We start from the raw sequence: 144,179 nt of genomic DNA, 5'->3' as shown, positions 1-144,179 counted from the left end.
GTACGCACTTCTCTCTTAGTTTGATATCACACCTTTTAAGAATATGACGTCATCGCATGGTTGAATGATCACCAATACAAGTCCTGACCCAGAGTCTGGTAAACGAATTATACTGGAATCAAATGAACTAAATCAAACTGTGATGTTTACCTCATCTTTACGCAACACCAAGGGCTCGTGAAACAAAAATTAGCAGCATACATCATGCACAAACCTGATGTCCTGGATCCTCAATCATTTTTTCTCCGTTCAAAATGAGCAAATTAGATGAATTGAATGTATTTATCCACCGAGGAAGATGAATTGAATATAGTCCCGTTGTTAAAAGAGTTGTTGCATAATCATTTTTGTAACTTGACATGACGTTTTTTAAAGTTATATTGTTATTTTTGTCTAAAGATGTCTTCACTCTGTCGATGTATACATCCAAATAATCATCAAATGAATTGTATTGAGTCACCGTTGATAAATTGGGAGGTTTTATTTTCTGCAAAACAAAGGAATTGCCTTCTGTAAGAAAATGTACAGCGTTGTATTACAAATTTCAGAGTTTCTGAATGAAAATAACTACTTTGTAGCAAACAACAGGAGCATCATTTATTGCTACTCCGATCCAAATTTAACTATAGCGACACAAATGAAACTGAATTTCAAAAACTCTGGCGTGTTCAATAGGTTTGGGGAAATGGTCATGTGGCCTAGGTTGAGAACCAGTGGTCTAGGGCTAAGCGACTCGATGACTATGTTTAGCTCATCATTCCAGACGAATTGAGATCATATATTTTCTACACTTGCACTTGTCACAGTTGTTCAGATATAATGATAACACGCTCTGTCTACTTGAAGGGTGTACGTAAGGTTGGGTTCAATGGTAACTTGTAAAACAAACTTGAAATATGCTATTCACATAGTCGGTGCAGAATAGAATTTAGACTCTTGACAACTGATACTTTATTATCGTTTCTGTCGTAACAAAAATGTTGTGCTTATCGCTCCAACTTTTATTTTTGTGGAATTTTCATCTGAGCATTATATTTACGGGGAAAGCCAATTTAATCATGGTTTGAGAAAACTTTGATAAAATAATATCCTTGTAGTAATTACAACGCAGTAATCATATCTATATATAGTTAGATTGCAATAAATATTTAGATTAATAATGCCATAAACAAAAGAAACTAGATATTCCCGTACAGATTCGCAAACGTTACCTCGTGAATAAAATCTGAGTAACTTCTTTTTACTGGATCGCACAGTACTAATATCAATTTGGCATTTGGAACATCCTTATTGAATATTTCTGGGAGTGATTCCGGAGGAGAATTCAAATACGGTGGTGTTTTCTCCATGATCAATTCACCATCTGTAACTTCTGGCATTTGGCTTCTGCAAACAAAACTCACACTTTAATAGATCAAAATATATGCTCATAATAGTTTTCTTTATCCAATGATAATACTAAAAAACTAAATCAAACACGCGCTCAGGCCTGAAACATAACTTGATATAGAGGGCCCGTCTGTCGAATATGCAAGTATGTCAATGTTAGAACTATAAAGCAGAGAAACCACAGTTGAGTTGTTCCGGAGTCAGGTCACCATTATTAATGACGGGAGCGCATATTTGACCCAAAAATTAAAATTTTCAATTATCAAAGTAATTTACATTCTTAGTTTCACAACGACTCTATCTACTTCATAATAAGTTCTTCATCACCTGAAATAAAATATTGCACAGGAAAAAATAACAGATTGCAGGAATAAAATATTTCAAGACTTACTTGTAATAATCCAGTCCTTTATCATATTTTTCGTTAAAGAAAAACGTCTCTTTGTAATTGGGCGTTTTAATAAATGGATGTTGTCGAATAAATGTTATCATAGCTTCTGTTCAACATTTCTTGACTCCTATTCCAATGATGTTCGGCAGTCGTTTTGTTTTCTTCTACATAGAGGTTATAAAAATCAGAATCAACACACATATGTACCATTTGTTGTACAAATTCAGTATTTTTTTGCTTGTTAAACTAATAAGACTATTAGAACTTGAAACCAATATTATTTTAGCCATATTACGCATTTTAGAACGCCAAAGCTGTAACATTAGTGTGTAAAAATACTAATATACCGGTATATATACTAACAATATGCCTGCATATATCGTATATTGCTAAAAACTGCTTCATATCATACCGTACTCTGCGAAAGTTTTAAATAATGATTCCATTCAGCTATTCGTATATGAAGACGATCATCTATGGTAATTCCTGTTTATGGAATAAATTAAAGTTAGGAGTTTGAAGAAAGTAGTATATATGTAATACAAGCCACCCTCATCAAGTAAACTGCGCCATTTCTTGGACAACCCAGCCTAACACATGATTAGATAACGTATAGTAAGTTACTTTGCAGATTTTCAAGTTCGATCTGTAACTTTTTTCTTCTTCACAATGTAAATCTGTAGTCTTTTGTTGTCATGAAGTAGTGCTGCAGGAAGTCTCAAATTTCCCACAGACAAGATACAGGGATGTTTATACGTTAAAAACTAGCCACTATGTTTCAATGTCCCCTTTTATAAAAACCCAGATTTCTACGAGCTAAACTCGAACTAGTTTGAAATTATGTATAATTTACAATTGTAGTATTTATATTCTTCGGGGAAACTTTTACTTTTGTCATCTTCACAAAAATTTTCTCTGATATTAGCCATTTTTGGCCCATACATCACAATAAACGTGAACTTGCATTACCTGCTTCAATGTCACGGTTCTGAGTCTTTCTGACACCGATGTTGTGATTTGATATGAACAGGTAGAATATGAAGTACATCAGCATTGGACATAAAATAATTAATAATACAGATAGTCTAATAAACTTCATAGCTTAAGATTTCAAATTAATGACTAGTAAAACAGAGATATAGAGTAGTATACAAAGTGAGTACATTGCAGAGGAGACTCGTCTATGAACAAAGTTATCGGCGAATTTTCGATGCCAACCACGATGCTTTATAATTGTATACTTGTAACTTCAAGTCGTTCATCTACAGCAGGGGTTCTTAACCTTTTACTGACCGTGTACCACTTTACTGTTTTTTACTCTGGCCGCGTACCCCTGAAAAAGCCCCCCTTTTTGGCGCGTGGAACAATGGCACAAGACACGCGCTATGAGAGTATTTTATAATGTGGCACTACAACCTTAATGACCTGATTCGCAAGACGGACGAAAACATGCCCACCTCGATTCGTTCGTGGACAATAGCAGGCGAGGGCGATTACTAAAGACTGGACTTGGCCCATAGGACGTTTCTCCGACCCTTGACCCCAGAAAAATTCTCCCTATACTTTACTATTGCAAGAAATTTTATACTCATTTCTTGTTTGTTTTGATGTGTTGGCGCTTATAAGCTGGTTTATGTGTTTGAAAACCCTCATTTTTATTAAAATTAATCAATCATGTGCCGCTTACAGGCACTGATAGCTTATTTTAAATTAGTCTATCGCACCATTTGTGGGACTCATTTTTGATTACAACAACTAAGTTAATGTTCCTTTGAAGACATAATGACAATTAAGATATTACATTCACAAATTTTTTTTCGAAACGAAACTAAAAACTGACAAATAACACACAAAACTACAAAAACAAAGCAATGTTTACTGATTGTTGCTGGTTACGGAAATAACCAAGGAAATTAATGCCCGGGGAAACATTCATAAAGGCCGTTCAGCGAATACGTACAGTATGGAAGATAAAGCGTGGTCAGCATATTTTGGCCAACTCAAAAGTTAATCGTTGCAATAAATTCGTACGCTGTTCGCGTACCACTTGATCACCTTCCGCGTACCACATGTTGAGAACCACTGATCTACAGTCTACACACATCCACCCAACACTTCTATCATACACATAATGTATATTTAAATTAATCTTCTGAAACTTCTATATTTTGGGCTCATATTTTTTTTAGCGTTTAAAATATAACTCTATTGTGCTTTCAGTTTAACATTACATATATATGAGAGAAAACAAAAATGGCCGTCGTTTTGTACCATGACGTCGCAACCTTTTGCTGTTCTATTTGATTACCGGTCTACAGCTTGAGCCTTCACGTGTGTTAGCGGACTTAACGGCAGATTACCGGAAGCTCACACGACGTGATTCATTACAAATATTATATGTTACTAATATCGTACATTAGTTAATTCGAATAAAGTCGTCATCAGTGTACAAACATGTTGTGAGAAACTGCGAAAGAGCTCAAAGTCAAATATTTTATAGTTTGTTTTGACTAGTTCACCTGCTGAGTAGCAAAGCTTGGCTTGCTTGCCAACTACTCAATTTAATTACGACACAGGAATAATTCGAATATCTTATGTGACTGCTGTATGTTTCAAGTCGTTGTAACCATGAGGTTTACAGCGCAGACGAGGCGATAATTTTGAAGCATATTTTCAATGTTCTAATATTTTTAGGATGCAAAGTATATTCACTTGGAGTAGTAATCATGATGTCAAATTTTTGGAAGATGCTTGAACAAGATTATTTTCTATCCGAAAAGGTTAGTGCCTTATTGCGAAACTTTATAAATAGTTTTACAAATAATTTCTCAAAATAAATGTTGTTTTTAATTAGAATCAAAAGTCTCTAAAGATCTCCATTATTTTGTGTTGTGTTTTCATTCCAGATAATGGCTTTATGGATAAATTATAGTCATTGTTGCATGAAAATTGTATCTGAGGCTTTTGAATTGAATTTTTTTTAAACTTTCAATGTTATTATATATACCCGTTGCAATAGAGCAAGAGATTTCAAGTTTTTCTCGGAATTCCAAGACTTCTACAGATTGGACTTTATTTTCAATGTCGGAATCGATATATTCGCATTTTGCCGTGGTGGAATTATCACAACTTTAAGAAGAACAGAGATGGTGGAAATAATTTTTAATTTATCATAAATTTCTAATTGTACATTGAAGCATTGATAAGCAACATCGCCGTTAACTTAGAACGGTAAGCCCGAAACCAGGCAAGGGCAACTTCCTGGTTGAAAGAGGCTTTCTTAGACATTTTTTCCTAATCAGGGGGTCTTCTGTTCTGTTAAACTCCGTTACCATTTAATGTGTTTGTAAAGCATCAACTTTAGCGTAAAACGAGAAATTGACATACATTAGTCATAGTATATATTCGAGAGAATTTTTTTTTCGCATATTTTCTCCTTCTCTCATTTTCTAAAATGATTGACATTCGCTAATCTTCTTTAATTAACACGCTGGAGCGCTCACAAATTAACAAGACCAAAATTTCCTCGTCAACAGTTTGGCATATTCTTAGCGGGGATTCAAGTTAACATAATCTTGCCTTTGTGTTTGCCTACTTCATAAAAAAATTAGGTGATGGACACGAAGTGGAATTATGGATCATTTAGTTATTGTTGTCAGAATTTTCTTCTTTCTGTTACCGTATAAAAAAATCGCTTTTTTCATTAACTAATGGACCAATTGCTTTGAAATTGTCAGGGGATAAAGATCGTATTTTTCGCTATTTCGTTTATTTATTCCTAAATTTTCTACGAGATCTGGTATTTCATCCAAAATTTTGCTGTAATATATTTTTATTTATGGGAAGACGGTTTTTAATCCGCCAAGCGTGACGGCAAAATCTAGCGACGCGGAATCGATGGTTTTTCGATACCTGTGACGCACTTCAGGTAGGTAAGGTGAGTTGCTGTAAATGGTAAAATGTACATTAAATTAATACTGCAGCTGTGAGTCGAAATCCTTCATCATTTCATCTTATGTTGGCACAAAACGCATGAATTGTCATTGTTACAGGACCTGGTAAAGCTCGGACAGTCCGGGTACCGCTACTATTGAGTTACGATGGTTCCCAGGTTCAGCTTCGTCCAGAATTTGATTTTTGGGAAAATATTTTGTTTTCCTTTGAAGATTGGCTCTATTGTTATATAGATTACACAATCTAGCACTGCAATGACAAAAAAGTAAACTTAAAAGGTAATAGTCATTCATTCCTTTTTTGATGGGTCCCGTATCTTCACCTAAAAGACACTCGAACCGGTACTTATAATATATTACAGTATCTGTTGACTAACGCAATACATCAATACCGATACGATAACATCAATTACGGCCTACGAGTTTGTTTATTTTTTGGCAATTCACTCATTCCATTGTCTGTTACACGGGTAGTTCACAACATGTAACTTGAACATTTCATGTATCCATAGACTACTGTTACACGACCTAATCTCAAAAACACAGACTACAAAAAGTACAGCAGAGCAAGCCGCCTGGTCAAACAACTACTTGGCCTGCCCGGGTGGCTGGCGATTGCAATTAATAAGGCTGAGTGATCAGAGAGTGAAGGGTTTTGTTCAACGACGACAATGCGTAAGAAGTATTTATAAGATAATTTATGAATCGCACATAAGAGATTTCGGTGACAACACATTTGAACCCATACATTTGTACCCGTATATCCGCGCGTTCAATCTAAATGCGGGTGCTAAAATCCATGGGTTAGGATTAGTTTGGGTTCAAATATCTGGTGCAAATTTCTATAGGTGCGATACTATACAGGTGCAATTGTCGTGGGTTCAAATGTAACAAAACCGAGAATTCGCTATAGCATTTTTAAGAGACACAGTTACTTGCGTGCTTGTTAACCTCGTTTTTACGAGGTTCAGCGCTCCAACCCCCCCCCCCCCCCCCCATCATGAAGCGACGCAGAGCATGTTTGTTGCGCGACTTTTGAAAATATCAGAAAATATATTGCAGGATTCCAATTTTTTAGATTGGTATTTGGAAAATCCATTTGGGTGAAATCACGAACAGGGAAATTCCTGTTAATTTATATATTTACTGATAATTAATGTCACGGGCGATTAAAAAAAAAAACGAAAAAAGTAGTTTCAACATACTATGCTATTTTCAACTTATTACTAAAAAAACCAAATCATAATTCCACCCGAACTTCCTTATCTGAAGATTACAAAAGGTTCATGCAAGATTTTCTCCAATGTTAAGGCATTAATACAAAATCTATTAGAATTAGAAAGGCAAGTTTGCCGTTTGATGACCTAATGAAGACATGGGCCTTTACTTTCTATTTCTTAAAATAAAGTAACTTCAAGTTAGGCAGAGCCGTTTGGAATCTGAGGCGCTAGTTACAAAATGAGTGAGTGAAACAATCGTGGCTTCGAACTAACGAATTTTCGCGTACATGATACCAACATCTAGGTAAAATTTATCATATATTTTACATGAAAATTATTTCAACAACTGTTTATCGCAAAAATAGATTTTTGTAGTAGCCGATACTGTAGTTTCGGATACAACTGTCAGGAAAGTAATCAAATTAAATATAAGTGTTGACGTCAATTATCCAAACACGGAAAGTGTTAATGTTTGATATTTCGAAATGTCACGAAAATTGAAAATACATTAAAAAGTCACCCGCGAGTAGCTATTGGTATTATTAAATAAATACATTTTGGCTATGTATCTCAGTTACTCAAAAACAACATCAAACAAGGTTGCCAGATAACAATCAATACAATACAATGGTTATGTTCATTTTCAAATTTATCAAGTACATTTTAAGCTCGATCAACCAAGTTCCCTAATTGGTTTATGACTTAACACAATTCGATAGCAATATTATTTCGACATAGCATGTACTATTTGATTAATATTTAACAAAACGAATAGTATTGCTTTCAAACATACGAAGTCTTCAAGCACAACAAATCAAATGGAATTTAGAGGATGATTGGGACAAAGAAAGATTTGTTCCAATTTTAATTAAGGAAAAACACATGGTGTATTTCTGATTTTAATAGTTTTGAGGTAGTCGATGTTATAGTGATTGAGAAATATTGGGAGGCTTGAGGCATATATATATGTATACTGCTTTATTTTTATTCAATAGCAGTTTTAGGATTTAGGATACGAACAAATTTGATTGGGCTGAATATGGAAATTTGTATTGGTTCCAGAAACATTTATTTTATTTTAAACTTAGAACTACGTATTTTAGGTAATGCTGAGATTAATAAATTCTATTAATTTTTAGGATAGGTGTCCTAAATATAACTTGAGGGTTTAACATAGATCCTTGAATGACAAATGAACACGGGTGACGAACATTACTATAAACTCAGGCACCGGTTATTTTTATCTGCTACAATATACTTATGTGACTGTCTTTTCAATTTTATTAAAAAGAATCATAGTTTCACTGTAATCTTTTGTCGACAGAAATGTCAAATTAAATTCCAATCTAAACGTGTTGGATAGAGAAGTTTTGTATACGTGTAAAAAGCAATCCGGCCGTCTGATCAAGTCAATCTGTAGAAGTATGGGTAAATACATAATTTGATGTACCGTAGATGTTTTATAAAACAAATTAGCTGTGAATCCGGATACGTAATAATGGGTTGCTTATTCTATGTCTAGTCTTATATCTTGTTTCAGTATATATAATATGGTAAGCGACAAATCAGTCAATTTTCACATGTACTGACAGGTTAAATTAATAAGTTCGCTAGGCAAGATATCTGATTCCTGATCGATTCTAAGTCAATGTGAAGATGAATAAGATATGCACAGTGTACGAAACTTTCGGAACGTGCAAATATGGATCTGAATGCAGAAACGATCATTCACCAATGCGTATCAACACAGAAATTATTGCTGCCATTATAGAGCTATTTATTGATGAGAAATCGGTTATTATTATAAGAGAAATAGCGATAAAACTCCAGAAACTTATTTCCTTCCTAATACTGTTTGGCATCGATTGGGTGCGGGAAACGGAGATTTGGTGATATTCCAAAAATCATATAAAGTCAGGCAAATAAACAATGCAGAAGATGATTGAAGACAACAACCAAAACAAATAGATAAATATAATTTTGGCAGGATAGTTACAATATTGCTAAAATCTACCGATCAAAAAATTGACGTAAAACAGATAAACGTTGCTCCAAATCTGGTGCATGCGTTTTGCTTGGACTGCGAAGGAGCCAAATGTCACGATGATGCTTTCAGTATTGAACAATGTCAAAAAAGTAGAAAATCTGGTTGTAATAAAATAGGAATACAGATTATTGCTGAATCCACAAACTCAAATCCTTTACATACAGTTGGATCTTCAAGCGGTTTTTCAAGAAGACATAATTCGTTGGCTCTGTCATTTTATTTTCATACAAATTGTTCTCTAAATGCAAACGCACCAACATTTACTTTGGTACAAATTTCGGAGAAATATTCATTCATAAAACCTCCAAGGGAGCTTGAAATTCTTTGGAGATATTTTATGGATATCAAATTTCTTCAGCGGGACAGTGCTTATATCCCTTCTATATTAGGAGATATTGAAGATTGGAAGGCAAATATACTTGTAGGTGAAGTTATGCATCGCTACAACCAATGTGCAAAAAAATATGTTGTTGGCAACGTAATCACAAAATGTACATCCATTGCGAAAGAAAAATGGACAAATTATGATAACAGTCTTATTGTTCCAGAAGATATATACAATGAATCACAAAGCGTTATTTTAAAGAAAAAAAATTGCGTAGAGGAACTCGTGCCTTTCTTGGCTACTTCAGATTTCGTTCTTTCTAAAGGACCATCGCAGTCAACAAGAATGATCGTTAAATATCACCGAGATGTAAAATTAGCATCAAACTTGCGGGATGATGATATTGTACATTTCACCTCACCTCTGACTAAAATATGAGAGCAAAATTAACCAACAAATATTAAATAATTCTATTCTTTCGCCAAGCTCAACACTGTACTCACGAGATGATTTGTGTGGTCTACTTTGTATACGTTACAAAACTCCACACTTGGCTGAGGCGATGATATCAAATGTAAGTGAAATTGAGTTTTCAGTGTCATATATGTTTAATAACGTGAAACATAATATGAGAAAGTCGATACCAACAAGAAAAATGCGTTACGGTGAACTTCACTACAACGTGGAAGTGAACAATGAAAATGGAAAGACCATTGTACTTTTCAAGAATGTTTACTGCGATCCTGATAATTACTTTAATCAGAAATACGTAAATTTGAATCGTGACAACATTGATGAAATATTAGAGGATTGGGGGGATGAAAATTTTCCAGAGAAAATCAAACTATTTTTCGGACGTCAGAGATCTCAACCAGAATCAATTTTATATCCATACAAGATGATTGGTTCCGATACAATGTTTACTGTAGCAACTAACTTCAGACTAAAACTACAAGTGTCACAATATGACGTTGGAAGGAACGACGAACTCAGCTTAAGATTACTCAGCATCGGGGAAAATTGTCATTTGTGCTTGACCCACATTCAAAATCCCGACTTGGCATTCATGTCGAATAGAACAGACATTAATGCTCTTGGAATCATGGAAAACATCGAATTCTTGGAGAGAGCACTCACAAACGGACGAAAACCTTTGATTTTACGTCTTGAAAATGTTCAAGTGAACTGGGATTCAAAATTTTATTCGGGAGGATCCTTCATATGTTCGAAGCCGGTCGGCGTAGGCGATTTACTTTGCATTCGTCAAGATATTTCAGAGTGTGGTACTATACAATACGTTTGGGTAGCTCATGCAGTGGTGAAAGAGTTCGCAGATGACAAAGTTTTGTTCTCTGTTTGCACGTTATCACAGGATGATAAGTCTTACCAGAGCCAAACTTTTTCTGTGGAAGTTATACAGATTCCACAGTGCCATCAACCTGAAAACGAAAATGAACAGCTCTAAGTTATTGTATTGTAGATCCCATATTTAGCGTCGTTGGATACCAGCATATATGCATTAGTTTTCCGCTTTTACAATCGTAAACAATATGTATCTATTATTTTTGTGGTATACCACGTGAAACTTATTGCACAATGACCTTAAGCTTCATTTTTTAAAAGCTTAGTGACAGAATTGTTAGCAAAAATGTTAATTGTGTGCTATATAACTATATGCCATACCGCTATGCATTCATATTCATAATTACAATATTTATAAGGGGATTGATTATTTTAAAACACGTATCACTTGAACGTCTAGGATTCTAGGAAGTAATGTATTACACATTCTGACACTGGTTCTGTTGTTTCCTGGCCCATCCTTGATTTTGTGATATTTATCTGGAAATTACATCATCGCGATTATAAGGTGTATATAATACAACTAAGGTCATATAACCAAAAGGTATATTTTGTTTTATGCCATTAGGGTTTTGTCTCCTACTGATAATAACATCAAAATTACGTTGAGAGTGATTTCACTTGACGTGAAATGTTAGCTGATTAAAAACTCCATGTCCATCAAATAGAAAAAGAAAAACGAATCCCACAGAGCCCATGGGAAGTTTTCAAATAAATAAAAGTAATAGCCTTCTATAGACAACAACAACCATCGTTAACCAATGTATCAGAAGATAATGAGAAACGCAATTTTTTTTACAAATAGAAGAATAGAAAAGAGTGACTAACGAGAACATCAGCAAAAACAACAAAATAATGACAAAACGATTCATAGCTGCACTTAGTGTACCATTCGTACTGTAGTCTACTCGTTAAATCTGAATGAATACGAAATCGTAAATGTCAATTTTAGGTTTCAATGCGTGTAACATTTACGCATTGTGTTCTTTCAGTCTCAACTATCATTCTGAAGAATATTTGCATTGAAGTTCGTAATTCGAGTAAAATGTTTATAAATTGCCTCTGGTAGATATTTTAGTTCAATAAGGTATTATTAATTTACTATGATATTACTGAAAAAGATATACCATTGTCAAAGAGTAATTTGTCAACGTGAGTTTGTCCCGACAATAGCAAAAACTTTCTTGCTTTGGCAAAGCCGAAGCGTTTATTTGACAAGGCTCGCATTTCATTTAATGAGCAAACTATGCACTGTTAATTTTTATGAAATCACAGCAAATAAACTTGTATCGAAATTTTTGTCAAAATGGATGAAGGTAATGGCGTATGATAAGGTAAAACATATAGATTACTTCGTAATTTTGATACGAGTTTTGAGTTTATATGCTATAGGCATGTACAGGCGTTTATATTATTTTCTGGTTTTCTTATGAACGCTATATGCCAAATTGGGATACATTCATCCAAACTGTTCGAAAAAGACTCAGTATGCTAAAGAAGTTCAAAGATGATAAAAAATGTTATTCCATGGTCTCTGAGATGCTGAAACAAAGCAAGTGCATTCCTAAGTTCAGAACAGAATTTGTAAAAAGCGTATCATTTCGAGATCAAAACAGATTTACTTTTTTATCGGAAATTCTACGACTAGAAAGTGTTCGAATCCACTGGTATTCAATATTCTGTTCGGGAGGCTCGTTCAAATGTACAAAACCGGTATTTCCTTTGCATTCGCCGAGATGTCTCTAAATGCGATGCTGATTTTTATGTTTGGGTAGCCTATGGAGTTGTCAGAGAAATTACTAATGCCAATGTTCTGTTTTGAGTTTGCACTTTATCGCAAAATGACAACCCTTGTGACAGTGGAGATTTTTCGATTGAAATTATACAGATTCCTAATTGTAACTGCGAAATTGCAAAAACAGTCAACAACATTTTTTCTATGCCTACTTTAATCATATGTTTTTGCTTTATTATTTTAGCTTTTTGTGTTGATTTTTTCATTTATAGATTTTAAAGATTGCTTTAACCAAAGGTTATTTCAGGGGTGGCCAACACGTCAATCGCGATCGACGGTCAATCGCCATGTCTCGAGCAGTCTATCGCGTCTAAAGTTGAGTGAATTTAATAAAATATCCCAAAAATTGCCTCTAACCAGTATTTTAAAGAAGCAAAAATAAAGTACTGAGAAATGCGCAAAATACAATACACACATACAGTATTTGAGACTGGGCCGATCAGTCAATCGCGAGCTATTAAGAATATGGCTTAATTAATGCATCCAATCTTTTTATAGACACAAAGCAAATTTTCCGTAATGCAATGACTCTTTTAATGAAGTTTCAGAGTATGAAAGTTTCAAAATTCTAATTAATTTTTACTAATGAAACTTAAAAGATATATATGTTTTTTTATTTAATTAACATTGATGAGCTTTAATTAGATGTCGATGAAGGAATTGTTTTTAAAATATCAAACGGACTGAGATTTTTCATTTACTGAAACGTAGTAGTGAGCGATGCATGTGGAACGTCAGCCCAATCCTTGGGCATACACCTAATTTCGTCAATTCTCAAATCCTCAAATTTGCTATATAACCTGCTAAACAAAGAGTATTTATCACAATAATTCGGATAATGACTACACGTTGGTATTAATAAAATCAAAATTTTCCTCTTCCAACTGTTTTCAAAAAGTCACAAAAACTTGGATGACGAAAATATCAAAGACTATTTCAAGAAAATCAAGATTGAATTCAAAAAATGTGGTAAGAAAGATCATGAATGATGATTTATATCGTATAAAAACTATATATATATATAAGGTTTCAAAATGCTCTAGACATAAATACAATAAATCATCTAACTCATAAATTCTTTATTCCGGTGAACGGGTGAAATTGACAGAAGTGGATTAATTTATTGAGATGAGGAAAGTTTATAATGTTTATTCAAGCCAATTTATATTCCAATGTCCTGTTCATTATGGACCTTTCCCCAAGAATGGACTTACTTGTTTACAACGTGACATTGGCCAATCAGCAAGATGCCAAAAGTGACGTAAAAATGCTCCCTTTTCGCATCCGCTCAGACACTTTTATCACTCAGACAGATTTTCAAGCGTGTTTGTAAACATTACCTCTTTTTCGCGTTTTTGAACTCTATTCGTTAGTTTTCAGTTGTGTTTCGGAAACTTAAACATAAATAAGATAATTTAATGATCACTCTGTCTTTCTAGGAGTTTTAATTTAATTACAGTAATAAAATATTAGTATAGAAATAGCTGTGATAGACTGGTCTAAAATTCTTTACCGGTACTTTTAAAAAACAGATTGTTGCATGCGATGAATCATAATGATGGTTTAAAACACATACCCCATGTTGCAGGCGCCAGCTCGCAAAAGCACTCTTGAAATAGCCTCGAAAATTTCGCAATCGTAAAGTATAGGAAAAAAAATTCGGGGGTCAAAGGTCGGGGAAAGGTCCATTGTCAATATATTTTATTGTAATTGATTGGAGTTGCCTATATATTGTTTCAGTGAGTTTATTTAGCATTAAAATAATATGTCATACTTTCACTATTCATTATTTTCAAAAATCGTCCTGATTGATTTTACGTTCTCTAAATAAAAACAAATAAAGACAAAAAAACACGCAGTACTTGGCTATGAGGCGCATGAGTGCATCAATTTTGCATCGATGAATCGATTCCTGGGTCCAGATACTGCTTCATCGTACTTGTGTTTAAGCCTGATCATTGCAAAATTTTGACAACTAATCGTGCTTTGCAAGATCAGCATCTCATTTTATGTACATAATCTTTGATTCGAACCTCAGCCTTATGTTATAGAAATAGTCTGAGTCTACAATATTATTTGTTAATTTTCTTGCTCTGATTTGTACAAGATAACCCAGGATTACCTGATAGAACTGTTTCTGAACGCAAAATTCTCTGTACGAAGATCGCCCCCTACAGTGATGAATAACCATAGCTTCATTGGTTTTATTTTAGTATTTGAACGATATACGAAACATATAATCAAATTCTCAATTCGAAAAACTGTTATTAAAAAGATATAGAGCAGTATATACATATATATACAGGATGGGCCAAAAAATATTACCGTTTTTACATTCTGAACAACATTTTTTGGCCCAACCTGTATATACCTTAATCTAACAGCAAATACATATTCAAAATAAACATAATATCGTTACATGTCATAAGTCGAAACTCTTATTTATAATTCAGGTAATAATGTACGTCGTACCGATTGAAACGTACGTACATCCACTTATATTTATTTTGAAATCGTTAGAATTAAATTTGTTCCTATGTTGATGATATTCGGAGAATGAAATTTTGATTTGATATATTTTGATTCACTATGGACTAATCAAAAACGAGCAACCTTTAACATTCTCGATGACTCCGAACTTCTCATTTTTATTAGATGGTACATTTATGGTTGATACCAAATAATGAAAAAGGATAGTATGGATGTTTTTACGAGCTTCGAATCCCTTTTTTATTTCCGTGTCTAATAAGCAAGATTCAATGATTACCTCACAATTACGTAATCGATTATCACAAATACGTCAACGATTACGTCACATAGGTAGCCCACAAAATCAACAAAAATATTACACTATTTTAATTAGTTTGAACACAAAATGATATTGTTGTATACCGGGACTCCTTTAACTTCATTGTTGATTTATTTGTTTTCAAATGAATGCTTGTATGCTCGTTTCAGAGACATGCATATCTTTGGAACTTTCATTAGTTCTTGATTTGCTGTTTGATATATTAAGTGAATGATATGCATTGCAAAATGTACATTCTGACAACTTTCACATGTATATTAAAAATAGGAACGTATCTTCTGAAAATAAACATTATCAATCACATAAAAGAGGGTATTTATTTATTTGAATGAACATTTGAATATATTTGCTAAAGCTAAAATATGCAGTTAGAAATGCAAAAATCTATAGAAAATTATCGTGATGAAATCCATATATATGTACACGAAAAGCCCTATTTATATGAAATACATGTTGTTTACGTTTTTAGAAGCGCTAAACTATTGCATGTATGTTGGTATCCATCAACGCTTAAAACTGATATACAATACAAAAGCCTATGACCGTTAATTTCCAATTTTAGGCTGAAGGCACTGTGGAATGTGTATAACTTCCACAGAAAAAATAGGGCTTTCGCTAGACTCAACATCCTGTGATAACGTGCAAACCGAAAACAAAACTTTGTCACTCGCGATTTCTTTCACCACTACATGAGCTACCCAAACGTACTGTATAGTACCACACTCTAAAATATCTTGTCGAATGCAAAGTAAATCGCCTACGCCAACCGGCTTCGAACATATAAAGGATCCTCCAGAATAAAATTTTGAATTCCATTTTACTTGAGTATTTTCAAGACGTAAAATCAAAGGTTTTCGTCCGCTTGTACGTGCTCTTTCCAAGAATTCTATGTTTTTCATGATTCCAAGAGAATTAATGTCTGCTCTATTCGATATGAATGCCAAGTCGGGATTTTTTATGTGAGTCAAGCACAAATGACAATTTGACCCGATACTGATCAATCTTAAGCTGAGTTCGTCGTTTTTTCCAACGTCCTTTTCTGACACTTGAAGTTTCAGTCTGAGATTGGATGCTACAGTAAACAATGTATCAGAACTGATATTATTGTAAGGATATAAGATTGATTCTGGTTGAGAATTTTGACCTTCAAAAAATTGTTCAATTTTCTCCGGAAAATTTTCATTTCCCCAATCCACTAATATTTCGTCAATGTTGTCACGATTCAAATTCACGTATTTCTGATTGAAGTAACTATCACAGTTAACATTCTTAAGGAGTACAATGGTCTTCCCATTTTCAGTTTCGACCTCCATGTTGTAGTGAAGTTCGCCATAACAAATTTTTCTAGTTGGTCTCAGGTTAATCAAATTGTGTTTAACGTTATTGTAAATATATGAGACTGAAAAATTAATTGCACCAACATTTGTTATCACAGCGTCAGCCAAGTGTGGAGTTTTGTAACGATCACAAATCAGACCAAGCAAATCATTTCGTGAATACAGAAGTGATCTCGGCGAAAGAATATAATTTAATAGTATTTGCTGGTTGATTTTGCTAAAACTTTTCCGCAACGGTGAGGTGAAATCTACGATATCATCTTCAAGCAAATCTGAGTCAAACTTCACGTCCCGATGATATTTCACGGCCATTCTAGTTGACTGCGGTGGCTCTACAGAGAGAAATAAATCCGAAGTAGCCAAGAAAGGCGCAAGTTCCTCGACGCAAGTTTTTTTCTTTGAAATAACGCTTCGTGATTCATTGTATATATCTTGTGGGACAATAAGACTGTTATCACAATTTTCCCATTTATCTGTTGCAATAGATGTACATTTTGTAATTACCAACAGTTTGTAGTTGCTAACAACATATTTTTTTGCACATTGGTTGTAGCAGTGCAGTTTAGTTTAGCAACAAGTAAACTTACTTTCCAGTCTTCAATACTTCCCAAGGTAGACGCGATAACATGTCGTCCCCGTTGAATGTAGTTAGTATCCATGAAAAATGGCCAAAGAATATCATTAAACTCTTTCTTCTTCTCTGGATCTTTCAGATATTCCCTGAATGAATATTCTTTCGAGATTCGTACTAAATTGAATGTCGGTGCGATTATATTTTCAGAGCAGATAGTATGAAAATAGAATGAAAGAGCGAGATTAGTATTTTTCTTCGAAAAACCAATTGAATATTCATCTATATGTAAAGGATTTGAGCATATAGAATCAGCAATGATATGTATTCCTATTTTTTTACAGTTTTCTTTGTTCTGACATAGTTCAATACTGAGAGCGTCATCGTGACGTTTGTTCCTTCAGTGTCCCACGTAAAAGTTTTGTCTTGGAACTTATATTTGAAATGTTGGATTTGATTTGGAACTCTATTGATTTGTCTTACGCCGGTTTGATCACCGATAGATGTTGGCATTACTATAACTATCCTGCCAATATTATATTTTTGATTCTTTTCATTGTAAATTGTTATTACTTTCTCTGATTTTTGAAATATCACAAGATCTCCATCTTTAGCATCCAGTCGATGTCAGGGAGAAGTTGGAAAGAAATAGGTTTCTGATCTGTCATCGTCAATTCTGTGAATTATAATCCTATTAGTTTCACTAATTTTTTCTACCTTTGCAGTAAAAATTTCCGAGTTGAAGTGTTTTGTTGGATGATCATATTTACATTTATATTCAAATTGGCACGTTCCAAAATTGTCGTACACTCTGCATATCTTACTCATCTTCACATTGTTTATCAGTAATCTTGAAGCAAACAGGACCTAGCCTAGTCAGCAAATGTCTTATCTCAAATATCTATAATATGTATTAGTAAAAATTGAATTATCAGTTTTCAACCTACCTTGATTCTCAATATATTAAAATAAAGCACACTGTTACAAGTATAATTGGCAGAATAAATAGGTTTTGCTCGAAATGGAAATTTTTTTACAAATAAATATTACTTATTATTGCTCCATTTAAAAAACAACAAAATTATTCCGACGATTAATGGCCTATTTAGTAAAGTTGGAATATGAAATTCTCTCAATAATGTTGTAGTGGAGTTCTATTTGCCGTTGCGATAAGATTCTTCGGAAACAAGCTTTATTCATAAATCTACACAAAAGAGTAAATGTTGCTACAAACAATGTTGCATATATGTTGCATGCAAAATTACGACAGATTCCAATTTATATTAGGAAACAATAATACCCAATACTAACTAGAAACTATGCTTAATTAATAGAATGATTCACTGTGAACAGGAAATATGTAAATGTTGAAAATCTCAACATATTGTCAGGGATTTTTGAGATAATAAATAAAAACGGATAAAGTGATAGATGTGCGAGGATAAATCATTTGACTGCCTATACACAGTGTATTACACCACAGAGATGGTATTTGGGTGTATATTTGGTACATATTTCACTTCCGAACGCGTTAATCGCTTGAACGTCGGTGGTGACATCCTATACGACTAAGCTAACTATTTGCATGTACGACCACTTCCACAGTTTGCACCAGTGGCTAGACACCAAGTATTATTTAGAACAGAATAAGTTTCGGGAATTTTTGCATCAATTCTTTTATTAACAACTGTTAAGTTATTATCCTTTAAAAGTTCGACTACAGTAGCAACAAATAATTCTGAATCGGAATGTTTTTTTTTGCTGGATGACTGTGTGTACACCCATACCCAAATTTGCATGATTCGAAAGTCATATAATTTTGACATTTCCCCATCTTTGCATCACTAGAGTCGATCAGAGCAGCTAAAAACGCTTGGCGTGTATAAATTACAGACGATTATTATACTAATACTAAATTTTTTTTATTTCACATAAAACATAAAATATTCTAACGAATACCAGACAAATTGACTCGCCCATGTGACAGACTTAGTATCCATGCAGAAACAAAGTTTGCTTTTCAGCAGGATTAGCAATGAATGTCATTCAATTTAAAATAGATTTTCTAGCAGAAAAAGATTAGAGTAAATACAATATATCTACATTTATTTTGCAGCATTCATGGTTATAGTCACCATTTGTGATTTTTTTTCTAGTCTGCTTGGATATGGCGTAAACTCTGTATGCTTGAAAACGAATATCATGATTTGGAGCATTTATAAAAACATATGAGTTATGAGTATAAACAAACAGAACTGGCCAGCTTTGTTGGCAAACAGAGAAATCAGTTTTCGGTTGTTTGAACCAAATTTTAACTAATTCATAACGTCATTACAATTATAAAAATAAACTCAAAGCCGATATATATCTCAAATTTGGAAACTTCATTACTATCTAAACTCTATTAGTTAACAATGAGTTTTTTTAAATAAGTTTTTTTTATACAAGCAACATAATGTATCAGATGTCCCGATTGCCAGGGCCTGAAATTATAGTTGTGTTAGTTTCACGGGTTTGCGGTTTTAAATTCGAACATTTGCCGCATTCCAAATGGGGAAACTTATTGGCAGAGTTATACTCAAGTGCATATGACTACCTGTCTAACTAAAGCTTTGTTTAGAATTTAACGAGTTCGAAAACTTCTCGCATGGATATTAGTTTTCACTGGGCCTATTTTATGGTTATAAAAATTATGTAGCCGAGTGCTATTGTCTATCATAATTCTACCCTTTTCTCAAACCCATTATGCGTCTTTCTTTGTTTCAATCAGAAACTAATTTTATATTCGATGTGTTGCGTTTAATAAAGTTGTAGTTCTGACGAAAATCAACATTTATTCTGTTAATTATTTATCATGATATGTCGAAATACAGTTAATTAAATCTCAAATTAATGATGAGCCTTACTTGGTCGAGATTAGATAATGTCGATAACTTGGAAAAAATAAATTATACATAAACTATGTGTTCATTGTTCTCATGCTGATTTCGAAGGTAAATATGTAAGAATGTTTTGAAGGCACAGTAAGTATGTATTTATTTAACTATTGCGACAACAACAGGTGGTGGGTATTCTAAACTTCATTAATTGCATATTCAAATATATTTCTAACATTTTGAAATATTAAATATTGACAAATTGCCAAGCGGTCTACGACTTTACCGAGTGAGACAAGTTTGTCGGTAATAGTTTTGGACTTGTTGTATTGGCATCTCAAGTAAAAGTTTTGAGTAAGAATTGACACGACCACAATCTCAAGTCTATGCCGAACCCGAAAGATCGCTGTCTTCACATATAAATAGCAGGTTCTTGTGCAGCGGCGGCAGTGTATTTCTTATTTTTCGAATTAAATGTATATGTAAAATACAATACCGCAATACCAGAATATTTTGCTACGTGTCTGACGATCAATTGAGGCAACATCCTTATTTCAAAAAAATAACATTAACTATTAATAATAAGTGGTTAAAAGCATTAATATATTCAGTAACTATCCTTATGTACTCATTAAGACAATTCCCCACAACTGAAAATAATGAGCATGTTAATTTTTTTAATTTTGGAAATCAAAGCTTAAGAGGTGAAGATGACAATACAAAACCACTGAAATAAATTGATATATTTTACGATATGTATATGATATCGTTTTGCGCTCTCTAAGTATAATAAAACTTTAAAGTTGTAAAATTGATTCAATATTTTGATACATTAGGTAAAAGCTTTTCAACTGTGACTGTATTCTTCATTTTTTAGAATTCCCCACGGGCATTTTATTTATTGTAATTTGTTGTGTGATGCTGACACGGTAATATCGGCGAGGTCTATCTCTGTAAGTTCCCAATTCTACTTTCATGAAAATACAGAATATGCATATATATATATTGAAAACAGCTTGCATATTTATTTACATGCTCAAGTTATTTATCGAAAGGATTTGTTATGATAGAATTTATCGGTTGTTCATTTTAGGAACTTCCTCCTGTTTTTATTATATAAACAAACAAAGGAAATATATACATCAACAAAATAACATATTGAAGCAAATGCATGATGTTGCATATAAATGATTATTTTTTTACAATTTTGCAGTTCGTAAATGCTGAAGTTGACTGAACAAAACTAAAATCTATCCCAAAAATAGGTGATACACTTCAAGTGCTTTTGGACTTTTCGATTCCGTCGTCAGATTGAAGACACTTTGGAATTTGTATAATTTCCACTGAAAAACGCCCTGTTCCACAAGATCTGTCATTTTGTGACAAAGTGCACACTGAGAACAAAACTTTTTTATTTGCAACTTCCCTGACTATTGCATGGGCTACCCAAACATACGGTGGTCTACTTTTGCATTCAGAAATATCTTGGCGAATACAAAGAAAATCGCCTACGTTAACCGGTTTCAAACATATGAACGAGCCTCCCGAATAGAACGTTGAATCCCAATGAACTTGAACATTTTCCAGTCGTACAATCACAGGTTTGTGTTCGCTTGTGGATGAACTTTTCAAAAATTCAATGTTTTCCATGATACCCAGAGCATTTATGTCTGTTCTATCTGATGTGAATGCTAATTCAGGATTTTTGATATGGGTCAAACACAAATGACAATTTGGCCCGATACTGAGTAATCTTAAGCTGAGTTCTTTGTTTCTTTTAACGTCATATTCTGAAACTTGGAGCTTAACAAGAAAATTGGATTCCACGGTGAACAATGTATCACAACCTCTCTTCTTATAGGGATATCGAATTGATTCCGGTTGAGATCCTTCGAAATATTGTTTAATTTTCTCCGGAACATTTTCATTTCCCCAATCCTCTAAAATTTCATCAATGTTCCCGCGAATCAAAGTAACGTATTCTTGATTGAAATAAGTACCAGGCTCACAATGAACATTTCTAAGAAGCACAATAGTCTTCTCGTCTTCAACTGTCTTTTCCACGTTATAGTGAAGTTGATCATAACGTATTGTTTTTGTTGGTTGTAAATGGCGTATACGACATCTTATATTGTTGAAAAGATATGCGACTGAAAAGGTATTCGTGCCAACGTTGGTTATCAAAGCGTCAGCCAAGTATGGATCTGTGTAACGAATACAAAGCAGACCAAGCAAATCATCTCGCGAAAACAAGGTTGAGCTCGGTGACACACACGAATTCATTAATATTTGCTGATTGATCTTGCTCGGAAGTTTTCGCAGCGGCGAAGTAAATTGCGGTATATCTTCCTGAATTAAGTCTGATGCTAACTTAACTCCTAGATTGTATTTGATGCCTCTTTTAGTCGAGTCCGTTGGTTCCACAGAAAGAAACAAATCGGAAGATGCTAGAAAAGGCGCGAGTTCTTCAACACCAAAACATGTTTTTGATATAATACTCTTTACGCCATCGTAAAAATCACGTGGTACCAGGAGAATTTTGCTTTCTCTTTTCATTATTTGAATTGATGTATGTCTAGTGATTACATGACCCGAAATATTCTTCTTTGCGCTGTCGTTGTAGCTATGCATCATTTTACCGACAAGTAAATTTACTTTCCAATCTTCAATTTCTCATGACCGAGCTACAATACTATAACTACACCTTTGAAGAAATTTGGCATTCATGAAATGGTTCCAGAGAATTTTAAACTCTTCTTTCTTTTCAAATTTCAGAAAGGGATACGTTTTGAAGATGTTTACTAGAGTAAATGTTGGAACGCTTGCATTCGGAGAACAGGAGGTATGGAAATAAAATGACAGCCCCAATGTAACACGACCTTCCAAAAACCCATTTTTATCTGTATATAGGGGGTTTGTATCTGTCGACTGGGCAGAGATGTGTATTCCTATTTTACTACATTCGGGTTTTCTGCATTTCTTACACTTTTCAATACTGAAAGCGTCATCATAGCGTACGGTTCCTTCAGTGTCTATTGTAAAAGCTTTAACCGGATTTAATACCACATTAATTTTCATCCGGTTGATTTTAGGTTGGATCGCCTTTGACAATATTTTAACTATTCGACCAGCACAGTAATAGTCACGTGACTGTCTCCAACTTTTTGAGATTTCAAGAATTTTCTTCATTTCTTTTGACTTTTGAAATAACACAAGATCACCAACTTCAGCATTTGCTCGACACCAGGAATTATTCGGAAAAAAATAGGTTTCGGGAATTTCAGCCTCAATTCTTTTGATTCCAACTGTTGAGTTATTAACCATTGTAAGTTCTACTATAGTAGCAGCGAATAATTCTGAATGAGAATGTTCTTCTGGTGGATGAATGTAGGTACACCTATACCCGAATTTGCATGATCCGAAAGTCATATAATTTTGACATGTTTCCATCTTCGCATCACTAGAATCAATCACAGAAGCGAACAATTCTTGGTGTGTATATATCACAGACGATTATTATGCTTTTACTAATTTTTGTTTTTATTTTACATAAAACATAAAATAATCTAATGAATACCAAACAAATTGAATCGCTCATGTGGCAGAATTAGTATTTACGCAGACACCAAAGTTTGCTTTTCAGCAGGATTTGCAATAAATGTCATTAAACTTTCAATGGCTTTTCTAGCAACAAACGATTAAAGTAAATACAATATATCATTTTTTTTTGCAGCATTCGTGCTTGTAGGCATCATTCCGGACTATTTTTTTCTTTTTTAGACTTTTGTATTTTTTACAGTCGAATGGACATTGTGTGAACTCGATATGCTTGAGCACAAATATTATGATTGAAGAATTTCAAAAAATACGAGTTACGAGAAACAAAAAGCACTGGCCAGCTTCACTGGCAAACAAAGGCATCAGCTTTCGGTATTTGATGCAAATTTTAGCTAATTTATAACGTCATTACATCTATGAAAAAACGCAAACCCGGAATATAATTTGAACTTGGTATAATCTATTGCCCAACTTCATTACTATTTAAAGTTTACTATATGTTTCTAATTCAAATTTCAATAAGTTATTCTAAATAAAAGCAACATAATGTATCAAGTGTCCTGTTTCCCTGAGCCTGAAATTATACTTGTGTTAGCTTCCCAGGTTTGCGATTTTAAATTCGAACATTTCCCACATGCAATCGAGGATACTTAGAGGAGTTGTATTCGCGCGCCTATGACTACCTGCTAACTAGAGCTTGATTTACAATACAATTGTTATTGAAAACTGGATTTAAACGAGTAGTTTCACGGATTCTAGTTCTCGCTGAGCCAATTTTAGTGGGATGAAAATTACGTGTACCGAATGCTATTTTCTAAGCATCACAATTCTACCAATTCACACTTCTCAAACCCATTATGCATATTTCTTTGTCTCAAACAGTAACTAACTTTATATTCTATGTGTTGCGTTTATTAAAGTCTTAGTTCTGCCAAAATCAAATTATCTCCTGTTAATTATTTATCATGATATGTCGAAATATTGTTAATTGTATCACAAACTAATAACGAGCATTGCTCGGTCGAGATTAGATAAAGTCAATAACTTGAAACAAAGAAATTGTACGTAAACTATGTGGTTATTGTTCTCATGCTGTTTCTATAATGTTTTGAAGGCACAGTAAATATGTATATAGTTGATTTAATTATGAACTAATGATGAGCCTTGAGTAGTATATATATGTCGAACACAACACAAATTTGTTGTGCAGAACAATAGAAAACACAACATATTTTGTTGTGTAAATGTTGGTCAAATTGTGGGATGTTGTTATGTAATATTGTTTCCGGTATCGGGGGATTAATCGCATTGTTCTGTGCCCTCGTCAACCGTGTGTTAGTCATTAAGTTTATGGTATATTTTGCGTATGTTTACTGATCGACGTATGTCAAAATAATTGAAAAACGCCATTTTTATTTTAAGCGCGTTTTTTAATTTTCATTTATTTTTTATATTTTGATTTGTATTTTTACAGTTGTTTTTATTTTTCATTATTTTTTTATTTTCGGTTTATTTTTGATTTTGAAAATTTTATTTTATTTTTTTATTTTTATTTTTTTTAAATTTTACAAGAAATCGATAGTTTAACATCATATTTACCACAGAGATTCTTTTTTCACAGACTTTACTGTTGTTTTTGATAATTTGCGAATGCAATCAGCATTTCAGGTACATTTCAAGTACACCCACACTACTTGCATTTTGAAATTTGGATTTCATCAATATTACGTAAGTCAGTACGTATATGTGAGTATTATACGTCAGCGAAACATGACTGTATTCCTCATATCAATGCTCGCAAGTAGATTGTTCTTCCTCGTATTAGAAGTGAATAAGATATGATTTATTTGATTAGCTTTTATCATTGGCAGCTTTCGTTTATGTCCTTTAGCTTCCCAAATAGGCAGACCTAGTGATATCCCTACATTCCCCAGATGTGATGCCAGACTTCAATACCTAACTTCGGTAAAATTGTCTTTGAATATTCAGAAAATGGCATATTTATCAGTGTAGAGTAGATGGTCTGTCATATACATAACACATTTTTATAAGTTGCAAATAGTTTCATCGCTATTGGCAAAATATTTACCACCCTCTAAATTTCGAAACACAACCCCCCAATAATGAAAATATATATATATCGGCTGCGATATATATCAGCTTCTCCTATCAAATCCTTCACCCAAATATATCTAAATCAATATTGGAATACTTATATTTTGACTAACACTAGATATGAAACAAGCCTGCCTGGTGGAATGCCGTAAAATTCATCTCACTAATTTCTAGTATACGCCTGACAAAAAGTACGAGTTTAAAAATAAATATTTTCACAAATCTTCATAAGGTATTGAAATATTACCTATATATCTGTTGTTATGACTCACGCAGCGTAGGTAGCCATTACTTTCAATTATTTCATTTCCTACTAAGCTGAAATGTGGGTGGAGTTTTTTCGTTCCACGCTCCACGTACTGCTTTAACCACAAACAAGAACAATCCTTTCTCAACTTCAATGGTCATCTTAGAATTTAGACGGTGTTTCAAATTTTTATCGTTCGTTGTTGACATCAGCAAAACGTCAGTAAACATTTATATAGCGAATCTGCACAATCACTACATTTCTATTGACAGTGGGGGAAAATGTACATTTTGAGTTGAACCTATGTGGCCTATTTTCGAGTAAATAAATCTATGCATTGGTATCAAAAATCTGCGCATTAGAATATTATATTTCGCATAATATATTCTGTATATCAAAGTCTCAAGCATTCGGAATGTTCAAGAGGAGGCCGAGATTGGAGAATCAACCTATAAGATCCAATATTTTCATTCCGAGTTCAGATTTATAGTAAGATGTAAGGAGTTTTCTAGAAGCCATTCTTTTATTTTTAGGAATTCCTTCGATGCTCTCAACCCAATTTGCTTTTTTTTTATTATTCACAGCACGCTTTCATATAACATTCGTACAATTCTTTTTGAATTCGGTTGTAATTTTTGCTGAGATTGCGACAGTATTTTAAAGGTTATAGCTCAATAGCACGAATTGTTTTCTTCGAAAAGGAGCTCTATGTATTAGCATATTTCTGTATAGAAAGGCCGAGTTGTCTGCATGATGATTTGGATGTATACCAAAAAATAAAAAATAAAAAAAAATTAAAAAAAATAAAACATACTTTGGAAAGATGAAAACAATCAATTTTAGCTATCATGCGAGTATATAGGAAGAACACGGTCTTGATCTCACTGCGTATTTTATGCAAACGATTCGACTTTCAAGCAAGCTCTAATATTCAGGCTTGTCCATGGGACACATTTTTCTGTCCCATTCCCATCCCATAGAAATTATGCCTGTCCCATCCCATCCCATGGGATTCCCATTGGAATAAAATTCAAAAAAAAAAATTGGTACATTTAGGTTTAGCGTTACTAAATAGAACTACATGTATGAAGAGACATGCAAAACAACAGAATTTACGGACTTTGTTAATTTTATATTCATAACTATTATACATGTGTCCATCAGCTCTTCACGAAGTATCTTGTTAATGCTGAATATATGTTGTTCTTTATAACTAACAAGAGAGTTATGCTCAAATATATGGACACGAAATCCATAACGGAATGTTTTACCATAATTTCCCCTAAAATCATACGGTTTTCGTGTCCCACGTGTCCCATGGGAAATACAAATGTGCGATGTCCCATTCCATCCCATGGGAATCCCATTCCCATGGACAAGCCTGCTGATTTTCATATAAATAACACAGAGATAATTTTAAAAAATTTATAGTTTTCATAATCACAATTCATCCCAAGAACACAAAACATAATTATATACATATATATTAAGAAGAGAAGACACAAAAAATACCACACAAATTCTATGAAATCTCACTGCTAAAATTTTAAGAACATTTTAATAATGATAATAACCATTTTACTGTATTGAACTTAAACGGAAAAATATTAAACGACGATTGCTAACAGTTACAAAAACATTATTGAATTGATAATAGATTGGGTATCAATGAAAACACAGTGGAATTTTGGATACCTAGTTGATTTTGAATGGAACAAATTTATAGATTTTATCAACGATTACACTGACAATAAAAAATTGGTAAATTTCGACTTTTCCTTATAACTATCAGCAAATATATACCTTAGTTTTTACACCAACTTCATTTTCTAGTCAAGCGAAAAATTACAGTTCATTACTATAAAAGAAATAAATTACTTTTTAAAGCTTTTGAAGAAAAAAAAAAATACATTTTCAAAATTCATAAAACATTATTGATCAAAAATTAAATAAAAAACCTAATCACACTACAAAACTTCCACGCCCGAAGGACTAAGTTGTATATACTTATCGCTTTGTGTAAAAACTTTCACTTGAATCGTTTTTTATTTTAATTTTTAAATTTCACTTCATTGGACGCGAAATGGACGTATCCTTTGTCCTGTCCGATATCCATTTTGTTATTATGCTATTGTTGTAGTTAGAATTCTTCTTTTTGTTGTGAAAAAAAATCGCGTTTCTCATTAACTACAAGACCAATTGCTTTTACTTTGATTAGTTTCAAAGACTTGTGTGGTCTTTATGGAATTATTCATTCCAAAATTTTTAACTCTTAACTATATGCACATATATATTTGAGATTTTAAACCAACTTCATCTTACAGTCAAGCGAAAAATTACAGCTTATAATTAGAGAAAAATAAATTAGTTTTCAAAGTTTTTGATAAAAAACACACTTCTCTCATTTTTAACATCCATAAAACAGTATTCATCAAAAAAGAAATGAAGAATCTAATTATATTGCAAAACTTCCACGCCAGAAGGACCAAATAGTATATACCTATGAGAAATGCTTTGCGTCAGCATCTTTGTTTTGAATAGTTTTTTATTTCAATTTTGGAACTTCATTTTATTGGACACGAAATGTACCTATAGTTGCTTTCTTTTTCATGTTATTGTTACGTCATTGTTGGTGTAATTTCACTTTTTGTCGCTTTTCTCTATCTATGGAACCAATTGCTTTGAATTTTGCAGTGGTTAAAGATTGTTGTACTCTAATTAATTTAAAAAACTTTTGTGGGCTCTATGGAATTTATTTTTCATTCCAAAATTAAAAAAAAATGCGTCAGTCTGCCGATACTGTACGATTATGATGCTATTTCATTTTAGCTTTCGTGTCCATATATTGGAGCATTGATTTTTCGTTTTTATAAGAGCAAGCAAGGCCATGCGCACCGACTCAGGAGTAAAGGAGACTGACCTCGATAAATTGTACGAGTTAAAAATAAAATCTCCGGCAAATGTTGTTCATATGTCATAACAATAAAATATTGAGCACATCGATTATTCGACAAAATCGAATTTAATGAACAACCCCAGCAAAATCAGAACCAATATATCCTAGAAAATTTTCTGTCAGGGTTTTTTGACGTAGGCAAGATATAGAGATTTGAATTATACGTTTTTTTTTTACTAAAATCCCGGCATTGGGCCTTTCAGCAAATCTTACGATGGAAATTTTGGACTTGCAGAATATTACGGAATCTGCAACGTAGAGTGTTCTATTCAACATCACAAAGATAGAAACTATACTCATCAAATAAACTGTTGCAAGTTCAATTATTATTCGTTTTCATACGTTTTCTGTGTACGTAACTAATCAGTAGAGTAAATCCACATCTTGCAATCAAACTTGATTCTAAAAATATAAAAAATATGATTTGTCTCAGTATTATTCCGCATGATGCAAATGTATTTGGTGTACTTGCTTCTGAATCTACTTATTTTGAGGATTGCACTCAATACAGCATTCCACTTTTTAGATGTATATATTCGCTTTTAACAAACTTTGAAGTCAAAGAGATTACAAAAAATTAGTCTTAAGTGACCACTAACTGTATGCAAAAAAAAAAATTATTTTTTAAAGGCACAAGTTGATATGGTATCACAAGAAGACTTTAATATTTTTTCGTCTGGAACGATTATGAAAAACGCAAAATGATAAATCGCTGATAAGAACACACTTCGGATTGAGAGTGCGCTACCGGTAGAGGGTACCGGTAGCGTCAAAGGTAAGCATTGCTTCGCTCTGGTTAACGTGTACATATATTTGGGAATTGCTCTCTTGTTTCTGTTATTATGGTAGCCTTAAGACAGATATATTATTAAAATCATCTCAATAATTTCAATCAGCGAAGTACAACTGTACATTGGTCTGAAACGGTTCCATTTTCCAGTGCATTCAAGTACAGAATTTGGTACGCATTACCAAAATTACGTCCGAGGTGCAATCAACAGGATCAAGTGAGTGTTTTTGTTTTAGTATATGTGCAATAACAATGCTCTTTAATCACAGCTTAATATTACACATTTTCAACTTTGCTACGTTCCTGCGTAAAAATACCAGTAAGGGTAAGTTAAAAGTTTTCGTTCGACCGTATCCTATCCGAGAAAACTTTACCGGTAGCGCACTCTCAATCCGAAATGTGTTCTTATCAGCGATTTATCATTTTGCGTTTTTCATAATCGTTCCAGACGAAAAAATATTAAAGTCTTCTTGTGATACCATATCAACTTGTGCCTTTAAAATTTTTTTTTTTTTTCGCATACAGTTAGTGGTCACTTAAGACTAATTTTTTGTAATCTCTTTGACTTCAAAGTTTGTTAAAAGCGAATATATACATCTAAAAAGTGGAATGCTGTATTGAGTGCAATCCCCAAAATAAGTAGATTCAGAAGCAAGTACACCAAATACATTTGCATCATGCGAAATAATACTGAGACAAATCATATTTTTTATATCTTTAGAATCAAGTTTGATTGCAAGATGTGGATTTACTCTACTGATTAGTTACGTACACAGAAAACGTATGAAAACGAATAATAATTGAACTTGCAACAGTTTATTTGATGAGTATAGTTTCTATCTTTGTGATGTTTTCAGTGAATAGAACACTCTACGTTGCAGATTCCGTAATATTCTGCAAGTCCAAAATTTCCATCGTAAGATTTGCTGAAAGGCCCAATGCCGCGATTTTAGTAAAAAAAAACGTATAATTCAAATCTCTATATCTTGCCAACGTCAAAAAACCCTGACAGAAAATTTTCTAGGATATATTGGTTCTGATTTTGCTGGGGTTGTTTTGTCGAATAATAAATGTGATCAAGATTTTATTGTTATGACATATGAACAACATTTGCCGGAGATTTTATTTTTAACTCGTACAATGTATCGAGGTCAGTCTCGTTTACTCCTGAGTCGGTGCGCATGGCCTTGCTTGCTCTTATAAAAACAAAAAATCAATGCTCCAATATATGGACACGAAAGCTAAAATGAAATAGCATCATAATCGTACAGTATCGGCAGACTGACGCATTTTTTTTTAATTTTGGAATGAAAAATAAATTCCATAGAGCCCACAAAAGTTTTTTAAATTAATTAGAGTACAACAATCTTTAACCACTGCAAAATTCAAAGCAATTGGTTCCATAGATAGAGAAAAGCGACAAAAAGTGAAATTACACCAACAATAACGTAACAATAACATGAAAAAGAAAGCAACTATAGGTACATTTCGTGTCCAATAAAATGAAGTTCCAAAATTGAAATAAAAAACTATTCAAAACAAAGATGCTGACGCAAAGCATTTCTCATAGGTATATACTATTTGGTCCTTCTGGCGTGGAAGTTTTGCAATATAATTAGATTCTTCATTTCTTTTTTGATGAATACTGTTTTATGGATGTTAAAAATGAGAGAAGTGTGTTTTTTATCAAAAACTTTGAAAACTAATTTATTTTTCTCTAATTATAAGCTGTAATTTTTCGCTTGACTGCAAGATGAAGTTGGTTTAAAAACTCAAATATATATGTGCATATAGTTAAGAGTTAAAAATTTTGGAATGAATAATTCCATAAAGACCACACAAGTCTTTGAAACTAATCAAAGTAAAAGCAATTGGTCTTGTAGTTAATGAGAAACGCGATTTTTTTTTCACAACAAAAAGAAGAATTCCAACTACAACAATAGCATAATAACAAAATGGATATCGGACAGGACAAAGGATACGTCCATTTCGCGTCAAATGAAGTGAAATTTAAAAATTAAAATAAAAAACGATTCAAGTGAAAGTTTTTACACAAAGCGATAAGTATATACAACTTAGTCCTTCGGGCGTGGAAGTTTTGTAGTGTGATTAGGTTCTTTATTTAATTTTTGATCAATAATGTTTTATGGATTTTGAAAATGTATTTTTTTTTTCTTCAAAAGCTTTAAAAAGTAATTTATTTCTTTTATAGTAATGAACTGTAATTTTTCGCTTGACTAGAAAATGAAGTTGGTGTAAAAACTAAGGTATATATTTGCTGATAGTTATAAGGAAAAGTCGAAATTTACCAATTTTTTATTGTCAGTGTAATCATTGATAAAATCTATAAATTTGTTCCATTCAAAATCAACTAGGTATCCAAAATTCCACTGTGTTTTCATTGATACCCAATCTATTATCAATTCAATAATGTTTTTGTAACTGTTAGCAATCGTCGTTTAATATTTCTCCGTTTAAGTTCAATACAGTAAAATGGTTATTATCATTATTAAAATGTTCTTAAAATTTTAGCAGTGAGATTTCATAGAATTTGTGTGGTATTTTTTGTGTCTTCTCTTCTTAATATATCTGTATATAATTATGTTTTGTGTTCTTGGGATGAATTGTGATTATGAAAACTATAAATTTTTTAAAATTATTTCTGTGTTATTTATATGAAAATCAGCAGGCTTGTCCATGGGAATGGGATTCCCATGGGATGGAATGGGACATCGCACATTTGTATTTCCCATGGGACACGTGGGACACGAAAACCGTATGATTTTGGGGGACATTATGGTAAAAAATTCCGTTATGGATTTCGTGTCCATATATTTGAGCATAACTCTCTTGTTAGTTATAAAGAACAACATATATTCAGCATTAACAACATACTTCGTGAAGGGCTGATGGACACATGTATAATAGTTATGAATATAAAGTTAACAAAGTCCGTAAATTCTGTTGTTTTGCATGTCTCTTCATACATGTAGTTCTATTTAGTAACGCTAAACCTAAATGTACCAATTTTTTTTTTTTGAATTTTATTCCAATGGGAATTCCATAGAATGGGATGGGACAGGCATAATTTCTATGGGATGGGAATGGGACAGAAAAATGTGTCCCATGGACAAGCCTGAATATCAGAGCTTGCTTGAAAGTCGAATCGTTTGCATAAAATACGCAGTGAGATCAAGACCGTGTTCTTCCTATATTCTCGCATGATAGCTAAAATTGATTGTTTGCATCTTTCCAAAGTATGTTTTACTTTTTTTAATTTTTTTTTATTTTCTTATTTTTTGGTATACATCCAAATCATCATGCAGACAACTCGGCCTTTCTATACAGAAATATGCTAATACATAGAGCTCCTTTTCGAAGAAAACAATTCGTGCTATTGAGTCACTGCTTGTTGGAAGTTTGCTTTCATATTAAACTTATATAGCAATATTTACATATATCTATGGATATAACCTTTAAAATACTGTCGCAATCTCAGCAAAAATTACAACCGAATTCAAAAAGAATTGTACGAATGTTATATGAAAGCGTGCTGTGAATAATAAAAAAAAGCAAATTAGGTTGAGAGCATCGAAGGAATTCCTAAAAATAAAAGAATGGCTTCTAGAAAACTCTTTACATCTTACTATAAATCTGAACTCGGAATGAAAATATTGGATCTTATAGGTTGATTCTCCAATCTCGGCCTCCTCTTGAACATTCCGAATGCTTGAGACTTTGATATACAGAATATATTATGCGAAAAATAATATTCTAATGCGCAGATTTTTGATACCAATGCATAGATTTATTTACTCGAAAATAGGCCACATAGGTTCAACTCAAAATGTACATTTTCCCCCACTGTCAATAGAAATGTAGTGATTGTGCAGATTCGCTATATAAATGTTTACTGACGTTTTGCTGATGTCAACAACGAACGATAAAAATTTGAAACACCGTCTAAATTCTAAGATGACCATTGAAGTTGCGAAAGGATTGTTCTTGTTCGTGGTTAAAGCAGTACGTGGAGCGTGGAACGACAAAACTCCACCCACATTTCAGCTTAGTAGGAAATGAAATAATTGAAAGTAATGGCTACCTACGCTGCGTGAGTCATAACAACAGATATATAGGTATTATTTCAATACCTTATAAAGATTTGTAAAAATATTTATTTTTAAACTCGTACTTTTTGTCAGGCGTATACTAGAAATTAGTGAGATGAATTTTACGGCATTCCACCAGGCAGGCTTGTTTCATATCTAGTGTTAGTAAAAATATAAGTATTCCAATATTGATTTAGATATATTTGGGTGAAGGATTTGATAGGAGAAGCTGATATATATCGCAGCCGATATATATATATTTTCATTATTGGGGGGTTGTGTTTTGAAATTTAGAGGGTGGTAAATATTTTGCCAATAGCGATGAAACTATTTGCAACTTATAAAAATGTGTTATGTATATGACAGACCATCTACTCTACACTGATAAATATGCCATTTTCTGAATATTCAAAGACAATTTTACCGAAGTTAGGTATTGAAGTCTGGCATCACATCTGGGGAATGTAGGGATATCACTAGGTCTGCCTATTTGGGAAGCTAAAGAACATAAACGAAAGCTGCCAATGATGAAAGCTAATCAAATAAATCATATCTTATTCACTTCTAATACGAGGAAGAACAATCTACTTGCGAGCATTGATATGAGGAATACAGTCATGTTTCGCTGACGTATAATACTCACATATATGTACTGACTTACGTAATATTGATGAAATCCAAATTTCAAAATGCAAGTAGTGTGGGTACATGTACTTGAAATGCTGATTGCATTCGCAAATTATCAAAAACAACAGTAAAGTCTGTGAAAAAAGAATCTCTGTGGTAAATATGATGTTGAACTATCGATTTCTTGTAAAATTTAAAAAAAATAAAATAAAATTTTCAAAATCAAAAATAAACCGAAAATAAAAAAATAATGAAAAATAAAAACAACTGTAAAAATACAAATCAAAATATAAAAAAAAATGAAAATTAAAAAACGCGCTTAAAATAAAAATGGCGTTTTTCAATTATTTTGACATACGTCGATCAGTAAACATACGCAAAATATACCATAAACTTAATGACTAACACACGGTTGACGAGGGCACAGAACAATGCGATTAATCCCCCGATACCGGAAACAATATTACATAACAACATCCCACAATTTGCACCAACATTTACACAACAAAATATGTTGTGTTTTCTATTGTTCTGCACAACAAATTTGTGTTGTGTTCGACATATATATACCACTGGCTTGCTTGGTCGAGATTAAATAAATTCGATAACTTGAAACAAAGAAATTGTACATAAACTATGTGTTTATTGTTCTCATGCTGTTTTTGAAGGTAAATATGTAAGAATGGGAGCTCCCAAAGTATGTGCATCAAGATGGCGCACAACCTGAACCCTAACCTGGTGCAACTACTATGTTCAGGTTGTGCGCCATCTTGTTGGACATACTTCTGGAGGTCCGAAGAATGTTTTGAAGGCACAGTAAATATGTATTTATTTGACTATTGCGACAACAACAAGTGGCTGGCATTCGAAACTTTATTAATTGCATATCAATTGTATTTATATCATTTCGAAATATCAAATATTGACTATTTCAGTGATTGCAAAATACAAATTGACGTCAGGACCAATATTTAATTTGAAAGGTTTGACGAGAGTTGCATTTTAAACCAAATTGTCAAATTAAGTGTCAAATTCTACAGCGATAATTTTTTCGCCTAAGGAACGCTGAATTCACTGATTAAGACAAGTCTGTTAGTAAGCGTGTTGGACTAGTTTTGTTGGCCTCACAGGTAAAACAGCTCGGATGCAAATGTCACGTCCAAAATCGCAAGCTTATGCCAAATCAGAAATATTCCGGTCATTACACAAATATAGAAGCTCCTCGTGCAGCAATGCCAGTGTAATTCCTACTTTTAGAATTCTATTTGTATGTAAAATACTAACCTTGATCTAATAGTTTTTCATATTGTTTATCTTGACGTATTTACTGAATCAAATTTATTGTCCTGAACCTACTGCTTTCTGATAGACTAAAATGTTGTGCTTCAAATGAGGAATAGCGATACAGCACATCTGTTACATGGTTTGCTCAGAATTATAAAAAGAATTATGAAATTCCACCGTTTTTAACAACTATACAAAACAACATAAATGATAGAAAATATAACTCTCGCCAACAAAAATCATTATTGAAGATGAGATAAAAATTGTGTCGATGGAATAATTTATTTATTGTCAAAGTAGGTTTAGACTTAAACAATAAGGTAACAGAATGCCAAAGCTTCCTTTATAGAAGGAAATTTGCAATGCTTGATTAAACCATAAGCTTAGAATGACGAGAAGTACCTTATATTTCTACGAAAGCCAGTTACAGTGGCAGTGTTTAACAGTGCTAGTTAAAGTAAAAACTGGCAACTACAATTCATAGCCATTCAAAATTAATCTCCAACATCTTATAAAGTTCTTTGTTATAAGATCGATAAAGGTTTTTCAATTCAATAATATGCTTTTCCGTTACATTTACTTTTCCATTTTTATGTCTGGTTCTGCCTTTCTTTGTTTCTGACAAACATATCAAATTTTTCTCCCAATCCGGAGAATTGTTGAATTCCGCTTTAAAGTCGTAACCATTCCACCATGGTCGAATACAATATAGGCCGTTCCGTGAATTGCGAACAAAATCTCCTGGTTGTAGAAGCCTTGGTATTCCGAGGAAATCTTGCATTCGGCCTACCTTTACAAATCAATTGACTATTATTAAGTTTGGTACTTCAATGTTTTCTAATATATAAATAAACCTCCTACAATCCGGGTCAAAGAGTTTAGGTAATTAGATGTTTTGAAGATTGTTATTGTCTTGATAAAAAAAACTTGCTCTATTATTACTAATTTTCAAATTTAAAATTATACAAGAATTAGTAACTACGTTTGGACCTCATATTAAAGTACGTGCATAGTTTAAAAATTTATTCATGACAGCACAACACATTTTACATAAAATTCCTTATTACGTCATAATGAATTTCTACGAATCTAATTTTGTGTCACGTTAAATTTTCCCTTTTTGTGAAATATCTGAAAGCTACAAAAACATAAAAATATACGGCCAGAAACTATAAATTTTGTATATGCCCTCGACCAAATTCTGCGTACGCACTTCTCTCTTAGTTTGATATCACACCATTTAAGAATATGACGTCATCGCATGGTTGAATGATCACCAATACAAGTCCTGACCCAGAGTCTGGTAAACGAATTATACTGAAATCAAATGAACTAAATCAAACTGTGGTGTTTACCTCATCTTTACGCAACACCAAGGGCTCGTGAAACAAAAATAAGCAGCATACATCATGCACAAACCTGATGTCCTGGATCCTCAATCGTTTTTTCTCCGTTCAAAATGAGCAAATTAGATGAATTGAATGTATTTATCCACCGAGGAAGATGAATTGAATATAGTCCCGTTGTTAAAAGAGTTGTTGCATAATCATTTTTGTAACTTGACATGACGTTTTTTAAAGTTATATTGTTATTTTTGTCTAAAGATGTCTTCACTCTGTCGATGTATACATCCAAATAATCATCAAATGAATTGTATTGAGTCACCGTTGATAAATTGGGAGGTTTTATTTTCTGCAAAACAAAGGAATTGCCTTCTGTAAGAAAATGTACAATATAGTAAAGCGTTGTATGACAAATTACTACTTTGTAGCAAACAACAGAAGCATCATTTATTGCTACTCCGATCCAAATTTAACTATAACGACACAAATGAAACCGAATTTCAAAAACTCTGGTGGTGTTAACTAGGTTTGGGGAAATGTTCATGTGGCCTGGGTTGAGAACCAGTGGTCTAGGGCTAAGCGATTCGATGACTATGTTTAGTTCATTATTCCAGACGAATTGAGATTTTCTACACTTGCACTTGTCACAGTTGTTCAGGTATAATGATAACACGCTCTGTCTAGTTGAAGGGGGTACGTAAGGTTGGGTTCAATGGTAACTTGTAAAACAAACTTGAAATATGCTATTCACATAGTCGGTGCAGAATAGAATTTAGTGCTCATAGACTCTTGACAACTGATACTTTATTATCGTTTCTGTCGTAACAAAAATGTTGTGCTTATCGCTACAACTTTTATTTTTGTGGAATTTGCATCTGAGCATTATATTTACGGGGAAAGCCAATTTAATCATGGTTTGAGAAAACTTTAATAAAATAATATTCTTGTAGTAATTACAACGCAGTAATCATATCTATATATAGTTACCTCGTGAATAAAATCTGAGTAACTTCTTTTTACTGGATCACACAGTACTAATATCAATTTGGCATTTGGAACATCCTTTTTGATTATTTCTGGGAGTGATTCCGGAGGAGAATTAAAATACGGTGGTGTTTTCTCCATGATCAATTCACCATCTGTAACTTCTGGCATTTGGCTTCTGCAAACAAAACTCACACTTTAATAGATCAAAATACATGCTCATAATAGTTTTCTTTATCCGATGATAATACTAAAAAACTAAATCAAACACGCGCTCAGGCCTGAAACATAACTTGATATAGAGGGCCCGTCTGTCGAATATGCAAGTATGTCAATGTTAGAACTATAAAGCAGAGAAACCACAGTTGAGTTGTTCCGGAGTCAGGTCACCATTATTAATGACGGGAGCGCATATTTGACCCAAAAATTAAAATTTTCAATTATCAAAGTAATTTACATTCTTAGTTTCACAACGACTCTATCTACTTCATAATAAGTTCTTCATCACCTGAAATAAAATATTGCACAGGAAAAAATAACAGATTGCAGGAATAAAATATTTCAAGACTTACTTGTAATAATCCAGTCCTTTATCATATTTTTCGTTAAAGAAAAACGTCTCTTTGTAATTGGGCGTTTTAATAAATGGATGTTGTCGAATAAATGTTATCATAGCTTCTGTTCCACATTTCTTGACTCCTATTCCAATGATGTTCGGCAGTCGTTTTGTTTTCTTCTACATAGAGGTTATAAAAATCAGAATCAACACACATATGTACCATTTGTTGTACAAATTCAGTAATTTTTTGCTTGTTAAACTAATAAGACTATTAGAACTTGAAACCAATATTATTTTAGCCATATTACGCATTTTAGAACGCCAAAGCTGTAACATTAGTGTGTAAAAATACTAATATACCGGTATATATACTAACAATATGCCTGCATATATCGTATATTGCTAAAAACTGCTTCATATCATACCGTACTCTGCGAAAGTTTTAAATAATGATTCCATTCAGCTATTCGTATATGAAGACGATCATCTATGGTAATTCCTGTTTATGGAATAAATTAAAGTTAGGAGTTTGAAGAAAGTAGTATATATGTAATACAAGCCACCCTCATCAAGTAAACTGCGCCATTTCTTGGACAACCCAGCCTAACACATGATTAGATAACGTATAGTAAGTTACTTTGCAGATTTTCAAGTTCGATCTGTAACTTTTTTCTTCTTCACAATGTAAATCTGTAGTCTTTTGTTGTCATGAAGTAGTGCTGCAGGAAGTCTCAAATTTCCCACAGACAAGATACAGGGATGTTTATACGTTAAAAACTAGCCACTATGTTTCAATGTCCCCTTTTATAAAAACCCAGATTTCTACAAGCTAAACTCGAACTAGTTTGAAATTATGTATAATTTACAATTGTAGTATTTATATTCTTCGTAGATTTTTTTCCTATAATCAGCGTTTCGGGGAAACTTTTACTTTTGTCATCTTCACAAAAATTTTCTCTGATATTAGCCATTTTTTGGTCCATACATCACAATAAACGTGAACTTGCATTACCTGCTTCAATGTCACGGTCCTGAGTCTTTCTGACACCGATGTTGTGATTTGATATGAACAGGTAGAATATGAAGTACATCAGCATTGAACATAAAATAATTAATAATAACGATAGTCTAATAAAATTCATAGCTTAAGATTTCAAATTAATGACTAGTAAAACAGAGATACAGAGTAGTATACAAAGTAAGTACATTGCGGAGGAGACTCGTCTATGAACAAAGTTATCGGCGAATTTTCGATGCCAACCACGATGCCTCATAATTGTATACTTTTAACTTCGTTTAACAAGTCGTTCATCTACAGCAGGGGTTCCAAACCTTTTACTGACCGTGTACCACTTTACTGTTTTTTACTCTGGCCTTGTACTACTGTAAAAGCCCCCCTTTTTGGCGCGTGGAACAATGGCACAAGACACGCGCTATGGGAGTATTTTATAATGTGGCACTACATCCTCAGTGACCTAATTCGCAAGACGGACGAAAACATGCCCACCTCGATTCGTTCGTGGACAATAGCAGGCGAGGGCGATTTCTAAAGACTGGACTGGCCCATAGGACGTTTCTCCGACCCTTGACCCCAGAAAAATTCTTCCTATACTTTATATTGCGAAAAATTTTATACTCATTTTGAGATTGTTTTTATGTGTTGGCGCTTATAAGCTGGTTTATGTGTTTGAAAACCCTCATTTTTATTAAAATCAATCAACCATGTGCCGCTTACAGGCACTGATAGCTTAGTTTAAATTAGTCTATCGCACCATTTGTGAGACTCATTTTTGATTACAACAACTAAATTAATGTTCCTTTGAAGACATAATGACAATTAAGATATTACATTCACAATTTTTTTTTTGAAACGCAACTAAAAACTGACAAATAACACACAAAACTACAAAAACAAAGCAATGTTTACTGATTATTGCTGGTTACGGAAATAAGCAAGGAAATTGATGCCCGGGGAAACATTCATAAAGGCCGTTCAGCGGTACAGTATGGAAGATAAAGCGTGGTCAGCATATTTTGGCCAACTCAAAAGTTAATTGTTGCAATAAATTAAAGCTGTTCGCGTACCACTTGATCACCTTCCGCGTACCACATGTTGAGAACCACTGATCTACAGTCTACACACATCCACCCAACACTTCTATCATACACATATGTATATTTAAATTAATCTTCTGAAACTTCTATATTTTGGGCTCATTTTTAGCGTTTAAAATATAACTCTATTGTGCTTTCAGTTTAACATTACATATATATGAGAGAAAACAAAAATGGCCGTCGTTTTGTACCCTGACGTCGCCAATCTTTTGCTGTTCTATTTGATTACCGGTCTACAGCTTGAGCCTTCACGTGTGTTAGCGGACTTAACGGCAGATTACCGGAAGCTCACACGACGTGATTCATTACAAATATTATATGTTACTGATATCGTACATTAATTAATTCGAATAAAGTCGTCATCAGTGTACAAACATGTTGTGAGAAACTGCGAAAGAGCTCAAAGTCAAATATTTTATAGTTTGTTTTGACTAGTTCACCTGCTGAGTAGCGAAGCTTGGCCTGCTTGCCAACTACTCAATTTAATTACGACACAGGAATAATTCGAATATCTTATGTGACTGCTGTATGTTTCAAGTCAGTGTAACCATGAGGTTTACAGCGCAGACGAGGCGATAATTTTGAAGCATATTTTCAATGTTCTAATATTTTTAGGATGCAAAGTATATTCACTTGGAGTAGTAATCAAGATGTCAAATTTTTGGAAGATGCTTGAACAAGATTATGTTCTATCCGAAAAGGTTAGTGCATTATTGCGAAACTTTATAAATCGTTTTACAAATATTTTCTCAGAATAAATGTTGTTTTTATGAGAATCAAAAGTCTCTAAGAGTCTCCATTATTTTGTTTTGTGTTTTCATTCCAGATAATGTCTTTATGGATAAATTATAGTCATTGTTGCATGAAATTTGTATCTGAGGCTTTCGAATTGAAATTTTTTTAAACTTTTAATGTTAATATATATACCCGTTGCAATAGAGCAAGAGATTTCAAGGTTTTCTCGGAATTCCAAGACTTCTACAGATTGGACTTTATTTTCAATGTCGGAATCGATATATTCATATTTTGCCGTGGTGGAATTATCACAACTTTCAGAAGAACAGAGATGGTGGGAATAGTTTTTAAATTGTCATAAATTTTTAATTGTAAATCAAAGCATTGATAAGCAACATCGCCGTTAACTTAGAACGCTAAGCCCGAAACCAGACAAGAGCAACTTTCTGGTTGAAAGAGGCTTTCTTAGACATTTTTTCCTAATCAGGGGGTCTTCGTTACCATTTAATGTGTTTGTAAAGCATCAACTTTAGCGTAAAACGGGAAATTGACATACATTAGTCATAGTATATATTCAAGAGAATTTTTTTTTCGCATATTTTCTCCTTCTCTCATTTTCTCAAAAAATTGACATTCGCTAATCTTCTTTAGTTAACACGCTGGAGCGCTCACAAATTAACAAGACCAAAATTTCCTCGTCAACAGTTTGGCATATTCTTAGCGGGGATTCAAGTTAATATAATCTTGCCTTTGTGTTTGCCTACTTCATAAAAAAATTAGGTGATGGACACGAAGTGGAATTATGGATCATTTAGTTATTGTTGTCAGAATTTTCTTCTTTCTGTTACCGTATAAAAAAAATCGCTTTTTTCATTAACTAATGGACCAATTGCTTTGAAATTGTCAGGGAATAAAGATCGTATTTTTCGCTATTTCGTTTATTTATTCCTAAATTTTTTACGAGATCTGGTATTTCATCCAAAATTTCGCTGTAATATTTTTTTATTTATGGGAAGACGGTTTTTAATCCGCCAAGCGTGACGGCAAAATCTAGCGACGCGAAATCGATGGTTTTTCGATACCTGTGACGCACTTTAGGGAGGTAAGGTGAGTTGCTGTAAATGGTAAAAAGTACATTAAATTAATACTGCAGCTGTGAGTCGAAATCCTTTATCATTTCATCTTATGTTGACACAAAACGCATGAATTGTCATTGTTACAGGACCTGGTAAAGCTAGGGCAGTCCGGGTACCGGTACTATTGAGTTACGATGGTCCCCAGGTTCAGCTTCGTCTAGAATTTGATTTTTGGGAAAATATTTTGTTTTCCTTTGAAGATTGGCTCTATTGTTATATAGATTACACAATCTAGCATTGCAATGACGAAAAACTAATCTTAAAAGTTAATAGTCATTCATTCCTTTTTTGATGAGTCCCGTATCTTCACCTAAAAGACACTCGGACCGGTACTGATAATATATTACAGTATCTGTTGACTAACGCAATACATCAATACCGATACGATAACATCAATTACGGCCTACGAGTTTGTTTATTTTTTGGCAATTCACTCATTCCATTGTCTGTTACACGGGTAGTTCACAACATGTAACTTGAACATTTCATGTATCCATCAGAGATGTACCGATGTATCGGTATCGGGTATAGGTATCGGCAATATCGGCCATTTTTTTGGTATCGGCCATGTATCGGTATCGGTTAGATTAAGGCCGATATTGCCGATATATTTACCTTTTTGATATGGTCCAGAATGTTTTAAAAAATAAGTTGGAATACTACTTTTTAATTTATTTTTGTCTGGAGAGATCGTGAGCTATGAGCCATACATGTCCCCATCCCTGCGAGAGAATAGAATTCACGTGTTTTTAGCTATTTATCAGCTAAACTAGCTCAACTAATTTGGCTATTTTCGCTGTCAAATTTTTTTATTGACATTTTTAATATTACATAGTTTTTATGAACAAATATATCAACACAGCACATAACAAAAAGCAACTAGGCGCCCGGTTTTAAATCATACAGTGGAATTGGGGTCCTTCCTTATTAACGGCACATGGACTTTTGCACAGGTATAAATTCTGACTGTTTGTCGTCAAGTACGAGTGTCATTTAGTCCGTCGACATCGATAAACTAAATTCCGACACAATTATCCCACTACACAGGTATTAATTTTAATTCTGCTTAACTACACGATTTCTTTATAGATATATTGACTTGACCGCCTAGCCCTAGACTGTCTCAAAATATAAGATAGCAATTGTAAAATATTATAAAATAATGAAGGAAAAAAACATTAAATTAACATTAAACATTATTAACATTAAATTCAAATTAGACATCCCGGCTTATGAGTTTTCTAATTGAACACCGAGATTACTAGCGTTACTGTACAATGTATCTTAATCAGTTTCAGCATATGGAAACCAAACATTAATTTCATATTATGTGATATATATATCTTTTTTTTCGATCTGAAATAATGTGTACTATGAACAACGCTTAAAGACCATTGTTTTAACCCGTCTGCCCTACACAGCATACCTAATTAAGTAATAATTACATAGTATCGGTATCGGAATATCGGTAATATCGGCCTTTTTGTAGTATCGGCGTATCGGTATCGGCGTTTTTAGCTGGTATCGGTATCGGTATCGGCGACAAAAGTGGTATCGGTATATCTCTAGTATCCATAGACTACTGTTACACGACCTAATCTCAAAAACACAGACTACAAAAAGTACAGCAGAGCAAGCCGCCTGGTCAAACAACTGCTTGGCCTGCCCGGGTAGCTGGCGATTGCAATTTAAGGCTGAGTGATCAGAGAGTGAATGGTTTTGTTCAACGACGACAATGCGTAAGATGTATTTATAAGATAATTTATGAATCGCACATAAGAGATATCGGTGACAACACATTTGAACCCACGTACACTTGAACCCATACATTTGTACCCGTATATACGCGCGTTCAATCTAAATGCGGGTGCTAAAATCCATGGGTTAGGATTAGTTTGGGTTCAAATATCCAGTGCAATTTCCATAGGTGCGATACTATACAGGTGCAATTGTCGTGGGTTCAGATGTACTTGGGTTCAAATGTAACGAAACCGAGAATTCGCTAGACACAGTTACTTGCGTGCTTGTTAACCTCGTTTTTACGAAGTTCAGCGCTCCAACCCTCCATCATGAAGCGACGCAGAGCATGTTTGTTGCGCGACTTCTGAAAATATCAGAAAATTTATTGCAGGATTCCAATTTTTTAGATTCGTATTTGGAAAATCAATTTGGGTGAAATCACGAACAGGGAAATTCCTGTTAATTTATATATTTACTGATCACTAATGTCACTGGCGATTAAAAAGAAAAAAAGAAAAAGTAGTTTCAACATACGATAATTTCGACTTATTACTAAAAAAAACCAAATCATAATTCCATCCGAACTTCCTTATCTGAAGATCACAAAAGGTTAATGCAAGATTTTCTCCAATGTTAAGGCATTAATACAAAATCTATTAGAATGGGAAAGGCAAGTTTGTCGTTTTGATGACCTAATTAAGACATGGGCCTTTACTCTCTATTTCTAAAAATAACGTAACTTCAAGTTAGGCAGAGCCGTTCGGAATCGGAGGCGCTAGTTACAAAATGAGTGAATGAAACAATCGTGGCTTCGAACTAACGAATTTTTGCGTACATGATACCAACATCTAGGTAAAATTTATCATATATTTTACATGGAAATTATTTCAACAACTGTTTATCGCAAAAATAGATTTTTGTAGTAGCCGATACTGTAGTTTCGGATACAACTGTCAGGAAAGTAATCAAATTAAATATAAGAGCTGACGTCAATTATCCAAACACGGAAAGTGTTAATGTTTGATATTTCGAAATGTCACGAAAATTGAAAATACATTAAAAAGTCACCCGCGAGTAGCTATTGGAGTTATTAAATAAATACATTTTGGCTATGTATCTTAGTTACTCGAAAACAACATCAAACAAGGTTGCCAGATAACAATCAATACAACACAATGGTTATGTTCATTTTCAAATTTATCAAGTACATTTTAAGCTCGATCAACCAAGTTCCCTAATTGGTTTATGATTTAACACAATTCGATAGCAATATTATTTCGACATAGCATGTACTATTTGATTAATATTTAACAAAACGAATAGTATTGCTTTCAAACATACGAAGTCTTCAAGCACAACAAATCAAATAGAATTTAGAGGATGATTGGGACAAAGAAAGATTTGTTCCAATTTTAATTAAGGAAAAACACATGGTGTATTTCTGATTTTAATAGTTTTGAGTTGGTCGATGTTATAGTGATTGAGAAATATTGGGAGGCTTGAGGCATATATAAATATATATGTATACTGCTTTATATTTATTCAATAGCAGTTTTAGGATTCGAACAAATTTGATTGAGCTGAATATGAAAATTTGCATTGATTTCAGAAACATTTATTTTTTTTTAAACTTAGAACTACGTATTTTAAGTAATGCTGAGATTAATAAATTCTATTAATTCTTAAATAAAATGGTAAAAACCTCAGTCATTGCAAAATTTAGCGACAATAAACGCGAACGTGTAATTTCTACATTAGCTACAATGTTATAATTTTATTTTGTTGGTAGAGATATATGTTGTTAGTGTCGTGCAACGTCTAACTAAATGTCGTTTCTAAAATAAATCATATACTATTTCTAAAACAATTCCTAATTTTTTATCAAAATAGCTCTACAAATAGTATTCTAATGGGCCTGTTTCATACTCGACATAAAACACCAACCGATTTTTATTCAAATATGTATTGCTGACAAAGTTCCATCAAATGATTACAATGATATGCATGCTCCCAAACTTTTTATTATGTTTTAATTAAAATGGACTCCCTCATTTTAAAATTTCCTTTTTTTTTATGTTATTGTTGCTTGTCCTGTATAATAAATTATATGAGCAGATGTCATATTTTACAAGTGCAATTTAATTTTCTGTACAAATATAACAGATGTTATGCCACTCACAACGGTGAACCCATCTCGTTGAAATTTTCGTAGCACTTTATACTATTTGCACATTCATGAAGCAAAAGGTTTAGTAAGTTTTTATATTTGATGAGCTAGGTTATTTGATGGTGAGCAAGTTGACAGTATATAGCTCGAACAACCTTTTCGCATCTCACTTGAATAGTCAGCTGTGGACGTTGCGATATATTAGATTAAAAGCTATTGACGACCCGAATTGATTCAGCCCTGAACATTTTAGGGATAAATCTCATTGTATTACTGTTACGAATAATAGGGGAAAGTAGTTTTTCAGAATTTTTCAATTTAGGAACCGTCCTTTTGTGTTGAAGATACTTGTAATTGTACTGGATTTTTGGATTAATTTCATTATTTTGTTTTGTCTTACTGTGGTAATAATTTTTCAGGTAATTTTCACATAAAATTGTACTTGTTTATTCATTGAAATATTTGTTCGTCAAGTAGGGCGAACCCACCTCAGTTACTTCTCGTTGAATATATTTTGTATAATGACGTAATTGGACGCTCACTCGTGCCTTTCGCTTCAAACAAAGCCAAATAAAATTAGCCATTGATATCAAACAATATCTCAAAGAATGGCGCTAAAATGTTTTTGAAATTTGGCTACGCCTGGCTAGGTCTGACTGAGTACGCTTGATTACGCCTACTCATAAGAACATTTTACTGTCGTTGTAGAGCGCGTAGTCATTCTGAACGTATTATTGGTAAAAGATTTAGGAGGTTCACAGGGCGAGCGATTGGCTAAAGTTCTGTTACTATAATGATATCGTACATTAGTTAATTCAATTAAACAATATCGCCACCAGTGTAGAAACATGTTGGGAGCTACTGCAGTCGAGCTTTAAATATAAACATTACAGTTTGTTTTGGCCAGTCAACTAGTTGAGGTATGAAGCTTGAGACTGAGATCATTGATAAGTAATATTATGATTTCATATTTTTTAATCTTATCGTCATGTTTGTCGAAAATATAGGATCAAACAATCGACAATAATCGGAAATGTTAAGGATCCGTGATTTTCAAAGTTATCACAAACGAGAATTATTTATTTTCACTATTTTTTTTTCACGATTTAATGGGCACATTCCAGAGTAATTATTGTTCTCAATTTATCGCTACAGCTCTGACTTATATACGAAACTTACAGAAATTAAAACAATGCGTTTGCAACATCATTCGTTAGGCATATGTTATACGCTTTGTTTTAATATTTTATTTCATTGTATTATATGTTAAAAACTAATCAGTCAATTTTCACAAATACAGATTCTTAATCTAGGACATTTGATCGCCCTGATTTCCTCAATATCTCTACTGCAATGTGATAATGAATACATGCCGAGATTATATCACTTTTAGAGCATGCATGTATGGATCTGAATGTAGAAAAGTTCATTTATCAGAAAATATAAACACAGAATATTTTGCCGCGGTCGTAGAGCAAGTTAGTGATGCAAAACCCCGAATTTATATTAAAAGAGTTGAAGATGAAAAGTCAGACACTTATTTCCTGCCTAAAAATTACTGGCATCGAAAAAATGCTGAAAACGGGGATCTTGTGATATTTCAAAAATCAGATGAAGTTATAAAAATTCACGACGAAGAAGACAATTGGAGGAAACCACAACAAGGAAGTCAACTTAATATTGGTCGAATAGTTTCAATATTGTTAAAAGCTATCGGTGATAAAATTATCGGAGGAAAAATGAAGGTGCAGGCGTTTACGTTAGATACTGAAGGATGCAAACGTCACGATGACGCTTTCAGTATTGAACAATGTCAAAAATGCAGAAAATCTGATTGTAATAAAATAGGAATACATATCATTGCTGAATCCACAAACTTAAATCCTCTGCATATAAATGAATACTCAAATGGTTTTTCAAAGAAAAATAACTCGTTGGCTCTGTCTATTTATTTTCATACCAATTGTACTGTGAATGCAAGCGCACCAACCTTCACCTTAGTACGAATTTCGGAAGAATATTCATTCATGGAATGTCCAAGAAAGAAGTTTCAAATTCTGTGGAGATATTTCATAGATACTAAATCTCTTTATCAAGATCGGCATTTTATTGCTTCTAGGTTGAGAGATATTGAAGATTGGAAAGTAAACATACTTGTAGGTAAACTCATGCATCGTTACAACCAATGCGCAAAACAATATGTTGGTGGCAACGTAATCACAAAACGTACATCTATTGCAACAGAAAAATGGGAAAATTGTGATAACAGTCTTATTGTTCCACAAGATATATACAATGACACACAAAGCGTTATTTTGGAGAAAAAAATTTGCATTGAAGAACTTGCGCCTTTCTTGGCTACTTCAGATTTATTTCTCTCAGTAGAGCCACCGCAGTCAACTAGAATGGCCGTTAAATATCATCGGGACGTGAAGTTGGCATCGGTCTTGCTCGAAGATGATATCGTGGATTTCACCTCACCTTTGAGGAAAATTTCAAGCAAAATCAACCAGAAAATACTAATAAATTCATTTCTTTCGCAGAGATCACTTCTGTACTCACGAAATGATTTGCTTGGTCTGATTTGTGATCGTTACAAAACTCCACACTTGGCTGACGCTGTGATAACAAATGTTGGTGCAACTAATTTTTCAGTCTCATATATTTACAATAAGATAAAACATAATTTGATGAACTGGAGACCAACTAAAAAAATTTGTTATGGCGAACTCCACTACAACATGGAGGTCGAAAATGAAAATGGAAAGACCATTGTACTTCTTAAGAATGTTAACTGTGATCCTGATAATTACTTCAATCAGAAATACGTGAATTTGAATCGTGACAACATTGACGAAATATTAGAGGATTGGGAAAATGAGAATTTTTCGGAGATAATAAAACAATTTTTTAAAGGTCAAAATTTTCAACCAGAATCAATTCTATATCCTTACAATAATAACGGTTCTGATACATTGTTTACCGTAGCATCTAATTTCAGACTGAAACTTCAAGTGTCAGAAAAGGACGTTGGAAAGAACGACGACCTCAGCTTAAGATTACTCAGTATCGGAACAAATTGTCATTTGTGTTTGACCCACGTAAAAAATCCCGAATTGGCATTCATGTCAGATAGAACAGACATAAATACTCTGGGTATCATGGAAAACATTGAATTCTTGCAGAGAGCCATTACAGAGGGACGAAAACCTTTGATTCTACGACTAGAAAGTGTTCGAGTCCACTGGGATTCAATGTTCTGTTCGGGAGGCTCGTTCAAATGTACAAAACCGGTCCATGTAGGAGATTTCCTTTGCATTCGCCAAGATATCTCTAAAGGCGATGCTGATTGTTATGTTTGGGTAGCCCATGGAGTTGTCAGAGAAATTACTAATGCCAATGTTCTGTTTTCAGTTTGCACTTTATCGCAAAATGACAACCATCATGACAGTGGATATTTTTCGATTGAAGTTATACAGATTCCTAATTGTAACTGCGAAATTGCAAAAACAGTCACCAACATTTTTTCTATGCCTACTTTAATTATATGTTTTTGCTTCATTATTTTAGCTTTTTGTATTGATTTTTTCATTTATAGATTTTTAAGATTGCTTTAACCAAACGTCTATTCCAGGGGTCGCCAACACGTCAATCGCGATCGACGGTCAATCGCCATGTCTCGAGCAGTCTATCGCGTCTAAAGTTGAGTGAATTTAATAAAATATCCCAAAAATTGCCCCTAACCAGTATTTTAAAGAAGCAAAAATAAAGTACTAATAAATGCGCAAAATACAATACACACATACAGTATTTGAGACTGGGCCGATCAGTCAATCGCGAGCTATTTTGAAGATTTTAGTCGATCGCGGTCGAAAGCAGGTTTGGCACCCCTGATATTTGGAGTCGTAATATATATATATATATATATAGTGATATCTTGTAATATGATAGTTCGTTTGTCAAAACTAATAAAAACTATTAAGAATATGGCTTAATTAATGCATCAAATCTTTCCATAGACACAAAGTAAATTTTCTGTAATGCAATGACTCTTTTAATGAAGTTCCAGAGTATGAAAGTTTCAAAATTCTAATTAATTTTTGCTAATGAAACCTAAAAGATATATATGTTTTTCATTTAAATAACATTGATGAGCTTTAACTAGTCCATGAAGGAAATGTTTTTAAAATATCAAACGGACTGAGATTTTTCATTCACTGAAACCAGCCCAATCCTTGGGCATACACCTAATTTCGTCAATTCTTAAATCTTAAAATTTGCTATATAGCCTGCTAAACAAAGAGTATATTTCACAATAATTCGGGTAATGACTACACTTTGGTATTAATAAAATCAAAATTTTCCTCTTTCTACTGTTTTCAAAAATTCACAAATACTTGGTTGACGAAAATATAAAAGACTATTTCAAAAAAATCAAGATCGAATTCAAAAAATGTTGTAAGAAAGATTATGAATGATTATTTATATCGTATAAAACAATATATAAGGTTTCAAAAATAATCTCGACATAAATACAATAAATTAACTAAATCATAAATTCCTTATTCGGATGAACGGGCGAAATTGACAGGAGCGGATTAATTTCTTATGATGAGGCAATTTTATAATGTTTATTCAAGCCAATGTCATATAAAAAGCGTATGAAAAGTCTCGATTAGTTCTCTATTGTCATTATATTGTATTGTAATTAATTGGAGTTGCCTGTATATTGTGTTTCAGTGAGTTTATTTAACATTAAAATGACATGTCATACTTTCACTATTCATTATTTTCAAAAATCGTCCTGATTGATTTTACGTTCTCTAAAAAAAAACAAATAAAAACAAAAAAACACGCAGTACTTGGCTATGAGGCGCATGAGTGCATCAATTTTGCATCGATGAATCGATTCCTGGGTCCAGATACTGCTTCATCGTACTTGTGTTTAAGCCTGATCATTGCAAAATTTTGACACCTAATCGAGCTTTACAAGATCAGCATCTCATTTTATGTACATAATCTTTGATTCGAACCTCAGCCTTATGTTATAGAAATAGTCTGAGTCTACAATATTATTTGTTAATTTTCTTGCTCTGATTTGTACAAGATAACCCAGGATTACCTGATAGAACTGTTTCTGAACCCAAAATTCTCTGTACGAAGATCGCCCCCTACAGTGATGAATAATCATAGCTTCATTGGTTTCATTTTAGTATTTGAACGATATACAAAACATATAATCAAATTCTCAATTCGAAAAACTGTTATTAAAAAGATATAGAGCAGTATATACATATATATACAGGATGGGCCAAAAAATATTACCGTTTTTACATTCTGAACAACATTTTTTGGCCCAACCTGTATATACCCTAATCTAACAGCAAATACATATTCAAAATAAACATAATATCGTTACATGTCATAAGTCTAAACTCCAATTAATAATTCAGGTAATAATGTACGTCGTACCGATTGAAACGTACGTACATCTACTTATATTTATTTTGAAATCGTTAGAATTAAATTTGTTTCTATGTTGATGATATTCGGAGAATGAAATTTTGATTTGATATGGACTGGTATAAAACATATTTCAAAAAACTTGTAAAATTATTTTTTAACGAAGTTATTATGAATAATCGATTTTGGTTTCAACGGTTCTAATCAGAGTTGGAGTTAATTTGGATTCTGGTCTATGATGTCACCATGGACTAATCAAAAACAAGCAACTTTTAACATTCTTGATGACTCCGAACTTCTCATTTTTATTAGATGGTACATTTATGGTTGATACTAAATAGTGGAAAAGGATAGTATGGATGTTTCTACGAGCTTCGAATCCCTTCTTTATTTCCGTGTCTAATAAGCAAGATTCAATGATTACGTCACAATTACGTAAACGATTATTTACAAATACCTCAACGATTACGTCACATAGGTAGGCCACAAAAACAACAAAAATATTACACTATTTTAATTAGTTTGAACACAAAATGATATTGTTGTATACCGGGACTCCTTAACTTCATTGTTAATTTATTTGTTTTCAAATGAATGCTTGTATGCTCGTTTCAGAGACATGCATATCTTTGGAACTTTCATTAGTTCTTGATTTGCTGTTTGATATATTAAGTGAATGATATGCATTGCAAATTGTACATTCTGACAACTTTCACATGTATATTAAAAATGGGAACGTATCTTCTGAAAATAAACATTATCAATCACATAAAAGAGGGTATTTATTTATTTGAATGAACATTTGAATATATTTGCTAAAGCTGAAATATGCAGTTAGAAATGCAAAAATCTATAGAAAATTATCGTGATGAAATCCATATATATGTACATGAAAAGCCCTATTTATATGAAATACATGTTGTTTACGTTTTTAGAAGCGCTAAACTAATGCATGTATGTTGGTATCCATCAACGCTTAAAACTGATATACAATACAAAAGCCTATGACCGTTAATTTCCAATTTTAGGCTGATGGCACTGTGGAATGTGTATAACTTCCACAGAAAAAATAGGGCTTTCGCTAGACTCAACATCCTGTGATAACGTGCAAACCGAAAACAAAACTTTGTCACTCGCGATTTCTTTCACCACTGCATGAGCTACCCAAACGTAGTGTAAAGTACCACACTCTAAAATATCTTGTCGAATGCAAAGTAAATCGCCCACGCCAACCGGCTTCGAACATATAAAGGATCCTCCAGAATAAAATTTTGAATTACATTTTACTTGAGTATTTTCAAGACGTAAAATCAAAGGTTTTCGTCCGTTTGTACGTGCTCTTTCCAAGAATTCTATGTTTTTCATGATTCCAAGAGCATTAATGTCTGCTCTATTCGATATGAATGCCAAGTCGGGATTTTTTATGTGAGTCAAGCACAAATGACAATTTGACCCGATACTGATCAATCTTAAGCTGAGTTTGTCGTTTTTTCCAACGTCCTTTTCTGACACTTGAAGTTTCAGTCTGAGGTTGGATGCCACAGTAAACAATGTATCAGAACCGATATTATTGTAAGGATATAAGATTGATTCTGGTTGAGAATTTTGACCTTCAAAAAATTGTTCGATTTTCTCCGGAAAATTTTCATTTCCCCAATCCACTAATATTTCGTCAATGTTGTCACGATTCAAATTCACGTATTTCTGATTGAAGTAATTATCAGGATCACAGTTAACATTCTTAAGGAGTACAATGGTCTTCCCATTTTCAGTTTCGACCTCCATGTTGTAGTGAAGTTCGCCATAACAAATTTTTCTAGTTGGTCTCAGGTTAATCAAATTGTGTTTTACGTTATTGTAAATATATGAGACTGAAAAATTAATTGCACCAACATTTGGTATCACAGCGTCAGCCAAGTGTGGAGTTTTGTAACGATCACAAATCAGACCAAGCAAGTCATTTCGTGAATACAGAAGTGATCTCGGCGAAAGAATATAATTTAATAGTATTTGCTGGTTGATTTTGCTAAAACTTTTCCGCAACGGTGAGGTGAAATCTACGATATCATCTTCAAGCAAATCTGAGTCAAACTTCACGTCCCGATGACATTTCACGGCCATTCTAGTTGACTGCGGTGGCTCTACAGAGAGAAATAAATCTGAAGTAGCCAAGAAAGGCGCAAGTTCCTCGACGCAAGTTTTTTTCTTTGAAATAACGCTTCGTGATTCATTGTATATATCTTGTGGGACAATAAGACTGTTATCACAATTTTCCCATTTTTCTGTTGCAATAGATGTACATTTTGTAATTACCAACAGTTTGTAGTTGCTAACAACATATTTTTTTGCACATTGGTTGTAGCGGTGCATAAGTTTAGCAACAAGTAAACTTACTTTCCAGTCTTCAATACTTACTTCCCAAGGTAGACGCGATAACATGTCGTCCCCGTTGAATGTAGTTAGTATCCATGAAAAATGGCTAAAGAATATCATTAAACTCTTTCTTCTTCTCTGGATCTTTCAGATATTCCCTGAATGAATATTCTTTCGAGATTCGTACTAAATTGAATGTCGGTGCGATTATATTTTCAGAGCAGATAGTATGAAAATAGAATGAAAGAGCCAGATTAGTATTTTTCTTCGAAAAACCAATTGAATATTCATCTATATGTAAAGGATTTGAGCATATAGAATCAGCAATGATATGTATTCCTATTTTTTTACAGTTTTCTTTGTTCTGACATAGTTCAATACTGAGAGCGTCATCGCGACGTTTGGTTCCTTCAGTGTCCCACGTAAAAGCTTTGTCTTGGAACTTATATTTGAAATGTTGGATTTGATTTGGAACTCTATTGATTTGTATTACGCCGGTTTGATCACCGATAGATGTTGGCATTACTATAACTATCCTGCCAATATTATATTTTTGATTCTTTTCATTGTAAATTTTTATTACTTTCTCTGATTTTTGAAATATCACAAGATCTCCATCTTTAGCATCCAGTCGATGCCAGGGAGAAGTTGGAAAGAAATAAGTTTCTGATCTGTCATCGTCAATTCTGTGAATTATAATCCTATTAGTTTTACTAATTTTTTCTACCTTTGCAGTAAAAATTTCCGAGTTGAAGTGTTTTGTTGGATGATCATATTTACATTTATATCCAAATTGGCACGTTCCAAAATTGTCGTACACTCTGCATATCTTACTCATCTTCACATTGTTTATCAGTAATCTTGAAGAAAACAGGACCTAGCCTAGCCAGCAAATGTCTTATCTCAAATATCTGTAATATGTATTAGTAAAAATTGAATTATCAATTTTCAACCTACTTTGATTCTCAATATATTAATATAAAGCATATACACTGTTACAAGTATAATTGGCAGAATAAATAGGTTTTGCTCGAAATGGAAATTTTTTTACAAATAAATATTACTTATTATTGCTCCATTTTAAAAACAACAAAATTATTCCGACGATTAATGGCCTATTTATTATAGTTGGAATATGAAATTCTCTCAATAATGTTGTAGTGGAGTTCTATTTGCCGTTGCGATAAGATTCTTCGGAAACAAGCTTTATTCATAAATCTACACAAAAGAGTAAATGTTGCTACAAACAATGTTGCATATATGTTGCATGCAAAATTACGACAGATTCCAATTTATATTAGGAAACAATAATACCCAATACTAACTAGAAACTATGCTTAATTAATAGAATGATTCACTGTGAACAGGAAATATGTAAATGTTGAAAATATAAACATATTGTCAGGGATTTTTGAGATAATAAATAAAAACGGATAAAGTGATAGATGTGCGAGGATAAATCATTTGACTGCCTATACACAATGTATTACACCACAGAGATGGTATTTGGGTGTATATTTGGTACATATTTCACTTCCGAACGCGTTAATCGCTTGAACGTCGGTGGTGACATCCTATACGACTAAGCTAACTATTTGCATGTACGACCACTTCCACAGTTTGCACCAATGGCTAGACACCAAGTATTATTTAGAACAGAATAAGTTTCGGGAATTTTTGCATCAATTCTTTTAATTACAACTGTTAAGTTATTATCCTTTAAAAGTTCGACTACAGTAGCAACAAATAATTCTGAATCGGAATGTTTTTTTTTTGCTGGATGACTGTGTGTACACCCATACCCAAATTTGCATGATTCGAAAGTCATATAATTTTGACATTTCCCCATCTTTGCATCACTAGAGTCGATCAGAGCAGCTAAATACGCTTGGCGTGTATAAATTACAGACGATTATTATACTAATACTAAATTTTTTTTATTTCACATAAAACATAAAATATTCTAACGAATACCAGACAAATTGACTCGCCCATGTGACAGACTTAGTATCCATGCAGAAACAAAGTTTGCTTTTCAGCAGGATTAGCAATGAATGTCATTCAATTTAAAATAGATTTTCTAGCAGAAAAAGATTAGAGTAAATACAATATATCTACATTTATTTTGCAGCATTCATGGTTATAGTCACCATTTGTGATTTTTTTTTCGGACGTTTTTTTTTCTAGTCTGCTTGGATATGGCGTAAACTCTGTATGCTTGAAAACAAATATCATGATTTGGAGCATTTATAAAAAAAACATATGAGTTATGAGTATAAACAAACAGAACTGGCCAGCTTTGTTGGCAAACAAAAAATCAGTTTTCGGTTGTTTGAACCAAATTATAACTAATTCATAACGTCATTACAATTATAAAAATAAACTCAAAGCCGATATATATCTCAAATTTGGAAACTTCATTACTATCTAAACTCTATTAGTTAACAATGAGTTTTTTTAAATAAGTTTTTTTTATACAAGCAACATAATGTATCAGATGTCCCGATTGCCAGGGCCTGAAATTATAGTTGTGTTTGTTTCACGGGTTTGCGGTTTTAAATTCGAACATTTGCCGCATTCCAAATGGGGAAACTTATTGGCAGAGTTATACTCACGTGCATATGACTACCTGTCTAACTAAAGCTTTGTTTAGAATTTAACGAGTTCGAACACTTCTCGCATGGATATTAGTTTTCACTGGGCCTATTTTATGGTTATAAAAATTATGTAGCCGAGTGCTATTGTCTATCATAATTCTACCCTTTTCTCAAACCCATTATGCGTCTTTCTTTGTTTCAATCAGAAACTAATTTTATATTCGATGTGTTGCGTTTAATAAAGTTGTAGTTCTGACGAAAATCAACATTTATTCTGTTAATTATTTATCATGATATGTCGAAATACAGTTATTTAAATCTCAAATTAATGATGAGCCTTACTTGGTCGAGATTAGATAATGTCGATAACTTGGAAAAAATAAATTATACATAAACTATGTGTTCATTGTTCTCATGCTGATTTCGAAGGTAAATATGTAAGAATGTTTTGAAGGCACAGTAAGTATGTATTTATTTAACTATTGCGACAACAACAGGTGGTGGGTATTCTAAACTTCATTAATTGCATATTCAAATATATTTCTAACATTTTGAAATATTAAATATTGACAAATTGCCAAGCGGTCTACGACTTTACCGAGTGAGACAAGTTTGTCGGTAATAGTTTTGGACTTGTTGTATTGGCATCTCAGGTAAAAGTTTTGAGTAAGAATTGACACGGCCACAATCTCAAGTCTATGCCGAACCCGAAAGATCGCTGTCTTCACATATAAATAGCAGGTTCTTGTGCAGCGGCGGCAGTGTATTTTTTATTTTTCGAATTAAATGTATATGTAAAATACAATACCGCAATACCAGAATATTTTGCTACGTGTCTGACGATCAATTGAGGCAACATCCTTATTTCAAAAAAATAACATTAACTATTAATAAAAAGTGGTTAAAAGCATTAATATATTCAGTAACTATCCTTATGTACTCATTAAGACAATTCCCCACAACTGAAAATAATGAGCATGTTAATTTTTTTAATTTTGGAAATCAAAGCTTAAGAGGTGAAAATGACAATACAAAACCACTGAAATAAATTGATATATTTTACGATATGTATATGATATCGTTTTGCGCTCTCTAAGTATAATAAAACTTTAAAGTTGTTAAATTGATTCAATATTTTGATACATTAGGTAAAAGCTTTTCAACTGTGACTGTATTTTTCATTTTTTAGAATTCCCCACGGGCATTTTATTTATTGTAATTTGTTGTGTGATGCTGACACGGTAATATTGGCGAGGTCTATCTCTGTAAGTTCCCAAATCTACTTTCATGAAAATACAGAATATGCATATATATATATTGAAAACAGCTTGCATATTTATTTACATGCTCAAGTTATTTATCGAAAGGATTTGTTATGATAGAATTTATCGGTTGTTCATTTTAAGAACTTCCTCCTGTTTTTATTATATAAACAAACAAAGGAAATATATACATCAACAAAATAACATATTGAAGCAAATGCATGGTGTTGCATATAAATGATTATTTTTTTACAATTTTGCAGTTCGTTAATGCCCAAGTTGACTGAACAAAACTAAAATCTATCCCAAAAATAGGTGATACACTTCAAGTGCTTTTGGACTTTTCGATTCCGTCGTCAGATTGAAGACACTTTGGAATTTGTATAATTTCCACTGAAAAACGCCCTGTTCCACAAGATCTGTCATTTTGTGATAAAGTGCACACCGAGAACAAAACTTTTTCATTTGCAACTTCCCTGACTATTGCATGGGCTACCCAAACATACGGTGGTCTACTTTTGCATTCAGAAATATCTTGGCGAATACAAAGAAAATCGCCTACGTTAACCGGTTTCAAACTTATGAACGAGCCCCCCGAATAGAACGTTGAATCCCACTGAACTTGAACATTTTCCAGTCGTACAATCACAGGTTTGTGTTCGCTTGTGGATGAACTTTTCAAAAATTCAATGTTTTCCATGATACCCAGAGCATTTATGTCTGTTCTATCTGATGTGAATGCTAATTCAGGATTTTTGATATGGGTCAAACACAAATGACAATTTGGCCCGATAATGAGTAATCTTAAGCTGAGTTCTTTGTTTCTTTTAACGTCATGTTCTGAAACTTGGAGCTTAACAAGAAAATTGGATTCCACGATGAACAATGTATCACAACCTCTCTTCTTATAGGGATATCGAATTGATTCCGGTTGAGATCCTTCGAAATATTGTTTAATTTTCTCCGGAACATTTTCATTTCCCCAATCCTCCAAAATTTCATCAATGTTCCCGCGAATCAAAGTAACGTATTCTTGATTGAAATAAGTACCAGGTTCACAATGAACATTTCTAAGAAGCACAATAGTCTTCTCGTCTTCAACTGTCTTTTCCACGTTATAGTGAAGTTGATCATAACGTATTGTTTTTGTTGGTTGAAAATGGCGTATACGACGTCTTATATTGTTGAAAAGATATGCGACTGAAAAGGTATTCGTGCCAACGTTGGTTATCAAAGCGTCAGCCAAGTATGGATCTGTGTAACGAATACAAAGCAGACCAAGCAAATCATCTCGCGAAAACAAGGTCGAGCTCGGTGACACACACGAATTCATTAATATTTGCTGATTGATCTTGCTCGGAAGTTTTCGCAGCGGCGAAGTAAATTGCGGTATATCTTCCTGAATTAAGTCTGATGCTAACTTAACTCCTAGATTGTATTTAATGCCTCTTTTAGTCGAGTCCGTTGGTTCCACAGAAAGAAACAAATCGGAAGATGCTAGAAAAAGCGCGAGTTCTTCAACACCAAAACATGTTTTTGATATAATACTTTTTACGCCATCGTAAAAATCACGTGGTACCAGGAGAATTTTGCTTTCTCTTTTCATTATTTGAATTGATGTATGTCTAGTGATTACATGACCCGAAATATACTTCTTTGCGCTGTCGTTGTAGCTATGCATCATTTTACCGACAAGTAAATTTACTTTCCAATCTTCAATTTCTCGTGACCGAGCTACAATACTATAACTACACCTTTGAAGATATTTGGCATTCATGAAATGGTTCCAGAGAATTTTAAACTCTTCTTTCTTTTCAAATTTCAGAAAGGGATACGTTTTGAAGATGTTTACTAGAGTAAATGTTGGAACGCTTGCATTCGGAGAACAGGAGGTATGGAAATAAAATGACAGCCCCAATGTAACACGACCTTCCAAAAACCCATTTTTATCTGTATATAGGGGGTTTGTATCTGTCGACTGGGCAGAGATGTGTATTCCTATTTTACTACATTCGGGTTTTCTGCATTTCTTACACTTTTCAATGCTGAAAGCGTCATCATAACGTACGGTTCCTTCAGTGTCTATTGTAAAAGCTTTAACCAGATTTGATATCACATTAATTTTCATCCGGTTGACTTTATGTTGGATCGCCTTCAACAATATTTTAACTATTCTACCGCAGTTATAATCAAGTGGTTGTCTCCAACTTCCTGACATTTTTCGTATCTTCTTCACTTTTTTTGATTTTTGAAATAACACAAGATCACCAACTTCAGCATTTGCTCGACACCAGGGATTATTCGGAAAAAAATAGGTTTCGGGAATTTCAGCATCAATTCTTTTGATTCCAACTGTTAAGTTATTACCCTTTGAAAGTTCCGCTACAGTAGCAATAAATAATTCTGAATCGGAATGTTCTTCTGGTGGATGACTGTACACCTATACCCGAATTTGCATGATCCGAAAGTCATATAATTTTGACATGTTTCCATCTTCGCATCATTAGAATCAATCACAGAAGCTAAAAACACTTGGTGTGTAGAAATCACAGACGATTATTATACCTTTACTAGTTTTTGTTTTTATTTTACAAAAAACATAAAATGATCTAATGAATACCAAACAAACTGACTCGCTCATTTGACAGAGTTAGTATCCACACGCAAACCAAAGTTTGCTTTGGTACTCGGTATATGCTTGAGCGCGAACATCACGATTTGTAGCATTTCTTCTAAAAATATGAGTTATGAGTATAAACTAACAGTAGGCTATTGGCCAGCTTCATTGGCAAACAAAGGGATCAGCTTTCGGTTGTTTGTAGTAAATTATAACTGATTTATAACGTCAATACAATTATAAAATAAGGCAAATCTGATATATATCTCAAATTTGGAACTTGGTATATACTATTAATCAACTTCATTACTATCTGAAGATAAGGTTAGTTTCCCGGGTTTGCGGTTTTATATTCGAACATTTGCCACATCCAGCCGAGGATACTTATACCCATGCGCCTATGACTACCTGGCTAACTAAAGCTTCGATTAGAATGCAAATGGGTTTAAACACTATTCACAGAAAACTTTATGGATATTGGTTTTCACTGACCCTATTTTATTGGGATAAAATTTACGTATACCGAACACTATACATCACAATTCTATCCTTTTCGTAATTCTTAAACCCATTATACATCTGTCCTTCTTTGTCTCAATAAGTATCTAAATTTATAGTCGATGTGTTGCGTTTAATAAAGGGATAGTTCTGACGAAAATCAAATTCCATCTTGCTAATTATTTATCATGATATGTCGAAATACAGTTAATTAAATCATGAACTAATGATGAGCCCCGTGTGGTCGAGATTTAATAAAGTCGATAACTTAAAACAAAGAAATTGTACATAAACTAAATATTTAATGGTCTCATACTGTTTTTGAAGGTAAATATGTAAGAATGTTTGGAAGGCACAGTAAATATGTATTTATTTGACTATTGCGACAACAACAGGTGGCTGGCATTCTAAACTTTATTAATTACATATTCAATTATATTTAATTATAACATTTTGAAATATTAAATATTGACAATTTCAGTTATTGCAAAATACAAATTTACGTCAGGAGCAATATTTAATTTGAAAGATTTTCAGAGAGTTGTATTTAAAACCAAAGTTTCGGCTTGTACAGCGATAATTTCTTTTCTTCTAACGGAGCCTCTTAGTAAGCGTGTTGGACTAGTTTCGTTGGTCTCGCATATAAGACAGCTCGGGTACAGATGTCACGTCCAAAATTTCAAGTCTATTCTGAATCGAAAAGATTCCGGGTATTACAATAATATAGCAGCTCCTTGTATAATGGTTTTTCGTATTGTTTATTCTGATGTGATAATGCAGTCAATATCATTTCAATTGATCCTTGAATTGAATTTTGATTGTTTATACCCTTCATAACTATAATAAGGATAGATGCTGAAATATTCTCATCGCGTGCCACACCAAGTTCGAATATTTGTTGCTATAGTAAACAAACTTCCATAAAACAAAAAAGAAACGAATGATACATATCAATGTCCCGAGACCTACTGATTTGAATAGTTTATTTGTGGACTAAAATGTTGAGCAAATGAGGGTACTCATGTAGTATGTATACCAGTTTAGGGTTAGGCCATAATTTTATTCTAATTTTCCTTATTTTAATTCTATTACAAGTTCGGGGACTGCCTGTGTTAGACAAGTGAATATCCCCCTGCCCATAGGTGTCAGTCTCTTTACACAACTTGATGTTTAGTAGGCGAACAAAATTAGTTAGCCTACCTCCATATTGGTACACATATACTTCTGAAGCGCCCAAATGAGACATGGCGATGCAGAACATCTGCTACATGGTTTACCCAGAATTATAAAAAAACGGAAATTCCATCTTTTTTAACAACCACGAAATAACACAAATATTAAAAATATACCTGTCGCCAACAACAATTATTACTGATAAAATGAGATAAAAATTGGTGCAGGGGAATTATGATTTATTGTCAATGTAGGTTTGGACTTCAACACTCGGGTAACAGTATGCCAAAGCTCCCTTTATAGAAAAAATTCGCAATGCTTAATTAAATTTTAGAATGACGAGAAGTACCTTATATTTCTACGAAAGCAGTGTGTTACAGTGTTCAACAGTGCTAGTTGGGTAAAAACTGGCAACTACAATTCATAGCCATCCGAAATTTATCTCCAACATATTATAAAGTTCTTTGTTATAAGATCGATAAAGGTTTTTCAATTCAATAATATGGTTTTTCGTTGCATTTACTTTTTCATTTTTATGTCTGTTTCTGACAAACATATCAAATTTTTCTCCCAATCCGGAGAATTGTTGAATTCCGCTTTAAAGTCGTAACCATTCCACCATGGTCGAATACAATATAGGCTGTTCCGTGAATTTCGAACAAAATCTGCTGGTTGTAGAAGCCTTGGTATCCCGAGGAAATCTTGCATTCGTTCTACCTTTACAAATCAATTGACTATTATTAAGTTTGGTACTTCAATGTTTTCTAATATATAAATAAACCTCCTACAATCCGGGTCAAAGAGTTTAGGTAATTAGATGTTTTGAAGATTGTTATTGTCTTGATAAAAAAAACTTGTCTTATTATTACTAATTTTAAATTTGAAAATAATACAAGAATTAGTAACTACGTTTGGACCTCATATTAAAGTACGTGCATAGTTTAGAAATTTGTTCATGACAACGCAACACATTTTACATAAAATCATTATTACGTCATAATGAATTTTAACGAATCTTACTTTGTGTCACGTTAGATTTTCCCTTTTTGTGAAATATCTAAAAGCTACAAAAACATAAAACGAGAATATCGTCAGAGACCGAAGATTTATCGATTGAAAGTAAGGGGATCCCCCAAAACAGCGCTCTTACTCCATAGTGACACCTTGTGTCTCATCACTAATTAATTAATAACTCGCTAATTATACGACATAATTCATCCAAAATCAATAGGCTACTGGTACGACATATGATGAATGCACATGCAAAACTCGATCTTGCGATCGTGAGATATCGCGTGCATCTAACAGACAAATAAACAGACAAACAAACAGACAGACAAATACCTATCAACATACTTACCGATTAAAATCGATAAGTAATAAAAATATACGGCCAGAAACTATAAATTTTGTATATGCCCCTCGACCAAATTCTGCGTACGCACTTTTTCTTAGTTTAATATCACACCATTTAAGACTATGACGTCATCGCATGGTTGAATGATCACCAATACAAGTCCTGACCCTGAGTCTGGTAAACGAATTATACTGAAATCAAATGAACTAAATCAAACTGTGGTGTTTACCTCATCTTTACGCAACACCAAGGGCTCGTAAAACAATGATTAGCAGCGTACATCGTGCACAAACCTGATGTCCTGGATCCTCAATCATTTTTTCTCCGTTCAAAATGAGCAAATTAGATGAATTGAATGTATTTATCTACGAGGAAGATGAATTGAATATAGTCCCGTTGTTAAAAGAGTTGTTGCATAATCATTTTTGTAACTTGACATGACGTTTGTTATTGTTATATTGTTATCTTTGTCTAAAGATGTCTTCACTCTGTTGATGTATACATCCAAATAATCATCAAATGAATTGTATTGAGTCACCGTTGATAAATTGGGGGGTTTTATTTTCTGCAAAACAAAGGAATTGTCTTCCTTAAAAAAATGTACAACATAGTAAAGCATTTTATGATAAAAATAAGGGTTTCTGGTTTACGGTCTAAGCCAGAGGTTCTCAACCTTTTTCTGTCGTGGCTCATTTTTTGTTGCGAAAAAATTCTCTGACTCGACAATTTCATTCCAGGGCAAACTACGAGAAAAACAAATGATTATCCCGGCAATATAGACTTTACTTTGATAATTAGAATGAATATAACTACTCTGTATAGCCAACAAAAGCGGCATCATTTATTGCTACTCCAATCCAAATGTAACAATAGCGACACAACACAAATGAAACTGAATTTAAATACCTCTTGCGGTGTTCAATAGGTTTGTGGAATTGACATAATATATTTTTTTCACTTGTCACAGTTGTTGTGAAAAAAATTTGAAATATTCTATTCGCATGGTCGGTTCAGAATATAATTCAGTTCCCATAGACTCGTAAAAACTGATATAGCGTTTCTTTCGTAACAAAAATGTTGTGCTTATCGCTAACTTTTATGTTTGAGGAATTTGCATCAGCTTCTTATATTTACGGGGGAAGCCAATATGTTCATGGTTTGCGAAAACTTTGATAAAATATTATTTTTGTGGTAATTACAACGCAGTAATCATATCTATATATAGTTAGTGTAGCGGCCATGATTCTAAACAGTGACCGCTCTCATTGTAACTAAACTGGCAACCGTAACTTAGGGCATTGAACCCTGACCATTTTGGTGTTGGCGGGATCTCTTTCGGCGTGAGCCGCTTGGAGGTAGGACGTATAAATTTGTATCTTAATCAATCGGGGGGTTTTAGTATTATTAGTTAGGCGTAGTTTAAATTTACATCATATAATTCTATTTCCTGTTTTGTATAATTATTATTGGTCCCTCCTGTGTAATAGCACTGTATTTTACCGGATTACTGTTTGACAACTATTTCATCATTATTTGACTACTATTTTGATTATTTTGATTTGATTTGACTACTCCATTGTCAAAGATATGAAGAACATTTTATTGGAAACTGAATTGAATAATTTCATTTGTCGTTATGAACAATGTATTAACAATATCGTAAAAGTTTCTGAAACTGCTTTGGACAATCGTTTCGAACTTTGAAAGGAACTCAGACAGAACCGCGTCATCAAAAATAAAGTGCCTGTACGATCTATTTATTCCAATCACCCTAACGAGCACATCGCCATCGTATGGCGTTGAGCCGTTATAGTAAAATACACCATCAAACCGCGGGAGGACATTGTCAAAATCTGCAACTGTTGCAGCAAAACGTCATATAATCAGTAAGTTGTGCTGCTGAGAAGGCCGCGTAGGCCTATCCTAATCCTGTAATCAGCTGCAATTAGATTACCACCATCTAATCATGTCAACAAAATCTGAAGAAATCATATTGCTAATTCAAAAGATGGTTTGGAAATCTCATCCCTATGTGAAACTTCAAAAAGCAAACCAATCAAAATATTCTCTGCTGCTGAAATGACTTCTGTCACCACTAGCAGTGAAGAAAATAGTAACTCATTGAAATCAGCCTTCCATGAAGTGGAAAGTTCTGGTATCCAAGAGGTGTTTCTAAAACTAGTGCAGTACAAATCAAGTTTATCCTCCATTGTCAAAAATATGAAGAACATTTTATAGGAAACTGAATTGAATAATTTCATTTGTCGTTATGAACAATGTATTAACAATATCGTAAAAGTTTCTGAAACTGCTAGCCCGAAAATATTAGAGTTAGAAGAAAAATCCCAATGTTCTCGATCGCATCATCCAAGTTCAAAGCGACACAGCTCTGCTCGATCTGTAACCAGTGTGAAATCTTCATTGTCTCATCAAAGCAAAGTCTCAGCAAAAGAGGAATTTTTCGAATTGCAAAAGGAAGTTGCCGCGATGGAAGCCACAACAGAAATTCGAAAACAACAGTCTCGTCTAATGGAGCAAGAAAAGGAACTTCAGAAACAACAGTCTCTTCTAATAGAGCAAGAAAAGGAACTTCAGATTCAAAAAGAGATAGCGGAGAAAAAAGCCAGGGCGCTAGTTTGTCTTCAAGCTGAAGAGGCCGAAAATCCTTTCAGTGTTGATGTGGATCTAATCAGAGGTGCAAATAATTATTTCAATCCTAATAATAATTGTTTTAATGCAAATTCAAAATCATCTCCTATTTTAAATAAGGCCCCAGCGTGCATGGTTATTAATCCTCAAATGGAGCTAAATAATTCAGATATTTCTAATCATGATCAAGTTTTATCCACTGTTGTTGATATTCCCTGCCAAGCATCGAGCTATAGTCCTGTAATCAATCCCCGACCATCCATTGCTAATGTTAGTGCTTCCCAAGATGCCATTTCCACTGGTGTTGTAAATGTTGGTAGCTTTTCTTTGCCACCCCCTAATGTAAATTCATGTCCATCAGTGCCTACTGTTTCTAATGTATCACAAAATGTTTCAAATGTATCTAGTTTTGCTAGTGCTCCCTTTAACTGTTGTACACAAACTACCACTGTGTCTGCCAATTCAGGCAGCTTACCAACTCATTGTAATGATAATAATATCTCTGTTCCCACTGTGAATAGTGCTGCTCTTCCTCCACAGACCTGCAATCTTTCCCATGATATGACCAATTTAATGAGTAACATTTTATCAGTCCAAAGAGCTCCTGTAGCCAAAGTTAGGGTGTTTGATGGGGATCCATTGCAATATCCACAATGGGAGAGTTCATTTAAAAAGCTAGTTGAGCAAAGGTTGCTTGATGACGCAGATAAAATGAATCTGCTTGAACGTCACTTGACAGGTGAACCCAAAAGTATGGTTGAAGGTTTGTTTTTATTACAATCCGAGAATTCTTATGAAAGAGCTAAAAAGGCCTTAAAAGATCGCTATGGTGATGACAGTGTCATTAGTATAGCCTTTAGAACAAAACTGGCATCATGGCCTAAAATTGGCCCAAATGATATAAAAGGCATGTTGGCATTTTCTGATTTCCTTCAGCAAATTGTTGAGGTTAAAAAGGTTGTAGAGGATTTAAAAATTCTCGATTTTCCCTCAGAGCTATGTGCGTTAATCAAAAGAGTTTTGCCCTCTTCATTGTTTAACAGGTGGAAAGAGTCAGTTTATGAATGGAAGTGTAAGTTTAATGTAAACACCTCTGATAACTTGAAGGTAAACTGCCCCAAATATCCTCCATTCGAGGAGTTTGCAAAATTTATTTTAAATCGTGCCTCAGTGATGCATTGTCCTAAGATGACAGTTTTTGATGAGAATTTCAACCCGTCCAAGTATAATACTGAGCAAAATAGTAAGTCTAATCATTCGAGATATGGTCATCGAATGAATAAAAATTCCTTTAGCACTAATGTTTCACGAGATAGTTGCTTGCATGGTAATGGGCCTCACAAAATTGGTGATTGTCAAACATTCTTACGAATTACTTTGGTAAAAAGAAGGAAACTGTTCTGGGATAATTTTTTATGTTATTCTTGTGAAGTGAAAATGTCCAAGGGTCATAGTGCAAAGTCCTGCAAAAACGTGGCTTCTTGCAGAAAGTGCAATAAGGGCCATTTGACATGTTTTCATGTTGACAATAAGCCAGAACAGACTGAAAGTAACCAATCTTTCTGTTCTGAAGTATGCTCAATAGTTGACCAACATGATGGTGTGGACCAATCCATGATTATTCCAGTATGGGTCAAAGGTAACACTTCAAAAGAAGTGTTATGTTACTGTCTTCTTGATGGCCAGTCTAAAACAAGTTTTATCACAGGTGAGTTGCTACAGCAACTGGGGTTACAGGGTGTTGACACCCAGATATCATTATCCACTATGTCCAGCTGCAATGACTTAATTCGTTGCAAGGTTTTTAAAAATATTCAAGTCTCTAGTTATGATCATAAAGATATTACATCTGTTCCCAGAGCATATACCCGAGATGAGATCCCTGTCAAGAGATCTCAAATTCCCAAATCTGAAGTCTGCAAAAAGTGGAAACATTTAGCTGATGTAGCCAAGCACTTAATGCCATATATGCCAGATCTCCCTGTTTCTATGCTTATAGGCAGCAATGCACCAAATGCTATCAGACCTCGAGATATAATAGCCGGTCTAGAAACTGAGCCATATGCTCAAAGATCCATACTTGGATGGGGTGTTATTGGAAAAGTTTGCCATGGTGATAATGATTGCTATGTAAGTCATAGGATGCTAGCATGTGGTGCTACTTCCAAAGTCGATCCCGTGGAGAAGTTTGTCTTCTCCACTAAAGTAAAAGAAGTATTACTTCCCAATCAGGTGTGTTCGATGTTTAATGCTGATTTTGTTGAGCACTGTGGCAATCAACAAAATATGTCAGCAGAAGACCACAGGTTTCTAAAAATTCTCTCAGATGGCATCACTAAAAAGGATGGCCATTACAAACTTCCGTTACCTTTACGATCCCAACAAATCAACCTTCCGAATAATTTGCCTCTTGCTCAAAAAAGACATGGGCAGCTGAAGAAGCGTATGCTTCGAGATCAGAAGTACAAAAATGATTATTATAAATTTATGTCGGACATCATTGAGAATTATGCTGAACGGGTGCCTGATGATGAAGTAAGTTTGAGCAATGGTAGAGTGAATTATGTTCCTCATTTGGGTGTGTATCATCCAAAGAAACCTGATAAAATTCGTGTTGTGTTTGACTGTTCTGCAAAATATGGTGGTGTGTGTTTGAATGATTATTTGCTTCCTGGGCCTGACCAGATGAACAGTCTTTTGGGTATTTTGCTCAGATTTCGTATGGAGAGAGTGGCTGTGAAGTGTGATATTAAAGCATTTTTTCATCAATTTTTAGTTGATGAACCGCACCGTGATCTGTTACGTTTATGGTGGGATAATAGTGATATGACTGGTAACTTATGCCATTACAAGTTGAAAATTCACCTATTTGGTGCAATTTCATCACCTGGCTGTGCAAGTTTCGGGTTAAAGCATGCTGCAGATGATGGTGAGTCTTCCTTTGGTAAGGAAGCAGCAGATTTCATTCGTAATGAATTTTACGTTGATGATGGTCTGACTTCAAAGCCAAATGCAGAGGATGCTATTGAGTTGATAAAAAATAGCACAAATTTGTGTTCGAATGCTGGTTTAAATCTCTGTAAGATAATGTCTAATAGTCGGGAGGTTCTTGAAAGCGTTCCTCAATTGTCTGTGTCTCCTAGTGTACAGTGTTTGGATCCAAAATCTGATCCCTTACCTGTTGAAAGAGCTCTGGGTGTGGACTGGTTAGTGGAGAGTGATTGCTTGTGTTTTCGTATTGACTCGAAGGTTACTCCTGTTACAAGAAGGGGAATTCTTTCCACAGTCAGTAGTGTGTATGATCCCATAGGTCTGGTAGCACCAGTCATTCTCGAGGGTAAGAAAATCCTCCAAGCCTTGTGCAAGGATTGTTATGACTGGGACGAACCCATTCCTGAGATTTTCAGGGTTAAATGGGAAAAATGGCAAAAGGATCTTTGTCATTTGGTGAATTTGAGAGTAGATCGTTGCTATAAGCCGGTAAATTTTGGTAATGTCAAGCATGTGGAACTGCATCACTTTTCCGATGCCTCTGAAAGTGGTTATGGCCAGTGTACATACTTACGTCTGGTTAATGATTGTGGCAAAGCACATTGTGCCTTTGTAATTGGTAAGGCCAGAGTTGCTCCGTTGAAACATGTTACAATTCCCAGGTTGGAATTGACTGCAGCAGTGGTGTCTGCCAGAATGAGTAGTTTGGTTAAAACTGAACTAAAATTGAAAAATGCCACAGAGTTTTTCTGGGTCGATAGTATGGTGGTTTCGGGGTATATACAAAATGAGAGCAAACGTTTCAATGTTTTTGTGGCTAATAGGGTGCAAACTATCCATAATTTTTCTAGTCCATCATCCTGGCATCATGTACCTACCAAGGCAAACCCGAGTGATGATGCGAGTCGAGGCTTGCAAGCAGACCAGCTAAATGCTGGTTGTAGGTGGTTGAACGGGCCAGAGTTTTTGTGGTGTGAAGGAAAATTTGTTCCTCCATTAGTAAAGCCTGAACAGAATGATGAAGTAATGTTAGAAGTGCAGAAGGAGATGAAGGGATGCTCTGTGCATCGAACCATCGCCTTCAAAGCTGACTGTTCAGGCAAAGATTTTGATATCTCTAGACTTAATGTTTTCTCATCTTGGTTTAAAGCAAAACGTGCAGTTGCAAACTGTATTAGGTACAAGGATTTTCTCAAGAATCCTAAATCTGCCTTTCAGAAAGTTACTTCTGATGACTTGTGCCAGGCGGAAAATTTAATTATATTTTCCCTTCAGCGTTCATATTTTAGTGAAGATCTAAGTGTACTAAAGAATTCTGCTTGCTCAGATCAAGTCTCATTTAAAAACCGGTTTTCAAGATTAGACCCCTTCCTTGATAACTCTGGCATTGTCAGAGTTGGGGGACGAATTCGAAACTCTCAAGAGGAGTTTAAGGTAAAACACCCTGTTGTCTTGCCTAGAAAAGGTCATGTCACAAGTATTATTATTCACCATTTTCATGTCCGTGGTGGCCACATGGGTCGTTATATGACCCTAAATGCTATACGGCAATCTGGTTATTGGATTTTGGGAGGCACTTCTGCTGTTTCTCAGCAAATACATGCTTGTGTTCCTTGTAAAAAAATTAGAGGTAACCCACATGGCCAGAAGATGGCTGACCTGCCAAAAGATAGGTTTGATTTTGACAGTTCGTTCACATATTGTGGCATGGATATCTTTGGGCATTTTTTTATTAAAGAAAAAAGGTCCATGTTGAAACGATGGGTAATTTTATTCATTTGCTTGTCATCACGAGCTGTACATCTAGAATCTCTGAATTCTATGAGCACAGACTCTTTTATCAATGCTTTGCGTAGGTTCACTGCTCGAAGAGGCCCTGTGAAACAGCTACGCTGGGATTGTGGTAGCAATTTCATTGGTGCAAGTAACGAATTAAGAAAGGCTTATAAGGAATTTGATCAAGTCAAGATCAAAATCTTTCTCTTACAGGGTGAATGTGACTGGGTGGATTTCAAATTTGGGGTGCCAAATTCGAGTCATATGCAGGGTTTTGTTGAAAGGCAGATACGAACTGTTCGTTCTGCCTTGGAGCCCCTGTTTTTACAGTTTGGTCACATATTATGCGAAGAATCATTTCGCACTGTGTTAGTGGAGGCTGAGCAGGTTGTTAATTCGAAACCATTGGCGGTTGCTAATTTGAGTGATCCTCTGGCACCTGAGCCACTGACTCCTAACCACATTTTAACACTCAAGCCCAAGGTTTTGTTGCCACCTCCAGGTAATTTCCAAAAGTCTGATCAGTATCTTTTAAAACGATGGAGACGTGTACAATATCTTGTTAATGAATTTTGGTACAGGTACCGACGAGAATGCCTTCACCTTTTGCAAGAAAGACGGAAATGGGTCTTTCCAAAGAGAAATCTTGCTCTGGGTGATATTGTCCATGTTATTGAGGATGGGTCTCCTAGAAATTCATGGAAATTAGGAAGGGTTGTTGAGGTTTTCCCCAGTGGTGATGGGCTAGTGCGTAAAGTAAGACTTCAGCTTGCCACAAGTTTGTTAACAACCAATGGTAAGCGGGTTGGGGCCACAGCTTATTTAGACCGGCCTGTACACAAGCTTGTTCTTTTAATTGCCAATGAGGGTTCCAGGTCTGTGGAGGATTGATTGCATTACACCTTTATTTTGTTAGTAATTTGATTTTACTTATTTACTGTGTTAGTAGTTGATTAATTTTATCACTACGTTCTTATTGTGTTAGTGTTTTGCTATTTGCATATGCTTTGTGTGTTTCTATTGAACGTAATTGACGAGTTTACAACTTTTCTCACAATTTGATACCTTTGTAATTTTATAAAGTGCTTTCTGTTTTTCTTGTATGTGGGGTTTTCCCGACGGCAGAGCCAATCGTTGTTTAACCTTCATAACTGCAAAGTGTTTTTCATTTTCGCTTGTTATTACTTGTTTGTGGGGTTTCCCCGACGGTGGAGCCAATCGTTATGTTTTGACATTATTCAATTTGAAATGCTCAATGGTGCACCGGCATCGAAGCTTCACTTTGTTGGTTCTTGTTTTTATCAAGTACTTCCATACGAGAGGAACTGATTTGGGGAGCCATGTAGCGGCCATGATTCTAAACAGTGACCGCTCTTATTGTAACTAAACTGGCAACGGTAACTTAGGGCATTGAACCCTGACCATTTTGGTGTTGGCGGGATCTCTTTCGGCGTGAGCCGCTTGGAGGTAGGACGTATAAATTTGTATCTTAATCAATCGGGGGGTTTTAGTATTATTAGTTAGGCGTAGTTTAAATTTACATCATATAATTCTATTTCCTGTTTCGTATAGTTATTATTGGTCCCTCCTGTGTAATAGCACTGTATTTTACCGGATTACTGTTTGACAACTATTTCATCATTATTTGACTACTATTTTGACTCAACAATAAACATCTTTGGACAATCGTTTCGAACTTTGAAAGGAACTCAGACAGAACCGCGTCATCAAAAATAAAGTGCCTGTACGATCTATTTATTCCAATCACCCTAACGAGCACATCGCCATCGTATGGCGTTGAGCCGTTATAGTTAGTTTGCAATGATGACATAGATAGATAATGTCATAAACAAAAGCAACTTGATTTCGCTGTGCGGATTTTCAAACGCAATGGCATGAACCAGCGGTGAATTCATTTTTTGTTTTTACCAACATCACATCATGAATTGAACTATCAAGATATTGTCCTTAGTCTTTTTTTAGCAAACGATACCTCGTGAACGAAATCTGAGTAGCTTCTTTTTACTGGATCGCACAGTATTAATATCAATTTAGCGTTTGGAACATTCTTATTGATTATTTCTGGAAGTGATTCCGGAGGAGAATTAAAATACGGTGGTGTTTTCTCCATGATCAATTCATCATCTGCAACTTCTGGCATTTGGTTACTGCAAACAACACGTACATTTTAATAGACCAAAAATTATTCCAAATTTTTTTTTCACTCATATACGAATATTATTTTCTTCATTCAATGATAATATTAAAAAACTAAACTAAACAAGCATTCAGACGCATCTTGATATAGAGGGCCGTCTGTCGAATATGCAAGTAAGTCAATGTTAAAACTATAAATCAGAGAAACCCCAGTTGAGATGTTCCGGAGTCAGGTCACCACTGGTAATGATGGGAACGCATATTTGACTCCAAAATTGAAATTTTCAATAACGGTATTCTAAAAATATCACCTTACGCACAAAAAAATAAATTTTACAGCTTGTTAGAACGTGAACATACAATGCGGAATCGTTTCTCGTTTACTAGATTCTTAGTTTCACAACGACTTTATCGATTTCATATATATATATATAATATGTTGTTCATCATATGAAGTAAAATATTGCACAGGAAAAAATATCAGTTTGCAGGAATAAAATAAGACAAGGCTTACTTGTAATAATCCAGTCCTTTATCATATTTTTCGTTGAAGAAAAACGTCTCTTTGTAATTGGGCGTTTTAATAAATGGATGTTGTCGAATAAATGTTATCATAGCTTCTGTTCCACATTTCTTGACTCCTATTCCAATGATGTTCGGCAGTCGTTTTGTTTTCTTCTACATAGAGGTTATAAAAATCAGAATAAACACACATATGTACCATGTGTTGTCCAAATTCAGGATTTTGTTGCTTGTTAAACTAATAAGACTATTAGAACTTGAAACCAATATTATTTTAGCCATATTACGCATTTTAGAACGCCAAAGTTATAACATTAGTGTGTAAAAATACTAATATACCGGTATATATACTAACAATATGCCTGCACATATCGTATATTGCTGAAAACTGCTTCATATCATACCGTACTCTGCGAAAGTTTTAAATAATGATTCCATTCAGCTATTCGTATATGAAGACGATCATCTATGGTAATTCCTGTTTATGGAATAAATTAAAGTTAGGAGTTTGAAGAAAGTAGTATATATGTAATACAAGCCACTCACATCAAGTAAACTGCGCCATTTCTTGGACAACCCAGCCTAACACATGATTAGATAACGTATAGTAAGTTACTTTGCAGATTTTCAAGTTCGATCTGTAACTTTTTTCTTCTTCGCAATGTAAATCTGTAGTCTTTTGTTGTCATGAAGTAGTGCTGCAGGAAGTCTCAAATTTCCCACAGACAAGATACAGGGATGTTTATACGTTAAAAACTAGCCACTATGTTTCAATGTCCTCTTTTATAAAAAACCAGATTTCTACAAGCTAAACTCGAACTAGTTTGAAATTATGTATAATTTACAATTGTAGTATTTATATTCTTCATAGATTTTTTTCCTATAATCAGCGTTTCGGGGAAACTTTTACTTTTGTCATCTTCACAAAAATTTTCTCTGATATTAGCCATTTTTTGGTCCATACATCACAATAAACGTGAACTTGCATTACCTGCTTCAATGTCACGGTCCTGAGTCTTTCTGACACCGATGTTGTGATTTGATATGAACAGGTAGAATATGAAGTACATCAGCATTGAACATAAAATAATTAATAATAACGATAGTCTACTAAAATTCATAGCTTAAGATTTCAAATTAATGACTAGTAAAACAGAGATACAGAGTAGTATACAAAGTAAGTACATTGCGGAGGAGACTCGTCTATGAACAAAGTTATCGGCGAATTTTCGATGCCAACCACGATGCCTCATAATTGTATACTTTTAACTTCAAGTCGTTCATCTACAGCAGGGGTTCCTAACCTTTTACTGACCGTGTACCACTTTACTGTTTTTTACTCTGGCCGTGTACTACTGAAAAAGCCCCCCTTTTTGGCGCGTGGAACAATGGCACAAGACACGCGCTATGGGAGTATTTTATAATGTGGCACTACATCCTCAGTGACCTAATTCGCAAGACGGACGAAAACATGCCCACCTCGATTCGTTCGTGGACAATAGCAGGCGAGGGCGATTTCTAAAGACTGGACTGGCCCATAGGACGTTTCTCCGACCCTTGACCCCAGAAAAATTCTTCCTATACTTTATATTGCGAAAAATTTTATACTCATTTTGAGATTGTTTTTATGTGTTGGCGCTTATAAGCTGGTTTATGTGTTTGAAAACGCTCATTTTTATTAAAATCAATCAACCATGTGCCGCTTACAGGCACTGATAGCTTAGTTTAAATTAGTCTATCGCACCATTTGTGAGACTCATTTTTGATTACAACAACTAAATTAATGTTCCTTTGAAGACATAATGACAATTAAGATATTACATTCACAATTTTTTTTTGAAACGCAACTAAAAACTGACAAATAACACACAAAACTACAAAAACAAAGCAATGTTTACTGATTATTGCTGGTTACGGAAATAAGCAAGGAAATTGATGCCCGGGGAAACATTCATAAAGGCCGTTCAGCGGTACAGTATGGAAGATAAAGCGTGGTCAGCATATTTTGGCCAACTCAAAAGTTAATTGTTGCAATAAATTAAAGCTGTTCGCGTACCACTTGATCACCTTCCGCGTACCACATGTTGAGAACCACTGATCTACAGTCTACACACGTCCACCCAACACTTTTATCATACACATATGTATATTTAAATTAATCTTCTGAAACTTCTATATTTTGGGCTCATTTTTAGCGTTTAAAATATAACTCTATTGTGCTTTCAGTTTAACATTACATATATATGAGAGAAAACAAAAATGGCCGTCGTTTTGTACCCTGACGTCGCCAACCTTTTGCTGTTCTATTTGATTACCGGTCTACAGCTTGAGCCTTCACGTGTGTTAGCGGACTTAACGGCAGATTACCGGAAGCTCACACGACGTGATTCATTACAAATATTATATGTTACTGATATCGTACATTAATTAATTCGAATAAAGTCGTCATCAGTGTACAAACATGTTGTGAGAAACTGCGAAAGAGCTCAAAGTCAAATATTTTATAGTTTGTTTTGACTAGTTCACCTGCTGAATAGCGAAGCTTGGCCTGCTTGCCAACTACTCAATTTAATTACGACACAGGAATAATTCGAATATCTTATGTGACTGCTGTATGTTTCAAGTCGGTGTAACCATGAGGTTTACAGCGCAGACGAGGCGATAATTTTGAAGCATATTTTCAATGTTCTAATATTTTTAGGATGCAAAGTATATTCACTTGGAGTAGTAATCAAGATGTCAAATTTTTGGAAGATGCTCGAACAAGATTATGTTCTATCCGAAAAGGTTAGTGCCTTATTGCGAAACTTTATAAATAGTTTTACAAATAATTTCTCAAAATAAATGTTGTTTTTTATTAGAATCAAAAGTCTCTAAAAGTCTCCATTATTTTGTTTTGTGTTTTCATTCCAGATAATGGCTTTATGGATAAATTATAGTCATTGTTGCATGAAAATTGTATCTGAGGCTTTTGAATTGAAATTTTTTTAAACTTTCAATGTTATTATATATACCCGTTGCAATAGAGCAAGAGATTTCAAGGTTTTCTCGGAATTCCAAGACTTCTACAAATTGTGGACTTTATTTTCAATGTCGGAATCGATATATTCGCATTTTGCCGTGGTGGAATTATCACAACTTTCAGAAGAACAGAGATGGTGGAAATAATTTTTAAATTGTCATAAATTTTTAATTGTACATTAAAGCATTGATAAGCAACATCGCCGTTAACTTAGAACGGTGAGCCCGAAACCAGGCAAGAGCAACTTCCTGGTTGAAAGGGGCTTTCTTAGACAATTTTTCCTAATCAGGGGGTCTTCGTTACCATTTAATATGTTTGTAAAGCATCAACTTTAGCGTAAAACAAGAAATTGACATACATTGGGCATAGTATATATTCGAGAGAATTTTTTTTCGCATATTTTCTCCTTCTTTCGCTAATTTTTTTTAATTAATGTCGTTTCTCGCTAATCTTCTTTAATTAACACGCTGGAGCGCTCACAAATAAACAAGACCAAAATTTCCTCGTCAACAGTTTGGCCTGTTCTTCGCGGGGATTCAAGTTAATAAAGTCTTGCTTTTGTGTTTGCCTACTTCATAAAAAAATTAGGTAATGGACACGAAATGGACCTATAGATTTTTTTTATTGTTGATGGAATTTTCTTCTTTCTGTTACCGTATAAAAAAATTGCCTTTTTCATTAACTAATGAACCAATTGCTTTGAAATTTTCAGGGGATAAAGACCGTATTTTTGCTATTCCGTTTATTTATTCCTAAATTTTCTATGAGATTTAGTATTTCATCCAAAATTTTGCTGTATTATTTTTTTCTTATGGGAAGACGGTTTTTAATCCGCCAAGCGTGACGCAAAATCTAGCGACGCGAAATAGATGGTTTTTCGATACCTGTGACGCACTTTAGGGAGGTAAGGTGAGTTGCTGTAAATGGTAAAAAGTACATTAAATTAATACTGCAGCTGTGAGTCGAAATCCTTTATCATTTCATCTTATGTTGACACAAAACGCATGAATTGACATTGTTACAGGACCTGGTAAAGCTAGGGCAGTCCGGGTACCGGTACTATTGAGTTACGATGGTCCCCAGGTTCAGCTTCGTCTAGAATTTTATTTTTGGGGAAAATATTTTGTTTTCCTTTGAAGATTGGCTCTATTGTTATATTGATTACACAATCTAGCATTGCAATGACGAAAAACTAATCTTAAAAGTTAATAGTCATTCATTCCTTTTTTGATGAGTCCCGTATCTTCACCTAAAAGACACTCGGACCGGTACCGATAATATATTACAGTATCTGTTGACTAACGCAATACATCAATACCGATACGATAACATCAATTACGGCCTATGAGTTTGTTTATTTTTTGGCAATTCACTCATTCCATTGTCTGTTACACGGGTAGTTCACAACATGTAACTTGAACATTTCATGTATCCATTAGAGATGTACCGATGTATCGGTATCGGGTATCGGGTATCGGTATCGGCAATATCGGCCATTTTTTTGGTATCGGCCATGTATCGGTATCGGTTAGATTAAGGCCGATATTGCCGATATATTTACCTTTTTGATATGGTCCAGAATGTTTTAAAAAATAAGTTGGAATACTACTTTTTTAATTTATTTTTGTCTGGAGAGATCGTGAGCTATGAGCCATACATGTCCCCACCCCTGCGAGAGAATAGGACTCACGTGTTTTTAGCTATTTATCAGCTAAACTAGCTCAACTAATTTGGCTATTTTCGCTGTCAAATTTTTTTATTGACATTTTTAATATTACATAGTTTTTATGAAGAAATATATCAACACAGCACATAACAAAAAGCAACTAGGCGCCCGGTTTTAAATCACACAGTGGAATTGGGGTCCTTCCTTATTAACGGCACATGGACTTTTGGCACAGGTATAAATCCTGACTGTTTGTCGTCAAGTACGAGTGTCATTTAGTCCGTCGACATCGATAAACTAAATTCCGACACAATTATCCCACTACACAGGTATTAATTTTAATTCTGCTTAACTACACGATTTCTCTATAGATATATTGACTTGACCGCCTAGCCCTAGACTGTCTCAAAATATAAGATATCAATTGTAAAATATTATAAAATAGTGAAGTAAAAAAACATCCTCAACGGTTATCGGTGGGCCTTATTTTTGTCGGTGCTGATTGATATTCTTTCATGTTGGCTTTGACTTATTGCGTCGACGATTACGATTAGCCACTAAATTAAATATTTGTAAATTGCTTTTAATTTGAACGTAGGACGGCGGCGCTAGAATGTGTGGGTGATATTCGATATTCTTTTAAACACGAATAACGATACTCGAAGCTCGCGTTATTAACATTAAATTAAATTTGGACATCCCGGCTTATGAGTTTTCTAATTGAACACCGAGATTACTAGCGTTACTGTACAATGTATCTTAATCAGTTTCAGCATATGGATACCAAACATTAATTTCATATTATGTGATATATATATCTTTTTTTTCGATCTGAAATAATGTGTACTATGAACAACGCTTAAAGACCATTGTTTTAACCCGTCTGCCCTACACAGCATACCTAATTAAGTAATAATTACATAGTATCTGTATCGGAATATCGGTAATATCGGCCTTTTTGTAGTATCGGCGTATCGGTATCGGCGTTTTTAGCTGGTATCGGTATCGGTATCGGCGACAAAAGTGGTATCGGTACATCTCTAGTATCCATAGACTACTGTTACACGACCTAATCTCAAAAACACAGACTACAAAAAGTACAGCAGAGCAAGCCGCCTGGTCAAACAACTGCTTGGCCTGCCCGGGTAGCTGGCGATTGCAATTAATAAGGCTGAGTGATCAGAGAGTGAATGGTTTTGTTCAACGACGACAATGCGTAAGATGTATTTATAAGATAATTTATGAATCGCACATAAGAGATATCGGTGACAACACATTTGAAGCCACGTACACTTGAACCCATACATTTGTACCCGTATATCCGCGCGTTCAATCTAAATGCGGGTGCTAAAATCCATGGGTTAGGATTAGTTTGGGTTCAAATATCCAGTGCAATTTCCATAGGTGCGATACTATACAGGTGCAATTGTCGTGGATTCAGATGTACTTGGGTTCAAATGTAACGAAACCGAGAATTCGCTAGACACAGTTACTTGCGTGCTTGTTAACCTCGTTTTTACGAAGTTCAGCGCTCCAACCCTCCATCATGAAGCGACGCAGAGAATGTTTGTTGCGCGACTTCTGAAAATATCAGAAAATTTATTGCAGAATTCCAATTTTTTAGATTCGTATTTGGAAAATCAATTTGGGTGAAATCACGAACAGGGAAATTTCTGTTAATTTATATATTTACTGATCACTAATGTCACTGGCGATTAAAAAAAAAAAAAAAAAATTAGTTTCAACATACGATAATTTCGACTTATTACTAAAAAAACCAAATCATAATTCCATCCGAACTTCCTTATCTGAAGATCACAAAAGGTTCATGCAAGATTTTCTCCAATGTTAAGGCATTAATACAAAATCTATTAGAATAAGAAAGGCAAGTTTGTCGTTTTGATGACCTAATTAAGACATGTGCCTTTACTCTCTATTTCTAAAAATAACGTAACTTCAAGTTAGGCAGAGCCGTTTGGAATCTGAGGCGCTAGTTACAAAATGAGTGAATGAAATAATCGTGGCTTCGAACTAACGAATTTTTGGGTACATGATACCAACATCTAGGTAAAAATTTATCATATATTTTACATGAAAATTATTTCAACAACTGTTTATCGCAAAAATAGATTTTTGTAGTAGCCGATACTGTAGTTTTGGATACAACTGTCAGGAAAGTAATCAAATTAAATATAAGTGTTGACGTCAATTATCCAAACACGGAAAGTGTTAATGTTTGATATTTCGAAATGTCACGAAAATTGAAAATACATTAAAAAGTCACCCGCGAGTAGCTATTGGTATTATTAAATAAATACATTTTGGCTATGTATCTTAGTTACTCGAAAACAACATCAAACAAGGTTGCCAGATAACAATCAATACAATACAATGGTTATGTTCATTTTCAAATTTATCAAGTACATTTTAAGCTCGATCAACCAAGTTCCCTAATTGGTTTATGACTTAACACAATTCGATAGCAATATTATTTCGACATAGCATGTACTATTTGATTAATATTTAACAAAACGAATAGTATTGCTTTCAAACATACGAAGTCTTCAAGCACAACAAATCAAATGGAATTTAGCCAAAATGGAATCTCAAATCATTTACATACAGTTGGATCTTCAAACGGTTTTTCAAGAAGAAATATTTCATTGGCTCTGTCAATTTATTTTCATACCAATTGTTCTCTTAATGCAAGCGCACCAACATTTACTCTAGTACATATTTTGGAGGAATATTCATTAATAGAACCCCCGAGAGAGCATGAATTTCTTTGGAGATATTTCATGGACACTAAATCTCTTCGGAGAAACAGTGATTATATCCCCGCTATATTGGGAAATGTTGAAGATTGGAAGGCAAATATACTTGTTGGTGGAGTTATGCATCGCTACAACCAATGTGCAAAAGAATATGTTGTTGGCAACGTAATCACAAAACGTACATCTATTACAAAAGAAAAATTGAAAAATTATGATAACAGTCTTATTGTTCCACAAGATATATACAAGGAATCACAAAGCGTTATTTTAAAGAAAAAAATTTGCGTAGAGGAACTTGCGCCTTTCTTGGCTACTTCAGATTTCTTTCTTTCTAAAGGACCATCACAGTCAACAAGAATGATCGTTAAATATCACCGAGATGTAAAATTAGCATCAAACTTGTGCGATGATGATATTGTACATTTCACCTCACCTCTGAGTAAATATGAAAGCAAATTCAACCAACAAATATTAATTAATTCTATTCTCTCGCCAAGCTCAACACTGTACTCACGAGATGATTTGTGTGGTCTACTTTGTATTCGTTACAAAACTCCACACTTGGCTGAGGCGATGATATCGAATGTAAGTGAAATTAAATTTTCAGTGTCATATATGTTTAATAACGTGAAACATAATATGAGAAAGTCGATACCAACAAGAAAAATGCGTTACGGTGAACTTCACTACAACGTGGAAGTGAACAATGAAAATGGAAAGACCATTGTACTTTTCAAGAATGTTTACTGCGATCCTGATAATTACTTCAATCAGAAATACGTAAATTTGAATCGTGACAACATTGACGAAATATTAGAGGATTGGGGGGATGAAAATTTTCCAGAGAAAATCAAACTATTTTTCGGACGTCAGAGATCTCAACCAGAATCAATTTTATATCCATACAAGATGGTTGGTTTCGATACATTGTTTACTGTAGCAACTAACTTCAGACTGAAACTACAAGTGTCACAATATGACGTTGGAAGGAACGACGAGCTCAGCTTAAGATTACTCAGCATCGGGGAAAATTGTCATTTGTGCTTGACCCACATTAAAAATCCCGACTTGGCATTCATGTCGAATAGAACAGACATTAATGCTCTTGGAATCATGGAAAACATCGAATTCTTGGAGAGAGCACTCACAAACGAACAAAAACCTTTGATTTTACGTCTTGAAAATGTTCAAGTGAACTGGGATTCAAAATTTTATTCGGGAGGATCCTTCATATGTTCGAAGCCGGTCGACGTAGGCGATTTACTTTGCATTCGTCAAGATATTTCAGAGTGTGGTACTATACAATACGTTTGGGTAGCTCATGCAGTGGTGAAAGAGTTCGCAGATGACAAAGTTTTGTTCTCTGTTTGCACGTTATCACAGGATGATAAGTCTTGCCAGAGCCAAACTTTTTCTGTGGAAGTTATACAGATTCCACAGTGCCATCAACCTGAAAACGAAAATGAACAGCTCTAAGTTATTGTATTGTAGATCCCATATTTAGCGTCGTTGGATACCAGCATATATGCATTAGTTTTCCGCTTTTACAATCGTAAACAATATGTATCTATTATTTTTGTGGTATACCATGTGAAACTTATTGCACAATGACCTTATGCTTCATTTTTTAAAAGCTTAGTGACAGAATTGTTAGCAAAAATGTTAATTGTATGCTATATAATTATATGCCATACCGCTATGCATTCATATTCATAATTACAATATTTATAAGGGGATTGGTTATTTTAAAACACGTATCACTTGAACGTCTAGGACTCTAGGAAGTAATGTATTACACATTCTGACACTGGTTCTGTTGTTTCCTGGCCCATCCTTGATTTTGTGATATTTATCTGGAAATTACATCATCGCGATTATAAGGTGTATATAATACAACTAAGGTCATATAACCAAAAGGTATATTTTGTTTTATGCCATCATGGTTTTGTCTCCTACTGATAATAACATCAAAATTACGTTGAGAGTGATTTCACTTGACGACAAATGTTAACTGATTAATTATTCCATGTCCATCAAATAGAAAAAGAAAAACGAATCCCACAGAGCCCATGGGAAATTTCAAATAATAAAAGTAATAGCCTTCTATAGACAACAACAACCATTGTTAACCAATGTATCCGAAGATAATAAGAAACGCTATTATTTTTACAAATAGAAGAATAGAAAAGAATGACCAACGAAATAATGACAAAACGATTCATAGCTCCACTTAGTGTACCATTTGTACTGTAGCCTACTCGTTAAATCTGAATGAATTTGAAATCGTAAATGTCAATTTTAGGTTTCAATGCGTGTAACATTTACGCATTGTGTTCTTTCAGTCTCAACTATCATTCTGAAGAATATTTGCATTGAAGTTCGTAATTCTAGTAAAATGTTTATAAATTGCCTCTGGTAGATATTTTAGTTCAGTAAGGTATTATTAATTTACTATGATATTACAGAAAAAGATATACCATTGTCAAAGAGTAATTTGTCAACGTGAGTTTGTCCCGACAATAGCAAAAACTTTCTTGCTTTGGCAAAGCCGAAGCGTTTATTTGACAAGGCTTGCATTTCATTTAATGAGCAAACTATGCACTGTTAATTTTTATGAAATCACAGCAAATAAACTTGTATCGAAATTTTTGTCAAAATGGATGAAGGTAATGGCGTATGATAAGGTAAAATATATAGATTACTTCGTAATTTTGATACGAGTTTTGAGTTTATATGCTATAGGCATGTACAGGCGTTTATATTATTTTCTGGTTTTCTTATGAACGCTATATGCCAAATTGGGATACATTCATCCAAACTGTTCGAAAAAGACTCAGTATGCTAAATAAGTTCAAAGATGATAAAAAATGTTATTCCATGGTCTCTGAGATGCTGAAACAAAGCAAGTGCATTCCTAAGTTCAGAACAGAATTCGTAAAATACCTTCACGGTGTATCACAAAGCGTATCATTTCGAGATCAAAACAGATTTACTTTTTTATCGGAAATTCTACGACTAGAAAGTGTTCGAATCCACTGGGATTCAATATTCTGTTCGGGAGGCTCGTTCAAATGTACAAAACCGGTATTTCCTTTGCATTCGCCGAGATGTCTCTAAATGCGATGCTGATTTTTATGTTTGGGTAGCCTATGGAGTTGTCAGAGAAATTACTAATGTCAATGTTCTGTTTTGAGTTTGCACATTATCGCGAAATGACAACCCTTGTGACAGTGGAGATTTTTCGATTGAAATTATACAGATTCCTAATTGTAACTGCGAAATTGCAAAAACAGTCAACAACATTTTTTCTATGCCTACTTTAATCATATGTTTTTGCTTTATTATTTTAGCTTTTTGCGTCGATTTTTTCATTTATAGATTTTAAAGATTGCTTTAACCAAAGGTTATTTCAGGGGTGGCCAACACGTCAATCGCGATCGACGGTCAATCGCCATGTCTCGAGCAGTCTATCGCGTCTAAAGTTGAGTGAATTTAATAAAATATCCCAAAAATTGCCTCTAACCAGTATTTTAAAGAAGCAAAAATAAAGTACTGAGAAATGCGCAAAATACAATACACACATACAGTATTTGAGACTGGGCCGATCAGTCAATCGCGAGCTATTTTGAAGATTTTAGTCGATCGCGGTCGAAAGCAGGTTTGGCACCCCTGATATTTGGAGTCGTAATATATATATATATATATATATATAGTGATATCTTGTAATATGATAGCTCGTTTTTCAAAACTATTAAGAATATGGCTTAATTAATGCATCCAATCTTTTTATAGACACAAAGCAAATTTTCCGTAATGCAATGGCTCTTTTAATGAAGTTTCAGAGTATGAAAGTTTCAAAATTCTAATTAATTTTTACTAATGAAACTTAAAAGATATATATGTTTTTTTATTTAATTAACATTGATGAGCTTTAATTAGATGTCGATGAAGGAATTGTTTTTAAAATATCAAACGGACTGAGATTTTTCATTTACTGAAACGTAGTAGTGAGCGATGCATGTGGAATACGTGCCCAATCCTTGGGCATACACCTAATTTCGTCAATTCTCAAATCCTCAAATTTGCTATATAACCTGCTAAACAAAGAGTATTTATCACAATAATTCGGATAATGACTACACGTTGGTATTAATAAAATCAAAATTTTCCTCTTCCAACTGTTTTCAAAAAGTCACAAAAACTTGGATGACGAAAATATCAAAGACTATTTCAAGAAAATCAAGATTGAATTCAAAAAATGTGGTAAGAAAGATCATGAATGATGATTTATATCGTATAAAAACTATATATATATAAGGTTTCAAAATGCTCTAGACATAAATACAATAAATCATCTAACTCATAAATTCTTTATTCCGGTGAACGGGTGAAATTGACAGAAGTGGATTAATTTATTGAGATGAGGAAATTTTATAATGTTTATTCAAGCCAATTTATATTCCAATGTCCTATAAAAATCGTATGAGAATTCTCGATTAGTTCATTATGGACCTTTCCCCAAGAATGGACTTCCTTGTTTACAACGTGACATTGGCCAATCAGCAAGATGCCAAAAGTGACGTAACAATGCTCCCTTTTCGCATCCGCTCAGACACTTTTATCACTCAGACAGATTTTCAAGCGTGTTTGTAAACATTACCTCTTTTTCGCGTTTTTGAACTCTATTCGTTAGTTTTCAGTTGTGTTTCGGAAACTTAAACATAAATAAGATAATTTAATGATCACTCTGTCTTTCTAGGAGTTTTAATTTAATTACGGTAATAAAATATTAGTATAGAAATAGCTGTGATAGACTGGTCTAAAATTCTTTACCGGTACTTTTAAAAAACAGATTGTTGCATGCGATGAATCATAATGATGGTTTAAAACACATACCCCATGTTGCAGGCGCCAGCTCGCAAAAGCACTCTTGAAATAGCCTCGAAAATTTCGCAATCGTAAAGTATAGGAAAAAAAATTCGGGGGTCAAAGGTCGGGGAAAGGTCCATTGTCAATATATTTTATTGTAATTGATTGGAGTTGCCTATATATTGTTTCAGTGAGTTTATTTAGCATTAAAATAATATGTCATACTTTCACTATTCATTATTTTCAAAAATCGTCCTGATTGATTTTACGTTCTCTAAATAAAAACAAATAAAGACAAAAAAACACGCAGTACTTGGCTATGAGGCGCATGAGTGCATCAATTTTGCATCGATGAATCGATTCCTGGGTCCAGATACTGCTTCATCGTACTTGTGTTTAAGCCTGATCATTGCAAAATTTTGACAACTAATCGTGCTTTGCAAGATCAGCATCTCATTTTATGTACATAATCTTTGATTCGAACCTCAGCCTTATGTTATAGAAATAGTCTGAGTCTACAATATTATTTGTTAATTTTCTTGCTCTGATTTGTACAAGATAACCCAGGATTACCTGATAGAACTGTTTCTGAACCCAAAATTCTCTGTACGAAGATCGCCCCCTACAGTGATGAATAACCATAGCTTCATTGGTTTTATTTTAGTATTTGAATGATATACAAAACATATAATCAAATTCTCAATTCGAAAAACTGTTATTAAAAAGATATAGAGCAGTATATACATATATATACAGGATGGGCCAAAAAATATTACCGTTTTTACATTCTGAACAACATTTTTTGGCCCAACCTGTATATACCTTAATCTAACAGCAAATACATATTCAAAATAAACATAATATCGTTACATGTCATAAGTCTGAACTCTTATTAATAATTCAGGTAATAATGTACGTCGTACCGATTGAAACGTACGTACATCCACTTATATTTATTTTGAAATCGTTAGAATTAAATTTGTTTCTATGTTGATGATATTCGGAGAATGAAATTTTGATTTGATATGGACCGGTATAAAACATATTTCTGAAAACTTGTGAAATTATTATTTTACAAAATTATTATTTGTAACCTATGAATAATTGATTTTGGTTTCAACGGTTTTAATCAGAGTTGGAGTTAATTTTGGATTCTGGTTTATGATGTCACTATGGACTAATCAAAAACGAGCAACCTTAAACATTCTCGATGACTCCGAACGTCTCATTTTTATTAGATGGTACATTTATGGTTGATAACAAATAATGAAAAAGGATAGTATGGATGTTTTTACGAGCTTCGAATCCCTTCTTTATTACCGTGGCTAATAAGCAAGATTCAATGATTACGTCACAATTACGTAAACGATTATTCACAAATACGTCAACGATTACGTCACATAGGTAGGCCACAAAAACAACAAAAATATTACACTACTTTAATTAGTTTGAACACAAAATGATATTGTTGTATACCGGGACTCTTTTAACTTCATTGTTAATTTTATTTGTTTTCAAATGAATTCTTGTATGCTCGTTTCAGAGACATGCATATCTTTGGAATTTCCATTAATTCTTGATTTTCTGCTTGATATATTAAGTGAATGATATGCATTGCAATATGTATATTTTAACAACTTTCACATGCATAATAAAAATAGGAACGTATCTTCTGAAAATAAACATCATCAATCACATAAAAAAGGTATTTATTTGATTGAACTTTTGAATATATTTGCTGAAGCTAACATATGCAGTTAGAAATGCAAAAATCTATAGAAAATTAACGTAATGAAATCCTTATATATGTACATGAAAAGCCCTATTTATATGAAATACAGGTTGTTTACGTTTATAGAAGCGCTAAACTAATGCATGTATGTTGGTATCCAACTACGCTTAAAACGGATATACAATACAAATGCCTATGACCGTTCATTTCCAATTTTTGTCTGATGGCACTGTGGAATGTGTATAACTTCCACAGAAAAAATAGGGCTTTTGCTAGACTCAACATCCTGTGATAACGTGCAAACCGAGAACAAAACTTTGTCACTAGCGATATCTTTCACCACTGCATAAGCTACCCAAACGTACTGTATAGTACCACACTCTAAAATATCTTGTCGAATGCAAAGTAAATCGCCTACGCCAACCGGCTTCGAACATATAAAGGATCCGTCAGAATAAAATTTTGAAATGTCATTTCACTTGAGTATTTTCAAGACGTAAAATCAAAGGTTTTCGTCCGTTTGTACGTGCTCTTTCCAAGAATTCTATGTTTTTCATGATTCCAAGTGCATTAATGTCTGCTCTATTCGATATGAATGCCAAGTCGTTTATGTGAGTCAAGCATAAATGACAATTTGTACCGATGCTGAGCAATCTTAAGCTGAGTTCGTCGTTTTTTCCAACGTCATATTCTGACACTTGTAGTTTCAGTCTGAAATTGGATGCTACGGTGAACAATGTATCACTTCCGTTATTATTATACGGATATAAGATTGATTCTGGTTGAGACTTTTGACCTTCAAAAAATTGTTTGATTTTCTCCGAAAATTTTTCATTTTCCCAATCCTCTAATATTTCGTCAATGTTGTTGCGATTCAAATTCACGTATTTCTGATTGAAGTAACTATCGGGACTACAGTTAACATCATTAAGAAGTACAATGGTTTTCCCATTTTCATTCACATCGTCAGCCAAGTGTGGAGATTTGTAACGATCACAAATCAGACCAAGGAAATCATTTAGTGAGTACGGAGGTGATCTCGGCAAAAAATTAGAATCTATTAGTATTTGCTGGTTGATTTTGCTTAAACTTTTCCGCAACGGTGAGGTGAAATCTACGATATTATCTTCGAGCAAGTCTGATGCTAACTTCACGTCTCGATGATATTTAACGACCATTCTAGTTGACTGCGGTGGCTCTATAGAGAGAAATAAATCTGAAGTAGGCAAGAAAGGCGCAAGTTTCCCGACGCAAACATTTTTCTTCGAAATAACGCTTTGTGATTCATTGTACATATCTTGTGGAACAATAAGACTGTTATCACAATTTTTACATTTATCTGTTGCAATAGATGTACGTTTTGTGATTACGTTGTCATCAACATATTTTTTTGCACATTGGTTGTAACGATGCATACGTTTACCTACAATATGTTTACTGTCCAATCTTTGATATCTCTCAACCTGGAAGCAATAAAATGTCGATCTCGATGAAGAGTTTAGTATTCATAAAATAGCTCCAGAGAATTCCAAACTCTCTTTTCGGAAATTTCCTGAATGAATATTCTTCCGAAATTTGTACTAGAGTAAATGATTTGACCACCATGAAATATACTGACATGCTGCTAGCTAATTTGTCACTGCCTTTGATCACCAACTAGAGTAACTCGTTTTTCTAGTACACTTATTGATAATATCCTCACAAATGCAATAAACTATAACTTAGCAAGCTTTATTATTCTTAGTGACATCAGTGACCATAATCCACAGTTCTGCACAGTCTCTCCTCAAAATTCTGGACCGGGTCAAAATCGAGATCTAATACTCAAACGAAATATGAAACATTTTTCTATTGACGCATATAGATCTAATCTAGAATCATCCCTAAGTCCCATTTCGAATTGTCAAATCACAAGTGATAACTTGAACACTTTTTTTGAAATATTCATCGACATAATTCGTTCAATTATCGATATACATGCACCAATGAGTCCATTAAGTCGACGCGAATCGAGACGTTTTGCGAAACCTTGGCTCACAAAAGGGATTCATGTTTCCATTAAAAAGAAACGTAAAATGTATAAAACACACTTTAAAAAAGGTAACTACACACAATATAAAACTTATAGTATTTTACTTAAGACTTTTATAACTAAAGCAAAAAAGTTGTATTACTTGAATAAATTCCAACAAATTTGTGGTGACATTAAATCCACTCGGAAATTGATTGGGCATTTAGCTAACATCAAACAAGAAAAAAAGAGTTCAATCAAAGCTCTGAGAACTGACAATGGGACTAAAGTAAGTGATCCAGTGTGCATTGCCAATTACCTTAACAATTATTTTACCTCTATAGGCCCACAACTGTCTGAAAAGATTCCACATTCTAATGACTCGTTCTTGACTAATCTCAAAAATTCAGTGAAAGAGTCCTTATTTCTTAGACCAGCAACAATCAATGAAGTATTTGGCACTATAGCAAGCCTTTCAGATGGCAAAGCAGTGGGATATGACAATATACCTACCAAATTTTTGAAACATGCAGCTGACATAGTGTCCCCCATGCTCTGTAAGTTATTTAATGCCTCCTTAGACCATAGTATTTTCCCCAACTGTTTGAAAATTGCGAAAGTCTCACCGGTGTTCAAAGCTGGGGACAAAGAATGTGCAACCAACTATCGTCCCATTTCAGTTCTTTCAACCATGACCATAGTATTCGAAAAACTTTTACACACCAGACTAACACAATTCATAGATCGAAATAGAATCATAAATAAATCTCAATTTGGCTTTCAAAAGAAGCACTCTACCAATCATGCTATACTAGATATGATAACTTACTTTTATGACAAACTTGAGAAAAAAGAACATATCGGCGCAATATTCCTCGACCTTAAAAAGGCGTTCGATACTGTTGACCATCACATACTAGTTAGAAAGCTGAGCCATTATGGCATTCGTGGTCATATATCAAAATTCTTCCAGAGCTATTTAAGCTCACGTCAGCAATATGTCAAAGTAGGGACAAATTGCTCCACATTCTCAACTGTGCAATGCGGAATTCCACAGGGCACAATATTCGGCCCAATAATGTTCGTATTATTCGTCAACGATCTTCCTCATGCCACCAAATTATTGGTCAAACTCTTCGCTGACGATACCGGATTATTCGGTAGTTCAGTTTCACCAAACAACTTGGAAATGCACATGACCTCTGAAATGCAAAAAATTGCAACTTGGATGACTATCAATAAACTAACTATAAATATTGCAAAATCCAAATCCCTTTTCATTAACTCCAATAGAAATGACAGAAATAGGTTCTTGTTCCAAATTTCCATTAATGGCATTTTACTTGATAATGTGGACTCCTACAAATACTTGGGCATACACATTGATAATCAGTTAAAATGGGCAACACACATCAACTTCATCGCGGGCAAGCTAGGTAGAACAGCAGGTATATTATTTAAACTTAAAAAATTTCTCACCACATCGGCTTTGCGATAGGTTTATTTCTCACTCTTTCAGTCATATCTTCAGTATGGTATTGTAGCATGGGGAAGCGCATCCTTCAAGTTACTTCGCAGATTGAAGGTGTTGCAAAATAAAACGATCAGAGCTATAGGTGATGCACCCTTACGATCCAGACTTGACCCCTTGTACCATAAATTTAAAATAATGAAACTTTGCCACGTCCATGAATTCGAGGTATTGAAACTTATCCACCAGTATTTTGACGGCAAACTTCCAAGAGCATTTGTAGGTTATTTCACCAAGCAAACTAGCGTTCATTCGTATTGCACAAGATCGGCTTCACAAGGTGCCTTCCATGTACCGAGATACACATCATGTAGAACGCAGGAATCCATCAAATACATTGGTGTGAAGTTATGGAACAATATATCAGGTACCCTAAGATCACTGTCTTATCTTGGTTTTAAAAGAGAACTAAAAATGAAGTACTTTAGTGACTACCTTCTTTGAATTGATAATTAACCACTACCGGTACTGCTTTTCTTTGCAACTAACCCCCAAGCCCTATTTTTCTGACCAAACATTCGATTCTGTCTATCCACGCTCTGTTCTGCGGGAAAATCAGATGTGCGTGGAGTCTGACTTTCTGAGAATCTAATTTTTAATTGCTTGCTTACGCCATGCCGGTGATCAGGACAATGGCTGATTCCGTTTGAGTAATTAATACAGTATATTATTTTATATTTATTTTCCTTTCTATATATCTGATGAATTTATGCAGTGCATTAAGTTGCATCGTTGGTTGTAGATTTTAAGAAATATGCTCATAACTGTAATGTTTTGCTTTTACAAACCACTCATGAAACATATTTGTTAATATTTTGTTTTCCATGCTGCTTTTTTTTCTTATAATATTTTTTGAAGTGTTTTGGTGTTCCATTAACTTTTTGTGCTCACTAACCTGAATCAGCGAGCTTTTAAGGTGTCGCTGCCTGAAGACCTTATGAGGTCCCTAGCGACTCCTGTCACTCAACTTAAGTTAAGTTCATATTGTGTTTGAAATGTTTTTTTTCTTATGATACGTTTATTTTGTGCTGACGAATAAAATGATGATTGATTGTTGGTCCTCCTGCGCTTTGAGAACAAGTGGTATGAAAATAAATCGACAGAGACAAATAAATATTTTTCTTTGAAAAACCAATTGAATGTCCAACTTTGTATATGGGATGTGTGCATGTAAAATCAGCAATGAAATGTATTCCTATTTTGGTACACTTTTCTTTGTTTTCTTTTCTTTGTTGACATATTTAAATACTAACAGCGTCATCGTGGCGTCTGGTTCCTTCGGTGTCTAAGATAAAGGCTTGCACAAGATGTTGATCAACTTTGAAATTAACTATGAACTCATGACCACACGATTTTGACAATATTGTAATTATCCTACCAATATTATATTGGCTCCGATATTTTGTTGCTGATTTTTGAAATATCACAAGATCTCCTTTATCAGCATCCAATCTATGCCAGGAAGTATTTGGAAGAAAACAAGTTTCTGATCTATCGTCGCTAATTCTTTTAATAAGAATAATACGATCAACAACTTTTTCCACCGTGGCAGTAAAAATTTCTGTAAGCAGTAAATGTTTTTGAATCTCTGAATTTTTCGTTGGATGACCGTTGATACATTCAGATCCAGATTGGCACGTTTCAAACGTTTCGTACACTTTGCATATCTCCCCCATCTTTACATTTTTTTCAGAAATCTTGTCCGGTCTTAAATATCTGTAATCTGTATTACTAGAAATTAACTCATATAAGAGTTTTCAACTAACTGTGATTCTCAATATATATAATAAAATAAAGCACATACAAAGTCATACATCATTACGTGTATAACTGGCAATAAGGTTTGATTTTTGCTCGTGTTGAATTTTTTTCTCAAAATGAAGAATTATTTGTTATTGCTGTTAGCTTTATTCTTAGACACTAGACAAGTCTATGTTATAGATGGAATGTTGGTTAGATAATTTGAATATATATTCGAGACTCTATTTTAGCATATTAGACTGCAAGATACATGGATTGTTCTCAAGAAATGGGTAGGGCGTAATGTTTTTCTCAGGAACATGCAATTCATCAAAACTTGTTGTTCAATCAAAACTAACTTTTTAGTCAGATATTACGTCGAAATGCATTTTACTCGGCTGGATATTTTTTAAGTACAAATTACAATAAAGAAGAACAATGTATTAGAGACTAATGTTGGGACAAAGCGAAAACTCTCAAGCCTCCCAACATTTCTCAATCACTATAACATCGACCAACTCAAAACTATCTAAAATCAGAAATACACCATGTGTTTTTCCTTAAATTTGAACAAATCTTTCTTTGTCCCAATCATCCTCTAAATTCTATTTGATTTGTTGTGCTTGGAGACTTCGTATGTTTGAAAGCAATACTATTCGTTTTGTTAAATATTAATCAAATAGTACATGCTATGTCGAAATAATATTGCTATCGAATTGTGTTAAATCATAAACCAATTAGGGAACTTGGTTGATCGAGCTTAAAATGTACTTGATAAATTTGAAAATGAACATAACCATTGTATTGTGTTGATTGTTATCTGGCAACTTTGTTTGATGTTGTTTACGAGTAACTAAGATACGTAGCCAAAATGTATTTATTTAATAATTCCAATAGCTAGCTACTCGTGGGTGACTTTTTAATGTATTTTCAATTTTCGTGACATTTCGAAATATCAAACATTAACACTTCCCGTGTTTGGATAATTGACGTCAGCTCTTATATTTAATTTGATAACTTTCCTGACAGTTGTATCCGAAACTACAGTATCGGCCTCCTACAAAAATCTATTTTTGCGATAAACGGTTGTTGAAATAATTTTCATGTAAAATATATGATAAATTTTACCTAGATGTTGGTATCATGCACGCAAAAATTTGTTAGTTCGAAGCCACGATTGTTTCATTCACTCATTTTGTAACTAGCGCCTCAGATTCCAAACGGCTCTGCCTAACTTGAAGTTACTTTATTTTAAGAAATAGAAAGTAAAGGCACATGTCTTCATTAGGTCATCAAAACGGCAAACTTGCCTTTCTCATTCTAATAGATTTTGTATTAATGCCTTAACATTGGAGAAAATCTTGCATGAACCTTTTGTAATCTTCAGATAAGGAAGTTCGGCTGGAATTATGATTTGATTTTCTTAGTAATAAGTCGAAAATAGCATAGTATGTTAAAACTACTTTTGTCGTTTTTTTTTAATCGCCAATGACATTAGTGATCAGTAAATTTATAAACTAACAGGAATTTCCCTGTTCGTGATTTCACCCAACTTTATTTTCCAAATACGAATCTAAAAAATTGGAATCCCTAACTTCGTAAAAACGAGGTCAGCAAGCACGCAAGTATCTGTGTCTCTTAAAAATGCTATAGCGAATTCTCGGTTCCATTACATTTGAACCCACGTACATTTGAACCCGTAGCTTGAACCCACGACAATTGCACCTGCATACTATTGCACCTATGGAAATTTGCACCTACGGATATTTGAACCCAAGCTAACCATAACCCATGGATTTTAGAACCCGCATATAGATTGAATCCGCGGATATACGGGTACAAATTTGTGGGTACAAATGTATGTGTTCAAATGTACGTGGGTTCAAATGTGCTGTCACCGAAATCTCTTATGTGCGATTCATAAATTATCTTGTTAATACATCTTACGCATCGTCGTCGTTGACCAAAACCACTCACTGTCTGATCACTCAGCCTTATTAATTGCAATCGTCAGCCACCCGGGCAGGCCAAGCAGTTGTTTGACCAGGCGGCTTGCTCTGCTGTACTTTCTGTAGTCTGTGTTTTTGAGATTAGGTCGTGTAACAGTAGTCTATGGATACATGAAATGTTCAAGTTACATGTTGTGAACTAACCGTGTAACAGACAATGGTGAGTGAATTGCCAAAAAATAAACAAACTCGTAGGCCGTAATTGATGTTATAGTATCGATATTGATGTATTGCGTAATATATTATCAGTACCGGTCCGAGTGTCTTTCAGTGAAGAAGTTACTGGTCCCATCAAAAAAAGAATGAATGACTATTAACTTTTAGGGTTATTTTTTCGTCATTGCAGTGTGCTAGATTGTGTAATCTATATAACAATACTGCGACGAAGCTGAACCTGCGGACCATCGTAACTTAATAGTACCGGTACCCGGACTGCCCTAGATTTACCAGGTCCTGTGACAATGACCTGTGGCAATTGGTCCCTTAGTTAATGAAAAAGTGAGTTTTTTTCCACGGTAACAGAAAGAAGAAAATTCTAACAACAATAACAAAATGACCCATAGGTCCACTTCGTGTCCAGTACTTAATTTTTTTATGAAGTGGGCAAACACAAAAGCAAAATTATATTAACTTGAATCCCCGCTAAGAATAGGCCAAACTGTTGACGAGGAAATTATGGTCTTGTTAATTTGTGGGCGCTGCAGCGTGTTAATAAAAGAAAGTTAGCGAATGGCAATTTCTTGAGAAAATGGGAAAAGGAGAAAATATACAAAAAAAAAACTTTCGAATATATATGCTCAATGTGTGTCAATTTCTCGTTTTACGCTAAAGTTGATGCTTTACAAACACATTAAATGGTAACGGAGTTTAACAGAACAGAAGACCCCCTGATTAGGATTAAATGTCTAAGAAAGCCTCTTTCAACCAGGAAGTTGCTCTTGCCTGGTTTCGGGCTTAGCGTTGTAAGTTAACGGCGGCGTTGTTTATCAAAGCTTTAATGTACAATTGAAAACTTATGACAATTTAAAAATTATTTCCACCATCTCTGTTCTTCTGAAAGTTGTGATAATTCCACCAAGGCCAAATACGAATATATCGATTCCGACATTGAGATAAAAGTCACTGTCTGTAGACTGTAGAAATCTTGGAATTCCGAGAAAATCTCAAAAATATATTGCTTTGCCTTCGAAAAATAATTGGATTGTTATGTTCTGACTTCTGAGTAATGCCGGTTTATGTAATAATTTCTCTCGCATGCAATGCGGTGATGCAAACTAGTATAAACCATAGGCATGATCATTAATTTCGTTTCAGTATATTTACAGCTACGACTACAGCTTTATCTGATTTTTGGAATATCACAAAATACTCATTTTGCGATTTTACGAAATATGCAGGAAAAACATGTTCTAACGAATCTAACCTTTCATCGTCATTTTGTTTTCAAAGCAATGCCAAGGTCAAAACCACGAAAACGTTTCTGTGCTGATACGTTGTGGCCAATTAACTTTTCTACTTTCAGATCCATCGATGCATATTCCAAAATTATTATAATCATGGTATATAGTCATGTTCACATGGCGGATAAGACTATCAAACAAAGGGTATAATAACATTGGAAGTTTAAAAAAAACTTCAATTCAAAAGCCCCAGATACAATTTTTTTTGCAATAATGACTAATATTTATCCATAAAGCCATCATCTGGAACAAAAACAGAAAACAAAATATTGGATCTTTTCGAAACTTTTGATTATCATATAAAAACAACATTTGTTCTGAGAACTCAATTAAAAAAACTGGTTTCAAAAGCTACAAAACTATTTGAAAGTTTGTCCAATAAGGCACAAAACTTTTCGGACAAAACAATCATATTCACGCATTTTCCAAAATATTGACGTCTTGATTACTACTCCAGGTGAATATACTTTGCATTGCTAAAAATATTAGAACATTGAAAATCTGATGTGCTTCAAAAGTATCGCCTCGTCTGCGCTATACTGAACTGTAAACCTGATGATTACACCGCCCTAAAATATACAGCATTGACATAATATATGAGGCTTATTCTTGATGTAACGTAACGTTATCAGATTAAGCAGTGGGCAAGCAGGACGAACTTCGCAACTGGTCAAAATAAACTATAAATCTTTGAGTTTGAGCTCTGTCGCAGTTTCTCACAACATGTTTGTACACTGATGAAGACTTCGTTAGAATTTAACTAATGTACGATATCATTACAGTAACTGATTTGTAATCAATCACATGTCGTGTGAGCTTCCTTTATTCTGTCGTTCAGTCGGCTAACACACGTAAAGGCTCAAGCTGTAGACCGATAAGCCCTTTTTATTTTCTCGCATATGTAATGTTAAACTGAAAGTATAATAGAGTTATAATTTAAACGTTAGGTCAAAACAAATATGAGCCCAAAATATAGGAGAATAATCGAAATGTACATTTATGTATGATATGAGTGTTGGTTGGAAGCGTGTATAGATAGATGAAGTTAAAAGTACAAAATTATAAAGCATCGTGGTTGGCATCAAAAATTCGCCGGTAACTTCGTTCATAGACGAGTATCCATTCCAAATGAGTGAGCGCACGTATAGTTTTGCTTAGAGAAAATGTAAATCAACACAAACCTTGACGATTTTATAGCAAAGCGAGGAGAAAAGTTATAATACGTGATACAAAGTTATGTTGTTTTATATTATATATATAAAACTAGTAAATTAATGTTTATTTACAAATTTCAATTCTCGATAAATAAGTATAAAGAAATTCAAGAAAGCCATGAGTGTTGTACGAAACGATTGTTTATGAGGATATAGTTGAACTTGAAATTTATTGAATTTGTAAACTAAAAATAAAATTCACATAATAGCTGGAAGTGATGGCTTTTCTCCATTTGATACTCGTCAGTTGATTATATATATTAGTATTTATCATATTTCAATTTTTTTCTAGACCTCGAACTATCTCTGTTTTACTAGTTATTAATTTGAGATCTTGAGGTATGAATTTTGTTAGAATATCTGTATTATTAGTTATTTTATGTCCAATGCTGATGTACTTCATATTCTACCTGTTGATATCAAATCACAACATCGGTGCCAGAAAAACTCAGGACATTGAAGCAGGTATTGTAAGTTTACGTTTATTGTGATTTATGACCAATAAAAGTTGTTAATGTCAGAAAAATCTCTGTGTGTGTATTTCACAGTATTTGTCAGGATGACATATATAAGTGAAGTTTTCCCGAAATTCTGCTCATATCAAAAATATAAATGAAGTTTATACATACCACAATTATAAATTATACATAATTTCAAACTATTTTATGCGATCAATTTTATCATTACCGACACTGGTATACGGATATTTATGAAGCGCTGGTTGACTTTTTTAAAATCGACTTTCGTACTAAATAAAAATTTCGGGATTTTAATTCATTAATCAACTACAAGCGTATTCTCTCGTTTGAATACACTTGCGCTTGCTTCGCGACGAAGATTTTACTACCTAGTCAGCATTTAATAGTAATCATTGATGCCGACTTATTGACATTATTCCGATTACCATGCTTCATTTTATATTAAATCATTTCGCGGCCTAAATGTTCTAACATTATTTGCGATAAATTTAGATCAAATATTAATTATTTGTGCATAATTTAAATACCGTACTTATATATATACTTATACTTCTCCGAAAATACAAGTTATATCGCAAATCAATGCCTTTTGTGACATTTATACCTCATACTTGATTATATTTGATAGTAGTTGAATTGAGAGTATTGAACTGTTGAAGACAAAAAGATGATCGTCAAAATTTTTAAATCTCGTTGCCCTGGTTAAATATAATCCGATGATCAAGACATTTCCAATTAAATACTGTACAAAGATAGTTATAATACATTTGGACTACAATTTAGCTTTTTTAAATGTTAATCATGCATTGTGGTGGGAAATTCCCACTATTTAAATACGGGTAACTATAAAAATAGAATAGGATTCTGTATTCCATTTAAGTATTCTAGAACAGGAGTCCCCAACCGCCGGTGCGCAAAGTATTTTTACCGGTCAGCGGGAAATCCCGTCGTTTTGGTGTTTCTCTGCGGTCTCAATCGCTTACCGATGCCAAAAAGACGAAGTTGCGTTGGTTCATTACGCAATTTCTCTTTTGTCGTCATATTGCTGAATGATCTCTACATTAATTATCACGGCAACGAATTTGCGCCGAGTAATCAATGGCTCTTTTCGCTTTTTCGGTTCCGATTTGTTGCGAGAGCGCTTCGTTAAATTTCGCAAGATCGAGAAATCCAAAAATCGGCAGTCGTGTTGAAAGATTATGGATGTTTTCCTGTTTATACCTCAAGTCGAAAAAAACAGCCAAAAACAGTATGATATCCCATGGTTGATAAATCAAGTGTTGATATTAACAATAGCGAATGGTTAAGCATTGCTAATCAACACTTGGTGGGGAATTCCCACTATTTAAATACGGGCAACTATAAAAATAGAATAAACTAGAAACGCAACATATATACCATATTATGTAATTTGAGTAAAATGAATTGAAAAATATGACGCAAAAAGGCAAGGACTTTTTTTTCACAATTATCGTTGCTACCAGTTAGCGATAGCCGTTGGTAAATTCTTATCCGTGACTCGTTGTAAATTAATGCTAATAAATTCTATATTGCTTCTCAATGCGCTGTGATTTGTATTAATAAAAGTGATTGAGTCGGAAAAGAAAGTCCCTTCTCTCCCTTTGAGCGCCCATAGCGGCGGTGAAATTCGTCTCATGTCTGTTTTATGGAGAGAAAGAAAAATACGCCTTCCGTAATTGCAATCAACAATCACACATTCTTATTTATCATTATCAGCGCTGAAATGGTGATAACGCTCAGAATAATATCGTTTTGACTGGGAAGTCAAGAAGCGCGATCGTAAAACGACGCTTTACGTAATTCGTAACTTCCCTTCCGTAACTCGAAATTATTACATGCAAGCCTACTTGTGCGTGGTCAGGTCGGTAATTTAAATTTCCTGCAGCGTTACCTCGTGACAAAAGACTGCGGGTTTACATTAAGCAGGAGAAAAAAGTTACAGCTTGAACTTGAAAACCGCAAAGTAGCTTACTATACGCTATCTAATCATGTGTCTGGCTGGAACAAGAATTCTCCAAGCAAATGGAGCTGTTTTTCTTGATGCAGGTGGCTTGGATTACATACTACTTTCCTCACTACTTACTTTATTATATTCCATAAACAGGAATTACCAATGATGATCGTCTTCATATACGAATAGCTGAATGGAATCATTATTTAAAATTTTCGCAGAGTAAGGTATGCTATGAAGCAGTTTTTAGCAATATACGATATAAAATGCAGGCATATTGTTAGTATATATGTATTATTATTTTTACACACTAATGTTATGACTTCGGCATTCTAAAATGCGTAATATGGCTAAAAGAATATTGATTTCAAGTTCTAATAGTCTTATAATAGTCTAATAGTCGTGTTGTACAAAATCCTGAATATGTACAACACACGATGCATATGTGTGAGTTTATTCTGATTTTTATAATCTCTATGTAGAAGAAAACAAAACGACTGCCGAACATCATTGGAATAGGAGTCAAGAAATGTGGAACCGAAGCTATGATAACATTTATTCGACAACATCCATTTATTAAAACGCCCAATTACATAGAAACGTTCTTCTTTAACGAAAAATATGAGCAAGGACTGGACTATTACAAGTAAGTTTCGCAGTCCTTGATTCAGACAATACGCTGTTTTTCAATGTTACAGTTTTCTACCTAGAATAATCGAATAATGTGTTACGAAGTCTATAGGGTCGAGAGAAACTAACATACTAGTAAACGCGCAACAATAAAGCACCGTATGCTCATAATCTCATCAGATATCCTAACTTTTGAACGAGATGTTTTACTGACAGTCGCATTGGCATATCTCATGTATGTTTTTATAGAATATTTGAAACGGGTATACACAAGTATACTTAAAACCTAGGTAGGTATAAGTTCGTTCGTATAGCGGAATGAAACTGATTCAAATTTTTATTTTGGAATTTTGGTTTGGAATATGTTAAGACGTTCTCTGTGTGAATTAAAACTTAAATTTATCAATTTCGAGACAATCACATTTCAAATAAATAGAGATTGACAGCCTCATGTATTTTTTAGGGTAACGCTATGAAAATTTGGATTTGTGGTTTCGATATGCACTCGCATCATGACCTAATTTCGGAAAAAAATAGTTCTGGTGAAGACTTTAGCTGTATAGCCGCATGATCAAATTCTATGGCGAGACTATAATATGCTTCTTAGGTCTAGTTTTTTAACATTATCACTGAATAAAGAAAATTGTACTGTGAGTGTGTGTGAAAATTTATTTTATTTTCCGATAATATTATTTTTTGTTTATTAAATCATAAAAATTGTTTGCAGAAATCAAATGCCGGAAGTTTCGGATGATGAGTTGATCATGGAGAAAACACCACCGTATTTCAATTCTCCTCCAGAATCGCTTCCAGAAATAATTAATAAGGATGTTCCAAATGTTAAACTGATATTAGTATTGTGCGATCCAGTAAAAAGAAGCTACTCAGACTTTGTTCACGAGGTAACGTTTGCTTAAAATGACGAAGGACAATATCCTGACAGTTCAATTCATAATGTGATGTTGTTGGTAAAAACAAGAAAAAGAAAAAAGAATTCACCTCTGGTTCATGCCATTGCGTTCGAAAAAAAATCCGCACGCAAAAGAATAATATTTTATCAAAGTTTTTTCAAACCCTGAATATATTGGCTTGCCCCGTAAATATATTACGCTGATGCAAATTCCTCAAACATAAAAGTTGAAGCGATATGCACAACATTTTTGTTACGACCGAAACGCTAATAAAATATCAGTTTTCACGAGTCTATTGAAACTGAAACAGGGGTCCGCAACTACTTTTCAGCGCGAACCAAATTTTTTTCTTCTAATTTCTCGCGACCCAAGCATTCGGTAAACATGTAATTATTAGTTATCGATTTTAAGACTATTATTGACACTAGCAATTTTCTTGCACAAAATTATATGAAACTTATCACATAAAATCGTGAATAATAGCGTTTATTGTGACTAATGCGAATTATTAGCTTTGTGTTCTGAACATAACATATAAATTCGACGTTTAATTTGAGAGACAGCAACTCAAAGATCTTCTTCTACTTTTAGCCTTGATTTGTATTTGTTTTTTATGTATGAAAACGCAAAAAAGGCCTTTTCACATAATTCCGAATAATTCATAATGCGGTAGTTCCGAATGACAACAGAACATTCATTTTTTGTCATCAAATGCGATCTTCAACCCGCGATCACTTGACAAGTCATCCAATGCTTAAATAAAATGTGATGATAGATGTTATATATTTGATACTGTGAAACGTGATAATATCCAGTCGTGTTGCTGTGGTGTACCGTTGTTGTGTTTTCGGGAAAATATTTATTAAACCACTGCGAAAGATGTTGCGAACACAATTGTCTACGTAGTAGGATAATGCTAATTAACAATGCAAACAACTACGTAATGAATGTTTCCCCAACTTTGTTGGCGCCGGTTTATATGTTTCAAACTATCATTTTAATTCAATACATTCAACAACCTTTTTCATTCAAATGTGCCGTAGAGAAGTTTGGCTTAGTCTATCCCAGCTATTTCTAGATTAATTTTTGATTACTGCATTTAAAATACAACTCCGACAAACCAAAATGATTATTGAGTTATTTGATTAGGACTTATATTTAAAAGACACTACTAAAAACTAACAAATAGCCCGCGAAAACCGGCAAAACGAGGTAATATTCACAACCACAAAAGACTGTCAGAATGGCAAAAGTATCTGAGCGCTCCTGAAACGTTTATTGTTACGTCAAATTTTGCACTTATGCTGATTGGCCAATGTTACGGCAGTAAATAAGGAAGTGTATACTCGGGGAGACATCCATAATTATAATCAGAGATTTATAAAGTTGTTATACATAAATACGCTACACTGACGCGATTCTCATATTTATGGCTCATTTAAATTGTTTTGCCACCCAGAGCGGAGGGCTTCGCGACCTCTTAGTTGCGGACCCCTGACCTAACAAGAAGAAAATATATTATCTAAATTCCACAAACCTATTGAACACCGCAAGAGGTATTTAAATTCAGTTTCATTTGTGCTGTGTCGCTATTGTTACATTTGGATTGGAGTAGCAATAAATGAAGCTGCTTTTGTTGGCTACAGAGTAGTTACATTCATTCTAATTATCAAGGTAAAGTCTATATTGCCGGGATAATCATTTGTTTTTCTCGTAGTTTGCCCTGAAATGAAATTGTCGAGTCAGAGAATTTTTGCGCAACAAAAAATGAGCCACTACAGAAAAAGGTTGAGAACCTCTGGCTTAGAGCGTAAACCAGAAACCCTCAAATTCCTCATAAAATGCTTTACTATGTTGTACATTTTTTTCACGAAGGCAATTCCTTTGTTTTGCAGAAAATAAAACCTCCCAATTTATCAACGGTGACTCAATACAATTCATTTGATGATTATTTGGATGTATACATCGACAGAGTGAAGACATCTTTAGACAAAAATAACAACATAACTTTAAAAAACGTCATGTCAAGTTACAAAAATGATTATGCAACAACTCTTTTAACAACGGGACTATATTCAATTCATCTTCCTCGATGGATAAATACATTCAATTCATCTAATTTGCTCGTTTTGAACGGAGAAAAAATGATTGAGGATCCAGGACATCAGGTTTGTGCATGATGTATGCTGCTAATTTTTGTTTCACGAGCCCTTGGTGTTGCGTAAAGATGAGGTAAACACCACAGTTTGATTTAGTTCATTTGATTCCAGTATAATTCGTTTACCAGACTCTGGGTCAGGACTTGTATTGGTGATCATTCAACCATGCGATGACGTCATATTCTTAAATGGTGTGATATTAAACTAAGAAAGAAGTGCGTACGCAGAATCTGGTCTAGGGGCATATACAAAATTTATAGTTTCTGGCCGTATGTTTTTAGGTTTCTGTAGCTTTTAGATATTTCACAAAAAGGAACAATCTAATGTGACACAAAATTAGATTCGTTGAAATTCATTATGACGTAATAAGGAATTTTGTGTAAAATGTGTTGTGCTGTCATAAATAAATTTCTAAAGTATGCACGTACTTTAATACGAGGTCCAAACGTAGTTACTTATTCTTGTATAATTTCAAATTTGAAAATTGGTAATAATAAAGCAAGTTTTTTTTATTAAGACAATAACAATCTTCAAACCATCTAATTAACTACATTCTATGATCCGGATTGTAGGAGGTTTATTTATATATTAAGAAAACATTTAAGTACCAAAATTAATAATAGTCAATTGATTTGTAAAGGTAGAACGAATGCAAGATTTCCTCGGGATACCGACGCTTCTACAAGCAGGAGATTTTGTTCGCAATTCACGGAACGGCCTATATTGTATTCGACCATGGTGGAATGGTTACGACTTTAAAGCGGAATTCAACAATTCTCCGGATTGGGAGAAAAATTTGTTATGTTTGTCAGAAACAAAGAAAGGCAGAACCAGACATAAAAACGGAAAAGTAAATGCAACGAAAAAGCATATTATTGAATTGAAAAACCTTTATCGATCTTATAACAGAGAACTTTACAAGATGTTGGAGATTAATTTCGAATGGCTATGAATTGTAGTTGCCAGTTTTACTTTAACTAGCACTGTTAAACACTGCCACTGTAACTAGCTTTCGTAGAAATATAAGGTACTTCTCGTCATTCTAAGGTTAAATCAAGCATTGCAAATTTCTTTCTATGAAGGAAGCTTTGGCATTCTGTTACCCTATTGTTTAAGTCTAAACCTACTTTGACAATAAATTAATAATTCCATCTACACAGTTTTTATGTCATTTTATCAATAATGATTTTTGTTGGCGAGATTTACATTTTCTATTTATGGTGTTTCGTATATTTGTTAAAAATGGTGGAAGTTCCGTTTTTTTTTTATAATTCTGAGCAGCCATGTAACAGATGTGCTGCATCGCTATTTCTGATTTAAAGCTCAACATTTTAGTCTACCAGAAAGCAGTAGGTTCAGGACAATAAATTTGTTTCAGTAAATACGTCAAGATAAACAATATGAAAAACTATTAGACCAAGGTTAGTATTTTACATACAAATATAATTCTAAAAGTAGGAATCACTCTGCCGTTGTTACACAAGGAGCTGCTTCATTATTGTAATACCCGGAATCTTTTCGATTCAGAATAAACTTGATATTTTGAACGTGACATTTGTACCCTGTGAGGCCAACAAAACTAGTCCAACACTTTTACTAACAAAATTGCCTTAATCAGTGGTTTCAGTGTTCGATAGGCGAAAAAAAATTATCGTCGTACAACCTGAAACTTTGGTTTCGAATACAACTCTTAGAAAACCTTTCAAATTAATTATTGCTCCTGACGTCAATTTGTATTTTGCAATCACTGAAATTATCAATATTTAATATTTCAAAGTTTAGAATGCCAGCCACCTGTTGTTGTCGCAATATTAAAATACATATTTACTGTTCCTTCAAATCACTCTTACATATTTACCTTCAAAAACAGCGTCAGAACAATAAACACATGATTAATATACAATTTCTTTGTTGCAAGTTATCGACTTTATCTAATCTCGACCAAGCAAGGCTCGTCATTAGTTCGTGATTTAATCAACTGTATTTCGATATATCATGATAAATAATTAACAGGGGAATGAGGGGATAATCTGATTTTTGGCAGAACTAAGACTTTATTAAACGCAACACATAGAATATAAAGTTAGTTACTGTTTGAGACAAAGAAAGATGCATAATGGGTTTGCGAATCACGAAAAGCATAGAATTGTGATGTATAGACATTAGTATTCGGTACGCGTAATTTGCATCCCACTAAAATTGGCTCAGCGAGAACTAGAATCTGTGAAACTACTTGCAGAGTGTTTAAATCCAGTTTTCCTAACAATAACAATTGTATTGTAAATCAAGCTCTAGTTAGCAGGTAGTCATAGACGCGTGAATATAACTTCTCCTATAAGTATCCTCGGTTGCATGTGGGAAATGTTCGAATTTAAAACCGCAAACCTGGGAAGCTAACACAACTATAATTTCAGACTCAGGGAAACAGGACACTCGATACATTATGTTGCTTTTATTTAGAATAACTTATTGAAATTTGAATTAAAAACCCATAGCTAACTTTAAATAGTAATGAAGTTGGGCAATAGTATATACTAAGTTCAAATTATATTCCGGGTTTGCGTTTTTTCATAAATGTAATGACGTTATAAATTAGTTCAAATTTGCATCAAACAACCGAGAGCTGATGTCTTTGTTTGCCAATGAAGCTGGCCAGTGCTTTTTGTTTCTCATAACTCGTATTTTTTGAAATTCTTCGATCATAATATCTGTGCTCAAGCATACCGAGTTCACACAATGTCCATTCGACTGTAATAGTCCGAAATGATGCCTACAAGCACGAATGCTGCATAATAAAATAATATATTGTATTTACTTTGATCTTTTGTTGCTGGAAAAGCCATTGAAAGTTTAAAACCCTTAAAATAAAAATTAATTATTTTCAAATTGCAAATAATAATTTTGTAAATAAAGAAACAATTTCACAAGTTTTTAAAAATGTGTTTTATACCAGTCATTATCAGATCAAAATTTCCTTCCTAAATTAGTATCCACATAGAAACGAATTCAATTCTTTCGATTACAAAACGAATACAAGTGCCATTCGATACGACAGAAATTATTACCCGAATTCACATATAACGATAATATGTATCAGATGTTAGAATTTATTATTATATATATACTCCTTTATATCTTTTCAATAGCAGTTTTTAGTATCAGGAATTTTGATTGTATTTTGTATATTGTCCAAAGACTACAATAAAACCAATACAGCTAATGACTATTCAATACGGCAGGTGGCGATCTTCGTACAGAGAAATTTGGGTTCAGGATCAATTCTACAAGTTTATCATGAGTTATCTTAAACAAGTCAGAGCAGAAAATCAACAACTAATATTGTAGACACAGACTATTTTCATAATAGAACTCAAATAATAATTTTGAAACGATTAACTGATCGACCGTTTTACCCGTAGGCTACTTGCAATTGAAGACGAGTTAGTGGTCTTAAACAATGGCTATATGATTAAAACTCATCAGTGCTCAAATTTTACTAGGAAGCTTTGACTCAAATACAGAAAATATTGTTTTTGTTTTGTTATTGTCATTTGGAATTGCTCGTACCAATTAGATTCAACAAAAACCTCATTTATCAAATAAAAATTTTACAAACAACTTCACGGCAATTTACGAACGATTGTTATTTTATGCGAGCCACTATATATAAATTTGTAGATATAGATCGAAAATTTATGTCTAGTAGATGTTTTTTTCTCTCTTGTTCTTTCTTCCTTATTCTTCTTTCTGTTCTTATGAAAAAATCGTTTTTCTATTTAGAGACTGGACCAATCGCTTTGAAGTTTTCAGTGGTTGAAGATTTTCGCTAGAACGTTATTACCTATTTATTTCAAATATTTTCGTAAGCTCTATGGGATTGTTTTTTTTTAGTGCTTTAATGTCATTAAAATTTGCGCACCTTGTGGCGATTCCGCGAACGCATATCAGCTCAGCAAACGTCGGCGAATCCCGTGCTTAGCGAAAATGCAAAGTTTTTTTATGGGAAAGGGTAGACTGCGGTACCCGATCTGGTAATACAGAAGTGACTCAAATCAGTTGGTTATTAAATCCCGTTGAAACTGGTCAATGAAGAATGGACCATCGTCTCGGGACGTGGAAGAGCCAGGACAGTCCCTGTACCGTACCGATACCCAGAGTAGAATCGAGTTGTACGTTCAGTTGTCCTTGTAGTCGAGCTGTTTGTGTCCCGATACGGCTATCATCAATTCCTCGAAAATTATACTCGGTAACTTACCAGTAGTCGTATTGGGATGCGGGCAACTCGACTACGTGGACAACCCATGGTACCGATAACGGTACCGGGACTGTCATACCTTTTCCAGGTCTTGTAAAAATCAGTCATTCTTCGTGATTCAGTTTCAACGTGAATTGAAATGCCAACTGATCCGAGTCACCTATGTATTACCAAATCAGGTACCACAGTCTATCGTTCCCCATGAAAAAACTCGTCGATTTCTAAGCATATGAAAAATGATTATTGAATTAATTTATTCATATATATTTAAATTTCCGGAACACGGCTGAAATTTAACAAATAGAATTAAAAATGTGATACTGAGGTATTGTTTGCAACCATGCCTGAAAATCTGTCTGAGTGACAAAAGGGCGGATGCGAAAGGACCCATTGTTGCGTCAGTTTTTGCATCTTGCTGATTGGCCAAAGTTACGGAGTAAATAAAGGAGTCGATGCTCGGGTAAACATCCAGTGGTGGGATTATGCCGGTTCGCACCGGTTCTATATAGATATAATTTTATGAGATTAGCAAACCGATTAGCTTTACTGGTTACTTTCAATGTTCTTTTTGTAACAGAACCGGCTGAAAAATATGACTTTTGTGATGGAACCGGCTGAATAAAAAATTTTGAATCCCACCACTGGAAACATCCATGGCGTCCCAATTATTTTTAGTGGTTTAGCAAAAAATGCATTACATTATAACTGTAAACTAATCAAATAAAGATGATTTCAAAAGCAAGAAGCAGCTGCGTTACAAATTTCATACTCGAAAGGTCCGGATTCGAACCGCGGTCCGCCAGTTGAGTAGCCCTGCCATAGAGCTCACCGAAATATTTGAAATAAATAGAAGTAATAATCTTGTAGAGAAATATACAATCGTCAACAATAAAATTCCAAAATGTTTGTCCTAGTATTTGAAGAGAGAAATCGATTTTTTCAATTGTAAAATAACTAACAAAAACAACAACAACATAATATAGCAAAATGATCCATAGATCCACTCCATGTCCAATAAAGAATAAGATAGATATGCTCAAATATGTGGACACGAAGGAAAAACTAAACATTTTATCATCAATTTTGCAAAAAATATATGAGATTACTTATTGGGAGGTGGACAACACGATCAACTCAACTATACAGGGTGACGGTAACGGTACAGGGTACAAGCACTGGCAGGCCCTGTGATAATGATTCATTCTTCATGATTCAGTTTCGTGAGTCGAGTCACTTCTTGATTATCAGATCAGCACGAGATCCTTTATCTGCGTTCGCGGAACCGCCACAAGGTGCGCAAATTTTGATGACGTCATAGCACAAAACGAAGCCCATGAAGCTCACAGGAATATTTATATTAAAAAAAAAAATTAATAAAAAAAATCTTTTAACCACCGAAAATTTCAAATCAATTGGTCCAGTAATTAAAAGAGAAAAGCGATTTTTTTTCAAAACGTTTAAATTCTATAATAAAGAACAAGAACAACATAATAACAAAAGCAATCCATAGGTTCACTGCTTGTCCAATAACGAAAAGTGAAGTATGGCATACTGGCTAATAAATAAACTCTCTGAAACACAATATATATATATGTAATTTCATCAAATACTTTACATTATAATAATAATAGAGAGCTAATCGAGACTTTTTATTCACTTTTTATTTTATAATTAAATTGGCTCGGATAAACATTAAAAAATTGCTCCGTCCTAGGAAACTCGTTCCTACCGGTCAATTCCAACCGTTCATCCATTTTATTTTTTAATTTATTTTTTAATTTATTAATTTAATTTTTAATTTATGATTTAGTTAATTTATTGTATTTATGTCGAGAGCATTTTTGAAAGCTTATATATAGTTTTTATACGTATAAATCATTATTCATGGTCGTTCTTACCATTTTTTTTAAATTCAATTCAATTGTGACTTTTCGAAAACTGTTGTAAAGGGGAAATCTTGATTTTATTAATACAAACCTGCAGTCAATACCAGACCTATTTATTAAAATGCGTAGCATAATTGTGTAGCAGGCTATATAGTCACTTCCAGATCTTGGAATTAAAGCAATTAAGTAAGGATTGCCAAGGATTGTGTTGATGTTCCACCGGCATCGTTAACTACTACGTTTTCAATGTATGAAAAATCTCAGTTTTATTCTGATATTTTAAACAAATATCCTTTATGAATCTATTATTAGAGTTTATTAATGTTAATTAATAGTAGTAGACATAGGGATCGTTTTGTTATTATGTTGTTGTAATTGTTGTTAGTATTTGTCTTGTTGTTACCAAATGACCAATTGCTTTGCAATTTTCAGTGGTTAAAGATTGTATTTTTTGCTAGAACGCTATTACTTTTATTTTTTTTTTGTATTGAAACTTATTGTGGGCTCCATGTGATTCATTTTTCACCGCAAAATTTTGTGTGATGACCTCGTTGAAGTTAATGAATATTATATGTAGCGGTTTTTCGACCTCTTTCGTGCTATGCGGAAGTCGAAAGTTTTTTGAAGGTACCGGTACTGTAAAAGGTAAGATGAACACTACTGCTTCGCTTTGAACTTCTTGTCAATATATTTGAGTATCGTCGTATTGCATTACATAATAAGGTAAGGTACTGAGTAAGGATTTTGTCAAATTGAGTCTCTTGAATAAATTTGCAAAATTGCAAAAAATAACAAATTTACTCTAGGTTGTACAGATCATAAACTTTTGCTTTGTTCATCATCATTCTATTTGCAATGTACAGATAAAAATTTAAGAAGGTCCAAACTGTTTGAATCTTTCATTTTCCATGTTAGTATTCTTGTTTATTTTCAAATATTCGAACCGGTTTCAACATACGCAGAAAACTATTAACATTTCTCCATGCACTTAAATTTACCTTATCTGTTTACCGAACAATGCAAAATATTTGTAGGGTGTTACAATTCGAATTATAGTATATATCTTTACCAAAGGTTTTGATTATAATCTTATCATAACTGTATAATGCTCGTGAATTTTAAAAATTGTGGTTTTAGTTAAAATGAATAAAGATATTGATATGCATTTTTGCATTGGCGTTGTAAATGTGAAGTTGAACATTCTTGAGCTGAGTATGGAAATTTGCATTGCTTTCAAAAACATTTCATTTTATTTTAAAGTATGTATTTAGGTTCATAACTACAATAAATTTTGTAATAAAAAAGTAAAAAACAACGGGAATTTCAAAATATAGCTACAGTTGACGCGAACGTGTAATTTCTACATTAGCTACAATATTATAATGTTTATTTAGTTGGGAGAGAAATATATTGTTAGTTTTATTCAATGTTTTCAGAAGTCTAAGGCATCTACAGTATAACATACATACTATTTCTAAAGCAATGATTAATTTCGTATCAAAATAGCATCACGAATAGTTTTTTTTAGTCGTGTACACATATGTTTCATGGTTCCATTACATTTGAACCCACGTACATTTGAACCCATGACAATTGCACCTGTATGCTATTGCACTTATGGAATTTTTTTTGTTTCACGGATAGTTAAACCCATACTAACCCTAACCCATGGGTTTTAGCACCCGCATATAGATTGAACCCATGAATATATGCATGGGTTCAAATGTACATGGGTTCAAATGTACGGTCACCATGTTTCATACTTGAAAAACCAACCGATTTTTTTTCAAATATGTATCGCTGACGAAGTTCCATCAAACAATTACAATAGATTTCACGCTTCCAAACTTTTTATTATGTATCATATAAAATGGACTCACCCATTTTATAATTTTCTCTTTCTATTTGATCTTATCGTTATACTTGTTCTGCATACCAAATAACACGTGTACATGCAATATTTCACAAGCGCTATCGACTTCAGTATACACATATAACAAATGTAATGTAGATTGCAACCCATCTCGTAAATCATTTTTGTGCACTTAACATTTTTTGCGTTCATAAAGATAACATTTATCAAAGTTTTATGTTTGAATGAGCTGGGTTATTTGATGGTGAGGAAGTTTGCAATATATAGTTCGATTAAACTTTTCGCATTTCACTTGAATGGTCAGCTCTGGACGCTGGGATATAATAAATGAAAAGCTCATTGTGACCCAGATTATGAGTCTACAAATCGCTCTGTCAAAGTTATTCAAGTAAGACAGTCAGGAAACGACCGGTTTTCAGTGAATTGTTCAACAATACAAAATTCTGTTGCAAAAGAGTTAATTAATGTCTTACTTCAAATGCCTGCAAAATTGCATATAAAAATGGGAGGTTCACAAGACGTACAATTGATTACAATTCTGTTGCTATAATGATATCGTACATTAGTTAATTCAAATAATACTAATTTAATCGTTCGTTGTTACTTTCCTCTATTGTAAAGCGTGAGTTTTAAATATGTTTATAGACAAATACTAATCTTTTGAAAAAGTTAATTTTGAATAAGTTTCACAACTCCTATCCGAACAATGAAGTTGAGAATATTCCGAAAATTGCTTCAACCAAAGATCTACTCCATTACTAATATATACAATATATGGTTGAGAGGCGCTCCCGAAGTATATGCGCCAAGATGGCGCACAACCTGAACCCTTACCTGGTACACTTACTATTCTCAGGTTGTGTGCCGTCTTGGCGCATATACTCACATACTTCTGGAGGTCCGGTTAAGAATATATATGTATTATTTATTCAAATATACATAACCGTTAGTAAACGAAAACCAAATTTGCTGAATATTATTGGAATTGAAATGAATTTTGGTTGAATAGTATTATTAGATGGGGAACCAAAGTATTGGGAACCATTTTTGTCAAAGATATAAAATTGAAATTGAAATTGAAAAAATCTCGACATATAAGTACATTTTGCGATATTGTTGCCTTAAGAGCATTAATGTTGTCAATTTATCGCCACAGCTCTGACTTATATAACATGAAACATACAGAAGTGAAACTATGCGTTTGTAAGATTATTCATTACGGATATGTTATATGCTTTATTTTATTTTTTAATACTATATATATGTTGAAAATTAATTCGATGGTTTTTACAAAAGATTACAGATTTTTTATCTAGGACATTTAGTCACCCTGATTTCTTCAAAATATATGTTTCCTATCGATTCGACGGGAATGTGAAGATGACTACATGCCTCGATTATGATACTTTCGGAACATGCATGTATGAATCTAATTGTAGAAACATTCATTTATCAGCACTTATGAACACAGAGATTTTTGCCGCTGTCATAGAGCAAGTTAGCGACGCGAATCCTATTATCAATATTAAAAGAGTTGACGGTGAAAAGTCAGAAACTTTTTACCTGCCAAAACCTTCCTGGCATCGAAAGTATGCTGTAAAAGGAGATCTTGTGATATTCCAGAAATCACATGAGGTAATAACAATCGACAGTGCAGAAGACAATTGGAGACAACCGAGACAAACAAATCAATATAATATTGGTAGGATAGTTTCAATATTGTTAAAAGCTATCGGTGATAAAATTAGCGGAGTAAAAATAAACGTGGTTCCAAGTCTAGTGGAGGCGTTTACGTTGGACACTAAAGGAAGCAGACGTCACGATGACGCTTTTAGTATTGAACAATGTCCAAAATGCAGAAAATCTGATTGTAACAAAATAGGAATACATATCATTTCTGAATCCACAAACTTAAATCCTCTGCATATAAATGAATACTCAAATGGTTTTTCAAAGGAAAATAACTCGTTGGCTCTGTCTATTTATTTTCATACCAATTGTACTGTGAATGCAAGCGCACCAACCTTCACCTTAGTTCGAATTTCGGAAGAATATTCATTCATGGAATGTCCAAGAAAGAAGTTTCAAATTCTTTGGAGATATTTTATGAATACTAAATCTCTTTATCAAGATCGGCATTTTATTGCTTCTAGGTTGAGAGATATTGAAGACTGGAAAGTAAACATACTTGTAGGTAAACTCATGCATCGTTACAATCAATGTGCAAAACAATATGTTGGTCGCAACGTAATCACAAAACGTACAGCTATTACAACAGAAAAATGGAAAAATTGTGATAACAGTATTATTGTTCCACGAGATATATACAATGATTCACAAAGCGTTATTTCGAAAAATAAAATTTGCATTGAAGAACTTGCGCCTTTCTTGGCTACTTCAGATTTATTTGTCTCAGTAGAGCCATCGCAGTCCACTAGAATGGTCGTTAAATATCATCGAGATGTGAAGTTAGCCTCAGTCTTGCTCGAAGATGATATCGTGGATTTCACTTCACCTTTGCGGAAAATTTCAAGCAAAATCAACCAGCAAATACTAATCAATTCCATTCTATCACCAAGCTCAACACTGTACTCACGAGATGATTTGCTTGGTCTGATTTGTGATCGTTACAAAACTCCACACTTGGCTGACGCTGTGATAACAAATGTTGGTGCAATTAATTTTTCAGTCTCATATATTTACAATAACATAAAACACAATTTGATTACCTGGAGACCAACTAGAAAAATACGTTATGGCGAACTCCACTACAACATGGATTTCAAAACTGAAAATGGAAAGACCATTGTACTTCTTAAGAATGTTAACTGTGATAGTTACTTCAATCAGGAATACGTGAATTTGAATCGTGACAACATTGACGAAATATTAGAGGATTGGGAAAATGAAACTTTTTCGGAGAAAATCAAACAATTTTTTGAAGGTCAAAAGTCTCAACCAGAATCAATTCTATATCCGTATAATAATAACGGAAGTGATACATTGTTCACCGTAGCATCCAATTTCAGACTGAAACTACAAGTGTCAAAATATGACGTTGGAAAAAACGACGAACTCAGCTTAAGATTGATCAGTATCGGGACAAATTGTCATTTGTGCTTGACTCACATAAAAAATCCCGAACTGGCATTTATGTCAGATAGAACAGACACTAATGCTCTTGGTATCATGGAAAAGATTGAATTTTTGGATAGAGCCCTTACAAACGGACGAAAACCTTCGATTTTACGACTGCAAAATGTTCAAGTGAGCTGGGATTCAAAGTTTTATTCGGGAGGATCCTTTATATCTTCGAAGCCGTTCGGTGTAGGCGATTTACTTTGCATTCGACAAGATATATCAGAGTGTGGTACTATACAGTACGTTTGGGTAGCTCATGCAGTGGTGAAAGAGTTTGCCAATGATGAAGTTTTATTCTCGGTTTGCACTTTATCACAGGATGAGTCATGTGAAAGCCAATATTTTTCTGTGGAAGTTATACAGATTCCAAAGTGCCATCAGCCTGAAATTGAACGGTCTTAAGCTCTTGTATCTTGTATCGAGTTTTTTTTAGCGTTGTTGGTTACCAACATACATGCACTAGTTTAACGCTTCTATAAATGTAAAAACATGTATCTCGTCAACATAGTGCTTTTCATATACCTATGTATTAATGGATTCCATTACGATTATGTTGATAGATTTTTCATCTGTAACTGTATATTTATGCTTTAGAAAAAATATTAAAAAGTTTATTAAAAAAAATACTTTTTTTTTATGTGATTGATAATGTTTATTTTCAGAAGATACCTTCCTATTTTTAATTTGCATGTGGATCTTGTTAAAACTGACATATTGTATCGCATCTCATTTACTTAATTTATCCAGCAGTAAATCAAGAATTTATGAAAATTCCCAAAATATGCATTCCTCTGAAACGAGTATACAAGCATTCATTGGAAAACAAATAAAATTACAATGAGGGTAAAAAAGTTTAAGTATACTACAATATCATTTTCTGATCAAACTAAATAAAAGTTTAGTGTAATATTTTGTTGTTTTTGTGTCTTAACTACGTGAAACTTTTTGCACAATGACCTTAAACTTCAGTTATTGAAAGTTTAGTGACATAAGTGTTAGCAAAAATTTTCAATTGTTGCATAATCGTTGACATCTTGTTTATTCGCCTCGGAAATAAAGAAGAGTATCAAAGCACGTAGAAACATCAATATTTAATTTATTTATTTATTTGGTATCAACCATAAATGTACCATTTATGAAAATGAGAGATTCGGAGCCATCGAGAATGTAAAAGGTTACTCGTGTTTGATTAGTCTATAGTGACCTCATAAACCAGAATCCAAAATTGACTCAAACTCAAATTAAAACCCTTAAAACCAAAAATCATTATTCCCAAAAAATGTTTTTTATACCAATCATTATCAAATCAAAGTTTTTTTTTCAGATAATTATCCACATAGAAACGAATTTAAATTTTTCGATTACAAAACGAATATAAGTGGATGTACGTTTGTCCATTCGATACGAAATACCTTATTACCCAAATTGACATATATATATATAATGATATTATGTTTGTTTTTAATGTGTTTTAGATGTTAGAATAAAATATATATATAGACTGCTTTATATCTTTTCAGTAGCAGATTTTAGAATTAAAAATTTTGATTGTATTTCGTATATCGCTACACGTATATAGAAACTACAATAAACCAATAAAGCTAATGACTTTTCAATACGGCAGGTGGCGATCTTCGTACAGAGAAATTTGGGTTCAGAATCAAGTTTATCCTGGGTTATCATGCACAAGTCAGAGCAGAAAATCAACAACTAATATTGTATTGTAGATTCAGACTATTTTTGTAATAGAACTTAAATAATAGTTTTGAAACGATTGACTGATCGAACGTTTCACTTTTTCATCCGTTCTTGCAATCAAAAGGGAGTATGTGGTCGAATATTATGACTACGAAAATAAAAATAAAACGCATCAACGTTCAAATTTTAACTATATGAAACTATAACTCAAATACTGAAAAAATATATTTTTATTTGTAATTGCTCGCACTAATTAGATTCAACAAAAACATTATTTACTGAATAAAAATTTTACCAACAATTTTAAGGCAATGCACGAATGATTGTTTTTGTATGCGAGTCACTATACAAAAACTTGTACATATACATGTGCAGATTTGAGAATTTATGTCTAGTAGATGGTGTGTGCTAATTTTATTTATTTATCATACGTCGTAACGTTTTTTTAATATTGCTGAACGATAGCCTCCTCCGTATGCAACCAGTGTAATTATTGCCCATGTACTTGTGAATCACGATCAGGTGTCGGAGTGATGCAATGATCAAAGAAGCTGAATCAGTATTTGCATCCAGAAATTAATTCACCAATGCAAAATTGATGCCCATGTGCTTCATTGCCCACAGCCAAGTACAGATGGATATACAAATGGTTTTTCAAAGAAAAATAGCTCGTTGGCTCTGTCATTTTATTTTCATCCCAATTGTACTGCAAATGCAAGCGCACCAATCTTTACTTTAGTACAAATTTCGGAAGAATAACTATTCAGCAAATGTCCAAAAACAGAGTTTGTAATTTCCTGGAGATATTTCATGAATGATAAACTGCTTTAGAGTAAATTGACTAGCCCTTGTAATCTTGTATTTAAAAGTAATTACCTCAAACGATTGATGCATTTGTAGTTATCTTCATTACTTTTCTTCTCCTTCATTATTAAACATGAATGTATATGTATATATAAAAAGCAAATCTTAGAAGAAAAGCGTGTTTTACTACTTTGTCCCCAACAATCCTCTATTCTATAGGCAAGCTGTTTCTGATATTCAAGGAGCTGATATGTTTGTGGAGAGAACGTGATGTTCCTGGTTCAGTATTTGTCTCACGCGTTTTATAAATTGCTGATTACAACGGTAGAAATAAAGCTTACCACCAGATTTTTGACTTTCGTTTTTTCGATTTTTTAAATTTTGAGCATATTCGATGAGGAGATAGAGGGGTGTGTATAACGTTTTTCAATGATTTAAATTTCCCTCTGCTTGAAGAACTATGCTAGAGCGATTATCTCCTGTTAAATTAATGATTAGAATTGGAATGGGGATTTTATTGAATAATAGATTCAAAGGTTGGTATAACAACTTGAGATTAAAAATAAACGAACTTTTTATTGATATAATAATCCTATGGGAACTAGGCTTGCACGTAATTTACGGATTTACGGAATTACGGAATTACTTGGAGTTACGGAAGGGAAGTTACGAATTACGTAAAGTCGTAATTATTGCATTGAAACGAGCTTTCTTCAAAGCAGTCAATTTCGTCGATTGCGAAAAATGAAAGCTCAACAAGTCGAAGAAGTTAGAGTTCCGGTATTCGCAGCCGTTTTTCTCTCTCGTTACGTAGGTGAAGGAAGGCATGACGCGTTGCCATTTACTAACCTATTATCAACTTATCTGGCATGGCCAATGTAAATTATTAACGTAGTTAAGGGGGAAGAACTGAGTAGGGCCGTTTGACGCCAACACACCTGGTTTTAACTTCTCTCGCAACTTAACCGTAGATAAGGGATAGAATTGCGTTGAGACCGATTGACGCCAACACACCTGGTTTCAACTTCTCTCGCATCTTATCTAGCATGGCCATGGCCATGACCAATGTATAATAACCGTAGATAGGGGGAAGAATTGTGTTAAGACCGATGGACGCTAACACACCCGGTTTCAACTTCTTCGGGTGAAATGACTAATGAACGCAGGAGATCAATCTATCAAATAAGGTCTATCAAACATTTGTATCCATTTTACTTTTATTTATTATTTACTTGTTCCAGTTTTCCGTTACTTATGGTATATATGTTCCGTTTCTATTTTATTCTATTTTATAGTCACGCCTTTAAATAGTGGGAATTCCCCACCAAGTGTATATTAGCAATGCTTAACCATTCTTTATTGTTAATATCAACACTTGATATATGAACATGGAATATCATACTGTTTTTGGCTGTTTTATTTCAGACTTGGGGTATAAACAGAAAAATATCCATAACCTTTCAACACGACGAGCTGGAAGCAAATATAGCGAAAAGAGCGATTGATCACTCGCGCCAATACAACGCCGTGATAATTAATGTCGCGCTTATCAAATAGCAATATGACGACAAAAGAGAGATTACGTAATGAACCAACGCAACTTCGTCTTTTCGGCATCGGTAAAGCGATTGAGATGGCAGAGAAACAACAAAACGAAGGATTCCCCGCGGACCGCTAAAAATTTAACTGCTATCATATATAATCAAATATGAGCCAGTGTGTTTATTCTGTGCGAGATCCATTTTCTATTACAAAATCTTGATGTTCTGTTAACGGTTTTATCGTTAGATATCAGTCCGGACTTGGCCTTGCTCATGATGTTTTTCACAATTCCTCGCAATATTTAGGCCATATATGATTAACTGTCTTACCAAATGCGGCAACTTATTTTGATTTATCGTCGACGTGAATACCACCGGCACTCGACCAAACTTGTGTCAATCTTGGCCGATAGGAACGCCGGCTTGAGTTAGCAAATAAATGACGTGAGTGTAAAATAAATGTCACAAAATGCATTGTTTTGCGATATAACTTTGTATTTTCGGAGAAGGCATATCATATAAGTTCGGTATTTAAATTATACGCAAATAAATAATATTTGATCTAAATTTATCGCAATAACGTTATAAACATTCAGTCCGCGAAATGATTAAATGTAAAATGAAGCATGGTAATCGGAATATCGTCAATAAGTCGACATCAATAATTATTATTATAAAATGCTAACAAGGCAGTAATGTCGGATAATGCAGAAAACGCTGCAAAAACAAGTCTTCGTCGCGAGGAAATCGCAAGTATAATCAAACGAGAGAATACTCTCGTCGTTGGTTAATAAATTAGAAACCCGTAATTTTTATTCAGCACGAAAGTCGATTTTAAAAAACTATCGTTCCCATAAATATCCGTATACCAGTGTCGGTAATGATAAAATTGATCGCATAAAAATGGGACGGTTAATTTGCGAAAGTGATAAAGGAAAACCAAAGCTAACACAAAAGATAAAAATCAGAATAAAATTAATTTGAATTTACTCCTTGATCTTGTCTTTAACATCTGCCGCCGGCGTGTAGTACTGCCAAGAATATGAAAACCCAACTTCAATGTCCCATTCGGAAAAGAAGTGGATTCAATTGGTTGTTATGATAGGTTTAAATGCGTGAAAAAATATCGCAATTACGGGGTTATTACGTAATTGATTTTGCCGTAATTACGGAATTGATTTTTGTCAATTACGTGCAAGCCTAATGGGAACTTAACCTAAATTTCCATACCAAATATTTCAATTCCAAATCATGACGTAGCAAGTCAGAATAAATTGATAAAAACTATTCGAAAAAGGCTTAGAAAAGAAAAATCGCAGTTTAATGACGTCTGCTTGCGCGTCACAGTCGCGTGAAAAAACTGATTTTAGTTTGCGCAAGCTGTGTAGATGGATTCTGTGAGCTTCGTGTTGATGCAGACTGATGAAGTGGAGGAAAATAATGAATTTAGTCGTGCATTATTTCACCACCAACGTCCAAGAGACCCACTATGTACGCAGTTTATATATATATGTACTTACATTTTGAGCTAGTATTTTGTAAAAACCGACTTTATTTTCGGTTGGGAAACACTTTCCGCTGGTTAGGGATTTTGAGCCTTCATAAATAAAGGATTTAAATGGACAGTTTAAGTAACGGACGATACACTAGTTTCGGTTACAATTCTCAGGACAACAAATAAGTTAATTAGATATTAGTCGTGCATCCGAAAACAACATGGGATACGAGTTATTAATTTCAGACAGTTTTATTATCCGTTGTAAGGTAGCCAAGATCAAACATTACTATATCCAGTATCCATTTCTCATTTGCTACAATGTGCTTCGGGCATTCAGAAGCAAATATTTATGGAACTTCCGTTACAATTTCAATTTTAACATATCCATAGTGTTCTGTAGTAGTTTTAAGTATGTTAACCCAAAATCAATAATATAATCTGGACCAAAACAAATGGCTATAAAACTCCATAATACTTACATACCTTCCACATACTTATTGAAATCGATCGGATGAGAAAAACGGGGATCTTAAGCTATTTGCAAAATTAGATAGAGTAAATCATATGAGCAATGCAAAAGATAATTGTAGACAATCAGAACAAATATACCAATATAATATTGATAGGATAGATACAATATTGTTAGACTTATGAATCAAAAAAATCGGTACTGATGAAACCCAATGTCACGAGAAGACACTTTCAATATACCACAATATCAAACACGAAGAAGACCCGACTGTAATGGATAGAAATAAATATCATTGTTGATTCTACATACTCAAATCATTTGAATATAGACGAATATTGTAGTGGCTTTTCAAAAAAAAATAATTCTTTGGCTCAATCTTGTCAATCTTCCATACCAATTGTTCTGTGAATGAAACGCACTTACATTTACTCTGGTATAAAGTTCGAAAGAATATTTATTTGTAGAATATAAAAAGAAGATTGAACTTCATTGGTGCTGGTGGTAGAAATACATAACTAGTTTAAAAACCCGTGAAATAATTGGCAATGGAATATTTTAGCCTATAAAGGGTGCTTCCAGTAATCAGGCAATGCCAAAATAAAAGAATTAGATATACGATTGGACCATATTATTTGTCTATTTCAGGCAGATTTTCCTCCCTTTACACTCGAAAAGCCCAAGCTGGTTTTCAAAGAGATTTTGCGTTTGCAACAGAACGTCTGTTGAACGGTAGTTCGAAGTAGTTTGAACACGGCAAAATGTCTTCTTATATAAATCCCCTTTCTTTTGTTATGTAACTATTAAAATAATTCCTCGCTTAAAAATTCCACTGTGATGCTTGTTGTTTCTATCTATTGTCCTGTATCACGAACAATTCAAAGGAATATATATCACGCATGGTTACAATGTATGTGGCTAAAGAATATATTGTTAGTAACGTTATCAAAAATTGTATTGCAACACAAAAAGGAAAAATTGTACCACAATGAATCCCAGTGCGTTATTTCAAAGAATTTTATTTTCGTTAAGGAACTTGTCCACAACTTAGCAACTTCAATTTTTCCCTCTAGTGCAATCACAGTCATGCTCGTCGTAGAATGGAATATATACTGCCAGAGTGAACTAGTATTTTGTAAGTACCAGATTATGTTCGGTTACGGATCATCGACTACTGTCTTAAGATTGCGGGCCCGAAATCATCTTTGCTCGTGACGCCAAGGATACGCTTGGTTTACATAAATAATATTTCGTTATGTTTAAAATTATTTAATAATTATGTTCAAAAACATGGGATTTATTGGGAATGTTCAAATTTTCGTTGCAATAGCCGATACACTAGTTTCAGTTCCAATTCTCCTCATCCAACACATTGAAAAATGTCTCGGGTGACTAACACAAAATAGGTTTTTTAATCGTGAGAAGCGTTGTAGTATATTGAAATGTATCAATAGATTTTTGAATAAGTTCATTTCATACAGATCAGTACATTTCATCATTCAAATAATCTATTACCTAAAAATTTCATTATGATTATTTATTTTTCTCTATATTGTCCTATACCACGAATATTTCGAAGTAATACACATAACGCATAGTTACAATGGATGTGTTGGCAACGTGATCACAAATTGTATCCATTGCAATAGATGAATTGTTGTGGTCTTATTGTTCCACAAGACATATACAATGAACCCCAGAGCGTTAAATCGAAAAAAAAAAATTGTGTAAATGAACTTGCCCCTGACTTGGCAACTTTAGGTTTGTTTCTCTCTGTAGAGCAATCACAGCCGTGATCGTCGTAGAATGAGCGTAAATTATGATTAAGGCAAGAAATCAGCATCAAACTTGGTTGAAAATGATATTGCAGATGTCAGCCTCTGTTAGTGCAAAGTGATGGAGTAAATAATTGGTAATGCAGATAATCAGTTTGGTCGTGTATGTTATCACCACCACTTGAGGTCAAGACACCAACGCGTTCTAATGTGGAAATATGTACGAAATATACACATAATATGTATATACACATATGTACTGCCACTTTGAGCTAGTATTTTGAAAGAACCAGATTGTTTTCGGTTAGGGTCTAAAGATTGCGGGCCTGAAGTTCCTAGCTAAAATCATTTTTGATTTTGATGTCAACACAGTCGAGACAAAAATCACAACGATACGATTGGTTTACATAAGTAATATTTCGATATGTTTAAAATAATTCGATAATTATGTTTAAAAACAATGGATTTGTCGGAATGTTCAAATTATCGTTGTTAAAGCCGATACACTAGTTTCAGTTCCGATTCTCCTCATTTCCACCTCATCAAACACAATGAATCAAAAATATATTTCACGGGTGATTGAGACACAATAAGTTTTTGAGTCGTGAGGGGCATTGTAGTAAAATCTTTGTATCCATAGAATTAGCCATTATCATAGAGTTTAAGCTAGGCAGCTAGGTTGGCTGTATCTTCCTTTTAGAAGAAAGAAAAAATGTTTTATTTATAATTAGATTATTCAAAAATCAATAATGTACTTTAAAGGGACTTTTTGAATTGTTTTACTTTAATCTTTCAACACGATTTTATGTTGTGTATTGGCATTTACATTATAAACAATAATATAATCAAGCAATCACGACAGCAGATTGATAATATAAAATTTGTAAAGTAATGTGAAGAAAAAAAGTGTATCAAAAAACTTCTCTCCCAAATTAGTTATAATATATGCGATGATATCAAAATTGTTGTTGTTTCGATTTATGGCTTACAAGGTATTGACTGAGGAATCCTGATCTAAAATAAATTCGGCAGATAGTAATTTTATTGAAATTGTGTTCAAATTTTATCTAATTAAGCAAATTGACTTTTTTAGAAGTGTCCATTGAACTGGTAACCCTCAGCTTAATCTGTACCCAAAAAGTAGCCCTCGGCTTCGAAAAGGTTGGTGACCCCTGCTCTAGAGTCTTAGCATTAAGCTAGGAGCAATAACAATTACCTCTTTTAATTAAAAAAAATTAATTCGAATAAAACCTCTTATTCTGCCAAATATACATGTAGTGATATATATGCTATATTTTAATATATTGAAAATCATTGGGTTGAAAATTATTCAGTTAATTTTTACTAATACAGATTACGGATTTAGCTAAGACATTTGTTCGTTAGGTAAAATTTACATGTCCTGTTTTCTTTAAAAATTCTGAAAAACAATGTGAAGATGAGTAAAATATGCAAAGTGTACAAAACTTTTGGAGCGTGCCAATCTGGATCTTAATGTAGCAACGATCATCCAACGGAAAATTCAGAAATTCAGAAAAACTTGCTGCTTACAGAAATTTTTTCTGCCAAGGTAGAAAAAGTTATTAATCGTAATATTATTATTAAAAGAATTGGCGAAGACAGATCAGAAATCTATTTCTTTCCAAATACTTCCTGGCATCGATTGGATGCTGATGAAGGAGATCTTGTGATATTTCAAAAATCAGCAGAAAAAGAAAAACGGAGCAATAATAATTTTGGTAGGATAGCTACAATATTGCAAAAAGCGTGTGGTCATGGATTCGAAGGAAAATTCAAAGTTGATCCACATCTTGTGCAGCGGGCCTTTACCGTGGACACTGAAGGAACCAGACGTCGCGATGACGCTTTTAGTATTGAACAATGTCAAAAATGCGGAGAATCCGATTGTTATAAAATAGGAATACATATCGTTGCTGATTCTGCTTGCACACATCCCGAAGGTAAAGTTGGATACGCAATTGGTTTTTCGAGAAAAAGTATTTGTTTGGCTCTGTCATTTTTTTTTCATAGCAATTGCAAAGCGCATTCCCAAAGCACAGGAAAACCAACATTTACTCTAGTACAAATTAAGGAAGAATTTTCATTCACGAAATGTCCGGAAAATCGGAAGAAAATTCTCTGGGATTATTTCATGGATAAAAAATCTCTTCAACGAGGCCGACATGTTATCTCTTCTAAATCGAGTAATATTAAAGACTGGAGTGTAAATCTACTTGTAGGCGAAATCATGCATCGTTACAACCAATGTGCAAAGCAATATGTTCTTGGAAATGTAATCACAAAATGTACATCTATTGCAACAAAGAGACGGGATAATCGTGATAACAGTCTTATTGTTCCAAAATTCATATACAATAATTCACAGAAGGTTATTTCGAAGAAAACATTTGGCGCCGAGGAAATAGCACCTTTCTTGGCAACTTCAGATTTATTTTTTTCTGTAGAACCATCGAAGTCAACTAGAGTGCGTGTTAAATACCACAAAGACGTGAAATTAGCATCAGACTTGGTTGAAGATGATATCGTAGATTTCACATCACCTCTGAGAAAAAATTTCAGCAAAATTAACCAGGAAATATTATTAAATTCCATTATCTCATCACGACCATTACTGTACACACGAGATGAATTGCTCAGTCTGATTTGCATTCGCTACAAAACTCCACACTTAACTGACGCTGTTATTACAAATGTTGGTGAAATTAATTTTTCAGTCTACTATAATTTTATAAATGAAAAACACCGTCTTAATAAATATAAACCAACTAAACTAATTTATTACAAACAAATTCACTACAACAGTGAAGTGATCCCCGATAATGGAAAGATTAATGTACGTCTCAAGAATGTTTTTTGTAATAATTACTTCAATGATCAATACGTGAATTTGAATCGAAATAACCTTGACGATATATTAGAAGATTGGGAAAAGGAAAATTTTCCCGAGAAAAAAATCAAAGAATTTTTTGATAGTCAAAAAAATCCAACGGAATTGTCATATCCATACAATGAGGATGGCCTCGATACCATGTTTACCGTAGCATCTAATTTCAGACTAAAGCTTCAAGTCTCAGAATATAACGCTGGTAAAAACGACGGACTGGACTTGAGATTGATCAGCATCGGATCAAATTGTCATTTGTGCTTGACTCACATAAAAAATCCCGATTTCGCATTCAGGTCAGATAGAATAGACATTAATGCTCTGGGTATCATGGAAAACATTGAATTTTTGGAGAGAGCCATTACAGACGGACGAAAACCTTCGATTATAAGGCTAGAAAAGGTTGAAGTGAGATGGGATTCAAAATTTTATCTAGGAGGCTCGTTCAAATTTACGAAGCCGGTTCATGTAGGAGATTTTCTTTGTATTCGCAAAGATATTTCCAAGAGCAATGGTAATCCTTATGTTTGGGTAGCCCATGCAGTAGTAAGAGAATTTACAAAAAACAATATTTTGTTCTCAGTTTGCACTTTATCTCAAGATGACAGTCCTGACAGTCCTCTTGGAATTGATGATTTTTCTGTGGAAATTATACAAATTCCTAATTGTCACCAGTCTGAAATCAGAATTGAACGGTCCAAATCTATCTAAAGTGTACTGAGTGCTTTTATGAGAAGTGAAAGATTCCAATTTACATTCACTCAACTGGGACTTAACACGCCGTGAAATTGCGAAAAGTGAACGACATCTGTACTTTATATATTTAGATCCTACGTATTTGTTATTTAGTTTACCTTTTTTTTATTGGTTTTTTCATCTCTAGATCCTAAGAATGGTATGAAAATGTCTTAGAAATCATTTCATTTCATCGTTTTCATGTATGTAACAACTGTAATACAATAAATGAAATGCACATGAATAAGGAACCAATAATAAGGACAAAAGTCAGTAAATATTTATTTGTCAAGTTTGACATGAGTAAAACGTTATGTAGTTTCTGAACAATTAAATCTGAATACAATTAAATTACATGCATGATATGAAAATTGACTGGAAAATATATTTCAAATTAAGTACTGTAAACGATTGATCCAAATGAAATCGTCTTTATTATTTTCTCCTCATTGTTATCGAAAATGAGTGTTGGTGTATATATATGTATATATTAATAAAAAATCCTAGAAGAAATACGTGTCTACATCTTCGTCCATAACAATAATTCAGAAAAGATGTTCCTGATATGCAAAGAGCTGATATGTTTATGAAAAGAACGTGATGTTCTCGGGTCAGTCGGTTCAGTATTTGTCTCAATCTATAAATCGCGGAGTACAACGGCTGGAATAAAGTTTACCACGAGATTTTTGATATTCGTTTCAACATATTAAACTCATAGCCAAAACATTTAACAGAAACTTTTGACCATATTCAATGGGGAGAGAGATGGGGGTGCATAACATAATTATGTCAATGATTTAAATTTCCCGGTGTTTGAAGAATTATGGTCGAATGCTCTTGTTTCTTTCTAAAACACAAATTGTGTTAGTTATATAATAATGATATATTGTTATTACTATCATTTTTGAACATTTATGATATGATTTTGTCATACTGTATTTCACAATTTAAAGTTAATGTGTCATTATGATATCCTAATTTTGTTTTCCAAAATGCGTAATGAGACTAAAAGAAAATTTGCTTATTACTTAGTAGTTAGCAATTATACTGATCTTATTTAACAAATGAATATATTAGCCAATAGTTTTGAGCAATAAAACATTCAAAATGAATTGTAATCTAATTGTATCAAATTATTTGTTTATTGGGCTACTTACAGTCCGTTTAAACTGGAAAAATCCAAGCTAATTTTCGAGGAGATTTCGCGTTTGTAGGAAAATTTTTAATAAAGATTTGGAAGTACTTTGAACTCTTCAAAATGTTTTATTATATACACCTATTTTCTTTTGTTATGTAACTATTAAAATAACCCCACACGATTTAAAAATTTATTGTATTGATTGTTGTTTCTATCTATCGTCTTGTACCACGAACAATTCGAGTACGCACAATATATTATACTATTCAACTAATATAAATATGATGTCACGAAACACTAGGCCCCACCTGTGAAATATCCTGAATAAACAATATTTGTTGCATAGTCATGATGGGGATCTGTTCATATTCGAAACACAGATAAACGAGTGGCAAAAGGGCAAGCAAAAAATAATCGAAAGCATTATAATATTGGTAGAATAGTTATAATATTGCCGAAATTGAGAGCAAGGTTCACCTTGGACACTGAAGGAGCCAGGCGTCACAATGACGCTTTTAGTACTGAACAATGTCGAACTAATTGTAATTAAAAGGAATCCATATCACTGTTGATTTAGCATAGGATACTCACACCTCGCATAATTACAATGAATGCGATAAAGAATATGATGTTGGCAAAGTTATCAAAGTTTTCAAATTGTACATCTATTGAAACAGGAAAACTGGAAAAATTGTGATAACGGACTTATCGTTCTACGAGTTATATACAATGTATCTATCACATACCGTTGTTTCAAAGAAAAGTAAATGTGTTGGGGACTTGCCCCTGACTTGGCAACTTCAGGTTTATTTCTCTCTGTAAAGCAATCACAGTCGTGATATTTGTAGAATGGGCGTAAAATATGGTCAAGACAAGAAATCAGCATCAAACTTGGTTGAAGACGATATCGCAGATGTCACTCCCTGTCCCTGATTCAATAGACTGTTCGAATTGTCGCTGTAATAGCCGATGCACCAGCTTAATTCACAACTTTCGGAAAGTTAAATAAAATAGTTAAATACGTCAAGTGCATTTAGCGAACATTGGAATCGTTTAATATTCAATTTTTCAGAATGATGTGAACTTATATGAATTTGTAATAAAAAATATTGAGCAATTATTGAGGTATTCGCGGTGAATCTTCACTCGAGAACAACATAGGCTACAAGACAATAACAAAGACAGCGTTCGTGATTATGTGCTTTGTCTCATTTAGCGACTCTTTTTCAAGCAAGTTCCATTAATAGTTCATGATATAACACACTCCTAATGTAATATTATTTCGACATATCAAATGAGACTAAACAAAACGGAAACGAATATCATTGTTCTCATTGTTCTCAATTTCGTGGGTGATGGGGACAATAGTTTTTTTTTTTATTCAAGAAAGGGATATTGGTATGTATGTATATATCCATAGGTTGTCGAATTATAAAAAATTTTAAAGAGTCGAATCTAGGCATCTGAGAGAATAGTAGCTTTATTACAATAAAACGAAGGAAAGTTGTATCATAATTAGTGAATGTGATTTCCAGATATTACTACCGTAATACGAAGTGTCTTCCTAAGTTTTTGTAATATTTATATTCTAAACAGTAGATCTAGACCAGGGCTTCCCAAACTAGGGGCCGCGGCCCTGGAAGGGGCCGTGAAACGAATTTTAGGGGCCGCAAAGTGAACACCAAATTTACACAAAGTTCCATATATATTGTACTTTTTCAGACTCTTGATTCAAAATACAATTATTATACAAATAGTGTAAAACAAAGATTTCACGATTCCGAGTGAATGCATCATCATAATACCGTGTTTTTCCGAAAATAAGACACTGTCTTCAATTTCTTTCGAAAATAACACTAGGGCTTATTTTTGGGATAAGGAATAATGAGATTTTTTATTATACAAAATATGAATACTGATTTCCATTTACTTATAAATAGCACGTTTTTATTTAAAATAACTACTCCGTATAGATTATTAACCATTTAAAAAAGTAGAAAATATTTCTTGCGATCGACTGGGACGCAGTGGTTCTCGAATCTCATCGTATTGTGACGCCCTTCGAAAATATGCTCAAGTTGCGACCCGTGAAAATACGTACTGATACCTTTTAATAAAAGATCTTTTTCGCAATGAGTTTCATATAAACGAACAAACAAAACTTAACGACAGTCATTGAAATCGCAATTGATGGGCCTTGGTAGAAAAGCCTGCTTCATATAAATAATAAATCTCAAAGAAGATAGGAGTGCGCAACGCTTTTTGAACCAAGGACAAATAATATTTATCTACAGAAAACCGAATTTCCAGAATTAAACTTTTCTATTATAGCAACATCACAGATAAGATCAATTTAATCTTTCTTTTTTCCAGTGAAAGTAGAAGATATGGTTTGTTTAAGAGGTTCACGAATCACGAAATTTTGCGACGTCCTAGCAAAATTAAAACGACGCACTTCCACGAGATTGAGTCAAAAAAAAGTTGAGCTATCGACTAAGTCTTTTTTAAAAGCGAGCGCTTATATTGAAATCTTTTTTAAAATTCAGGCTTGGTCTTATCCTCGGGGAAACACGGTAGAATGATCGCGCTTACATAACAATGCATATTCTGATCGCGAAACCCGATTTACGGTTTGCATAACAATGACGGCTTTTATCATTAGGCTAGCGGTTTCCGAAGACGATTTGCTGAGTGCGCCTCGAAACATATTACACATCATATTTATTCTAAATGTTTTATTGTACCAAATGACGTGTTATGGATCAAAGTCATTTTGCTGTTCTATGTGTTTATTTTCTGTACGTAGGGTCTATTGTTACGTAATATAAGAGATAAACCCTACATGCTGTAATTTCGTATAGGCTGCAGTTTTTTCATTTGCTGAACAAAGTTCATCAAACTTGAGTGATTTCTTTAGCATTTTAAAGAAAACCCAGGCAGAGATAAAAAAAAAGAAACGTTAACTTTTTGCCTTCATTCCTCGGGCCTACATGATTAAAAACCTCAAAAGACATTTAGTACATATTGACGATGACAAAATTGTGTTTTGTTTCGAGGCAGTATATTTTTCGTGTAGGTGCGCCATGAGTTTTTCCCCTGATAATTTGGCGTCGCACAAAATGCTGCCTTATGCTAAGTTTGATCAATAAGAGTGAACAATTCGAGATAAGGACCATGCCGTCGGTAGCCAGACATCGTAATTCATCATTTAGGCCTGTATAAACATACATTGAGCCTTGCTATACAGAAAAAGCATTCGTACCCATTACACTGAATAATTGAGAAACGTTAATCTGAATAAATATGTGCTTGTTTTTGTTATTGAGTAGACATGTTAAAGTTGAGAATTAGCTGTGCCAATAAAACATCAAAAATGCACAATTCGAACTGTTCGGCATTATCGTGGACAAGGGCCGCAAAAAAATTTAATATATTAAAAGGGGCCGCGAGCTCAAAATTTTGGGAAGCCCTGATCTAAGCAAGCAGTCGTAGATAGCAGTGCGCAAGTATAACCTTGGCTGTCCTTGACTCCTTTCATTCTGTATATTTGATTTGATTTCGTTTTTTTTGCGTATAAAAGTTAAAATAGACTTAATGCAATGCCCATCATTTACCTAATTTATCAATCAAAAATCAGGTATTTATGAAGATTCCATAGGCAAAATAAGGATGTAGTTGAAGGATGATCTGTAAAATAGAATATCATTTTGAGGCTAGTTAAACTTAATACAATTTTATCTGATTTTTCTTCTCATTCTTATGGCCTAATCATAAGATCTTACCCACGTGACGACACACGGCTTGAGTGTTTTCTCGCATTGCTAAGTACAAGCGTTCCCGATCTGGACCCATAACTCCGCAAGAGAATTAAAGAGCAGCTGTAGGGGAAAACACGAATTGGCGCCAAATTGATCATGATGCAATTTCGTTTGCATACTTTTCCGATTATAAGAATATTCCTGGTACTGCCTTGTTTTTCATTACCTTTGATCTTTTGATATTCCAAACACAGATAAACTAGTGGCCAAGGGGAGAGCAAAATATAATCGAAGGCATTATAATATTGTTAGGATAGTTACAATATTGTCAAAATTGAGAGCAAGCCTTTACCTTGGCCCTGAAAGAGCCAATCGTCACGATGTCGCTTTTAGTACCAAAGAATGTGGAACCAATTATAGTTAAAATAATACCATATCACTGTTGATTTAACATAGGATACACCTCGCTTAGTTACAATGGGTGTGATAAAGAATATCTTGTTTGCAACGTTATCCTAAATTGTACATCTATTGAAACAGATAAATGGGAAAATCATTATAGAAGTCCTATTGATTCACAAGATATATAAAATGAATCACAAAGCGATGTTTCAAAGCAAAAAATTGACGTTGAGGAACTTGCACCTTTCTTGGATACTTCAGATTTAATATGTACGAAATGTACATACAAATATATATATACACATATGTACTGCCACTTTTAAGCTAGTATTTTGTGAGGATCAGATTATTAACGGTTAGGTATTATCATCGACCATTGTCTTGAGATTGTGGAACTGAAGTTCTTGGCCAAAATAACCTTTGCTTGTGACGTCAACACTGTCGAGACAAAATTCATAACGATAAGCCTGGTTAACATAAATATTATTTCGTTATGTTTAAAATTATTCAGTAGTTATGTTTAGAAACAATAAATTTATTGGACTGTTCAAATTGTCGCTGTAATAGCCGATACACTAGTTTTCCTCATTAGTCCTCATCAAACACAATAACTAATAAATAAATATCGCTGTTGAATAATACACACTAGGTTTTTGAATCGTGAGAGGCATTGCAGTATAATGAATGTTCCAATAGATTTTCGAATTAATTATTTTCATGGAGTTAAAACTAGGCAGCTAGGTTGCTTTCCTTTTTTATTTATTGACAACGAAAGAAAGTTTTATTCACAATTATATTATTCAAAATTCAATACCATACTTCAGAGTGACTTTTTGAATTGTTTTACTTTAATCTTTCAATAAGTTTTTATGTTGTGCATTGGCCTTTGCATTCTAAACACGCATATATTCAAGCAATCATAGTTGCAATTTGTGGTATTATATTTAAAAAGAAGTAAGTATTTAAAGTAAGACTATGGCAAAAACATGTTACCAAATATGTTTTCATTTCTATATGTTTTTCGACTTGTCTAGCGTCTCAGCATCAAACTAAGATCAATAACAAGTAAGACTTCTTAAAAAAACAATACGAGCAATATTTATTCATTCTGTCAAGTATACTTGTAATGTTGTATATGGTTTGTTGTAATATATTGAGAATCAAAGTATGTTGCAAACTGATAGGTTAAATTTTTTCTAATATACAGATTACAGATATTTGAGCTAAGACAAGAGATTTTTGGAAAACAATGTGGAGATGAGAGAGATATGAAGAGTAACCGCTAGTGCAGGGATGGCGAACCACTGACCCGCGGGTCACAAAGTGACCCACCTCGTTTTATTCGTGACCCGCCAAGGCACGACTGAAATTTAAAAAAAAATGCTAACAGAGAGAGAGAGTGAGAGAGATTTATCAGCTCTCCCCAAGTTCACTATTAAAGAATCACAGTTAATGTATTTAAACCATGTATCATCTGATCTGTTTGGCACACAATACATATATCCGTTGATAATAAGACTCAAATTCAAAGAGTTTGGGCGTTAATTCTTAAAAAAGAAAAATATATAGACGCAAATTGTTGAATTCGGGCGTTGGAGCTTGGAAAGTAAAAATAAACCAGCGTGAGCGGGCTTTGAACTTGAAGAGTTGGAGTTGAGTTCTGGTACCTATTTTTGTGTCAAAATTCTGTTAATTGACATACCGCCAGGGACTGAAAACTGCAGGGTTGCGATCGCTCTTTTAAAATCGTTAGTTTCTGGGCCGGTATGGTAATTTTCAAAACTCCGAATCTTGGCCGAATGTCTGCACCGCTGTGTACCGTTATTCAGCTATTGGCTCTGACATTGTTTATGAAATAACAATGCAATTGATCCGTCAATTTCTCGTAACGTCTTGTCTCTTACGGAAGTACATTTGCAGACTATTTTAGGGGATATACGAGAACTAGATGCTAGTTTTCATTTCATTAGTTTCTCGCCTACTATGCTGTTGATAAAACAAAATCCTTCAGACTTGAAATAAAAACCTAGAAATCTGAAATAACAATGGGGCAGTGTAAAAGGGCATTAATGTGGTTGAGAGCTGATCGAGAAATATATTACTTCCAGAGTGGAATTCTCTCCAAACTCTTCAAAACCGTAAAATAATTTGCCGCATCATCCAAAACGTTTTTGGCAATTTGTATGCATGTTTTCGTACTCTAATTTCATAAAATTGGGTGCCATAAAAAGTCCCCAATTAAAGTGATGCATAAGTAAAGCCCAAAAATACACCAACATAAGCTTATAAGATTTGTTTCAGAAGTTTCTTATAGATACAAACATTGATTAAATATCTGTGACCCACTCTCTTCTGTTCGCCGATAAAATTATAATTTTTGACCCATTCATTGAAAAAGGTTCGCCATCCCTGCGCTAGTGAATGAAAGCCAAATTAATGCTGAATATTATTGGAAATGAAATGAATTATTGTTGGATATTATTTTTAAATGGGGAATAATAGTATTAAAAACATTTTTCGACGAAGATATAAAAATGTGATTCATCTCGTATTCTAATCTGAAGTTAGGGATCGAACTAGAGAACCTGAGATCGAAATCAAGAAAATAAATTATTTTTAATAAAATTCTAAGTAAATATTTTGTAAAACTAATTGTCTCGCGTCTCCGCCCTACGGTTGATACAAAATCATAATACGAGTAATTAAGGCAGAATATTTTTGTTCAAATATCACCTACCACTATCTGAGATTGCCTGAAATATTTTACTTGGGACGTCGACACATTGTATTCCACAATCTTACCACTAAGCTTAAATTGCTTGGAAAATATTCATGTTATGGTCATTAAAGAATGTATCGGACAGATGCTTCAATCGTCGTTGTAAAGGCCGATGGACTAGTTTCAGTTATACCTATCGGAAAAACAAATTTAATATTTATTCTTACGTAAAATGCATGTTGCAATCAATGGAATCGTTGATATTTAATTTTATAGAATGACGTGAAATTATATAAATATGTACTTGAAAGTATTGAGTTACTGAAGTCTTTCCTGTGCATCTTTACTCAAGAACAACATAGGCTACCAGACAACAACAAATATAGCGTTCATGATCATGTGCCTTGTTTTACAAAAATGTTGCCTTAAGAGCCTTATTAATGTCAATTTATCGCTACAGATCTGACTTGTATAATATGAAACATATAGAAGTGAAATTATGCGGTCGTAAGTTGTAAGATTATTCGTTACGCATAGAATATATATGCTATATTTTAATATTTTGTTCTGTAATACTATATGCTGAAATCTAATCAGTTAGTTTTTTTTTTTTAAATTACAGATTTTTAATCCAAGGCATTTGGTCGTCCCGATTTCTTCAAAATTTTTGTTTCCTATCGATTCAACGGGAATGTGAAGATGACTACATGCCTCGATTATGATACTTTCGGAACATGCATGTATGGATCTAAATGTAGAAACATTCATTTATCAGCACCTATGAACACAGAGATTTTAGCCGCTGTCATAGAGCAAGTTAGCGACGCAAAACCTATTATCAAAATCAAAAGAGTTGACGGTGAAAAGTCAGAAACTTTTTTCCTTCGGAGACATTCCTGGCATCGAAGGCATGCTTCAAAAGGAGATCTTGTGATATTCCAGAAATCACATAAGGTAAAAACAATCGACAAAGCAGAAGACAATTGGAGACGACCAAAACAAAATAATCAATATAATATTTGTAGGATAGTTTCAGTATTATTAAAATCTACTGATCAAACAATTGGCGAAAGACAGATCAACGTTGCTTCAAATCTAGTGCATGCGTTTTCCTTGGACAGCGAAGGGGCCAGGTGTCATGATGATGCTTTCAGTATTGAACAATGTCAAAAAAGTAGAAAAACTGGTTGCAATAAAATAGGAATACATATTATTGCTGATCTTCCATACTCAAATCCTTTACATATAGTTAAATATTCAAACGGTTTTTTAAGAGGATTTAATTCGTTGGCTTTGTCATTTTATCTTCATACTAATTGTTCTCTAAATGCAAGCGCACCAACATTTACTTTAGTACAAATTTCGGATGAATATTCATTAATAAAACCTCCAAGGGAGCTAGAAACTCTTTGGTGATATTTCATGGATACCAAATCTCTTCAGCGGAACAGTGCTGTTATCCCTTTTGTGTTAGGAGATATTGAAGATTGGAAGGCCAATATACTTGTTGGTGAAGTTATGCATCGGTACAACCAATGTGCAAAAAAATATGTTGTTGGCAACGTAATCACAAAATGTACATCTATTGCAAAAGAAAAATGGAAAAATTGTGACAACAATCTGATTGTTCCACAAGATTTATACGATAGTTCACAAAAAAATATTTTAAAAAATGATTTTTGTGTCGAGGAACTTGTGCCCTTCTTGGCTACGTCAGATCTAGTTCTCACTGAAGGGCCATCGCGGTCAACAAAAACGGTCGTTAAATATCATCGAGATGTGAAGTTAGCATCAAGATTGCGTGGGGATGATATTGTACATTTCACCTCACCTCTGAGTAAATATCAGAGCAAAATTAACCAACAAATATTAATTAATTCTATTCTCTCGCCAAGCTCAACACTGTACTCACGAGATGATTTGTGTGGTCTACTTTGTATTCGTTACGAAACTCCACACCAGGCTGACGCGATGATATCGCATGTAGAGAAAAATGAATTTATATTCTCATATATTTTTAATAACGTAAAACATAATCTGAGAAATTGGATACCAACGAGAAAAATGCGTTACGGTGAACTTCACTACAACGTGGAAGTGGAAACTGAAAATGAGAAGATAATTGTTCATCTCAAGAATGTTAACTGCGATCCCGATAGTTACTTCAATCAAAAATACGTGAATTTGAATCGTGACAACATTGACGAAATATTAGAGGATTGGGGAAATGAATATTTTCCAGAGAAAATTAAACAATTTTTTGGACGTCAAAGATCTCAACCAGAATCAATTTTATATCCTTACAAGATGATTGGTTCTGATACATTGTTTACCGTAGCAACTAACTTCAGACTGAAGCTACAAGTGTCACAATATGACGTTGGAAGGAACGACGAACTCAGCTTAAGATTACTCAGCATCGGGACAAATTGTCATTTGTGCTTGACCCACGTAAAAAACCCCAAATTGGCATTCATGTCAGATAGAACAGACATTAATGCTATGGGTATCATGAAAAACATTGAATTTTTGGAAAAAGCACTCACAAACGGACGAAAACCTTTGATATTACGTATGGAAAATGTTAAAGTTCACTGGGATTCAAAGTTTCATTCGGGAGGATCCTTCATATGTTCGAAGCCGGTCGGCGTAGGCGATTTACTTTGCATTCGACAAGATGTATCAGAAAAAAATGGTAGTGTACAGTACGTTTGGGTAGCTCATGCAGTGGTTAAGGAAATCACAAATGACAACGTTTTATTCTCGGTTTGCACATTATCCCAGGATGAGTTCTGTGAAGGAAATTTTTTTTCCGTGGAAGTGTTACAGATTCCTAAGTGCCATCAGCCTAAAATTGGAAATTAACGTACTTAAGCTTTTGTATTGTACATCCATTATTTAGCATTGTTGGGTACCAACATACATGCGTTAGAATTAGATTAGCGCTTCTATAGACGTAAAAACATGTATCTCATATACATAGGACTTTTCATGTACATATATATTGATGGGTTGCATTACGAATATTTTCATAGATTTTTCATATTTTTGTATTAGCAAATATATCCAAAAGTTCATTCAATATTTTTTTTATGTACTTTATAATGTTCATTTCCAGAGTAGAGGTTCCGACTTTTATTTTGCACGTGAAAGTTGAAACAAACAGCTAAAAAAGAATTCCTTAGTCATAGGTGTGTCCCTTACGTCGAGATTACAGGCAACATTGGATAACAGAGAAAAATTGACGATGAAATTGAAGTGGCTTCAGCATAATTTAAGTTGAATGTTTTTTGTAATATTTTTGATCTAATTATGAGAGGCTTTATACATAATGACGCCTAATTTCGGTTTTTGGAGCTTTATAAAAGAAGTGTTTTTGGACACCCTCCTACACTTTACAATTCGTAAAATGCATTTAGTTGAGGTATATTTTCGCTATCTTCACTTAACCATAGTTTGAATCAACCAGAAATGTATCATCTACCAAAAATGAAACGACTGGAGTGAATGAGAATGAAACAGCTTTCTCGGTTATTTAATTTAGGCATTTGATTTACCTGGAGACTGCTTGCATTTTTCAGCGTTGTAACCAGTTGTTACAACTGCATGATATAAATGGAATAGTTGGTGACAAGCTACTCTCATTTAATGCTATGTAGTGTTTGAATGCGAAACTATGGTATATATCAGGGGTGGCCAACACGTCGATCGCGATCGACCGGTCGATCGCCACGTCTCGAGCAGTCGATCGCTTCTGATGTTGAGTGAATTTTATTGAAATACCCCCAAAAATTGCTTCGAACCAGTTGTGTGTTTTAATAAAGGAAGAACGTACTTTACATGCGCAAAATACAATATACACGTACAGTATTTGAGTCTGGGCAAGCCCGATAAAGCATATTATTGGACACGTAGTGGACCTATGAATCGTTTTGGTATTTTTGTTGTTGTTGTTGTTGTTGTTGTTGTTGTTGTTCTTTGACATAGTTATGAAAAGGTCGATTTTCTCTTTAATTACTGGACCAACTGCTTTGGAAATTTCAGTGGTTGAAGATGGAATTTTTATCTAGAAGGCTGTTACTTTTATTTATTTCCAAATTTCGTATGAATTCTATGAGATCTGATATTTCAACAAAAATTTCGCTGCATTATTTTTACTCAAGGGAACACTATTTTTAGTCCGCGTAAAAACTGGTTGTCCGTTTTGATTCTGCAAATTCTCACTACGCGTAGGGTACTGGTAAGTTACCGTACCGTACCGCAGTTAAATTGACTTATTCCGTTTGCGGTCTTACTATTGCACTAGTGCAGGTTTTCTCGCATATCGTATTTACAAAATAGCAAATTAATTGAGTCGCCAAAGAACAACCGTTCCACGATCAAATAGCAGGCCTACAGTAACCGGTACTGGTAAGTTACCGGTACCGCACCGCATATGATGATATTTTAGTTTGCCCTGGTAATGGAGATTTTCTCTTTGATTACTGAACCAATTGCTTTGAAATTTTCAGTAGTTGAAGATGGAATTTTTTTCTAGAAGGCTATTACTTTCCTTTATCTCTAAATTTTGTATGAATGCTAATAAATTTGATATTTCGTCCAAAATTTCTTTGTATTTTTTTACCCATGGGAACATGGATTTTAGTCCGCGTGGAGACTGGCTTCACGTTTTGATTCTGCAAAATTCCTGCTACTGAAAATCTAGAATTTTCGTGATTGTACCATTGGATGGTACCGGTTGCGTCGAAGGTACCGGTAAGGACTGATTCGCTCTCTTCTACGTGGCCATATATTTGAGCGTCGCTCTCTTGTTATATTTTATTTTGCCCTGGTAATGGAGAAGTGACTCGGATCACTTGGTATTTCAATTCACGTTAAAATTGAATAGAGAAGAATACAGCATTGTCACTGGACATGGAAAAGCTATGACAGTCTCCGTCCCGGTGTTTGTACCCCACTTCAGGCGCTGGTAAGTTACCGCATATGATTTTGGGACGTTTTTTCCTACAATACCTTCCGCATTATGCGAGAGTTATTGTCTCACTCCTACAGTAGTGTGATAAATTTTATTCGCAATGGTAGCAGTGGCATCAAAATGCCCAATTTGTTCTAATTCTAAGCAAGCGAAAAATCGCGTTTGGAGGAAATTGCAAAGTAGATACTGAAGTTTGAGCAGTCATGTAACATTCATTGTTTGAGAATATTTATTTTTTGCTGTTTGGATAATAAATGGAAGGTTTCTTGAAGAATTTTCATCACTTACGACTAAAAATTAGGCACGTGTTTTATCCGAATTATATGATTTAAATAAATCTTGATTTAGATAATGAAACTTTTACTCCGGTTACAATTAAATAATAAAATCAACAACCTAAATGAAACATAAAAAATACGATTTTTGTGTCGATTTTAATAATACTGTGCCCACAAACCCTTCTTATTGGCAGCGGTGGAATTTTTTTGTATGCGTGTGTGCAGTTATTTGCACATTCATGGCCCATTCGTTATTATTGGACACGAAGTGGACCTAACGATCGTTTTAATATTATGTTGTTGTTGTTGTTGTTCTTGTTCTTTGACACGTTTTTTAAAAATTCGCTTTTCTCTTCGAATACTGGACCAATTGCTTTGATATTTTTAGTGGTTAAAGATAAAATTTTTCTCCAGAAGGTTATTACTTTTTTTTTTCGCTATGACGTCATCAAAATTATTGCCACTGGGTGGCGCTACGTGTCCATATATTTGAGCATAGCTCTCTTGTCTTAATTGTAATTGCTTTAATCATTGACCTTTGACCTATGTAAAAATAGAAATCGTCGCCGTCGCTTTGCGAGACAGGGCCCTGCGTATCTTGCAATGTTCCGTGATTTTACACTTGTTTATTCATTTTTTTTTAAATTTCAATTAGGGCCCTAGATTAGGGTTACCATACGCCATATTTTTCCCTGACATGTATAGTATTTTATTACTCAAATTGGCGTCATGGCGAAACGTCAAAAAGTGCCAGGGATGTCAGGGATTTTCGAATGCAGTGAATCCTTGCTACAGATCAAGGGTATGCAACATACGGCCCGCGTCCGGCCCGCGACGAGATTTTGACCGGCCCGCTGACTGTATCCAACTATACTCTGTAATGTGGTCCGACGCATCATTCCTGAAAGTTGCCGATCGCTCTACTCTCACCGCACTGTCAGTGCAAGTTGGTGAAAGAAACAATTGCCTTAGTGAACAAACAATTGCGTTAGCACACTTGTTAAACAAACAATATAAGGTCAAAGCAGACAGCGTTGTAAACATTCCCCACTACTGTTGATAATAAATGAAGCACAACCGGTGTTAGCAAAACGATGTAATATCAACATGAGTTTACCTGGTGGCAATCATGCACTATTCTCCACTACTGTTATCAGTTATATTTAGATTCTGAATATAAATAAATTTTATTAACCATGGAATATCACACGAAACGAAAAGTTGACAGAGAGTGTCGAGCATTTAACTAAGATACCGTAGTATTTTTGTAATAATCCGGCCCTCCGACTAGAGAAGTTGCCCACCAAGATATGTCACATTCTAACCTTTTTGTGCAACACGGATTCCGTCGCATTCATGTAATGTTGAACAAATCTGTACGTGTTCGTGAGATTCATGGACCTTTCCCCGACCTTTGACCTTTATTGTTTTGATTTTGGTCGCTCAGACCAATGACATTAAACAACATGATAGGCAACTCTGACGTAACTCCATCAGAATACATGCGAAAGATTGTATTTCATGATACGCTCCAATGCACATATTTCTCGTCGCGTTTCGCGACCGTTTCCCGCTCGCTTTTGCTACTCAGCGTCTTTTTTACGTGTAATACCTGCCTTTTTGCAACTGTGACGAAAGAAAATAATCTCTATATCTAAGAAGTTTTGCTCACTTGGAAAGCTGGAATGGCAGACAAGTTGTAAAGAGCAATTCTGGATATCATAGACGTTTTTTTATCAGAGAAGATTACAAACGCGATAGCGGAAAGATTTGTGTGGAACATTTTGCAGATAATGACAAAGTTCAAAGTTAGTAATTTTGATGTTTGCGATTAAACATTGAAATTTCATTTAAAGAGGGTGTCATACAAAACAGCAAAACTGTTTTTACTTCTCTTAACGGTGCTGTGATACAATTCCATAACACAAAGTTTGCACCTATCGAACATGCTTTTGTAGGTGAATTTATTAGACATATTACATATTCAGTTAATCGTAGGTAACATTGCTGGTACATAATGCATCGTAGCTAGGTTTGCTTAAATTTAGGAATTTAGCTCCTAGCCCACTAATTAACATTATCTTCTGTGCAGGAGGTTGCAGGGTCTAATACAACTTGCAGCCTTACCGATCACCTGACGATGCTCATTTAGTTTGGCTCGAGCAAGTCTTCTTGAAATGCTTGTGTGGATGGAAACTACCTATATGTTTTGCCTTCCTCCGATTTTAGACAAATTTATTCTGAGGGATTTCGCATATAATTCTCATTGATTGTTGGCTGTTTATAATTCCTATTAATTGTGAATTCTGATTATAACAAAGAGTTAAAAAAAATTTACCCAATTCACTGGCATTTTTCTTGTCAATACTCCAAGCTGAGGTAATAAACAGGACAATACATTTATGTCATCTGAAAGCAAAATACGCACACTAATTAATAGTTTGACACATTGAGATAATACATCATGACAGAAAATACAAGTTAAAAATATGTATGACCATCACATGGTAATTAAAATTAAAAGGGGCTGTGGAGTATGAAAAGTTCAAGACAAAGAAAAGAACAAATGTTCATTGCTCGTGAACTCTCAATTTTGCTTCCATTGCTTTGTGAAGGCCAATATATTTCGAGTGGCTGAATTGGTTTACCTTTATGATAGCAACGATTCTGTATTTAATATAGCGAGATTTGTTTCAATTTAATTGAAGTGATATTATTTCCCAAAGCAATGTTTGAATCGTCTAGAATAGATCAGTGGTGTCAAACTCATGGGTTTTTGAGAGCCGCATTGCATTTTGGAAATTGTAAAAAGGGCCGCAGACAACTTTTGATAATGTATACTTGAAAGATATTTTAAGATAGTTTTAGTTTGTGACATATATTGTGATGCAACTAAACAGTTGGATTAAGTTTTAATATTTTCTTCGATTTCAAATGCAATTACATATTAATATTTGCATTCCACTATTATTGCAACATTTGCAAGTTACTGTATTTATTATGAAAAATCATAAAATTCTATGTACAACCCTCAAAATCATTTTAGAACAAGCTTTGGATAAGTAGAGAATAATACATACACTGACACTAAAAATGACTTAATCTAAATATATGAACCTAAAATTAACAAAAATACTACAGTATAAACTCAATGTTTTTTCAATTACATTTGTCCTGGCGTTTGGCATCTTATTTGCGTCACCAGCATACTAAGGCCAGGCTGAAATGATTTTATAGTACCAACTCTAACTAACGAGGTCACATGATCATGGGTTAATCTGGATCTTTGCGAATGTTTAATTAATTCCAGGAATGTAAAAAAGTTACTTTTATCATTTCATGTATAGATCAGTAAAAAAACAAATGACAGATTTTTTCGACAAGACCTTTCGCACCACATCGCGTGGCATAGGATCGCTTGAATTATTATTGATATTGATTTTTAGTAACTAAGTCGTTGTATAAATATATTAATATACAAACACATGGAAATTTTCTTTTCGAGGTTGGTCTTCAAATTTGTCATATTGACTGCTGAGATTATTGTGTTTTTTCATTGTATTGATGGAAGTATGACAAATTGAACAATGTGCTTCAGAATTTTGTGAAATGCAGAAATATTGCAACTCCCATTTTATTCGAAAATGCCACCTTCTTCATTTACTTTGCGTTTAATTTAATCACTCAAGTGTTTTATTCAAGTATTCTTTTGCTAGCTTGATGTGTATTCTTAAATGGGTTAAAATATGAACAAAAAAAATTAATTTTTTAAAACTACTTTCAGTAAATTGTTTTCTGTGTGAATAATCAATTTCACTTTAGAAAGTTTGAAAAATCTATTACATTTAGATAAAAAAAAACTTTCAAAATACTATCTCAATTATTGTTAAGCGTTCGAGGGCCGCACTGGAAGTTCTCTGGGACCGCGAGTTTGACATCCCTGGTCTAGATTGAAGTTGTCCAAAATATATATAACAGTATTTTATCATGAATGATGATTATACCCCTCTCGGAATTTCTTCTTTAGTACTACCAAAAGTTGATGAACCAAATATAACACAGGTGTAGTGAGTTACCCGTAATCCTCATTTTCCAAAGCTGTTTTAAGTATGTCTGGCGTGTTTTGTGCCTTTTTACAAATGAGACCGCTTATGCAATCTTACGCTTTGGAATTT

The 144,179-nt window shown here is 33.8% G+C and overlaps 3 protein-coding genes and 1 long non-coding RNA gene across 7 annotated transcripts in view; 2 read left to right on the top strand and 2 right to left on the bottom strand.

Annotated features, from left to right (window-relative positions):
• The window catches only part of LOC120341629 (heparan sulfate glucosamine 3-O-sulfotransferase 3B1-like), a 4,432-nt gene extending 926 nt beyond the window's left edge, over nt 1-3,506 (bottom strand). The window contains exons 1-5 of one of the 2 annotated variants that reach the window (XM_078119999.1): nt 2,750-3,506; nt 2,193-2,266; nt 1,781-1,944; nt 1,212-1,386; nt 215-487 (exon numbers count right to left, since the gene is read on the bottom strand). In XM_078119999.1, coding sequence (XP_077976125.1) covers nt 215-487; nt 1,212-1,386; nt 1,781-1,881 — 549 coding nt within the window. In that variant the 5' untranslated portion in view covers nt 1,882-1,944; nt 2,193-2,266; nt 2,750-3,506. The remainder of the gene's footprint in view (nt 1-214; nt 488-1,211; nt 1,387-1,780; nt 1,945-2,192; nt 2,267-2,749) is intronic. The other variant, XM_039410171.2, reaches the window with a different exon arrangement.
• A 31,998-nt stretch (nt 3,507-35,504) lies between these two features.
• LOC144432064 (heparan sulfate glucosamine 3-O-sulfotransferase 6-like) lies at nt 35,505-39,916 on the bottom strand. The gene is made up of 6 exons (XM_078120095.1): nt 39,660-39,916; nt 39,073-39,146; nt 38,661-38,824; nt 38,092-38,266; nt 37,181-37,453; nt 35,505-36,551 (listed from the first exon to the last, which is right to left on the bottom strand). Exons 1-6 carry the CDS (start codon nt 39,787-39,789, stop codon nt 36,240-36,242), a joined length of 1,128 nt encoding a protein of 375 aa, XP_077976221.1. The 5' UTR covers nt 39,790-39,916; the 3' UTR covers nt 35,505-36,239.
• Nucleotides 39,917-41,149: 1,233 nt separating this feature from the next.
• On the top strand, nt 41,150-133,320 carry LOC120340919 (uncharacterized). Of its 3 annotated transcripts, XR_013480355.1 has the most exons (4): nt 41,150-41,299; nt 41,378-41,463; nt 41,702-41,831; nt 53,911-54,018. It is a non-coding gene; the product is annotated as an uncharacterized LOC120340919 (long non-coding RNA). The 3 variants fall into 3 exon arrangements; XR_013480356.1 differs by lacking the exon at nt 53,911-54,018 and adding an exon at nt 133,240-133,320 and having other exon boundaries at nt 41,150-41,463; XR_013480354.1 differs by having other exon boundaries at nt 41,150-41,463.
• On the top strand, nt 100,560-105,867 carry LOC120341266 (heparan sulfate glucosamine 3-O-sulfotransferase 3A1-like). The gene is made up of 5 exons (XM_078120315.1): nt 100,560-100,681; nt 100,937-101,100; nt 101,812-101,986; nt 103,891-104,163; nt 104,795-105,867. Exons 2-5 carry the CDS (start codon nt 101,000-101,002, stop codon nt 105,104-105,106), a joined length of 861 nt encoding a protein of 286 aa, XP_077976441.1. The 5' UTR covers nt 100,560-100,681; nt 100,937-100,999; the 3' UTR covers nt 105,107-105,867.
• Nucleotides 133,321-144,179: the final 10,859 nt, after the last annotated feature.

Source organism: Styela clava, chromosome 14 (genome assembly GCF_964204865.1).
Source record: "Styela clava chromosome 14, kaStyClav1.hap1.2, whole genome shotgun sequence".
Classification (NCBI taxonomy): Eukaryota; Metazoa; Chordata; class Ascidiacea; order Stolidobranchia; family Styelidae; genus Styela; species Styela clava.
Note: the sequence above shows the minus strand (reverse complement) of the source record. Positions and strands in the feature narration are given on the sequence as shown.

What these genes read in the sequence shown, in the direction of transcription:
- LOC144432064 (XM_078120095.1), bottom strand. Translation starts at nt 39,789, where the DNA reads ATGAATTTTATTAGACTATCGTTATTATTAATTATTTTATGTTCAATG. An exon ending in GGACCGTGACATTGAAGCAG is followed by an intron (nt 39,147 to 39,659) that starts GTAATGCAAGTT and finishes TTCCATAAACAG; the next exon opens with GAATTACCATAGATGATCGT. An exon ending in ACTCAGATTTTATTCACGAG is followed by an intron (nt 37,454 to 38,091) that starts GTAACTATATAT and finishes TTTGTTTTGCAG; the next exon opens with AAAATAAAACCTCCCAATTT.
- LOC120341266 (XM_078120315.1), top strand. Translation starts at nt 101,000, where the DNA reads ATGATAACATTTATTCGACAACATCCATTTATTAAAACGCCCAATTAC. An exon ending in CAAGGACTGGACTATTACAA is followed by an intron (nt 101,101 to 101,811) that starts GTAAGTTTCGCA and finishes AATTGTTTGCAG; the next exon opens with AAATCAAATGCCGGAAGTTT. An exon ending in TTGAGGATCCAGGACATCAG is followed by an intron (nt 104,164 to 104,794) that starts GTTTGTGCATGA and finishes TGATTTGTAAAG; the next exon opens with GTAGAACGAATGCAAGATTT.